Below are 102,127 nucleotides of genomic sequence, written 5' to 3'. Positions count from 1 at the left end.
TGAGTCTCATAGGTATTTTCCAGTGAATCCGATTTTTTTTTTTTAGTCAGGAAGATATTTTTTTGCCAATCGTTTAGCTTACTTCACAATTCTAGGTTGAATGGATGTTTTCAAAGTGTCTTTTGAAATATATGTCACACAAATGTTTGTTTTAGAGCTTCGTGTGTGTGCACTAGCAATTTGACTTTTTATGCCTTTCAAGTTTTACTGTTTATGGGATCCCGGTATTCTAGCTCATATTTCATCGTTTTTTATGTCACTATTTTCCCAAAGGAACTTTCCCAACGGATCCTGAAAATTACATCTATCTATCTATGTTACTTCCGTTTTCTGTTTGTCAGTTGAAAGGTGGGGTTGAGATAATACTTCTACTGATGCTGCTGCCACAACATCTAGTTTAGTACTTTATATGAAAACACATGGAAGAAAATAGATGACTTTATCAAATAAACTGGCAGCCAATTAGATCAATTGTGAAATGTATCAAATGTGAAATTAAATGCATCTAGATATTTATTTCAATGACAAAACAGCACCATAGATTTTTGACAAAAGAATACTGTTTATAATATCCGAAACACTGGTTTTTAGTATAAATGGGGGGCAATTGTTATTTTTGGCCATAAATTAAGAATATAAAATACAAGAATATATCACCTGTTTACGTGATATTGTGTAGGCTAACATAAAAAACGTCCCTAAAAGCTATTGTATTTATTAATGGAATATTAAAGTATGTTTGTTTTTTAAACGATCAACTAGCTACCACATTTACAGGCGACTGCTGCACAAGAAAGCCTGGCTGGACACTACCATCTCCTGGGGGAATTAAGTCAGTGCACTCACTATGCTAATAAGTAAATCAATTATACTAATAATCTGTGGACTACTTCCATGGAGACGAGCAATGTATTGATGCAGATAAAGTATGAATGATGTACTGTGTCATTAATTGTGAAAAGATTAGCCTACAAAACATTCAAAAATGTAACTTTACTCTGTGGCTTTGGTCATCACATCCAGATTGAGTGGTGTGTGGGGGAAAGCGTTGAAAGTCAGTTAAAGAGAACCATAAACTGGTCAAGTCAGGACAGGACTAAACCATACGACCGACAGAAATCAGGCCTTTGCACCAAGGGCATTGAATTTGACAGCGTTGACAGTCGGATACAGATTTGCTAATCTGTCATACCCAGGTAGTGGGTCCTAAGTAATACTTTAAACTGTACTAGCCCATGTCTAATAGAAATAGATGATGAGTGGATTGCTGAAACACTTTTTCCCAGGTGTCTTCTGATATTCGAATAGTTAGATCAAGTTTCCCCAATTTTCTCAAAATATTTTATTTAGTGGGGGGCTGATTATGGGAGGGGATTTGAATTGAATTTGAATTGCTGGCTAAACCCTGTACTAGATAGATCATCAACCACTTCAGTTTCCTTGTCAAAATTCTGCTAAAACTCTCCTCTCAAATAATTTCACAGATTAAAACAACAAAAGGTATAACATCAGAAATGAGTGGTGTTGTTAAAACGTTTTAAACAAACTTATATTCTACGGAAATCAGCTCAAATTTAAATGACTTTAACACACTTTTTGTTGGTCTTGATATTCCAACTCTGGATCAAAGATATGTGAAAGTCTTAGAGGAACCAATTAGTCTTATAGAAATAGAGACTACAATCAGGTCATTACAAAATGGTAAAAGCCCTGGTCCAGATGGCACCCTGCGGAATTTTAAAACTTTTGGAAGTTGGAAGTTTGGAACGTTGACCCAGGCTTCTATCATAGTACCCTCATAAGGAAAGGAAAGGATCCATTATTATGTAGCTCATATCGCCCCATAAGTCTGTTAAATGCAGATTTGGAATTTATATCCAAATTGTGGGCTCGCCGTTTAGAAAGCATTTTGCCCTCAATAATCACATTAGACCAAACAGGGTATATTCAAGGTAGAAACTCTTTGTTTCACCTTAGACAAGTATTTAATATGCTTTATCATTTAAATTCCTCTAAACTCCCAGAGGCACTGCTCTCGTTGGATGCCAAAAAGGCTTTCGACAGGGTAGAGTGGGAATATTTTCTTTTTACTTTGAAACAAAATGGATTTGGGAGTAACTTCTTATCATGGATCAAGCTAATCTATAAATCACCACAGGAATCAATTAGAACATAAGGTTAGAACTCAAAATATTTCAATCTTTACCGCTCTTCACAGCAGGGATGCCCACTGATTCCCCTACTATATGCAATAGGTCTCTCTCTATAGCTTTAAGAAACAACCCAGAATTCTCTGGTATATCTTGAATGGGGGTGGAAGTAAAAGTGTCTTTATATGCAGACGACCTTCTTTTGATCATTTCAAACTTGACTCAATCCCTCCAAACTATCAACTTGATATAATTTCAGTTGCATTTCAGGCTACAAATTCAACTTAAGTAAGATCGAACTATTACAGGCTAATCACTTGGCTTGACAATACCCACTGAATACATTGTCATTTAAAAAAGCGAGGGGTGGATTCATCTATCTTGGAGTGTTTGTAGCACAAATAAAAGAAAACTTTTGGGGAAAATTTCCAACCATTATTAGGTCAACTCAAACAAGACTTTGAAAGATGGTCAGTGTTAAATGTATCCACTGTGGCCCGAATTAACACAATTAAGATGAATGTTTTCGCTTGATTTTGTTATTTATTTCAATGCATTCCAATTGGAAGTAATTTAGACATCACTTTAGTTTTCAATAAATGGCCTCAAGTGCACCATTGGATTCCTATCATCTCTTCGCACCTTCATTAGTAGGTAGCACATTTACCTTGTGGGCTGGTGTGGGTGTGCGAATGGTAAAGTCTGTTTACAGATGGTGTATTTAAATCGTTCCAAGAGCTCAAATTCTCCTTACCCAAGAAACACTTTTTTAGATACCTTCATGTCTGCAACTTTGTTAGTCAATCATTCTCACAATTTTCTTACTCTCCAACAGATGCTAGTCTGCTCTGTTCGGTGTTGCATTACCAAACTACAACCTGTCATCCGCCAAGAACAATATTGACTTTACCACACTACTAGCAAAGAGACGTATTCTGTTAAAATAAAAATCATCTTCACTGCCTAGACAGTGGCACTGGTTCAGAGATGTGTTGTACCACCTGAAGCTCGAAGAATTTAGACACATTTGAGGCAATGTGGAGTCCTGTCATGTAAGTAAGTAAGTAAGTAATTTTTATTTGTATAGCGCTTTTCCAGACCAGGGTCACAAAGCGCTTAAACAATCAAACCAATATTCAATTAAGTATATATTTTAAAGATCAAGATAAAACTGATAACACAACAAGAGTTCCATAAAATCTAGGAAAAGCCTATGAACAAATAGAAACGTCTTAAGATGTTTCTTAAAGGAGTCAGTGGACTCCATCAAGCGCAAAGAGAGAGGAACATCGTTCCAAAGCTTAGGAGCAACAGCCTGAAAAGATTTCTCTCCTCTGGTCCTGAACCGTGTGCGTGGAACCATAAGTAGATTCTGATCCACAGACCTCAGAGCCCGAGCTGGGGTATAAGGCTGGATCAGATCAGTGATGTAAGCAGGAGCCTGACCATGAATAGATCTGAAAGTAAGAACCAGATTTTTAAAGTTGATCCTGAAAGAAACTGGAAGCCAGTGAAGAGTTTTAAGGATCAGAGAAATGTGAGTTATTCTACTTGAGTGGGTTAGAATTCTCTCTGCAGAGTTCTGAATCAACCACAGGCGGGACAGCTCCTTCTTTTTAAGACATGAAAACAAACTGTGACAATAGTCCAGGAGAGAATAAACAAACGCATGGATTACAAGCTTCAGATCATGTTCCGACAACATTTTCCTAAGTTTAGAGATTTTTCTCAGTTGAAGGAAACAGTTTCTGGTCAGTTTTCTGCAGTGTTGAACAAGAGACATGTCTTTATCAAATACAACACCCAAGTTTCTCAGGCTCAGTTTGACAGACTGACCTAAGTCACCCAAGTACTGACTCAACCCTGGAACCTTATCATCAGGTGCAATAACCAGAGTTACAGTTTTGTCCAGATTTAGCTGTAGTGTTTTCACTCAGCCATTGTTTGATTTCTAGCAAACAATTGACTAAACTGTTCAGCCTCAGGGGCTCAGTTGGATCAAATGAGCAGTAGAGCTGGATGTCATCAGCAAAAATGTGATAAGAAACATCAGGAAATCTCTGAATGATTTTACCCAGGGGAATCAAGTACAGCAAAAACAATAAAGGACCCAGAACAGAACCTTGAGGGACTCCACACAACAGATCTGCAGATTCAGACCTTATTTCATTGGCAGATACACTAAAACTGCACCCAGAAAGGTAAGATGAGAACCATTCTAACACAGACCCAGACAGTCCAACTTTATCCCTCAGTCTTCTCAGCAGGATCCGGTGATCAACTGTGTCAAAGGCTGAGGACCGATCCAAGAGAACCAGAGCAGTGGATTTACCAGAGTCAGCCGACATCATGATGTCACTGGACACTTTCAATAAAGCTGTCTCCATAGAGTGATGTTTACGGAAGCCAGACTGAAACTTCTCATGGATGTCATGCTGCATGCTAAAGAAATTTCATTTGAATCAATACTAGATAAACAAGCATATTATTTTTCTTTTATTTCTCTTTGCAATGTCTACCTATAGTCCTATTTATATTTTTGTATGATCGTATATTGTTTTGTTGTTTGTTTTTTGTCACCTCTTAATTCCTTATTGATGAGTGTTTTATTTTTTTATCTGTTTGTATACAGTATGTGCAAGAGTATATAACTATAATTTAGGAGGACATGTACACAGGGGAGGGGGGATTGTTTGTTTGTTGTTGTAAATGTGTGTGTATATTAAAAGCTCAATAAAAAGATGTATAAAAAGATGTAGTGGGGGGTTGATGTTGTAATTAAAATTGTACGTTTTGGAATTCAAGCCTTTTTTAAATTGGATTAAATTCAGGATATCATACACTGTGTTTACAGCTGTGGGTTTTGGTACGATGAGAACTATTTGGAGACGAAACTTCGAGCCTGTAGGTATTTGAAAAAGTGTGACCTTGGAATATTGTGGTCTGTACAAATAGAATCAAATTATTTAAAAGTGTCTTGGTCGAAAAGATCCCTAAAGAAAACCAAACCTTGATTATGCCAGCTATTGAAGCTCTAATCTATTTGAGAGAGTTTAAAAACATGATTGCAAGAGAAGTAATGCCGACCAAGTTGAAATGTTTACGGAATTCAAGGAATTTAAGATGTTTCTTGAAGGAGTCAGTAGACTCCATCAAGCGCAAAGAGAGAGGAAGATCATTTCAAAGCTTAGGAGCAACAGTCTGGAAGGATTTCTCTCCTCTGGTCCTGAACCGTGTGCGAGGAACCATCAGTAGATTCTGATCCACAGACCTCAGAGCCCGAGCTGGGGTGTAAGGCTGGATCAGATCAGTGATGTAAGCAGGAGCTTGACCATGAATAGGTCAATAAGACTTTTAAATCATCATCATCAGATGAAAACAACATCAGTGCATTATATCAAAATATCACTCCGACTACAGTCTGTGTGGTTTCCATGGCAACGACACACACGCTCTGCATCGCAGATTAAACTTTTTTATTTATTTTCATTAAATAAATAAATGTATTTTCTGATTATGTTTCGGCCAGCAGAGAAGGCCTTGCTGGCCCTGACGGCCGCCACTGCCCTAAAGTAAGCTACTCACCCCACCGGAGAGCGCTCTGACATACTGCAAATCAACATGCAATGCATTCATTATTGTCAGGAACTCATTCAAGTATCTCAGCAGTGAATAATACAAACAAGGTCACCCTAACTGTATAACTTTTTATTTTTTGCAATGGCAATCTTTAAATCTGAATCATATTCTATATATACTGTATATACAGCGTCTGGGTTGCGTGCATGTGTGTATATTGAGTGAGGAGTTGGTTCTCAATAAACACATATTTGTGTTGTATCAACACATTCTGAACAATGCCGCTAGAAACACTCACAATTACAAATGACAAATAAGTCTATGAGGTACTAACACATGGTCAAGTATGCCCACTACCAAAACATTGCCGTTTGTCTTGCTGTGAAAACTGCTAAATCACTGTGTTGGTGCAAAAATAGGAACTTTGTTGTCCTCAGAGGGTCATGTCTTGCTAATCGGTAATTAGGGTCAACTAACAGAACCATTGCACACACACAACAGTTATTACCAGAATAGTTGTTGCTATTACATGAACATATAGTAACTATTAATATTGTTAGTATGAATAATGCAATAATGTATAGACAAAACTATTAACAGACTACAGCCATCCAGGTTTTGTCTATATTCTCAGGACTCATCATGTTATTCTGTTAGTAAACCAGTAACCATGCATGTGCTTTAAAAGCTGAGAAATCATTTGCACAATGTTCTAATAAAATAGTCTCTGACCTTAAGGTAAGGGTGGATATAAGAGTGACTAATAGGTGAGTTATAAAACCAATTAAGTACTTTAACAGGAGTCATCATGACAATCCACAAGTGGGATTAAAACGCTTATAGTTCTACTGATGTATTATATTTGAAGCCTAGGAATTCTGATAAAAAAAACATTATTGGATCCAAACCCCTTTTATTAGGACCAACATTGAATAAAAAAGGATAAACGATCTAATCCTTATGCCAGACACCTTTCACTTGGCTTCAAAACCATTCCTTTTGGAATAGAAGGTCTCAGAAAGACAAAACCAACACAACCAAATGGAAATAAAACAAGAATAAATAAAAAACAATTTTTCAAATTTTCTCAAATTTAGTTAATAGCTTGTATGTAAGCCCCTCAGGGGTATATGCACAATAGTCAATTTTATATAGAATAGAGAAAATGTATATGTGGAACTGGATGCAGCATTGGTCCAACCACATTTTCATAGTTAGTTCATAATCATTTTTCATAGATTATAGAAGTAATTTATTAACAAAAGGATATAACATTTTAAGATAATGATATTTGGTTTTAAATCCCAAATTTATATCATAGTGTCATCAATTCTCAGCACTTATTTGCAGTTCCTTCTTGGTAAACTCCATGCCAAGATCATTTTAAGAACCCCCTGACTGTCTCTGTAAGGAACTAGTCATGTTAATAACCCTGTATGAAGGTCGTGGCACATTTAAATATGATTATATATTTAAGAAGGGAGAGGGTAAGGTGTGAACATGTCTGCACTGAGTTCCATGTTAATTTGGGTGTACAAAGGAAAATGGGATTCAGATGTATGAATCTTTGCATGCACCATTTTCGGATTTTTTTATATTTGATATATAAAATGTTATCTTATGACACCCAAGGCCATAGGTCCTAATAGGAACTAACTAAGCAGAGTTTTTAATTTTAGGGCCACAAGCAGTTTCTATTTCAAACATTTAAATGTCTTACACATCTAAGAGCTGGTGGAGCCTCCACCCACCTCCAGAGGCTCCACCATTGTCATTTAAAAGTCCTAGCACTCAAACGTCTGCGGAAATTTGGAGCCAAGTTTCTGTTGCATCAACGTAGCAGCCTTACGGAGCAGGTAATAGCAACTGTTTATTTAATCCTTGCTGGTCTAATACTAATAATATAATATTAAAACTAAATATCTCAGCCTCAAGTACGTGTATGTGTTTTACTGATAACAATATTGTTAATATTTTCGTTCACCTGTGAAACAGATAAAATGCGCACACATTTATAATATAAAGTAGTAATTCTGATTTACAAAAGAACCCCCGGAGGTCCGACGCCCGATCCGGGTCAGATGTGACAGTGAGCATGACGAAGTTAACCAGACAGATTAACGTTGTATATCAAATTCACTGGTTCAAAATGTTAAATGTTAATATAGATGTCCGTCTGTTTTTGCGATAAAAAAAAGCAAAACCCCGAGATGGCAGCCAATTATAAAGCATCAATTTCACTTTCCCAGCGTCAGACACTTTCAGTACCTGAACCGAATGAACCCATGACTACACAATTACAGTTTATATGTTGAGAAACATCTGTACTTGAACTGAATCGATAGAAATAATGAAGTAACTTCTTAATGGCACCACCTTGTGGCCAAATTATGTAGCTGCGTAGCCAAAATTTACCGATAACTTATTTTTTAAAGAAACTTGCTTTGCAACAGAAAACTTCAAAAGAATGAGAAAGACTTTCGTTTGAACTAAATCATAACACATTTTCCGCTGTTAATAAAGAAATGTAATCATGTATCATCTATGTAATCTTGCATCTATGAACCTGAGGAAGTGACACAATATTTTATTTTTTTAACTGTTTTTTTTTCAACTATTAGCTTCTCTTACAAGCGGGATTATAAAGACTGATTATATTCCCTAAATTAACATGATAGGCGTACTTTAGCAGCATGCAGTCCAGTCCACTGCGGTCAGGTGAGCCGCGATCTAGTCTAGATTTTAAAACACTTGCGCTTTTGTGAAGGTGTTACGGTAGTGAGAGAGAAGTCACACGCGGAAGGATCTACGTCACTATCACTGCTAGATTCTCAAAAATCCTCTGATATGGTGACATTAAAGTATCTTCTCTCTCAATAGATTCCAGAGACTCTTCTGTTCTAGATTTGAAGCGACACTTGCGTGACTGTTGGAAGAAAAGCGGTGGAAATACGAAATATTTATTTTTTGCTGATCTGTTATAATTTCCCGTTTATTCTTTTGTTTTCTTGCAAAATAATTTATTTACGTTGTTGAAATAAAGTACTGACTTATGACGTTCTATTTGCTTAAAAAGCGGTTCGTGCGCAATGTATTTTATTATATTTTATTATAAAAAATAAACCGTTATAGTTGACAAAGATCTGACTTTATTTTCATGTTCAGGAGGTTTTGAAGTATAAGTGAACAAGGTTCATGTATTTTTACTGTAGAAATATTGATGTATTGTCAATTTAGTGCAGTGTATTATTGTCACTGTTAATCAAGCACGACATATTTTAATTCTTATTTTAAAAAAACATTAATAGTTGACAAAGATCTGACTTCATTCTCATGTTCAGCAGGTTTTTAAGTAATAAAACATAAAGTTTCATGTATTTTTACTGTAGAAAAATGGATTAATTGTCACTTTAGTACAGTGTATTTATGTCACTGTTAAGCACACTATATATTCATTCTTATAAAAGAACCTTAATAGTTGACAAAGATCTGACTTTATTTTCATGTTCAGCAGGTTTTGAACTATTTAATTTTGACATCAATACACTGTACTAAATTGACAATAAATCAATATTTCTACAGTAAAAATACATGAAACTTTGTTCACTTATACCTCTAAACCTCCTGAACATGAAATAAAGTCAGATCTTTGTCAACTATTATGTTTTTTTTAATAAGAATTAATATATGTCGTGCTTGATTAACAGTGACAATAATACACTGTACTAAATTGACAATAAATCAATATTTCTACAGTAAAAATACATGAAACTTTGTTTATTAATACTTCAAAACCTGCTGAACAAGAAAATAAAGTCAGATCTTTGTCAATTATTACGGTTTATTTTTTATAATAAAATACATTGTACACAAACAGCTTTTTAAGCAAATAGAATGTCATAAGTGAGTACTAATAAACGGGAAATTATGACAGAAAATAATTATTTCATATTTCCACCGCTTTTCTTCCAACAGTCACCCACACGTCTGCAGACTCTGGTCTCATCACGCAAGTGTCGCTTCAAATCTAGAACAGAAGAGTCTCTGGAAAAGATACTTTAATGTCACCATATCAGAGGATTTTTGAGAATCTATCAGTGGTAGTGTCGTAGATCCATCCGCGTGTGACTTCTCTCTCACCACCGTAACACCTTCACAAAAGCGCATGTTTTTAAAAGTCGCGGCTAGATCGCGGCTCACCTGACCTCAGTGCTCCATCTCCAGTCTTGGCGGTGAGAAAGACAAGTGCACTGTGTGGCAGGCTATAGAAAGCATCACTCACTGACAGCGATCTGCTGGGTCACAGGGTGAGGGGAGTTTAAGCATTTGTAGAGACGTGATTAAACATTATTTGAGTTTCTAACATGCATATTCTACCCTCTTCCTGCTCTCGCTATGGGCCGCACCATGCGACAGCAGTGGGATCATAAATGTTCTCCTTGTGGACCGCACTTTACGAAAGTGCAACTGTGTGTGGGACGCGACGCTCACGTGAAAGCTTCTTGTGGAGCGATCAAATGTCATGTCCAGGAGGGGATAGGCAAATGTCAGCGTGAAAGACCAATGGGCAGCCCATGGATGTCTTAGAAATGGAAACCCAAATAAAAGCTGATAATAACAAGAGCATAACCACAAGGACTTACAGTAGCACAGGCTTTAATTCAAGTACTAGCTAACATGTTTTTGTTTTTTACTCTGCACAGTCTAATACATTTATTTTTAAAAATCAGCCTAGAACCCATTTTCAAATCTCTATTCTGATTCCTCGAAATTAAACTGTCAAACTTTTTTTAAATGTTGCTTTTCTTTTTCATTCATTTAAGGCCCATTTGAATCCAAACTTGGAAAAGAGTCTCAAAACAACAAAATCAACCTGCAATCTGCAAAATACTAGCTGGAAGGAACGACACTACCAGAAGAAGACCTGCAATCGATCACCAAAGGAAGGAAGGAATTTTGTTTTTTGATTTTTAAATACAGTTATTTTAACCGACTAAGCAGCAGCTGAACATGCATCCAACTCCTTCTATGGAGGTTGCAGACATTGTTGTTGTTGCTATCTACTTTTTCTTGGTACTTTTGATTGGAATTATTTCCATGCGGAAAAATCGTAGCACAGTCAATGGTTACTTCCTGGCAGGCCGCACAATGAATTGGGCATCCATAGGCGCATCGCTTTTTGTCAGCAATATCGGAAGTGAGCACTTCATTGGATTAGCAGGATCTGGAGCCACTAGCGGATTAAGTGTGGCTGCATGGGAAATCAACGCTCTGTTACTGCTCCAGCTGTTGGGATGGATGTTCATCCCTGTATATATTCACTCTGGGGTCTATACCATGCCAGAGTACCTGTCCAAACGGTATGGTGGGAGGCGGCTGAAAGTCTTTTTTGCTGCCTTGTCTCTGGTACTGTACATTTTTACCAAGGTGTCAGTGGACCTCTATGCTGGTGCCCTATTCATCCAAGAGTCTTTAGGCTGGAACCTTTACTTGTCAATCATTCTCCTCATCGCTATGACTGCTTTGCTGACAGTCACTGGAGGCCTAGTTGCTGTCATCTATACAGACACACTTCAGGCTTTTCTTATGATTGCTGGAGCCCTCTGCCTCATGGCCATCAGTCTAGTGAAAGTTGGAGGGCTTGGAGGTCTGTTTGTCTTCTGTTTTAAAAATGTATTCTGCACATTTAACTTTGAAGTGTTAACACTCATACCTTGGTTCTTTAGAAATGAGGACCAAGTATATGCAAGCTACTCCAAACATCACTGGCATCTTGTTGTCCTATCCAAATCTCACATTTTCAAATTCCTGCCTCCACCATCTCGTTCCAAAACCGGATTCATTCAAAATTCTTCGAGGAGCAAGCGATCCAGACCTGCCATGGCTGGGATTTCTTCTTGGTCAGACTCCTGCATCAATTTGGTACCCGCCGTATAAACCACAGTCAATATATGTATAGGGCTCTTAACTTTCACTTCATGTTTTTTTAGGTACTGGTGTACAGATCAAGTAATTGTGCAGCGGGTTCTTGCAGCTAAAAATATTGCTCACGCCAAAGGTTCTACCATCATGGCTGGATTCCTGAAAACCTTGCCCATGTTCATAATAGTCCTTCCAGGTAATGCAGTACATACAGTATATTTTAAACGGATTTTTTTCAAACAAAGGTCAGACCAATATAACACATGTGCAAATCTTGTAGGTATGATTTCCAGGATCTTCTTTGCTGATGAACTGGCATGTATAAGCCCTGAACACTGCATGGAAGTATGTGGTGCAGAGACCGGATGCAGCAATGTTGCTTATCCACGTCTGGTAATGTCTGTAATGCCTGTTGGACTGCGAGGGCTGATGATGGCTGTCATGATTGCTGCTCTAATGAGTGACCTGGATTCCATCTTTAACTCTGCAAGTACCATTTTTACGCTGGACATCTTCAAGATGCTTCGAAAGCAGACAACTGCTAGGGAGCTTGTGATCGTCGGCAAACTGTTTGTGGTTTTCTTGGTGGTTATCAGCATAGCTTGGGTACCAGTCGTCATCGAGATGCAGGGAGGTCAGATGTTTTACTATATTCAAGAAGTTTGCAATTACTTAACCCCGTCAATTGCAGCTATCTTCCTTCTGGGAGTCGTATGGCACCGATGCAATGAAACCGGTGCATTCTATGGAGCGATGGTAGGGTTTATCCTGGGACTAATTCGTCTGGTACTTGCTTTTGTGTATCGCGAGCCACATTGCAGTCAACCTGATGAGCGTCCCACTTTTATAAAAGATTGTCATTTTATGTACGTAGCTGCAGTCTTGTTTTGGTTGTCAATCTTTGTTGCTGTGGCTGTAAGTATGTGTACCTCACCTCCAAGCAAAGAACAAATCAGTACAACCACACTTTGGGGCCTTAAACAAAGGAAACAAGGGCTTAAAGATGATCTTACTTTGAAGCCATTGAACCATGAGCAGACAAATGTAACACAAGGGAATGGGGTGAATGAAATCAATGACTATTCTTATAAAAATGAGAATCGCTATTTAAATGATAAGGTGGTAGAAGGGGGGGCAGTCGAAGTTAGAAAAAATAAACTGTTTGGAGAAGAAACAATGCATAGTGGACCGTGCATGAAACTGAATCAGTTCTGTGGCCTTAATGAACAACCTGCTGAAGCACTTAACATTACAGAAAATATAAAAGAAAATACTGTTGATGATCTTCTCCATGAGCCCTTGAGAACCAGAATCATTTTAAATACAGGGCTTGTGCTGGTTTGTTCAATTGGGATCTTTCTCTTCATCTATTTCTCATTGTAGACTGTGGTTGCTAAACTTAAGAATGCAGAATTTAGAGAGTTTTTTAAAGTGTGAATATGAATATTCAAATGTAAGTGGATTTGATTTTTTTCAGTTATGTGGGATGTCCATCTTATGGACTTTCATATTTAATACATGTGACAATACAGAAAAAAAAGTTGGGGATCTAAGCGGTTTTTCACTTAGCTTTAGTAAAGGAGGGTGAAACAAAATTAATATTGGATAATGGTCATAGAGATTTGAAGCTGAATTGTTGTATGGATTAGAATCTAAACAAGAATCTCTGAGGAAGAAATGCCAGATTACATCTTCAAAACTAGTTTAGACAATCATAGTTACTGTCCAAAGCCATCTAAAATATACTTCAAAGCACCAAGCTGATCTTAACCGTCTTATATTTTTATATATTGTTTTTTATTTTTACAATTTTAGATCATTTTCAATGGTTGTATGTCATTTGAATGCCACTCCTTTTGTTTTTGAATAAATTGTACAGCACCTTTGGTTCAATGTTGATTGTCTGTAAATGCACTACAGTATAAATAAATCAGTATAGTATGACTATGCTGGTATCAAACAGTTTTGGGTTGCTTCGCTCTTGTAGTAGCCTTCATTTTAACACACTCAAAAAATTACAAGGAAGCCAGGACAAGTGATTGTGCCAAAGAACATAGTTGAAAAAAAAAACTCAGTCAACTAAGAAAAAAAGACACAAAACATTTTATTACAGCTTAACAACATTTAGGATTCCTAATGATCATTATACCGTATTTGAAGTTTGCACGATAAATAAACTTTGTAAAGACTAAGGCATTAACTAAATATGGAAAGCAAAATAGGTAGAGTATTAAATGAAAAACAGAGTATCAAGTGACATAAATGAAGTCCCATTACATTGTAGACAAGTAGCACAGTTCACAAAATGGGGAGAGTTTATGGATGGCGCGATGACATAGCTTAAAGAGCACTGAGGAGGATACTGTACCGAGCAGCTGCCATACAGCACACACTGTTATACGCAGGTATGGTATGTTTTCTATGGCTGCCCTGTATAAGTTTGTGAGCAATTTAGGAGAGAGCTCAATCCGCTATAGCTTTCTGATTCTGTGGGCTCTTCAGACAGCGTGTTTTTGCAACGTCCGGAATGGGGGGGAGTGGTGTCCCGATGATCTTCACAGTAGCCCTCACCACTCTTTGCAAAGACTTCGGAGGCCTTGCAGCTCCCCGACCAGATGGAGATGCTGCTGGTCAGTAGGCTCTCGATGGTTCCTCTGTAGAAGGTGAAGAGGATGGGAGGGGGAGAGACACCTTTCTCAGGAAGTGCAGGCGCTGCTGGGCTTTCTTTACCAGGGAGGTGGTGTGAAGTGTCCAGGTGAGGTCCTCTGTGATGTGCACCCCTAGGAACTTGGTGCTGCTGACGACCTCCACCGTTGGGTCGTTGATGAGGAGTGGTGCGCGGCTGGCTTTCTTTGGTCTTGTCGACTTCAGAAGCAGGTTGTTCACAGCACACCAGGTGTTGCACCTCCTCTCTGTAGGCCAATTTGTTGTCGTCCTGAATGAGGACCACGACTGTTGTGTCCTCAGTATATTTCAGGATTTGTTTTTTATTGTACCCGGGACGACAGTCGGGGGTTATCAGGGTGAACAGCAGCGGGCTCAAGACACAGCCCTGTGGGGAGTCGGTGCTCACAGAGAAGACTCCTGAGGTGTTATTGCCCACGGGGACAGACTGGGTCCAGCAGCAAGTTGCACAGGGGGGTGTTGAGGCCCAAAGGGCCCAGTTTGCATACCAGGTTGATGGTCGTTGTTAGTGCAATCGCACGAAAGTCATTAAGGCACGGGATGGTTGGTTTCTTGGGCACTGGGATGATGGCAAACTTAAAGCACGTGGGGACAATAGCCTGGGTCAGTGACGTGTTGTAAATGTCTGTGAGGACGCAGGCTAGTTGGTCTGCGCATTCCTTGATCAGCCGTCCTGGGATGTTTTCAGGGCCTGAAGCTTTCCGTGCATTAACTTTCCTCAGGACTCTCTGTACAGCAGTGGTTTCGAGCCTGAGCGTCTGTTTGTCTGGGTGGGGGGTGGCTTTCCTCGTAGGGTTGATGTTTATAGCTTCAAATCTACAAAAGAAAAGCTCATTGCTCATGTTCCTCCTTTAGTGAGTTTTGGAAATTCTCATAACTATTAGTTCAACCTCCGCAACATTTAGTCATTTGAGCACATCATAGTAGCAATTTCTCCTTCCTCTGAACAAATTGCAAATGCTTTTGGACATGTATCAGATGCATCATACAATCATATAATTCTATGCTATTTTATAACATTGCTATTTGCTTATGTCATGTCAGTCAAAATAATAAATAACAGACAATATGAAATAAATAATCAACAAACTTAAATAATCAACTAATAAACAGAAAAGTAACAAAAAACAATAATAGTAAGTAAGTAAGTAATTTTTATTTGTATAGCGCTTTTCCAGACCAGGGACACGAAGCGCTTAAACAATCAAAACAATATTCAATAAAGTATATATTTTAAAGATCAAGATAAAACTGATAACACAACAGGAGTTTCAGAAAATCAAGGAAAAGCCTGAACAAATAGAAACGTCTTAAGATGTTTCTTAAAGGAGTCAGTAGACTCCATCAAGCGCAAAGAGAGAGGAAGATTGTTCCAAAGCTTAGGAGCAACAGCCTGAAAAGATTTTTCTCCTCTGGTCCTGAACCGTGTGCGAGGAACCATAAGTAGATTCTGATTCACAGACCTCAGAGCCCGAGCTGGGGTGTAAGGCTGGATCAGATCAGTGATGTAAGGAGGAGCCTGACCATGAATAGCTCTGAAAGTAAGAACCAGAATTTTAAAGTTGATCCTGAAAGAAACTGGAAGCCAGTGAAGGGTTTTAAGGACCGGAGAAATGTGAGTTCTTCTACTTAGAATTCCCGCTGCAGAGTTCTGAATCAACTGCAGGCGAGACAGCTCCTTCTTGTTAAGACATGAAAACAAACTGTTACAATAGTCCAGACGAGAAGAAACAAACGCATGGATTACAAGCTCCAGATCATGTTCAGACAACATTTTCCTAAGTTTAGAGATTTTTCTCAGTTGAAGGAAACAGTTTCTGGTCAGTTTTCTGCAGTGTTGAACAAGAGACATGTCTTTATCAAATACAACACCCAGGTTTTTTTCAGGCTCAGTTTGACAGACTGACGTAAGTCACCCAAGTACTGACTCAACCCTGGAACCTTATCATCATGAGCAATCACCAGAGTTTCAGTTTTGTCCACATTTAGCTGTAGAGTGTTTTCACTCAGCCATTGTTTGATTTCTAGCAAACAATTGACTAAGCTGTTCAGCCTCTGGGGCTCAGTTGGATCAAAAGAGCAGTAGAGCTGGATGTCATCAGCAAAAATGTGATAAGAAACATCAGGAAGTCTCTGAATGATTTTACCCAGGGGAATCAAGTACAGCAAAAACAATAAAGGACCCAGAACAGAACCTTGAGGGACTCCACACAACAGATCTGCCGATTCAGACCTCATTTGATTGGCAGATACACTAAAACTGCGCCCAGAAAGGTAAGATGAGAACCATTCTAACACAGACCCAGACAGTCCCACTTCATCCCTCAGTCTACTTAGCAGGATCTGGTGATCAACTGTGTCAAAGGCTGAGGACAGATCCAAGAGAACCAGAACAGTGGATTTACCCGAGTCAGCCGACATCATGATGTCACTGGACACTTTCAATAAAGCTGTCTCCGTAGAGTGATGTTTACGGAAGCCAGACTGAAACTTCTCATGGATGTCGCTCTGATCTAGGAACAAAGACAGCTGCTCAGACACCACCTTCTCCAAGATCTTGGACAAGAAAGGTAGCAGAGACTCCACAATGGCATGTTTAAATGCATTGGGTAAAACCCCTGTGGAAAGGGAGAGGTTCACCATATTGGTAACCCAGGGGCCAATTACATCAAATACTTTGATAAAAAGCCTACAAGGAAGGACATCATCTGAGCAAGAGGAGGGTTTCATCTTGTTCACTAGTGCTGAAATATCACCCAAAGATACAGCAGTGAAGGAAGACCAAGAGGAGAAGGGCTCAGAGACAGTAGGGGTTCCAAACAAAGGGGGAGAGATTTTCTCTTTGATCAATTTAATTTTGTCAATGAAAAATCTCAACAATGCATTGCTGTCAGCTTCACAGAAGACAGGCGTAATTTGAGGAGCAGGAGACACGAGTGAATTAATCGTGTCAAACAAAACTTTGGGGTTTTTCTTATTTGCTGCTACCAGTTTTCTGATGTAATCAGATCTAGCAGTTTCTACCATCTCATTGTAAGAAGACATCAGATCCCTGAGGTGAAGTCTGTGCACCTCAAGTTTAGTGGACTTCCAGAGACGCTCAGTCTTACGACAAAGTCTCTTCAGACTCAGGAGATCGTCATTTGTCCAAGGGCACCGTTTTTTCTGAATTTTCAAGTTGGATTTAACAGGTGCCACTTGATCCAGTATTTCAACACAATGAGTAGTGAAACGGTGAACCAAACTGTCCACGTCTGGGCAGTCAACAAAGGAAAGAGGGTCAAACATAGCAGAAAGCTGTCTGCAGTGTCGGCTGAGATGACACGTCTCTGAGACCTAACTTTCAAAGGCTTAGGTTCAGGGATGAAGTCCAGGTTAAACAAGACAAGAGAATGATCACTCAGATGGACATCATGTACAGATACATTAGAAATGTCCAGGCCAAGAGTAAAAACTAAGTCTAAAATGTGGCCTTTTTGATGAGTGGGTTCAGAAACATGTTGGGTAGTGCAAGTGGAGGTGAGATTGATGGTAGGACAGGGAGGGAGTTGAGTCTCCTGACAGCCTGGTGGAAGAAGCTGTCCTTTAACCTGCTGGTTCTGGCCTGGAGACTGCGCAGTCTCCTCCCTGACGGCAGCAAGCTGAAGAGGCTGTGAGACAGGTGAGTTGGGTCACCAGTGGTCCTGATGGCCTTGTTGGTGGTGCGAGTGTTGTAAATGTCCAGACAGGGTGGGAGAGAGACACCAATGATCCTCTCAGCTGCTCTCACAATGTGCTGCAGCGTCTTGTGGCAGGAAACTGTGCAGGCGCCGTACCACACGGTGATGCAGCTTGACAAGATGCTCTCGATGGTCTCTCTGTAGAAGGTGAGCATCATGGGTGGTGCGGCTCTTGCTCTTCTCAGTCTGCGGAGGAAGTACTGGTGGGCTTTTTTGGCCAGTGATGCTGTATTGTGGCTCCAAGACAGATCTTCAGAGATGTGCACACCCAGGCACTTGGTGCTGCTCACCCTCTCCACTACAGCTCCATTGATGGTTAGTGGTAAATGCTGGGTGTGCACTCTCCTGAAGTCCACAATGACCTCCTTATTGTTCTCCACATTCAGGTGGAGATTATTGTATTTGCACCAAGTGGTCAGCCTGTTGACCTCACTCCTGTAGACCGACTCATCGCTGTTGTTGATGAGACCCACTACAGTTGTGTTGTCCACAAACTTGATAAACCGGTTGGAGTCGGATGATGGGGTGCAGTCATGGGTCAGCAGAGTGAAGAGGAGGGGGCTCAGCACACATCCTTGGGGGGCCCCTGTGTTCAGTGTGATGGTGCTGGAGGTGTTACTGCCGACCCTAACTGTCTGTGGTCTTAAACCAATCTTCCAGCTTTGGTATTGGGTACTGTTCAAGTTTTGATACCAAAGTTTCTGTAACCCACTATGGAAGCTTGACTGGCTCAATTATTCTCTGTTTTGTTGGTCCATCAAAATGGACTGAATGTTTTGCTTATGCTATAGTTCTTTAAAATTCTGTTAGGAGAAGAGAAGAAGAGAAGAAATTTCGCTCAATTTCCTGTGAATGCAATGACAATAAAAATCCTTGCCTATGAAGAGAAAATGCTATTTACTACATACTGTATGTCCTGTTAAAGTCATCTTACATGATCAAAGAGCAAAGCAGAGTCCATTGCAGCAAGTCCTCCAGCTGATGACAGATGTTTATCTGAAGCACCTACCTCTATTATTGGACAACACAAGAATCCCAGCAGATCAATGTGACAGTTTAAGATCTCATTGTTGAGCCCAAAAATATCTGGTAAATCTAAATATTATATTGTCAATGACGGTAGTAGAAGACCTGACCCAGCAACGAGTAAGCACTAGTCAAGATCCTTTGATGACTAATAAGGGTTTTTCATTCATAAATACACACATTTATTCGAATCAAAAACATATATTATTGTATTGTAAAAACAAGACAGGGATTTGCTGTAAAATGTGTTTTAATGCAAGTCTAAGAATTTAAAATTCCAATCATTATCAAATTAGCATGAAACTTAAGATGCAAAGGGATTGGTCTAATATAAGTAATAATACATACATTTAAAAAAAACATTAATGGTCGTGATCACAATTGCCATATGCCGATTGAAGTTCATTGTGAAATACCCTTAGCATGTTAAGTCTTATTTTACTTTCTTCAACAACAAAAAAAGTAATACATGGTGAATTGTTTTTTTGACAGCCTTATAATGACTTAAATGAAAGTATTTGCAATGACACAAGCGAAACGATTGTTCTTGACTCCGGGCTTTTATTTTGATGATCGCTGCTCTGGTGCCGTGTTGCTACGTAATTGACTCGTCTCCATCTCGACTCCAGCTGAAGACCAAACCGACGTCAACTGACTGAACATCTACCTTTGTGTCCAATCCTCTGTCTTTGACGCCACCTCAAGCTCAACATTCCCAGATCGCCGGGCAGCTGTTGACCAGAGTGACACATCTGCCACGCGAAGAGACGCGAGCAAAAGCCAACAATCCACCAAATCCGGAAAACAAAGAGCTCCCTTTTCAGCGACATCATTTTTCCTCCATATTCAATAGTTATGAGTCACGTGGCCGTCGAGAATGTCCACGGGCTAGAACAGCAGGTACGTGTTTGTTGGACGTGTCGTGCGACATTGTTTCATATGTGGAAAGACATAAAGACTAGCACGTAGCCCGCAAAACGACTAGCGAGATGCTATTGTGCTAGTTAGCCATGGGTGCGTTCCTTTCGTTCACCCGAGCAGCCGTGACGCTGAATTGTTATAACATTATTGACTTTATATTGACTGCTATTAATGCAAATGACCCATTTTCCACTAAAATGTTCAATTCGTCACACAAAGACACTCTTAAAGTGCACATATGAACGCACCTCGCTTACCGTGTTTTAAAGAAAATATTATTCTTCGCTTTTTATTGTAAACGTGCTTCACATGTAAGGAAACGTTTTCAAAAAGATTTAACTGTTATTATGGAAAAACTGATGCGATATGTTTAATATTGCGATGCACGACAAACATCGGAGATTCATTGAGAGCATCCGTCGTTCTGCCGTCGCCCTACCCTGTCATTAAATGAAGCGCACTTGTCATCTAACATCTTGACTGCGTTTTTCTTGCAGCATTGTTTTTAAAATGATAAAGTGAAAAATCGTTATTACGTGAAAAGCAGTCCAGTGTTTTATGTCACACATTCTCACTGTAGCTCAAGCGAATGTCCTACAGTTTTCACGCTCGACAGACCATCTCGCTTTAAAGCCCTCATTTCATCTGCGTCACCAGCAACGTGAGCTACCTAGCTTTGCCTGGTTACCCATCCACTACCAGTACTTCATGTTCTTTCTCCTTCATTTAATACTCTGTCACGTATCTTCCTTTGATTTATTCTCGCATTCTGCACGACATTTTATTTTTACACAAAGAACCGTTTGTTTACTTCTCCTATTGTGTCGACAGCCAGGTTTTTTTTTTTTAAATAATGTGGCTGGTCCTCACTGTTCTACAGATGAGCAAAGGTCTATTGTATGTCACGGATTTGACACACCTTAAAAAAGTGAATATTGTTGGGTTTTTTGTTTCTTAAAACCACATCATTTAGATTTTTTTTTTTTATTATGTTTCAGTAGACTTAAGAAAGACTTGCATAGAATCTACAACTTCCCTGACATGCAGAATTTTGGTTTGTCAGACAATTGTCACAAATAAAGTGTCCAAGTGTGCAAGGAATGATTCACTACCAAACGCCATATATACAGAATACAGTTTACATCCGGCATTCAAGTGGTACATGCTTATCAAATTAAACTACCCTTGAGCATCTGTCACAGATTTTGATTTTTTTCCGTTCTTCTAGCTTGCTGTGATGGACTTAACAGCAGGAGACGGTCAAGGTGGAGGCACAAACAGTAAGTTTTTTCTCTTCTTAAATCACTCAAAAGGCTAAAATATAGTTTGATTGGTTATGAGTTGTGTCTTCAATAATGTATTTCATTGTAAATGTATTAGTGTACAATGTATTAGTTTACAGATAAACTTGGAGTCTCATTGCACCATTCATTCAAAGAGATGCTATGAAAAATGACGTCATTGTTTTGTTGTTTCCAGTCAACTGTCTTTGCCCTCATCTCAGTTGAATTGATTCAATTGATTGTTGATATAGCTAATAATTACTACATACAGCTGTTTTGTCTCTACCAAATTATAGTTTGTGTTTTCATTAACACATAGATATTTGTATTGTGTGTGGAAAAAGTTTGCTCTTGAAACATTCTATAAAGGAGACACTTTATTATGGACAGTAGCAATGAATTACAACTTTTACTTTTTAATACAATGCATTAGGCAAACATTTTAAATGTTTTTGTTCTTTTGGTCTTGACCCAGTGTTAAATAAAGTGAAGAATTTTGTAGTTAGACTATATTTCTTTTTCTGTGAATTGAACTGTAGAACTAATGTATTTCCATTGCCTTATTCTTTGATGTTTCTCATGTCTGGCGAATCCTGAGCCAGAATACTGGAAGTTCAATTTTTTTTTAAAGCCTCGATATAATGACAGCCCCTGAAAGCTAAGAATAATGATGATGATGATAATTTTTTTGTAAACATTGTTTTCATAATCCACAATAATGTGTTACATTTTTATTAAACTTGACACGTTAACATTTATATTGCATGTGATAAAAGTATGCAAATCTTCTTAATTTCTTAATTCTCAAACTTGACTTCAGTTTACATAGAAAACAAATAATACTGGACAGTAGCATAGTCAAAGTAGAGACACAAGGAGTTTTTTTTCTTAAAGAAATTCAAAGGAAAAGGGTACGATTGTATTCATGTATTCTAAGCATCTGGTTTGTGTCTTTGTGTTCCTTTGCAGAAATATTTGTTTACGTTTGCTGTGATTGCCATTTATTTCTTATTTATATTAATAACAATAATTAATTTTATTTAAGAGTTAATGAGTCTCATGGAAAGTTAACGGATGTAAAATTAATAATAATAACGCATAAGAAAATTAAAAACGAATATTAAAAAGCTGAAGGATAAAGCTCGCAGAAAATAGTGAGTTGGCGTTGAAAGTCAACAGAATCTATTGTTGGTATGCAAGAAGGAACAGGTGAGTTGTTATTTTAGATTTCAAGAGGGGGAGAGAGTCACAGTTGCGGAGGTCGGATGGCACAGTGTTCAAGAGTTTGTGAGCAGAGGGAGTGAAGGCTCTACTCCCTATGGTGCTGAGGTGGACATAAGTCACTAAGAGGTGGATGGAATGGAGAGGGCGAGTCAGTGATTATGTGCTGGAGGTCAGACAGGTAGGATGAGGCAAGCTTGTGGATGGCCTTGATAGTGTACAGGACGACTTTCTAATTTATTTAGTGTTTGATGGGGAGGAAGAGGAGGTTCTGTAAGATGGGGGTGATGTGATAGGGCTTGAGGATCTTAGTGATAATGCGGGTGGCTGAGTTCTGGACCAATTGTAATTTATGGAGGGAGGCCAAAAAGGAGAGAGTTAAAATAATTAAGACAATACGTGCCATGTGTTCAAGGATGGCGGTGGTATGGGGAGGGGGTGGGGGGGTGATCAGGTTAATCAGGTTTTTTTTTTCCTGTAGGACGGTATATTCCCCCACACTTACGCAACAAAGATGCCCCAAAAAATGGTGAGTGTCGTACTGTAAAAATATTTTCAAACCATCATATTAACAGATTATTTTATATTTTATTAATGCATTATTTTTTTCCCAGCTGCCTTATTCCTTGCTGGTAAGTTGATTTATTAAAAATATAAACGCTAAATGGCTGAAATTCAAGGATTTCATTACATTGTCATTCCATTCAATATGAATGTAGTGAAATCCGTTTCTGAGGCCTGGGAATGACAGCAATAAAACAGGATATCAAACAATTCAAACATTTGCCAAATCGTGGAGCAGGGTGAAAGTAGTCCTACCAGTAGTTTGCATTCGGCATGGAAGAGATAGACCATTCATCTGGAAGGCTAAGTCTGTCATGTTGTTGTTTCACCAGATTTCTTCTTGTTGAGGATAGATTTCTGCTAGGAAGAGAGTTGCTTTTGGTGGTCTGCTAGCATTTAGCTTCCCTAGCAAGTCAGCCCTCTTGCCTCTCTTTTGTCTTGCTGCATGCAACGCTTCCTTTTGCTTTTAATGTTGTTTTGATGTTTTCTTCAATTTCCATGCTGAACTGCATCAAGCTGATGTCCTAGGGAGATTCAGTCTGTCAAGTTTGAGTCAGAGCTTAGGAGGAATCTTGGTAATTTTTTAGCTGAGCTTTAATTTATATTTACATAAAGTAAAAATAAGAATGACGTTTAGGATCAAAATAGTCCATCATCTTGCTGTTATTTGCTGTCAACCCAGGAGCTCAAGAAGCTCCTGCACAACTATTAATTATAATATATTGATTACCTCACAAAAGTGAGTACACTTCTTATGTCTGCAAATTTGTAATTGTCTCTTTGCATGGAAAAAAGACACCTTGTTAACATGTAGAGAAGTCAGTGTACAGCTTGTATACCTGAGTAAATTTACTTTACCCTCAAAATGACTTTCATCTAAACACACGCTAAGAAGAACAAAACATGGAAAATGGATCATTTAACCAATTTTGACATTTTAATTTAGGGTCTACTTTTGTTTCAATCTTTAGACTTGAGTGGCTGTGTGTTGTGTTGTTTAGATTCAATTAAATTAGATAGACTTATGGAGGATGAGCACGTACCCCTATGTAGATTTCCTTCGGGAGATTAGATTTGAAAAAAAACAATAGGTTTTAGTTTTAAGGGGGAAGTAGTGGTACAAGCTGTACACTGACTACTTTACCTGCTATCAAAGTGTCTGTTCTTCATTGTCTGTTTTCCTGTCAGTTCCACCATTGAAAACTCACTACTCTCCCATTGCCATATTCTTGGATCAATCTGAAACCTCCTGCACTGAGTGTGTATGCACAAAAATGGGGCGCACTAACTTTCTCATGGCAAGGCCCACTGGCTTTATGTAAGAGTTGTGTTGGTTTGCTATTTAATCCGGACGTACTCTCAAATTCAGAAAATGATGTACGCTAGGGCCGAACGATTAATCGCATTTGCGATATAATCCCGATTTAAAAAAAATGCGATTATTATATCGCAAAGGTTATTTAATTTTATGTTCATTTCATTTTTGAGCAGTCATGTAGTCACGTGACTTACAAGCGGCACCAAGAGAAGCCAAGCAATATAAGTGAGGGAGATGCTTTAACCCGTTGATCACTGACGTCTACTGGATGAAGTAGGGCTTAACGATTAATCGCATTTGCGATATAATCGTGATATTCAAAAATGTGATTATTAAATCGGATTTAATGTTCATTTAATTTTATAGCCGTCAAAATGACTTGCGAGCGGCGCTGAGCACAGCAAGCGGAGAGAGACGCCGTTGATCAGTGACGGCTAGAGAAACTAAAGAGCTACAAACTTCAACGTTTTCAACAACTTTACATCCTGACATCGGTTCTTACATTTGAATCGAGACGAGACATGTCTGTGTGTGTGTGTGTGTGTGTGTGTGTGTGTGCACTGCTCTCCTCTCTGCCTGTGTCCGTGTGTGTGTGTGTGTGTGTGTGTGCGTGTGCGTGTGCGTGTGTGCGTGTGCGTGTGCGTGTGTGCGCGCACCACCGGCATGTTTGTGTGTGCTCATCAAAGTAACCTTATGCAATCACACAATTGAAGTTGTGTAAATGATAATATATTATTGTGTATGATAGGAAGTACACTTAAACACATTAGAAACTGTGCAAAAATATGCAGTAAGAAAAAGAAGAATGAGTGACTTGTGTTTACACTTTTTTTTTTATTCTGGGCTGAAGTTTGTGTGATTTAATTATTGACTCATGAATATAAATACACTTTTAGCACGTTTTTACAGTAGTTTTTAGTATTTGCAGTGAATATGATATGTTTGTTTACAAGTGTAATTAGAGTAACCAAATAAACCTTCTCCCTTTATTTAAGGTATGCTTAATTTACCTTTATCATAACAATTACTTAATAACTTTAATTTGAGAATCAAAGAGAAATACGTTTTAATGTAATGTTAATAATTTATGTATTAGATTAAAAAAATGAATAAAAGTCGCATTATTTTGGAAAATAATCGCAATTATATATTTTTTTCAATAATTGTTCAGCCCTAGTATGAAGGACGATATATGATGATGTATAAATGTATAAATATGTAACTAAATGTTTAAATAAATGTGTGGATAAATATCAATATTTCAAATTACTTCTAATTTCATTTTTGTCAAAGAATGGAGATATTTTATGTATAAATACACTTTTTGTCATTTGTACATTTTGACTTTTATTTATACATTTTATCTGCTATTTATTTAGGTATTTATACATTTTGACGTTTTGTCATTTTTAGATTTTATTGTCCGTATGTAAATTAAGTGGGCGGGTCGAACATCAGTCTAAGACAGTGATTGGTTAAACAGGGTAAACAAACTAAAGCAATCGATGTCGATCTCAAAACTATCGCTCCTGCAGCAACTGGTCTAAAGCATCAACGCTGCACGAAGAGTGGAAGAATCTTTTCTGAAATCTTGATAAGTTGTCAGTGTTGTTTTTTTTAACAACCACGACCCTAATGAATGAAATGGGTGAATCTCATCGTTTTAGCACCAGCTCCTGTGGCTCAGTGGTCTGAACCCAGACTTCCGGGATCGATTCCCAGCTAGATTCCCCAGAACGACAACAACTGTCTGTCTTCTTCTTCCTCACGAACCGGGACTCGCAAGGCCTTCACGGACCTCCGTATACTCTGCACTTAACAATTGTTCATATTCTCACATAGATGACACCTGAGTGTTTATACGAGTTGAGACTTGAGAGATATTACATTGTGGTTTGCTCACCCAGCTGTGCAGGAAATTAATAACTCAGGTTCTCAGATAACTAGAACACTGGACACAAAACTTACTTACGAACATAAACACAGCACAACTAAATCCATTACACACTGGACTGGGATCTTATCTAATTCACATCTTTATAAGATCATACATTATTAGCAATAGCATGAACACAGTCCATCTTCCCAGGATTATCCAAGTTAGCCGTGAAGCTAAGATAAACGTGTGATGCTCTCAAGGCAGTGGTAGTTGATCCAAGGCTGCAACCAATCACTGCCTTAGACTGATGTTCAACCCGCCCACTTAATTTACATACGGAAAACGAAATGTCAAAATGATTAAATGTCACATGTATAAATACCTACATATAAAGAAGATAAAATGTATAAATACATGTCAAAATGTATAAATGACAAAATGTGTATTTATATGTAAAATAGCTCCATTCTTTGACAAAAATGAAATCAGAAGTCATTTATTAATTTTGAAATTTTGACATTGATATTTATACATTTTGTTAAGTTTTGTTAGATTTATTAATACATAAATCATTAATCGTCCTTCATACTAAGCTTAAGAGCAGCAGTATATAACAACTGTGGATAAAATGCTACCAGTGTCTTAAAAACATAAGCAACATGTGTATCAGTGTCAAAAGCAAACTCTTCAACTTCAACTCCATTCAACACGATAGAGTTGACTACAAACTAATATGATGATGGCAGCTCAGATAAATGAAGAAAGATACCTAAAGTGTTTCCAACACAGTAACAGTCTGACATCAGTTCGTAAATTTGAATTGAGATGTGCTTGCGTGTGTGTGTGCGCCACTGGCGTGTTTGCGTGTGTTTGTGTGTGTTTGCTTGTTTTGTTATCTTGTAAAATCACACTCAATTTGTGTAAATTATAACATATAAATGAGTATGACAGGAGAGAAATTAAAGAGCAGTAATAAGAAACAATGTTCTCAACAACTTTACATCCTGACATCGGTTCTTGCATTTGAATCGAGATGCATGTCTGCTGACATGTTTGTGTGTGCGCATTTCTTCTCTCTGCCTGTGCGCGTGTGTGTGTGTGCGCGCACTACCGGCGTGTTTGTGTGTTTTCATCAAAGTTACCTTATGCAATCACACAATTCAAATTGTGTAAATGATAATATATTATTGTGTATGACAGGAAGTACACTTAAACACATTAGAAACAGTGCTATGCAGTAAGAAAAAGAAGAATGACTGACTTTTGTTTACACTTTTTTTTACTCTGCACTGAAGTTTGTGTGATTCGCTATTGACCAATAAATATAAATTTCACACTTTTAGCACGTTTTTGCTGAGTTTTTAAAGTATTTGCAGTGAATATATTATGTAATTAAAGAAACTAATTGAACTTTCTCCTTTTATTTCAATGTATGCTTTATTCATCTTAAAATGGCTTAAGTTTATATCAACAATAACAAAGAAATACATTTTACTGTAAAGTGAATTATTTATTGTATTATAGAAAAATGCATAAAAGAGAGGACACAAAATTAATTGCATATTAAACCGCAATCGCAATATTTAGGAAAGTAATTGCAATTTTTTCTGCTGGTTTCTCCAATGTGTACTTCCCATGATGATCAAAGGGTGGTAGCAGCAGATTTGTGCGTACGGCAGATCTTAACCTGATGGGAAACGTTTTTTGCCAGTTTTGTAAACACAAGACAGGATGTTTTTATGGTGATAACAGTAAAGAAAAAAACTAAACAAAAACTATCCATTCTTGATACATATATTTGCTGTGGAAATGTGTTTTTTGTATAGGCCATGCAGGCCCCAAATGTATCAAAAATGTAATAAGCGCGGAAACGTTTGTGCCAACATCAGAGCAGGTGTATGCAAATTTCTGCTGCTGCGACCCTTTGGCTGCGCTTGATGGTCATTTTGGGAAGGCCATTCAAAAACACCCAATGTTGACATAAATATTAACGCCCCCACATGTCTGGCATTACACGAGTAGATATCAATGGGGACATTTTTGTAGGTATGTATTTCATGCAATTAAAAAAGAAATTGTGCAGGAATATAGGTCTGTTTGTAAAATAGAATTGACGAAATGAGCCATGTCTCATCGCTTCAACTCTACTACAAATGAGTTTTCCTTTTCCTCAATATACTGTATATAAATTTGGAACCCTCTACAGTTAAAACACACCCTCCGATCACCCTCCTTAAAAAGGGGAACCGCCAACCCCAGTCTGCCAATCCAGAGGTATATCCAATGCCTTGAGAAACTACACCCATAGGGCCCTGCCATGAGAAGCTTTTTAACACTCAGAGTTCTCTCACCCTGCTTCCTCCGTGGAAGGAATTTTGGTGCTACTAAAGAGGCCTTCAAACTAATCCATCCACTGACCCTAGTTCGGAAGCTCACCGAACAACTTCCACACCACGGTTTTGGGCTCGGCTCCTAAAGCAACAGCCTGCTTGGCCTGACGTCACCTGTCAGCTGCCTCAAGAGACCTACATGCTAAAAAGGGACTGATGGGCCTCTTTTTTTTTTTTTTTTAGCTTGACAGTATGGGCTCCACCAGTTCTGGGATTACTGACGCAACAGGCACCAGCCATTTTATGGCCAGAGCTGCAATCAGCCTCCTCAACAATTGATTCGTGGAACAGGGTTCATATTGACTCAATGTCCCCAACTCAATATGCAACTTGATCCATTTCAGGGGTCTCACCAGCGTCATTCAGTGTAGGGGCCGCCTAGGCTGTGATTCTGATCCCCTAGTGTGTGAATTGGTGCCCTACGCTGTGTCTTAAGTGGCATAGGGGGGATTTTCTTTTGTTTTCCCTTTTATGAATCAAGCTCTGCCTTTGTTTCACAAAATGTGGCCCTCAAAATGCAGAAATCAAGTTAAAGTATAATTGAATGTGAATAAGAATCAATAGTCTCAAATGTTGGTGTACAGTCATAAAAAGCCCTGCATAGACGTTTTTCCATTTAATTAATTGTTCTTTATAATCTAAACACATGTTTGTTCGTAGCTGGAAATGCTTTTGCCGCTGGTCGACAGGGAGCCTACAACATTGCACCTGCAGCCAACTGTAAGTTATGTTCTGACTTAAGTGTATGGTGTTTATAATCATTATAGATGAGAGTGGACCTCCAACAACGAGAGAAAAGATAATAATACATTTTCAAATTGTCTTTTACAACTTTCATAGATGGTTGGGATGCAAGCAGAACTAACTTTGTTAATGGATACCCTGACAACCGAATGCCTGGTGGAAACTCCTTCAATCGTGGCCCTCCTCGTATGGAACGTGGGCGAGGTAATGTTGGAGGAGGCGGCTACCGTGGCAACAGGGGTGGAGCCTTCAACCCCATCAATCCAGCTCAGCCAATGGCCTTTGCTGGCTATGAAACAAAAGGTAAATTAGAGTGTGTAAGGCACTTATACAATTTGCCTTAATACTTGAAATTATCCAAAACGTATTATGAAAATATTGTTGTGTGAGATTAACATTTAATGTCATGCACCAGTAAGTGGTTATAATTTACAGATACATTGATCTTTGATATCTAAAAAATGATGACTCCATGTTTTTAGTTCGCAATATGTAGCTTCTGTAAAGAAACGTAACCTAACCTCCATTTAATTCCCTTCTTATTTATGTCCAATTAAGTCCACTTTCTTTTTGCCATTCCTGCTAGATGTAAGCGGCTGGAATAAGGAGGCTTATAACAACTTTGGGAACAACCGTGGAAAGTCTGCATTTTTCAATGACAGAGGGAACACTAACAGAGTAAGGTGAGGTAACAAGTCATGACCTTTTTGTTATATTTTCCTGTTAATTCATCCTCTTTGCAAATACATTTAAACAGCTAATAATTAGTCATTCATTATCTATGCCACTTAATCCCTTATGGGGGTTGCAGGGGCTGGAGCCTATCCCAGTTTCATATGACGAGAGATGGGGTACACTCTATACGGGACTCTAGTCTGTTGCAGGGCACACAAGGACGCATAACCATTCACTCACTCATACTTACGGACAATTTCCCCAAGTTCTTAATGAACCTCTGTATGTTTTGGACTGCGGGAGGAAACCAGAGTGCTTGGAGTAAACCCACGCACACAGGGAGAATATTCAAACTCCCCACCTGGAAGCGAATTGGCAACCCCTGAGCCCCCAGATAACAACTAGTTTATATACATTTCATATATTGAGCTGAATGTGATGTTTTGCTATACTTTGCCAATTCCATTGCTGTTCGCTTCCGTTTGAAGGTATGATCATGGTGGATTTGGAGGTGGGGGAGCAGGGAACAGCCGCTGGGTGGAGGAGTCCAAAGATGATGGAGACTGGTCCAAACCAACACCCCGTAATGAACGACTTGAGCAGTAAGTATGTTGCTAATGGCAACATTGTACAAGATAACTTTCCAGCAGACTGAGATAGGGAGGAGACTTATTTTCTATAAACTATTCTGTTGTTTATTTAAGTTAAAGACGGTATAAAGTATTTCTTTTACTGCAATATGACACTCAGAAATCAGTGACAACTTTTAAATTCAGCAATTTATTGAAAATCAAATCTGAAGGGAATGAAAGAAAATGCTGCTATTCGTTGTAACGGAGTGGGCCTTCCAAAAAACACAAATTGCAACTTGGCGCCGAGGTGAGGTGGTAGAGTGGCCCATTGCTGCAAGGTTGTTGGTAACGTCCCATCTCCAGATGGCCTATTTGATGCACAATTCTCTGCTTTATATGGAGATTAAGTAAGTGAATAAATATCCATGCTTAAGCATGAACTAAAAAAAATATCCATCAAGTTGGAATTGCTTTCAGCCTTGTTAGATAGATAGATGGATGGCTGGATAGATTTTACTTTTATTTTACTAGATTTATACTACAATATATTAGAACTTTAACTGCTGCACAGCAGCCAAAACAAGAACAGGAGAAAATGCAGATCACTAAATGTAGAAATTAGAATTTAAAGTTCACTGTTACAAATGGTCTTTTTATTGTACGTTTTTTAGCTACGTTTTATGGGAAATATTGGTTCTCATTCATCCAGGTCAGGTTCATGATGTAGGTAGTGTGATGTTATGTCATAAATGGGTCAAAGGCCGGTGTTTTGTGACGTAAGGGGATGGAATCACATATGTAAACCAGCATAGCAAAGTATGATTAGGCACATTGGGTTTTGAACATTATCGGTGAAAAATCGGTGGATTGTCATTGAGGAAGAAGCAAGGTTGAATGATGCTAATAAAGACATGTGGTTCTGTTTATTCGTACCATATTAGGAAGCAATGATGACTCACAGTTGGGATTTTTTGTGCCTGAGAACAGACTTAAAAGTTTAAAAGCAATTGGAACTCCCAGTTTCTAGCGTATTGGCTTTCTGCGCTGACATGGAATCTGAACTGTTTCTTTTCATTGATGCTCCATTTTTAATTACGTAGAGTACTGTATGTCTCTTGTCTGGGTATGACTTGGTGCACCACAGAACAAGATTTAGATTATATTTTAAATAAATATTCACCTATAGAGCATTTAAATTCAACAGACCCAAAGCTTTGGACCTGTAAATGACAATTTTAGTCAAAATATGTATTCATAGTTTTTCTAGTCTGTCACTGACTTTTTAAAGTTATGTTCCGATTCAATTTAATAAAACGACATGCACTGAATGCCCTACCTATCTGTGAAAAAGATGTGTTTTAAATATCTTTTCTACTTTTCTAGTGAGTTGTTCTCTGCCAGCAACACCGGTATTAATTTTGAGAAATATGACGACATTCCAGTGGAGGCCACTGGACAGAACTGCCCCCACCACATTGAAAGTGTAAGAAACACCTGCTTTTCTCTTTTGCATTGATTAATAATGTTTATTCAGACAACTCTGCTCAAGTGTTACAAGGGTAGTTTTTTTTCTTCTTGCATATAGCATGAGGTCTCTGATTTATTTCACTACAAACCAAACTAATGGAAAAGTGGTTGTGATTTAAACAAAAATCTTGTAATGGACTTTTTGTTGTTTGAGGTGCATGAACAAAATCAACTAGTCTAAAATGCAATTCTTTTTATGTGGGGGATGTGTAGTTCCAGGATGTGGATATGGGAGAGATTGTGATGGGCAATATTGCTTTGAGCCGCTACACCAGACCCACCCCTGTCCAGAAATATGCCATTCCTATTGTTAAGTCAAAACGTGACCTCATGGCCTGTGCACAAACGGGTATGTTGATCTTGTCCAATCTCTTCCTGTTGAACACAATCTGATCAGATTTCACCACTGTTGTTGTTTGTGTTTTTCAGGTTCTGGGAAGACTGCTGCTTTTTTGCTGCCCATCCTAAGCCAGATCTATACTGAAGGACCAGGAGAAGCACTCAATGCAGCAAAAGCCTCTGGACAGGTAAAATAGGCCTGGTCCATGTGAAAAAAAAATCAGGATTTCTTTGTAGTCATATTGTCCGACCTCTACTTTTATAAGGCATTTTTTATATTGTTTTGTTGACTGCCAGCTTTGAAGCATCTCTAATAAAACCCTCAATAAACAAAAGCTATTTAAACTTTATTAACAAATTCAACTAAGTGATGAGCTGAGTGTCTCTTAAATTGATTCTGGACCTCTATTTTCTGGAGATGAAATCTTGTTTACCATAAACACACCCACTCTTCTGTGATTGGCGAAGCATTAAGTTTCTTCACTGCATGTCATCAATCCCAGAATTTTGCACCTCCATTGGAATCTAAACAAAGTGGGTGTTGTAACAGCTGATTGAAGGAGGAGTGAAGCCCATTATTACCTCATAATGGACTCCACTCTTGTTACCTCTTGTTTGCCAAGATTTGAGACGCATGAGAACTTTATGAAGTAATAACTTCAAAACATCATCATAATGAGAGACTCATTGCATCTTGGAGAGGAAGACTAACATTTGAAACATGTAAGTGAGTTGGGAGAGTTTCAAATTAGCTCCCCTTGAAGTAAATCACAATTTAAATATTCAAATATAACTCACTACTATTTAAATACTATTATACTATTAAAATAACGTGGACATTTGCCAATATAAAGAGTTGTATTTGTTTCTTAAAATCACACTGTATAATAGAACTGTTGTGCTTCTTTGTCAGGATAATGGAAAGTACGGTCGTCGTAAGCAGTTCCCCATGTCTCTGGTTCTGGCGCCGACGAGAGAACTGGCATTGCAAATTTATGATGAAGCCAGAAAGGTATAGAAAAAGCTCATTTACAAAAACTAAAATGTTGACGTTATTATTCATGTCTATATTGTGCTTTCAGTTTGCCTACCGTTCCAAGGTGCGCCCCTGTGTAGTTTATGGAGGGGCAGACATAGGTCAGCAAATTCGAGATTTGGAGAGAGGCTGCCATCTGCTGGTAGCTACTCCTGGAAGACTGGTAGACATGATGGAGCGGGGGAAAATTGGTCTTGATTACTGCAAGTAAGCATTGGAATTTTTGTCATTAAATGTTTGCGTTTCATTGACTAGTATTGGTGAACTTTTCCAACTTACTCATTGTGTTTTACAGTTACCTTGTTCTGGATGAAGCTGATCGTATGTTGGACATGGGATTTGAACCACAGATTCGTCGCATAGTTGAACAAGACACAATGCCTCCAAAAGGCCTCAGACAAACAATGATGTTCAGTGCAACATTCCCAAAAGAGATACAGGTTTGTATGCAGTGGCTAAAAGATGACCCACATTATACTGCCTTCCACATTATTATAGCAAATTAGATCCATCATAAACGATAAACCTTTTGTTTTTCATTCATACTCATGGGTGGTAGGTGTTAAAGATTTGAATAACCCAACTAGTCTTGAGACACATGTGATAATTTATTTTATTCTAAAGCCAGTCACAGGAAAACTACTTAAGATTGCTGCTCCACATTAATAGGAAGGACATAGGTTTCAAGCCATATTGGAAAAAAATGTTCACAAGCTTGGACAAGGTCTTAAAAAATTGGGTATATAAAATGGAAAAGGGATCATCGTGCCTAAAGGGATAGTTCACCCAATATTCAAACTTAACCATTTTCTACTCATTCCATGTTGACTAGGGTTTATGATTTTAAGAGTAATCAGGGAGACAGGGTGCTTCTGCTACAAACAAAATTAAAATGTACAGACTTAATTCTCTTTGTTTTACTTGCATATTTTCTCTAAAAAGCAATGGATTACTCTGAAAATTAAATTGGCTGTTAGTCGACCTGATGGTAAGTAGAACATCAGTGAAAATTGAGTTCTGGGTGAACTTTTACTATCATATTTGTTTTTGATTCTGAGCACACATGTTCAAGTAGACGAAGGCAAACTGGAAAAGACAAATCAAATTGAGAGAACAGCTGCCAAAATGTCATTTTCAAAGCAGCATTTATGTACACTGATCCAGACTGTGGAGTCAATGAACCTCAGGTTGTAGGATCCTTCTGCTGTGCGTAAACCTGCTATTAGAAAATAATGCTCACATGCTGAAATTCTTCCAGCGTAATATATAATTAAAGTATAACTTATGCAATCTTGGGTGGTCCAAAAGGATGGGGTACTGAATGGTTAGTTAAGGGCCACACAGCTCCAACAAGGCTGCAACATAAGCTGTTGGAAAGTGTAATCATGTTTTGGGCCAGAGTTATTGGAAGTTACCTCTGCAAAGTATGTCGTTTTTGACCAACTATGTTTCCTTACCTTTCAAAATTATTTTAACGCAATACAATGCAAAGAAGAAATGAGCATCACTGGATGCTATGGTATAGAAGAAGAGAAAGTCATGGTACGGTCACAATCTTCCATTGACCTCCACACTATTGGAAACAAAGGGATGAGAGAGTTCACATCAAAACGGCATCTGTAATTGTTAAGCCTATCTCAAAAACAAGGGGCCAAATGAATATGGAATGTTGCCTGTTAATTTGCTTTTAAAATAAATAGCTTTTGATTTAAATTAGTACAACCTTTTAAGCCTGCAAATTCTGCTTATTTTCATCTTTCGTTCTATTTACTGTGATTTTTTTATTTGAAACATTGCATTTTTTAAATTTAAATTAAAAGGTTTTATTAATGGTTAATGCAATAATAAATGCATTCATATCTGTCATTTTAAAATAACTATTTAGAAAAAATAATTTTTATAGCATTTAATATTCATTTGGAACGTGGGGTAGATATTGGAAGAAGTCTGCATTGATAAAATTAAAAAGTTACTGATGTCTATACGTTTATACCATTTTTCCATCCAGATCCTGGCCAGAGATTTCTTGGAGGAATATATCTTTCTGGCAGTGGGCAGAGTGGGCTCCACCTCTGAGAACATTACACAAAAAGTTGTTTGGGTGGAAGAAAGCGACAAGAGGTCTTTCCTTCTTGATCTGCTTAGTGCAACAGGTGAGTGTCCATCTACAACAAAATCTTATTACCCTCCATGCACGGCTAATGTAATTGACAAATTTTCATATAACACATATAATTATACTAATTAAATAGCATATTATGATTCAGTGGTCATGCTTTTTGTTGTGCTAATGCATCTAAGCCAGGAACCTCTTAATTTAAGAATTTAAAGTTTTTTTTTATTGTAATTACATTCACTAGAATAAGCGGAAATTTGTTTCTGTGGGCCGGTAAAGTGAGTCTCTTGTTAACATTTTTGTTGACTCATAAAGCATCTCGTTTTGATCCATCGACCTTACTCTGATAATTAAATAGATTTTAAAAACGGGAAAGAGCTGACCTCCACCAAGCTGCCCATTTACACCCATATTGTAATTAATTTGAATATTATTTTCAATTTTCTTTTTATTGCCTTACATCTATATTGTCTGTGTAACTTGATACCTTTTTAAGCTTTTGAGATGTTAGACATATCACAGCTCTCGCCCTCTACTTTAAAGAGTGACACATCCTTCAAAAGAGTGATGAATCCAGATGATATCTCAAATAGCATGTTGGCAGCTGGACTCAATTTGTTATACTAAACAAAGACATCAATAATGTTCCCCCTATAACAAAGAGATGTCAATGTCAAAACAACAAGGATTGTAAAGGTGAATTAATGAGGTTGTCTTACAATATTTTTAGAGTTTGGTATATATTATGGGAAATTTTGTGTTGTTGGAGCATGACACTTTTCATGTCCGTCATGATTTGGCACTGTAAACTAGAAACCTTTTTATTTCCCAAATAATATTTTGCAATTTTCTCTGCAAGCAGCGTGATAAAACTGAAGGGTGGAAACAATCACAAAAAAAGAGATAAGGGCATTGACCACGTTTATTAGCAATTGTTATCTCAAGTTTTGATGCAGTATAAGTTATGGATGTTATAGAATTTTAAAATTGGTGTTGGAAGATGGTGACCAACATTGATAAAGCAGAGCAGGTGTGGTAATGGTGAACAAGGGTTAATCACCAGAAAAACAAAGCATTTCAGTGGGCGGGGCTTTAGCATGGTCCAAGATGTTGAAGAAAACCCTTTTTTTGTGTTGGATAGTTCTGTCTTGGCATAAGAACTATGCAGAACATCTTCTTATTTGAGGAAGTCTGTTTCACCAGCCTGTAGGACGTGCTGAATATGGCCCGGAAGATCTCAGCATATTTGCTACTTGAAGACTAAAGGATGAATAAGGTCTGGCCCCAGGGAACTCGCTCCTGCTTTGTCAACTTTCTTTAGCTGGAAAGTGAGGAGAAGTGGGGGCAGACAGGAAGGTGTGGACTTGTTCATAAGGGATTATTAGCCAGTCGACACACATTGGTCCCATCTCATGCCTGCTGCTCATTATCTTCAACCCATCCCAAACCTCTACTCAGTTGTTTTGTGCCCGCTTCTTCTGCAGTTTTAACCTTTCACACTCTTCCGCTGACTGCATCTCAGTCCCTGTTCATGTTATAAATCTCGACGTTCTTGTCCTTGGCTAATATTTGGAATGAGTGGATCGTCTTGGTGGGCACAGTGTCTTGTACATAAATTGATCTTTTGGTGGACACAGGTTTATATGAACCTATTATTGGAGCTATATTTGTTTCAAATTGAGTTTGAGCCATCTTCCATCAGAAATCTGCCACAACTGTCATCACCTATTGTACAAACATAATCACCATTTCAATTAATTGATAGTAATAATATTGTAGTTTTTGTAAAACCTGGAACCGTCTCTCAAAGAAGGTCCCATATCAGCCTCTCCTGGTAGAAACGGAAGTTGTTTAAGGATTTCTACGACTTGTATATTAAGATAGTTAAGAAGGCCTAGTATTACTTGACATATCCTAGAAATGTAAGTAGGTCACTTTCCTCTGAAAAGTCCTCCCACTTCTTTGTATATGCCTTTCCAAGTATGCCAATTTTGGTAGCCACCTGAACATCGTATGCTGACATCTGTTCGCCGGGTTGTGTAACTTTCCAGTCCACATACCATCAGATACATATGCTGTCGAATGGTAGCTAAAGTCATGCTTGACAGGAAAAAAATAATTGGTTAATTTATAATTTTTTCAAATGCATATTTTGTTTCTGTATTCAGTCCTATATATGTTTGATACAATCAGCTTCAATTGAATGTCAAACAACATGTATGTATAAAGTAAACCCATTAAAGGACTGAGTTAGGCATTTGCAAGTTGAGTTAAGCATTTGAAGGCTGAGGTACAGATATACATATGCTTTTTCTATTGATGTGTGTCATTAGTATTTAACTTTTTATGCGTGAGACATCTTATTCTGTAAGAGTGAAATGTTTTCTTTAGGAAATTGGACTGGTATTTCTAAAATAATATACGAAGTTTGAGAATATTCCCTTTCAGTTGATCAAATATCAAACAATTTGTAAGTGCTTTAGTTTTCTTTAATTTGTTAAAAACACAAGTGCATTGCTATGAACTGACAAGGGAGTTTGGTGCACATGTTGATGGTTTGGTGTGGTTCTATTCCAAGTTATTCCAAGCGAGGTTCAGGACAATACTGGAGACAACATAGAGAAGCCCGGTAAGATCTTCGCTGAAAAAGCATCTATAAGTCATTCCATCTTTTACATTATTTTTGCTTGCTTGGATGAAGTATTTTTTTCTTTACTCTTTTTTTAAGCATCTTGCACACAATATGCTGTGATGTCTCATGTCAACCCCTTGACAAAAAGACTCTGGTCATGTCCGAGCAAACTGATAACGGAAGCTACTGCGATTATCTCGGATTAGGACATGACCAAACTCTTTAATCTAGGCTGATTTTTCAATTTATTTTGTCGTATTTTGTTATTCACGAAAGCATTGTGAATTATCTCAACTACTTTCTTTTTAGCTGCATGTTTTTAAATTATGATTTCATCATCGCATCGCACATGTACTACACTCCATGTTTTCAATTTTGAACTGACATGATAGCTAAACCTGTCATGTGTTAAATAATAAAACACATTTCAACACTACCTATACTGTATGTGATATTACACTTTGTTAATGTAACGTAAAAATATTATTCACAGCACCAGCGTATATCCGAGAGATCACCAATGTTACCTTTCACCTGTTGCCATTCTCATTGTTAAACTGTTAATTATTAGATCAAGCAATACATTTCAGTAAAACACACTTTAAACTGTAAAATAATTGAGCAGTTACCTCAACACCTAGCAAATATTACATGCCACAATAGCAAACCAGAAATGTTATTTATTTTGACTTTTGTTGACTGCCCTAAATAATATACATTCTTAAATCATATCCAATATTTTGTGAGTTACAATAAGGACTGGGAAAATAATCAGTCCCAAGGGGTAAGATCCTGTTTTAATAAATTAAAGCCAATGTAATTTCCAGCCTGTTTCAAAAAAGGATTGGGTCTTACACACTCATTTATTTAGCTTCACACACAGTATTGGAGATAGATTTTTTTTTTCTAGAAACTTCTTTTCATTATATTCCCATTATCAGTTTTTAAACTATGAATTTGAGAACTGATAAATCCGATATGATTATTATGAATTTTCAAAATAAGGAGCATGGTTGACTTGAAAGACAAGTGTGTATTAGCTGCCGTAGCCTTGCACCAAGTGGGATAGGATAGGTCCTAATGCTCAATCATAATGCAGCCTGTCTGAACTCTGTCATTTGACCAGAGTCTGATTAAAATGTAATGCTTTGTTTGTAAGGTGACCATAACTTTGCGTAAAATCTTTGGTCCGGTGACGTCACATTTTTGTCTGATGTATCATCTGAAGAAACCATCGGAAAGTGCGCTGGTTTCAATTACATCAAACGGTCCAGGTTTTAAGGCATTAGGCAAGTCCTTCCTTTTATTTATATAACAAACAAAATAACATCTACCAGCTAATGGTACCATTAACACTCTCACATGCGTGTTAAGGTACATAGGCTTTCTTAAAGCACATGCAAATGGCTATAACCATTTAAGTTTAACTTTGGAGGGTTAAAAAGTCCCTGGGTGTAGTTTATTTGAATTAAAATTAAAATAAACAACAGTAAAACAAATTCAATTCTAATTGTTGCAAATTATTGTAAAGAAGAATTAATCAGATCTTTTTGGATGATGCCAAAAAGGGAGTTTATCTACATCAATATGCCTCTGTTTAAACCAGCTAATGTAAAAAAAAAAGGTGTTGTTGACATGATCTGTCAATTGTTTTAAATGACCACAATGTTTGCATTGAAATATTGCAGTTGCACTTGAATCTGCTCAAATAAAATGGAATGTGATTCAAATAGCTTAGAATTAAAACCAGTAAATTCTGGACGGTCCTAATTAACCCTCTGATGAATGAAACATTGATAGTTTCACTGCATTAGAAACGATCTATGAAGAATAACATCTTTGTGGGAAATAATTCTGGGCAGTTGATATTGGGTGAAGTGAAATGTTTATAATTCTATGTTTATAATTCTCTTGAAGTGGTAATTGAACATTTTTTATTTAAACTCAACTTGATTCACCTTATACGTCTCATTGCATTCATATTAAGCAACTTGGTTTATTTTAAGCTCCTATTAGTGAAATTGTAAGTGCAGTTGATATGCTTTGAATTGTTTATGTAACAAAAACAGGATGTTGTATTTCTTTCTAAACCCTTCACCATCACTTTGACATTGGACCAACGCCTCAAATCTCAGAAATGTTTTTCAACAATAAATATAAATATAAATATGTTATTTCATTTCAGGCAAAGATTCTTTGACTCTGGTTTTTGTGGAGACCAAGAAAGGTGCTGATGCCCTGGAGGACTTCCTATATCGTGAAGGATATGCCTGCACTAGTATTCATGGAGATCGCTCCCAGAGAGACCGTGAGGAAGCATTGAGCCAGTTTAGATCAGGAAAATGTCCCATTCTAGTGGCCACAGCGGTGAGTGTTATTAGGCAAATATTTACGCAGCTGACCCAAAAACTGTGCATATATAATTGTGATTTTTTTTTTCTTCTTGTGTAGGTGGCAGCTCGAGGTCTGGACATCTCTAACGTCAAACACGTTATAAACTTTGACCTACCAAGCGACATTGAGGAATATGTTCATCGCATTGGACGTACTGGACGAGTTGGAAACCTTGGTAAGACACGCAAAGAAAACTAAAATCTCAAAGAGATTGACGATTTGTGGTATTTCACTTGTCTTCTCTAGGTTTGGCCACATCGTTCTTCAATGACAAAAATGGTAACATTACTAAAGACCTGTTGGACATCCTAGTTGAGGCGAAGCAGGAAGTTCCATCCTGGCTTGAAAGTCTTGCCTATGAGCACCAACATAAGAGCAGCAACAGGGGGCGCTCCAAGAGGTGCCTTTTTTCTCTGGACATCATAAATCAAATTAAAAACTCACATCTTTCCCAATTTTCCAACTAGATTTGCAGGAGGGTTTGGGGCACGAGACTATCGCCAAACCGCTGCAGGAGGTAACGCTGGAGGTTTTGTCGGACGTGGAGCTCGCAACCAAACCCCGCATGGAGGAAACCGCGGCTTTGGAGGAGGTAATTTGTTTCTGAAAACATGTTTTAATAGGTATTTCGCTGCATGTTGACTGAAAATGAATCATTATAGATCTACATCCTCGTAATACAACATCAGTAAGTTATTGGCAACCATAGTATATAGCAAGATCTTAAACTTCTATCCTGTCCAACTCGGCTCAATTCAGCACATGTTGAAATTTTACAGTGGGACAATCCAGTATGGAACCTTCTTCAAACAATGACTCAGCTGTGATTATGTGAAAGTTACAGTGTAAAGATTTGTCAGTCCTCAAGTTCTACCCTATATGAAATCTAGGTGCATGAGCCCATTTTAATGGCTTCACTCCCCTCCAGCCACCTTTAATCACGCACGCTTTTATTTTTGCTATGTTTCTGTTTTAAATCTTTTCGTTTTACGTTTCTCTCCGCTTGTTCTTCTCGGCTGCACTCAGCACCGCTCGTAAGCTAGTGACTACATGATGGCCTGTAAAATCGAATTAACATAAAATTGCAATCTTTTCGATTGCGATTTGAAAAATTGCATTTTATAAAAACGCTATTATATCCCAAATGCAATTAAATGTCATTCTGCAAAATTACAGGTTGTTTAATTTTTATTCTGCAATCTTGAAAATTGATCTGCAAATTGAAGACTGGTATTTGGAACACTGGTTTTGTACAAACGGACACGTATACTGATGAGTACAATAGAGGTCCAAGATCAATTTAAGAGAATCAACACATTAGTTGCCCTTTAATCTTGAAACGGTATAAGACTATTTAGCTTGTAAGCTAGCAGGTCAATGTTTTTGTACTGATGGACTGTAAGTGTCTAGCCTCTAGCAATAGGCTTGATTTCCCTTTGTAACGGTAGGGATGAAGTATTTCTGAAACAGTCCTAGTGGGCAACTACTCACGTTCTCTTCCTCTCCTCAGGTGGGTTTGGCAACTTCTACACCAGTGATGGATATGGAGGCAACTACTCCCACTCTCAGGTGGACTGGTGGGGCAACTAGGTGGTCCTCTCACAAAAACATGCACCTCTCTTCCTTTCTAGGCTTTCTTGTCTGCACCCAGTCTATTTGTCCCCAGGCATAAACCCCAGAACCAACATGCATGCTGTATAACTATTTATACTCCTTTATATAACCTCACCATATTGGGACACTCTTTACATTGACACTCCCTTGATTTGGTCTTTGCGGTTGATGCATTAGTTTTTACATCTTCTATCCTCACACCCTCTAGTATATTTCCCTCTGATTTTCTAAAACGAAAACCTCAGAACAGAGTGAGAATGGGATTGAAGCATCTTTCCTTCCTGAACTTTCTCTGAGATTAAAGTGAGGCATTCAGTTCAGACTTTAAACTGAATCAGGGGGGAATTTATCCATTATGTTTCTCTTCAGATCTTAGTTGTTGCCTCAGTGACACTTGGTCAGCCAGATTTCTTGTTTACCTCCATTCTTTGTGTTCATGCCTGGTCAAGCCGTAGATCACTGGCAGGTTTTTTAATCTTCCGGGAACATGGGGAAAACGTAACTGACAGATACAAAAAAGGCTGGAAAAAAAAAGCTTTTCAAATCTGTTACGGAGCTAATTAACAAAAGTTTGAGAGCTCAAGGGAGAGAAACTATAAGTAAGTCAACTGTTTTGGTTGATGGCTATCATTGATGTGAGTTAGCTTAACCAATATGGTTGTAGCTGCCAGAGCTACAAAGCAACATTTTACTAAGTTTGAAACAAAACAAAAAAGAGGATCATTTGTTTCTGTACTGTGCCTTCAACAATTTGAAAAAATGTTTCTTCATATTTCTGCTGCTTTTATTGCCATAAAGTGTAACTTGCTACTAAGTACAGGCCAACTCAAACATATATTAAAGCTCATGTAGAGGTTTAAATATGTATTTTTAGTTTGTATTTGGAAGAAGACAAACTTGGCGTGAACCAAAATCAAACCTTGGCAAAAAAAGAACAAAACTGCGGTAAGGCAAATCGAATAAATTCCTTTCCATCCACTGGAGTCTTATATCTTGATGGACTGGTTTCTAAAAATGTACTTGTAGACGAAAATTGGAGCATGTGCTCTGTTTAGCTACCATTTAGCTTGATGGAGTCCAAATCGTAAGCTTCTTGTTGTTAGAAGCTCAGTCCTTCTTACTGACTCGTCTTAAAAGAGTCAGTTCTCTGAGTCATCTTAAAAGTGGCCACGTCTGCCACTACAGTTAATTGACTGAGAAGAGAATCGAGCTGAGCAACATCAGCCAATAACACAGATGAGAAAATGTTAAGAGTAACCTTGTGGCTGCTGTTGAATAGAAAACATTCATCAGTCGTTGTAGTTTGACTTTGGCTGCATTTGGCTGTTGCTGGTTCAACTTGAAAGCATTTATTTACTTTGTTGGGCTTTTACAGTCAACACTCTCTGCCTAGTGTTTTTAGTCTCCGATCAGTAAGCAAAATGTGTTCATTTGAATATAACCCTGTCAAAGAGCTGTCCGGACCGGGGCTATGACTAGTACCTGAGAGATAATTAGGTATAGATCCAAAGAAGCAGAACGTTGAAGTACCTGTTCACCATATGACATGAACCAGACTTTCAATACTGGTTCACTTATGCTTTTTTTTTAAAGGATAGCACATGGGAAAATCCCACCACAAATATGAAGATTTAGCCCCGGGAAAGTAATAAAAAAACATTGTAGAGTCACTGAAGTTGATTTGAGACACATTTGCAAAATTAGTTGTCCCATGTCAGTGATGTGACAGTTGTTTTACAAGAAAAGATGTTGCTTATCAACGCATGATTTGAAGTTGGTTAGTTTACCTGAATCAGATCCAACAGCAACAGCTAGGACACATTTAGTCTGCAAATGTGCTTCCACAAACCCAGCACACAGAAAATGGTTGAGATTTCTAAACCGGAGATCTGTGGTATTTGTTTTGATATGGTGAAACTTCAGCTTTGTTTACACACGTACACTTGCCAGAGGCAGATTCACGTAGAAATACACCAGATCAAGATGAACTCTTAGCAGGATCTAGTCATTCCTTGTATCATTTGTAACTGTAACTGTAGAACGGAAGAATAATGTGGAGCTTTCTGCACACGACATGTTCACAAGGCACTTTTTCCTAGTGCTTAATCCACAGACCACATCATGAAGTACAAATCTTGTTACCAAGTAGTGCAAGAAACTCCTTCAGCCTTGCTTGCTCAAACATGCTCAAAAAATTAACCATATTTACATTAGATTAAGAGCGAACATTTATTTTCTTTTAGTCCAAATTTTGCTCGACTAAAAAAAGACATTGTAAATAAACATTTCCCTTTGAATGACAGTAATTAAGAGCTCGTAAGCAAATTGATGACCCAGTCGTCACATAATTTTCTCAACGTATGAACTGGCTTTACATGCTGTAATTTCAGCTGTTTGACTCGCAACTCTGAATGCAGAGATTACCCATCATCCTCTGTTAATTTTGTCTTTTGTATTGATCTTAAAAACTGTTTGCATTTTGAAAACGGGCACCTGGGAGATTTGCTCCACCACTACTTCAAACCTATCAACTTTCCCCAGATTCAATTTGAGTTAAAAGCATTTTTTCTGCCCATATGCTGTAGAATAAAGTTAATGGTCTTGTTTTTTTGTTAAAGATTGTAAGCAACTGGGCGCCTGTTGATTTGATATTTAAAATTTTCTGAGCAGGGGCTGGCACCACTAGGGAAGGAGACATTTACGTAAATATCTTTAGTCCAACGTGACACTCTTAACCTGTGCACTGATGCTAACATCTATTTTCGGTGCCTTACTTTTTTTCTGTGATTTATATATATTTGTTGTTGTTGTTAAATTCTAATATCCCACTGCTCTGAATATTGAAACTGCTGAACTGAGTTAAGACATATGCAATTGTTGTTGTTCTTCTGGTCAAGAAAGTTAACTTACAATGTCAAGAAAAGGTTTCACATTTTAGAGTAAGCTTTTTTAGGGCATACACTCTTTATATATTTTTTTCATTACGTCTTTTAACGTCTTGTTTCGGTGAACACATGTTCCCCATTCGTAGGAAGACTAATAAAAGGTCAATCTGTGTTGACTCTAGCCGTTTGTATATTTATAGAGACCCAAGTTTATGAAGCTTTAAAATTCTTTTTTTTTTAATAGTTTAATGGATGGTGGTTTTACAGCATAGAGAAAATCTGTGGACCCCATTGTTACAGCATACTGAAGTCTTGAACCATTTCCTCTCGCTGATGAAGAGTTTAGTCAATAAGTTGACGCACATGACAATCACAGTAGACTTGCTTCAGTAACACCACTGGGAATTAGTTGCACCATCATTTTTCAATCACCGGTCGTTTTGTTTAGACATCTAAAACAAGTAAGGTTAGTTCAAAGTTATATTCATGCATGGCGTGCTAAATCTCAGGCGCAATAAGTAAAACCTTTCTATCTTTCTAAGTTTACAAATGATAGTTTGCTGATTTTAGGTCAATGTTAACGTTGATGTGCCTTCAACAGCTGCTCAGGCTCATGAATGAAGGATGCTGTCAGACGGCGCCCCTTGCTGGTGCACTTCAACAGAAAGGAAATGGTTCTGTTTACCTCACTTTTGTTTCTAGATCATGTTTGTGGCTGCACACAAATATGCAAACACAATGAGGGCATACTGTTTTGCTGATAGAATGTGCCGCATTTATTGTACATTGACACTTTGTCAAAAAAAAAAGCTTCATGAACTTTTAGGGGACAGGGAGTGCAGAAAATGTGTAGTTTCTTCCTGAAGTAAAGCTTTCTTTTGTTCCAATTGGAGCACTGTATCGTTCACTTTAAAAAAAAACAACTTGGTTTCTTGATTTGACCCACTATGGAAGGACAGAGAACTGGTTTAGGGCTGGGTTTAAATGTATTGTTTTTGACAACTGTTTTCTAGATGACGATGGCACTGATGCAAAGTGTAAATTAACGACGATAATTTTCTTAATTTTTATATATTTTTTTTAGATGTTTGATAGCTGGTTTGTTCTGTGGTCTTGCTCCTTGAACAATAAAATGTTGCTTTTATTTAATGCCCTCATGATAAAAATAAATAAATTAGTACTTTTTTTTTTAACTCATCAGCTGTGGCACATTGCAACACTGATGGTGACTTGTAAAAGCGGAATTGCAAAGTTACATATTATTAGCACTTTTCCGTAAATATTTCTACCTTAGATGCCTTAAATAGTGGTGTGATACCCAGCCCTAATGGTGTCGACAGAGAAGCTGGTGACACGTTAAACAGTTGAACTACCAGTTGTGTTGAGATTGTGAAGTGTGATCTATAATCGGTGCTATGCCCCCCTCGCTGCGGCCCTCAGGCCTTCTGTTTTATAGTTCAAGGTTTTTCCAGAACCTCCATTTAAATTTGTTTTCTTGTGTAGCACAGGTTCTTCACAACCTCTGAGAGGTCCATACGCGTGTGTGCGTGTAATTGTAGCCACCGTCTCAAAGATTCTTCACTGTGGTGTACGTGACGGGTTCTTCCAGAGGTTCATGAACCAGGTGGCGATACAGTTGACAGAATGTGCAGGGTTTGCACACAGAGGTCTCCAGTCTACTTTCGCTGCTAGTTTGTGTAATTTAACAAGCATTTTTGAGAAATATTTATTTTTTTATAAGCCAAATACAAGACGATATTTTAAAAACTGGTGACTTGACCAAAAGGCAGTGAACAAAAACACTGGCACTTGAATGTTGAATGTCTTTGGTATGAGTGGAAGTTTCTATTTTTCTGGAGTAGTGTGAGCTTTTCAATGTTACAGACATAAGAGGTGGGACTTTCTCTCCAGTCTGTCACATCACGTGATGGAACTTAATTACTAAAAACAACAATTTCCATTTATTCAATTGATTAATCCAAAACGGCGAACATCTCGAAAGTCATACCTTAACTTAGTTTATATTGATAAACTCTTGAATCCAGGTCCCACCACTTTGATTGTGGATTTTTTTATTGAATACATTTTCATTTCGAGTTGGCACTGACCGATAACTGAAATCAAATCAAACATGAATAACTGAATGAATTGACCCGTTTCCAGCTGATGTAACAGAGGAGAGAACCTTTCTGCCCTGAGTATCATGAAAGTCACATTGGACTAAGAATCAGTGTCAGACCCATAAATAGCACCAATGTCAATCCTGATAATAGACCGATACAAAGCAGCCATTTTATTTTCGATTTGTGAAACTAAATTGAGACAAAACCGCTTAATATGCCAAGGTTTGGATTAAATACAAATCTGCTAATATGCTATTAGTTCATTTTGTATAAACGAAGCAATGAAAATAAAAACATGCAGTACAAAAAACAAGTGTCCAGATTCTCTCCAATGTTAAGTTAATTTAATTTGAGTCTTTACTTTTTTCCTCCCTGTTAAAACTCTTTTTGTGAATGTCTAGCAAGCGAGAGTCTTATGTCTTTTTAACACACAATAACTGTGGTTCTATTGCTATGTCGTTGTGAGCCACACATTGTAAGGCTCTGTAGTGACAGTGCTCTCACACAGCAGGATCTGGCTCATCCAAATGTTCTTGACGGTGTGGTTAACACGCTTCTTTGTTATAGTAAAGTCCAAACCAGTGAGTGGAGATGCTCGGCACCAGCAGCCTGCTAGTTAGTGTTTGCTTTTCTGTATTAGTTTAGCAGTTGTGCACGAAGAATAAGCACTGCACGATGAAAGAAACCTGATAATACTGTGTATCCATCCTGATTTTACCACGATTAAAAGTTTGGATTTGCAGAAAGTAATGTTGTCTGTATTCTTTGGCTAAAATGTACATCGCATCATATCAGGGCTGTGTTCTCAGTTACCTCCTGTTAACACTGCCTTGCCAAGAACTCAAGTGTCATCCAGTTTGCAGAAAACACAGTAGCGATGGTTAGGATCAACATCACCGGTGAGTTTAAACACAGGAGATCCTGCATCACAGTGTGGCACAGCAGCTGCCATTCAGCATGGAATTCTTTCTTTCACAGGAGATTATCAGGAGGAGCCTTTATCACAACCCCGACGGACCCTAGGTACCCTGCAGTAGCTGAACCACATCCTAACAGGACCAACAATCTAAGGAATTGATTCTTCCCACTGCTGTGAGACTGTCGGTCCTGCTAGGTTTTCATTACCTGAATCCTGGAGATTGAGTCAAATGATAAAAGTCCAAACAATATAGCAGGCTGTTCTTTATCTTCCATTGTTTATTCAGTTGACTGTCATCAATGAATACTATTTACAAGTATATTAGAAATGTACTTTTTATTGAAGAAGCCTGACATTTTGAATAACCAAACTATACAAGTGGACAAAAATTACTTGTTTTAAAGCTTTACAGAATGGCCCTTAGTGGGTTAACTAAATATATATTTTAAAACTGTCAGAAGAGCAGATGACAACAATGATGGGGAACAAAAAACAAAAAAAAACAAGGGGAACTTGCGAATAATACAGTTTCAAAATCATATACTCTTACAGTTCATAATAAACATGGGGTACAGAATTTAAAAGAAAAAAAAAAAAAACCTTTGTAAACTGTTGAAACCTTTGAGAGATTTCAAAATATTCCATTTGAATTCAGGCTGCCGCCTATTTCATACAAAGTAGGATAATAATCGTAAAATATTTCCTTGTGCAGTAGTTATGGTAGTAATGCTTATGCATTACATCAATTAATTTCTAATAATGAATTCCGTATTAATATACATGACCTACAACCTTAAAATGCAGCTTGATATGACCCAAAAGATTTGTTTCACACACACACAGATTTAACCCTTGTGTTATCTCAGGGTCAAGATGACTTGTAGGCCTGAAAATAAATATGTGTTTGAGATATCCGTTATGTTGACCCAGAAATGACAAGGGATAAGGAGGTGCTTAAGTGACCTCTAAAAGTTAGTTGTTGGCTTCAGTTCTATTATTTAAATGATGAGCAATTGTTGCATGAAGTCAAGTTTTAATGGTGTCAGAAAACCAATGGACAGTCTGGACCCCATTTGTTAGATACGACTCTGTTTGTGGAAAAGGATGTAAAAAACATTGATGGCAGACACTTTAAGAAGACTCTCAGATTCTACTTTCACTTGTCTCAACATGAATGGGATGCGGCCAAAAGTCTGGATTGTCCCGATACCATTGGACTGAAAAAACAAAATAAAAACAAACATTATAAGATGCATGCAATATACCTGTGTGTGTGTGTGTGTGTGTGTGTGTGTGTTACACACCAGTGTGTTGAAGTCCTTCAGTCCAGGTCACCTCAGCCCTCCAGCCGAGCTGCTTCAGCTTCTCACTCTTGATGGGGTAGCGAAGGTCAATCTGCGGCCTTTTTTTTTTTCCCCCAAAGAGCAGGTCCTTGTTAAGCACTTATTTTTGAAAGTTCAGTGTAATCACACGCCTTTCCAATGTCATTACAACCACACTGAATGAATCCTAGCCTAGGTGGACTCCAAATAATAAAAAAAAACCCCACAAAGATGATAAAGGAGAAAGATACACCAGTGTGGAATCATTGGCTTCAGAGCAAAGACTGTAAAGGCTCAAATGTTACATTACAGAAAGGTGATGTGATAAAATGCCTTACCTGTCTGGTACAAACTCCAGCCAGTTCTTTAATTCATCATCTGGGACGTTCTTCACCTGATATGTCAAATCAGAACATTTACATCAGATTGAGACACAGGCAGACAAAGACACACTTGCCATTTTGACTAGTTCCTTGGCCAGTTGCACAATGGGAATTTCATACACTGAGCCAATGTTATAGATTTCTCCCACGGAACCTTTCTCAAGAAGCAGCAGAAAGGCACGGATGGCATCGTCAACAAAGAGGAAGTGACGGGACGTTGGCAGCGTTCCTTGGATAGTGCTTTAGCAAAGGAGGGATATGGGTGACATAAAACTGATTTTTGATACAATTATCGGCATGAATATGAAGAATTTACCATTTCTTGTTCATTTGTAAAAGGGTGAGGAAGCGTGGAATGACCTGCAAGATAAAAAGATGAGGAGATTTGAATAGAAAACTTTCATACTAAGCTATCAAACACCTCAGTACCTTCTCAGTGTACTGTCTGGGCCCATAGACATTGTTGCTCCTGGTGATGATGACTGGTAACTAAACAATATATTACCAGGTAAATATGCACGCACAATTCAATATATTCAATAACCCTTTTCAAAAACATTACTTGAAGACGACTTTTCCAATTGAGGGCAACGACCTTACCTTACACTTGTCCCAGTAGGACCGGACCAGAGACTCTGCAGCTGCTTTGGTTGTAGAATATGGGTTGGACGGCTGCATTGGACTGTCCTCGTCAAATTCCTGCAGAAAAAAAATTCATCAACACTGCGGGTAGAAGCCAGATATGAAGCAACTGACCTCATCTAGACTTTGTCCGTACACTTCATCAGTGCTGACATAGATGAAGCGCTCCAGCTGATGTCGAGCCAGACAGGCTGCTGCAAGTACCACTCTGGTCCCATCAATGTTGACCTGTTGGTAGCTGGACGGGCTGGAGAAGGATGACCCTGGTGGAGCAGATTGAAAAAAAAAAAAAAAATCACAATTCATCACAATTATAATTAAAAAAACGTATTGCTCACTTACCGACGTGAGTTTTGGCAGCCAGGTGAAATACAACATTGATGTTTTTCGTTTTAAAAATGTGCGTCACCAACTTTGAGTTACAAACATCGCCCTGTGAACGCACAATAACATTTAAGAAAATGTAAGAATCTATAAATAATCAATGAAAACAATTAGATTATCATTAATCATTTTTCTGGATGTTCTTGAGAGTCTTATATTCACTTAAACATACGTGGTCGATATTTTTGAAACATTTGTCGGATGTTTTAAGGTATAAATAAAATTAAAAATATATATGTATTATCATCATTAAATATGAATTATACACAATATAGTTATCTTCAAACTAGTAGCCTTGGTCTGAATAAATGAATAAATATAATGTTAAACCACAAAGGGCATTCAAAAAACTATGACATATAATGACTAATAATGACTCAAAAGTAACGTCAAACATTAATTTATGACACAGATCACGTCTGCAGTCAGTAAAACCAATAAAACTGATTAAAGATTAATTTTGTTGAGGGCAATATAATTGAAAGTACGAAACAGAGGAATAAGAAACATTAATGGTTCTACTTTCAGGTAAATCTCAGGTGTGAAGTAAATGAATGTTTTTAAATCCCAGATGTAAAGTGACCAGATGAGATTGAAATACCTTGATAAAGGTGTAGTTGTCTCTGTCCTCGACGCTCTCCAGGCTCCTGGGACTGCAACAATAATCCAGCTGTAGACAAGATTAAAAACACGGTTTGTTTCTCGCTTTATAGCAAGAAAAAGACTATGAATAAAAACACTACTTTATCCAAGTTAATGATCTCCCAGTCAGGGTGCGAGGAGACGAGCTGACACACCAGGTGAGAGCCACTGCAGAGACGCACACGGTTACAACTTAAATTAAATTGATCTTAAAAAGCGATTCATCTTACATGAATCCAGAGCCCCCGGTCACCAACACCGTCCTACGGAACTCCATAGATTGTTTTTGTTTCGTTTCCTGTCATGGTCGACTCCAACAAGTCATGACTTGATTCACAATAAAAGTTCCTTCTGCTGGAATTCACCATCCAGGCTTTATTTATGCAGCACGACAGTGTAAGAACAGTTTACGGCTGTGTTGACACGTTGAAAATAGGTGGTACTTGTGTCGTTAACAATGTGCCGATTGGTTGTTTAGAGTGACGTACTACTTCCTCTTTAACGTGATTGGTTCAATGTGAAGCCGCTTAGAGCAACTGCAACACGAAACACGATTAGACAGTATACAGCTTCCGCATGACAATTTCAAAATAAAGTAAAGTTCAACGCGCCTTTTTCCCCATTCATTCAAAAAACGATACGTATAGATCAAATGAGTATCTCTACATTTAAATATGACTGGTGAAAACGTGTTTATAATGATAGTTTTCTTTAAATGGTTGAAACAAAGCAATCTCTTCGGCGTATTTATCAGTGGATAGATCGTACATCCTGTCTTAACCTAGCCAACCGCCTGCGTGTTGTTGCTTAACGATGCTGAACTACTACTTGCTTCGTGGCTGATTTGACTTTCTGCTCTAGATGTAAAACTGCTTTTGTAAAAAAAAAAAAAAAATGTTATTTTTCTTAGCTTCCGTCGTTGTTGTACTTTTCTTCAGTATAGAGGCCTCTGGGAAAACAGTGATGGGACATTTAAATAGCGACATGGCGAGGAAACACAAGGGCCAGTTCATCACTGAATTCATGTTCCATCAAGGTAACTGAGCTCAGGTCCTGTGAGTACGATTGTATCATTTTAATTCATAAATAGGTGGTGGTGGTCTGGTGGTCTGCAAACTTGAAAACCCATCTCTGGCTGTGGAAAAGGAGTCTCGAGTATTGCTGTTCAAGGATTTGGACCCTGACATGGAAGACCTCAGCTGCTCAGAAAAACTGGCAATGGCTCATTTGATCTGTAAGAACCTCGCATGTTCTTCTTTTAAATAGTCTTAATGCATGATTTCATTCTACTGCCTCTGCTTTAGTGCCCTTGAGCAGAGTGGAACAAAATGAGAGCATCCCTCTCCAGTCTTCCCCAGCACGGTGGCAGCTCCTGTATGTTGACACCTACACATGCCAGGTATTTGAGTTCCTTATGAAGGACATTTTCCTGTGACCCAAGTTCATGCAAAGTTTCTCCAGGAAGGGTCTGCTATTCCCTCATATGGTGATCTCGGTTTCACTATCCTGCTGTTTAATGCCGACTCAGCTGGGAACCCACTGGACCACTTCAGTGCAGAGGAGGCAGGTAAGGCATCTGCCACAACACCCATAGTGGTTTACTGTACGTTATTCATAGGGCTGTGTATTGGCAAGCATCTGGCAATATGACACAATATTATATATAACACAATGTATTTCTAAACTGTTGGATCAAGGCTATATTTGTAGTATTTGTAATTGCTTTAATTTTTTTTTATAAAACAAAGTATGTCCAAACATCAGATTTAAAAGCTAACAGAGTCAACTCAATCCTTTCCTTCTCAGCTGAGATCTTGCAAGATTTCATTGTTCCTTTAGCTGCGGAGGACAGAATTACTTCTGCCGGAAGTTTAATCGCAACACAGTAATGTAAATCGTATATATGTATTTATTTTTTAAAGAAAAGAATGTATACATATGCTATTGAAATATAAGCAAAAAAAGAGCTATGATTTAAAAAACTAAACTTGATTTGAAAAAACAAAACAAACGTTATCGATCGACTAAATGTTGTACTTCTGTTGTCTTGTTCACTTTTCTAGGACTCCATAGTTTTTTCTCAGTGCTGCTGCTATCCTACTTCATAGCATCCTGCATCTATTTCAAACCACTGTACCAAGCTCTGAAGAAAGGTGGGCCAATGCACACAGTCCTCAAAGTGCTCACCGGAGCTCTGTCGCTACAAGGCTGTTCTGCTTTGTGCAACTATATCCACTTATCCAGGTGAGTCCCAACTTTAGGAATCATGGCTGAGACATGGGTTTAAACGGATAAAACCAGTTAACAAAAAAGATGTTTGCTGCAGTAATGACTAAAATTGAGGCAATAAGATATTGTGTATCGGAATCAGAAACATATTAATTATATACTTCTAATATCAGTGATGTAAACATAGGATTTTTTTGTGGTGGCAGTACAGAACCAAGCGCCATGATGTAATACAAGAATATAGTTTAGTTTTTGAAGAAGTAAAGTGGCTGCACATACTTTCACTCCCACACATTTTCATATAAAGAAAAAATTAGTGAAGTAACTTACTACACATTCGATGGCAGGAACACGTGTCAACGCAAGAGGTTGTATTCATATAAAAGTTTTCCAATAGTTCCTAGAAAGGGCGTAACTCTAAGGTTGCCCAACAGGAGCTAAACATCTCCAAATGATTGCATTTGCTGTAACTGCTCTACTGGAGGCGCTTCAGGGTTCTGTGTGTTTTCAAAACCTCACTTAGTCAGTCGACTTGATATTATGTGCATTTTAACATTTCTTTTAATACTGGATAATTAGTTTCTTTATTTTAGATGTTAGCCAATATCTGGGAAGTGATATGTTTTGGATGCTGATCTAAGTGGTGCCATTTTAACAGAAAATATAAATGTTCTTTCTCTTCCTGTGCAGGTATTCCAGGGATGGTGAGGGACTCCCTCTGATGGGCCACCTGGCAGGGTGTATGTTGTCTAAATAAATGGTCACTGTAGAAGCTCTGTGTAACGTTTAAAAAAACAAGTTCTATTACCTTCATTAAGGGTACATGTCACCTTTAATGATGTGTTCTCCTCTTCTTCTCCTTCTCTGTGTTCCTGTGGTGCAGTCTGGGATATGGTGTCCCAGGTCTCCATGTTGTACACATTACTGAGTCTTTGTATGGGGTGGACTCTGAGAAGGGACCAGAAGCCACAGTCCAGACCTCTGCAGTGGGAGCGCTCTCCAGCATCCACGGCTGTTGCTGTCGGAGGAGTCGTCACACACGTGAGTCATAAAACTCCTTGCATTCTTCATCAAAGCTAGTCAGATTCAACATTATGACGAGTGGAATGAGTAACGTCTGACGCTTTTGTGGCATATCCTGTCTGTCAAAAGACTGACAATTTTTTTTTTTAATTAAAGGGCATCATCATCGTCATGAGCTGAGTCAAGGACATGCATGCCTGTCCAACAGACCACTCTGAATCCTGACTGAGCTCATGCTGGTCTACATGATTATAGCAAAAGAATAAATATTATTGTCAAATATTTCATTCAGCAATTATCAGCCATTATCAAAAGAAACCACAGTTTTGATTGCCTGTTATTTCAGTAACGTCAATAGTAAAATGTCAAAATATTTAATTAAATTTTATGTGTTGAACTGCATTATGAACTACAGATTTATCTTAAGACAGTTTAAATACCACTTTAAAAGGTAAGATAAAAACAGGTCCAAGAGAATCAAAATGAGCAACGGCTGCAAGTAAACATTTTTAAAACTGGCAGAAACCTCAATCAGAACCATACTATGTTTGGACAGCCTTCTGCTGTGGGAGGGGAGGACAGAGATGAGAGGAGAAAGGAAAGACGGGGAGGTAAGGGAGAGTATCTCGGATCAGGTGGCACTCTAGAGGAAAAGAGTGGCTTGAAAATCATCCGGCCGTGTTGTGTTATGACATCAGTGAGCGCACTGCAGACTTGATGGATTTTGTTTGTTAGTAACAACAGATCACAAAACTATTGTTCGTTATCTATTTATATGAACTATTTATAGACTCAATTATTTAAAACCAAAGGTTCCAATCAAATCATAGCCATGTATTGGTAATAAAGTTGAAGTTGAAGATACTACTAGCTTAATTATACAGTAGATGGTTGAGAACTACTTGTTGATGTACACAACAATGCACATGGATCCCATGGAGCTCCCTAATGAAAACGCATACGAGTGGAGTTGAATCTAACATCGCTAAGAGTATCCCTGCATCCAATTCATCAACTTGCATTTATTTAACATCAAATGAATGCCCCTTTCTCTTGTCAAACATACGGCACTAGGGCCTGAATGGGCCTGCAAACAGCTCTTTTTTAGCTGCAGGAAGATTTTGTGAAGCACAAAAATAAGCTACAATTTGCTAATGAAAAAAATGACTAATTATTATACGTCCACTAGGTGGCGGGATTGTTTTATCCTGGGGCCCAGCAGGTAGACAAGTAGGTGTAGCTAGTTTGAATTAGCTCCATTGATCCCTCTGGAGGTCTCCTTCAGGAAATAATCAACAAGACAGACTGTTTTTAAATGTTTTAAAACGTTTTTTTCTAACAACGTTAATTAATATAATGGGTATATATCTTTAAAAAAGGCCTTTGTGGTCCTCTCACGGCCCCTGCAGCCATCACGCTAGTGTCGCCTCATGTAGACTGAGAGAAAGCTGTTCTTCCAGGGGGTGCTGCTGGTGTTGGAGCAGTACTCGAAGTCTCGCCTGGATCACCACAGCTACAGCTACAGCTGCAGCCAACCCTGCATAGCTGGCCTCCTCCTCATTGCTCTAAGAATGCTTCTGGCTTTGCTGCTGGCTTCCATTCTCTACCAGATCATCTCAACTGAGAGGAGCACCCTGAAGAGAGACTTCTACCTCTGCTTTGCGAAGGTGAACTTAAACGGAGATATTTTTTTGTAACTTGACAGCTGCTCTTATGAAATGTCCTGTTTCTGCAGGGCTGCTTCCTGTGGCTCCTCTGTCAGCCAGTCCTTGCCCTAACATCTTCAGTGTTTAACAAACATCAGCAGGACAAGGTATGAAAGGGTTTATCAACTTTGGCCCCACACGTAGGGATATATACCTGTAGTTGTTGTCACATTTACTGTTGACCCATTGTAAATCCATTAAAGAAACCAACTTAATGATGTTTTGGTGACAGTGAAGTATGGGTTTCAATAACACGATCACAGAAAAATGAGTTACTAGTTCTACACCTGTCTCGCCTGCAGTTGATTCAGAACTCTGCAGCGAGAATTCTAACCCGCTCTAGTAGAAGAACTCACATTTCTCCGATCCTTAAAACTCTTCACTGGCTTCCAGTTTCTTTCAGGATCAACTTTAAAATTCTGGTTCTTACTTTCAGAGCTATTCATTGTCAGGCTCCTCCTTACACCACTGATCTGATCCAGCCTTACACCCCAGCTCGGGCTCTGAGGTCTGTGGATCAGAATCTACTTATGGTTCCTCGCACACGGCTCAGGACCAGAGGAGAGAAATCTTTTCAGGCTGTTGCTCCTAAGCTTTGGAACAATCTTCCTCTCTCTTTGCGCTTGATGGATCTACTGACTCCTTTAAGAAACATCTTAAGACGTTTCTATTTGTTCAGGCTTTTCCTTGATTTTCTGGAACTCCTGTGTTGTTCTCAGTATTATCTTGATTTTTAAAGTGTATATACTTTTTTGAGTATTGTTTTGATTGTTTAAGCGCTTTGTGACCCTGGTCTGAAAATGCGCTATATAAATAAATATTACTTACTTACTTACACTAGATTGCAATTATATGTAAACCTTTGATCGTCCGTGTATGTTGAATTATTTGTATGTTTTTTTTTTCTTTGATGCATTTTACTTATTTTGTTTCAAGTCTAAATCAGACTGCATTGTCTTTGCAGGTGGTAACCATCGGTGTGATCCTGTGTCAGTCCATCGCCATGGTGACACTTTATCAGCTCTTCCTTTCTCGCTCCCTCTATTGGGAGGTCTCGTCTCTCTCCTCCGTGTCTCTGCCACTCACCATGTCCAGGGCAAATAATAAAATGAGATTCTAAGCATCTGTTGACAATTCATCAAAGAAGGTGGAGGCATGAAATATTTAAGAAGATCTGTTAAGTTATACAGTGTTGATGGGGAGAATTGCACCAATTATCCGAAGAGAAGTAAGTAAGTAATTTATATTTATAAAGCGCTTTTCTAGACCAGGGTCACAAAGCACTTAAACAATCAAAACAATAATCAATATATACTTAAAAGATCAGTCTGTTGCTCCTAAGCTTTGGAATGATCTTCCTCTCTCTTTGAGTTTGATGGATCTACTGACTCCTTCAAGAAACAACTTAAGACATTTTTATTCGTGCAGGCTTTTCCCTGATTTTCTAGGACTCCTGTTTGTGATCAGTTAATATGACTGCTAATTCATTTCTGACTGACTTCAATGTTGTTGTTGAGAGGCAGGCCGTTGTTAAATAAGTGATTTTTTTAAGGTGGTTTCCTAATGATACCCACATTTTAGATTATGTGAGCCAACCAATTAATTGTCAACACAAACCATCCACAAGGACAAGGATGGTAACTATAACGGTAATAGTCGAAGCTCAAGTCAGTATTGGTGTTATGTTCCTGTTGTTCCTCGGCTAAAGCTTTGAGGTATAAACCCCTTGTTGAGGTTATTAATAAACCTCTTAAATGGCTAGTCAATTTGACCTTAACCAGAAAAGTCAACTGCCATGCAGTACAGAGAAGTGAACTAGGCCGTCATTGTCTTTTTTGTCATGTTCCATACATCTGTAGCAGTTTTTAGTTCCCTGACACCTTTAAAACATTCTTGTTTTGCATTTACAAACATGCAACATATCTACATGCAGAGCTGCTAAGAAAGATATTTTTTTATGAAATGTTTTGTGTGTAAGTTTTCCTTACCTCAATTTTGTAGTAATTAATTTGAGTTTAATGTTTTTTTTTTTTTTTAAGATATGATATATGTTTTATTCTCGTATTCTTTAACTATATGGCTGATGTGTAAAAGAAGAAAAGCTGTTACACATTAAATTAGATAAGATAGACTTCATGAATCCTTCAGATCTCCTTCAGGAAATTATATTTCCAGTACACAGTAGTCACCAGTAGTCACACAGACTTGTCAACCTCGGTAAACGATATTAGAAATAATAATCAAGAGAATTTTAAAACCTGTCCTTCACAGCGGACGGCTGATGGACAAAGTAACTTGGAGTATCATATTAAACTCAAGAAAGTGGAGACCATTGTTGGAAACACACTTTTGATTATACATTAGATATTTCTGAAGTGGATGCATGGATACTTAGTTGTGAAGGGAACTACTGGATTTGTGAATTAATGAAAGTACAATATCTATAAGTTAAAACAGCGTGAAACGAAATACTAATGAACAAGATGTTGTGAATATGATATATTTTCAATGCAATACTTTCATTAGGACAACTGAGAAGAAAATTGTTCTTCAGGTGATCAGGAAAGTTCTAAAATATTGTCAGAACATTCAAATTGATCATACTGAGAGCGACAATACAAAAAGTCTAATTCCAGGTCCTGGTCCAACAATGCTTGACAAACCCTGGTTCATGACAAAGATGCTAGATTTTGCTTACCCCACTTTCTTGATTCAAAAGTCACGATTTTATTCCGTTACCAATAATGAATCATCTGATTTGAAGGTTTTTGTGTTTTTATTGAGGGATGAATAATGGATGAAAGCGAGACACGTTTTGTGATTTCATTTTCACAGCTGGAACAAAAACACAAGTACCATCCAAACCAATTGTATGGTTTTTTTTCATGTGTTATAAGATTTCTTACTAAGATTTGGATACAACTGAAAAAGTCGTTCTTCATGTGGATGTCTATGCGGGAGAGGATTTTATAAACACAATTCCCAGCTACTTTGTTTACACATTTACATTTAAAATAAAATTCACGTCACGAACAGGATTCGAACCTGTGCGGGGAAACCCCATTGGATTTCGAGTCCAACGCCTTAACCTCTCGGCCACCGTGACTGCGACGTTAACTGAGCACAAATACAGAGGTTATCCATGCACTCCCGCACTTGGAAAATAAGCCATTAAAATGATTTCAATAAAGAAGAAATACATCGAGATTCAAGTGTTTAATGTATACTCTTTGTTTTCAAAATAAAATAAAATCACTATATAACGATACATCTAGATGTCTACATTGTGTGAGTTTTGTATGGTCTTAATTACGAATTACTTGTAGCATAAATGCATGAATTGTTTTCTTTTTTCAACTTTTAACAATTCGCGCATGCGTGACATTTGGGTGTAATCTGGTGCGCATGCGTATAGAACGACGTCACGCGTACGATACATAGACGCAGCATCGACTGTAGACGGATGTTTATAAAGCGCCGCCATCTTGGTACAGTTTCATCAGAGGCTCTTACAACTACAGGGAAAGAGATACTTCTCGATGTTAAAATACAACTTATGGCTGAATTCTGGACCGATTTTCAAACGGTTTCTTCCGTTCAAATCGTCATACTTCTGTGCGAATAATTGTATTTTAAGATTGAGAAGTACCTCCTTCCCTGTAGTTCTTAATGCGCCGCTGCCGCTGGTGACACTGTACCAAGATGGCGGCGCTATTTTCACATCCGTCTACACTCGAAGCGGCGTCTACGTATATATGTCTATGGCGAGTACGACTAGTAAGGGGTTGTGACGTCATTTTCGTCAGGGCCTCAGTACCAGAGCACAACAGAGCTACATTTAGAAGTCAGTCATCCCGTAAGAAATGCATGTGACTTCACTACAGCGGCAATGAGCCCCCATTAGTCGTCCACCGCCACAACACACGACACACGTCACGAAGAAGAAGATAAAACTACGTTAGTTGTTGTTCCGCGCGAAACATTGAAGATGATAAATTGGAAGGTAAATATATCTATTTCGTCACCGGTTAACACCGAGTTTACTTCGTGTGTTTAAACTAGTTCTTCATGGAAGCAGAGTTTACTGTCTTCCCTAGACGTAGCATGTTAGCATGACATGTGTTGGATATAAGTCAATGATATGGAGAGATATCATGTCAAGGTGTTTGCTTCATCAACAACTTCTCTGAAAGTTTAAAAACAGATGTTCTCATTCGTTATGGGCTGGGGTTTGATTGAGGTTCTCTGTAGAAATTCGATCCAGGTAATTGTATTTGCAGTTTTAAACGGTATGCTGTTGCACAGGGACAACAGCTGCCTCTACAGCGACTATAAATAACTTCACACAGATATTTTAGGCCCACATATGAGGCAGCAGGAACACGTTTAAAGTCACAGTCGCATCCTTTACTCAATTTCCAGTGCTGTTGTAGAGGACTTGTATTATCAAGGGTAAGTAGGTAAGTCATTTTTATTTGTATAGCGCTTTTCCAGACCAGGGTCACAAAGCGCTTAAACAATCAAAAGAATATTCAATAAAGTATATACTTTAAAGATCAAGATCAGACTGATAACACAACAGGAGTTCCAGAAAATCAAGGAAAAGCCTGAACAAATAGAAACGTCTTAAGATGTTTCTTAAAGGAGTCAGTAGATCCATCAAGCGCAAAGAGAGAAGAAGATTGTTCCAAAGCTTAGGAGCAACAGCCTGAAAAGATTTCTCTCCTCTGGTCCTGAACCGTGTGCGAGGAACCATAAGTAGATTCTGATCCACAGACCTCAGAGCCCGAGCTGGGGTGTAAGGCTGGATCAGATCAGTAATATGTGACACTTAAGCTGTGAGTTGTTGTGAAAGTTAACAGTCCTTTTTCTCTTGTACAGGCTTTGGAGAACGTGCCTGTCCTCCTGTATATCCTGGCCTTGAAAACACTAGTGCTGTGTTTGTTATTCGCTGGGGCTAAGATCTATCAGAGTAAGAAGGAAGAAAAGAAGTTGAAAAAGATACAGGAAGAGAGGAAACTCTTGGCCCAACGGACACAGGATCTCATCGACCACGTAAAAGCAGACTGAAGGGAGCTTCTGCACACACTTTCTTAATGGAATTCACCGTCAATTGTAAACGTACGCTCATGATCGTTTCTGTTCGATGTAATCAATTGAAAATGTTTTTTTTATAACTTTTCTTTTCTGCAGATTGTCCGTGTCCTCTGCAGCTGTGACTCTACTACCAAGGAGAAGTCGGTCATTTGCACATTATTGTAACCTTTTATCTACACGAAGAAACCGCAGAACCAACCTGAGCTTCATAATAAACAAGTAAATATTCTTTTGAGAATAATAAATTATTGAAATATCTACCATACAGAAAAATAGTATCTTGGATGTTTATTTTTACTGTAACTGTATTGATGGAAATATTGTTATGCTTGAGTTTTGTCAGACAAACTTTTGATGAATAAAATGATTGTAAACAACGTCATTTTTTTTGTTTTTCCAAGTACAATTTGAAGCTCAAAGTGAATAGAAGGATTAGGCAGACTTACTTATATTTGAAGTAGCATTTATTGACGGGTGGCAAAACTGCATAAAACCTGGCCAAGATTGGCTTAATATAAATGATTCTGTTTTTGAACAATCATTTTCTTCCATGTAGCGCATAAGTAATTAAAGGGATGTGACCTTATCGCAGATGCATATTTCTTTTAAGCCAAATGTTGTTTTTTAAATCACATTTGTTAATATAATTTAGAGAAAAGGACTAGCAAGTGGGGTAAATCGGCAATAAAACACCAAAACGTGCTCTTTAAGGAGCTCCGTCATTTGGTCTTATGATGTCCTTTAAAAAAAAAAAAAAGGTCATGAGCCAGCTAATGATGTAAAACTTTGGTTTTAAACTAGTTGTATTTAATGGTTGAAAAGTAATCAGGTCCCATCGCGAAACGGTAATTTCTAAAATCTTTCCTTCTCTTAAGGATGAACAGTACCTAAATGGCTTAACAGATTTAGGGGAAACGCATCAGATTTGATCAGATTTAGATGTATATTACACTTGTTAGAGAGAAAAAAAACTCAACTCTGACTTTTTAACTCATTCACCTATTTTAAACAGCTGCATTATTGAAGTTAAGTTAATTCCTTATAAAGCAATAACTTAGAGATGAGACTGACTGCATCTTGGAGAGGAAGACTCAACATTTGAAACATTTTCATGACTCACTCAAAATAAGGTCCTTGACTCTTAATTCCTAAACAACTTCAACAAAATACTATTACTCATGATAGAGCATCAGTTGTTTGATAATGTATCATGATTCAGTGTCTTACTAGATGACCACAAGACGGCACTCTAAATTTGACAATGCCAGGTTTAATTAAGTTAGTAGATAAAAGCCAACTAATATATTCACGAGGCCTGATCAACATCGCAAATAAACCATTTTATTTACACTACCAATGGAATCTCAACACTTCTGTACATGTTAAACATGAGAAATGACAAACTTATAATCAACCAGAGGCAGAGCTCTACAATGTTTAATAGACGTCTTGAAAACTTGCTTTTAAATTATGAGTTTAGGCCAAAATCCATTTATTCATGCAACTTTATTTGATACACAATAGTGGACCGCATTAAGTGCTTTAGTCATCAAATAGTCAGGTTGCTACACCTGACTCACTGAAATATTGAGTGTTTCAGAGGTATACCATTTATCCAGGTTGCTTTGAAAGACAAAATCGAAGACATGATGAGAGACAGTGCCTTCTGCCAGTAGTCGGTTCTGGAACTGCTGTGAGGTCTTGAAACGAGACTTTGTGTTTTGGACTAGAATGGTAAGGAGTTGTAGTGCTTGATGGAGCTGCCCTGCCAGAAAAATGATGGCTTCCGTCAGGTGAAGAAAAATTGTGGGAAAAAGAAAAGATGCGTCCTTCTCGTGTCGGTGTCAACTCCTGAGCTGCCTTGTCTGGTGTCTTGGTGCAGTCCAGCAATTCTCCATCTTCCATGCACTGATGTGATGAGTGTAAACATGTGACAGATTCAGAGCTACAAAAGCAATAAAGGAAGACAATGCTGATGGTATCAAAGTTTCTCAAAAAAACATACATTTTCTTAAAAAAATGTTGTTTTACCTGTTAAATGACATCATTGATAAAGAAATGGAGGTAGAAAGAGCAGGCAAGCTGTGCCGTTGAGGACTATCCATATGAACATAGTCATCCCGAGGCGGCACACCAGAGTTGTGGTCGTCCTTTGATGACATCACGTCTGTAGGCCCCTCCTCTTGCCCCAAGTCCTGGGTCTCCACAACGATGTTTGCAAGAGTGTAGTCATCTCCTATGGTGGCTGTTGAACTAAACCCTCCCCTTTTATGTTCCTTCTCCATGTCCATGTAGCCATCAGGCTCAGAAGACGAAGACGTAACCTTACTTGCATTAGGCGAGCAGGGTTCAAGGCTACACCTAGATGGACTCGACTGGTTATTAGGGTTCCGAGATGGTAGGGAACGAGGTCTCACGTGAACAGAATTTTCTCTGCACCTTGATTTACAGTATTTAGTTGACATTGTTTGACGAACAGTGTTATTGGAGATGGGAGAGCTGTGAAAGTCTGGAAGGATTCGTAATGCCTTGATGGCCTCTCGAACAGCCTCATGAATGTTCTGGGCCATTGTTTGATTCCCTGTAGAGTTGAGAAGATGAACAAGGTTAGTGTTCAGATTGAATTTTATCATTAATTACCTTGGTCTTTTGCATCCATCCAGATCTCTCCAGGACCATTTGGAGCCGACCTGCCAAGCTCAAGAAAGAAGGAGCCATCTAGGTGGCCGAAGCGCCTCACACTCAACAGGGGGATCTTTACAGACTGCCAATCACAGTCAGCGCCCGTTTGGATCAAAGTAAGCGCTGAAGCCGTTAGACAGAGACGAACCTCCCCTGACAGGAACTTCGAACGGCCCAGATCTCTTGGCTTGATCGCGACAGGCCAAACCTCAAAACAGACAGACCAGACTTTTTGTTGGGTCAGAGTGATAGACTTTTAAAAAATACCATGTTGAATATTACACAAGTTTATTCTTTGAACAACACATTTTTTTGTTTTTTGTCTGCAGTTATTTGTTCTGGATGAATATAAACTTGTCTGGTTTTGTTTTCTTCCACTTATCCGGGTTTAGCTCGCAGGGTTCAGAAGGGAAGTCCAGACTTTCCTCGGCTCAGCTTCATTGACCAGACCAAGGGGTCTCCCAGACCAGCTGAGAGATATAGTCTCTCCAGCGTGTCCTAGCCGGTCTACCCCTTGGTCTAACGGTGGGACATGACCTGAACATCTCACGAAGGAGCCGTCCTAGTCATATGCCCTAGCGACCTAAACTGACTGCTCTCGATTCGTAGAGCAGTGGTTCTACTCCGAGCCTCTCCCAGATGACCTTGCTTCTCACCCCATCTCTAAGAGAGAGCCCAGCCACCCTACAGAGGAAACTCATTTGTACCTGCAATCTTGTTTTTCAGTCACTACCCACCGTTTGTGACCATAGCTAAGGGTATCGTGAATAACTGTATAATTTATTCAATTCAAAAAGTGTAGAAGAAGCTGTGTAATATTTTCATTTTCATCTTGAGTCATAAATCATAATTGCAAAGAAAAATGTTCTGTATATGTGCAGTCCCATAATAGAGAGTTCCAGCACTAATCTATTCTGTTCAATTTGATCGAACTCACCCAGCCAAATGAAAAGGAAACATATTTGAACACTGTATTTAATGTACCATGAACAAAGCAGTTGTTAATAATTATGTCACTGCGGTGAAAGGCGCATCTATCATATAAACCCTTCCATGATGTCAAAATCAGTCAAAATTAGTTACTTCAATGTCATCCTTGCTCTCAATGGTTTTTTGTTCCCCATTCTGAGGTTGTGCCTCACTACTGATACAAAAACCCATTTGTTATACAGAATGGAGCCCTTAAAACTGCCTCTAAAAATCCATCCCAATCCTTGACCTCAAAAATCCATTCTCACAAATTCTGGGACTGCTTTGTTGACTGCAGTTGAGAGAGGTGGAGTGCAATGACAACATCTGGTTTCGGCACAGGGTTTACCAAACCGTCTATTTTCGATCTTCTGCTTATTTGTCTTACAGCAATTCCTGTCAGGGGTTGCAAAAGAAAGTCAGCCTGCTCCACCTTTACCAACTTTGTGTGTTTCAGGCATTGTTCACCTGACACAGCCCTATCTCCTCGACACATATTTTAGCCATTTTCGTCTGGTCTAAAGTCAAAATGTTTCTATATGGGCCGTTTCTTTGATATACTTATTTTGAATTGTAATCCTAGTCATTCTATATGAAAACTATCACCATACAAAACTCCTGTGTTTGGTTTACAACTATGGCAATACATGTTTTCTAATTTTGATAATAATTTGAGTGTTTATTGAAAAAGAACATTACTGTCAGTGGCGCCCCATCTTTGTTATGTTTTGTATTGAATTTAGTTGTCAGAATGGATTTGAAATTATGTCTTGACTTACCTCTTTATAGAAGGCAACTGGGGGCAGAGTACAATACCCATCATCCTCTTCTTCAAATCCGTCTTCCTGTTCTTCGTCAAAAAGTTTCTTAATGGACAGGTACCACTCTACTTTTTCCCATTGGTCCGACATGACCAACAACAGTGTCTGATCCTTGGTGTATAGTGTCACTGCATGGTCTTTTTTGGAATTGTTGCTGCGAGTGACACCGATACAACACCTCATGTAAAGAACCCTGTGGAGTGGAAACGATCAATGCAATCGATGCATATTTAATATGGCCAGCATGAATATGGAATGTGTATCGTACACAATTTTTTTTTTTAACTTGGCATGTTTAACAGTATCATTCACTTAAACCCTGTTACACGTGGTGGATTCGGTTTTTATTATTATTTTTTTGCAATGCAGTGTAATCCTTTTATAGTAATATTCTACTCTTTCTCTGCCCTCCATTTAGCTTCTTGTTCCTGCTGCATTGGTTACATGTGATGGCTAAGAATTTAAAATAAGTGAAATTAAAGCATATTTTGCAATCTTAGAATAAAACATTTTAAATTTATTTTGGCAAACATTCAAAATAAACCGTATGAGGAATACAATGTACAGTGCAAAACAGATTGATGATTCTAAAAGTTGACAATTATATATTATTATCTGTTGCAATGTTAATGAACAAAACATCTCAAGCAAAAATGTGTTATTCTAGAATTTGATAAATACAGCCAAACGTCATCATTCAAATCATTGGAATTAAAAAAAACAACCCTGATCGAAACACTATACGTTGCCAGGTTTGTCAATTATCCCCCTTTAAGAATAAATACATGAATCAAAATTGAAAACGGAGGTACAAGAGAAAAGCAATGCGGATGTTCGCATGTTTTAGTATCCCGCTCATTGTATATGTTTGTAGCACATTTGAGTAGTTTAGTATAATTAAGAAGACAAACCTCTGCTTGCTGGAGGTCAATGCTGCAGATTTCCTGGGCGACTTGTCTGTCGCTGCGAACTTGTCCTTCGTCTTGTACCACTCGACCCGGCTGGGTCCGCTGTGGCCCCCAGATCTGAGCACGAAGTACCTCCTGTGGTTCGGTCTTTGCTTTCCCAAGTACCCTTGTCTCACGATATCCCCCGCCGACCCGGAGCTGGTCGCCACAGGCTCGAATAAAGGCAAGGATGGTTTGCTGCTGGTTGAAAGTTCCTCACAAGACCAAGCAGAAGTATGGTCTGTTTCTCCACCATCATGGCTCCTCAACGCATATCCCTCTCCCGTCTGGTGTACTGGATGGTGGTCATGTTCTGCTGGAGGTGGACGGGAGCCAGGTGCACTGGACTCTACCTCCACTTTCATCTCGAACACCTGCAGTCGTTCACAGATTTCAGGTATTATTTTTGTCGAGTATTTGTAAAAGATTTAAACAATGAAGCTAGTCATTTTATAGGCTCACATTTCACAGTTGTTCAGCTCTCTGGATGCCACAGGACTCGGTATGGTATGAATAATCGGTTTAAAAAGTGTTTTTCCCATTTTCAAAACTCGGGACAGGTGTTTCACGTGATAATCAGTGATGCCTTCAGGGGCAGCTCGTAAATTGTCCAATTTGGAAGGGTAACTACTATTTTTTTTATAGTGTTACAAAGAGCTTTGAGGAATGTTGCAATGTCAACTAAGGATATTTAATCACTTATATTTGTGCACAAAATATAAGTAAGTAAGTGATTTTTAGTGATTTTTTTCGTTTAATAAAACGATTACCTTCATTTCACTGACACTAGCATGTAAAAGCTTTCAGTTTTGTAAAAAAATACATCACTTAAAAGATAAATCATACATTAAGTAAGTAAGTCATTTTTATTTGTATAGCGCTTTTCCAGACCAGGATCACAAAGCGCTTAAACAATCAAAACAATATTCAATAAAGTATATACTTTAAAGGTCAAGATAACACTGAGAACACAACAGGAGTTCCAGAAAATCAAGGAAAAGCCTGAACAAATAAAAACTTAAAATAATAAGTTGAACACATGTTAATTAATTGGTTATTTACTTTTGTAAGGGCAAACCTGCTAGTGTGTGCTGTGTTTTTGTCCATCCTGGATTATAAACTCAGTTTATGCACATAATAATAAAAATCATGAGGAAATCAAAAGTGAAGAAAAAACTAAACATGTTGCGGAAGTTCCTCTTCCTGCACGGAAATTGCACAAGTCTATCTGTATAAAGATCCAGTTTCACAAAGCAAAGAGACGTATCATCCGTCCTTTTTTATTTTGAAGAATGACTTTCCTCGATCGGTTGGTCAGCTGGACAAGCTTTTGCCAACTTCTTTTTATTCTTTCAAAAGTCTTTGTCGCGTTGGTAACAGTGTGGGTGGTGAGGTTACTGGTGCAACATGCCTGGTTTTCATACAGGTTGACCTGTTTCAGCAAACCTCCTGCACACTCTTGGTTGATTGGCCATTTAGGACAAGTAAGAAAAACTTGAATTTACACACACATACAGACAAACACACCCGTTAACATATGGGTGTGTTACCACATCATTTCATCAATTGTTAACTTGTTTTTTCTTTTCTTTAGATGCAGAGCAGTGAAGAAGGTCTTCGTCAGGTTGATAAGTTGGTGCAGACATACGGTCACTCCTGCAGCTGGTTTCTTGGTCCCTTTTATCATCTAGTCCGCATATTCCACCCTGACTACGTCCGGCCATTGCTTACAGCACCTGGTATAGTGCATACATTCCTAATATTTGATCTATATGAAATAAATATACTGTAAATGTTATATTATATGGTCTTTGATGACACCCAGCTACTGACAGTTAATTTACCGTTTCAATTTAAAACTAGCCATACTCTAGTTAAGGTAAGGTAAAACTTTATTGATCCCTCAGGAGATCAATAAAGTTTAGTAATAAGTTACTTCAGTAACAGGAAAAGACAATAAAAAGGGAAAATAAGAAACATTTGATGCTAAGACATTAAACAACAAAATAATCCAAATATTCTTATATGTTTATTTGGTGTTTTATAAAATCATCTGATTGACTTTTTGGATTTCACATAACTTATAATTACGCTTGCTTGGCTTACTCATAAGTAGTCATTTATAGTAATATCGTAGTACAGACTTGGGGTTTTTACATATTGCTCAACTTTGTCAAAAATACTCTTTATGTCTATTTAGGCAGCATCACAGTGAAAGATGAGCTCATCTATGGTCATCTGCGTCCATGGCTTGGTGAGATTTTTATTTTTTCCATAACCCGATTATTTTAAAGGGTTTTGACAACAAATATGTCTCACCAAAATTCTAAATGGTAGTGGGTACTCACTGCGTTATTATGATAACGTTTTTTTTATTTTCAGACCTCACTGGGGGACACTTTACTAAATAATAAACCATTTTTAAAACATATGCCTATATATTCAGTCACAAATTCAAACCGTTATGAAGTGAACTAATCAAATTAAATCACATACATTTCAGAAGTATGTAGTTGTTTGGATTTTGGTTGTGGAATACTATTTTGAGAGGTTCTGTCATTTTAAAGAGTCTGTTACATGAAGTTAAAACTATGCATCAATATTTAACATCAAAGTCTTGTATAGTCGCCAAAGTTGGTTTGTTATATTGGAACACTGTAAACGGAAAAATGTTTAGAAGTTTGTAGTGAGTAGATTTTTTAGTTTTAAAAAACAAAAACAAAGGTCCACGTATTGGTAAAGAGTAAAACCATTGTAGTTTTATATCATAGCCATGTAACTGTGAATCCTCCTTTTTCTCATTAAGAATTTCTTAACGAAAAGATGACAAAAACTGAACTGCTCATGTGCAACCTCTTTGCTAATTAAACTTCTTTTTTAGGTCAAAGTCTGTTGATCAGCAGTGGGGAGGAATGGTCCCGAAGACGACGACTTCTAACGCCTGCTTTTCATTATGATGTACTGAAGAACTACATATCCATATTTAACACCTCAGCAGACACCATGCATGTAAGTGACACGCTCAGACTGTTTCCTTCTTCAGTTTCAGATGTGAACATATTGGCTGTTTAAGTAGCTGAATGAGAAATAAATAAAGAATTAAAATCATGTTATAATCGAAACAAATTAAAAAAACGTTATGTCAGCATAGCACTAAAAGGTTCATGCTTATTGACTCACTTTGTTTGATATCTTGAAGGATAAGTGGAACCGGCTGGTGACTGAAGGGAAACACAGCATTGAGATGTTTGAGCATGTTTCTCTCATGACTTTGGACAGTTTGTTGAGGTGTGCGTTCAGTTATGACAGCAACTGTCAGCAGTAAGTAAACACCCTTCATAATGTTTGCTCTTATATACACTACTTCTACTTTTAGTAACACCAGTCATGTATCCAGATCTAGCAGCGATTATGTGTCAGCAATTGTGGAGTTGAGTGAATTGATAATTGATCGGAGACTGACAATTCTCCATCACTGGGATTGGATCTACTGGCGGACTCAGCAGGGGAAACGTTTCCTCAAAGCAGTGAACGTTGTGCACAGGTAAGATGTAATGGCTTCTAATATTATATCAGTATTATTTACTTCTATCTCACCTTGTCCCTTATATTGGTTTATATATTTTCAGCTTTTACATTTCCTGTTTTTAATTCGGCTTTTACAACAGAGTTGAACGTGAGTGACAACTGTAAAATAAATAATTTTCTCTGAACGAATCGATCACGATTCACAAGAGAAAAGTTGGATTTATTGTGTCTGTCTGAGACTTGGCAGAGAGAGGAAGAGTTTATTCATCTAAACAAACTCTGTACAGTAGGGAGCGCTGTCTTGGAAAATGTTGTCACAACATGATCTGGAGCTTGTAATCCATGCGTTTGTGTCTTCTCGTCTGGAATATTGTAGTTTGTTTTCATGTCTTAACAAGAAGGAGCTGTCTCGCCTGCAGTTGATACAGAACTCTGCAGCGAGAATTCTGACCCGCTCAAGTAGAAGAACTCACATTTCTCCGATCCTTAAAACTCTTCACTGGCTTCCAGTTTCTTTCAGTATCAACTTTAAAGTTCTGGTTCCCACTTTCAGAGCTATTCATGGTCAGGCTCCTCCCTACATCAATAATCTCATCCAGCCTTACACCCCAGCTCTGGCTCTGAGGTCTGTGGATCAGAATCTCTGATCTACTACTGACTCCTTCAAGAAACATCTTAACACATTGTTATTCGTGCAGGCTTTTCGTTGATTTTCTAAGACTCCTTTGTTTGTCTCTGTGTTATCTTGACCTTTTAGCATATATTTTATTGAGATGTTTTGATTGTTTAGGATCTTTGTGACCCTGGTCTAGAAAAGCGCTCTACAAATATAGATTACTTACTTACTATATAAATTGGTAAACATAATTCAAGATAGAATGGAGTCTCTCAAGTTTGACCAGTAGTCAAAGTTTTATACAAACGTATACTTCAAATCAAACACATTTTGTGTACATATTTTTATACGTCTCACACTATTATTTATCTTTTAATGGAGGAAAATACCATAAGAAGACTTTTTAAACACATTAAAAATAAAACAACATATTTAAATGTTTTATACGAATCCTTGTCATCATTATAACTGGTATGTGTAACCTCAATGTTCACTATTTATTTTTGGAATTTTATTTTTGTTGATAAAGTTTTTACAAGGATTGGTTGATGTTTTGCAGTTTTACAAGGGAAGTGGTACAGAAGCGCCGGGCTTCGCTATGCAAAGAGGAGACGGATCAGCCTTTTTCACAAAAGAGGAGGGACTTTGTAGACATCATTCTACTGGCAAAGGTTTGAATTCATTTTTAAACATCTGTATTATCTTGATTAACATTTTACAGCCCTTAAATATAATTTCCATTAACTCCAGTGGCGCACTGTTGTAAGATTTATTTTAATCAAAAATACTCAACAGATTTGAAATTGTCAAGCATACACTATTAAAAAATTGAATCTTAAAATCTTAAAGGTTTATTTTAAATTTGGTTCCCAACTACTATTTTCTTAAATAACCTAGACAATGTACAAGCTTCCTGAAAGAACTTTCAAACATCTGCAAACCCACTACTTTTCATACTAACAACACTAGAAAAGTAAGTCTAGAGGTGCCTAAAATAAAGAAAAATTCAAGCTCTTGCACAGGGTTGATCCTCTTGATGCTAAGGTTGCTCTAACTTTTAACTGATTAGTATATCCAAATTGAATGATTAGATTCACTGTTTGTTCTGCCGTCCCTGTCCACTTGATGACGTTAGGTGATGAATCTCGGTGCTTCGAACCTTCGAATCACAGCAGAGTTGGGGTGTTTGGGGTAAACAAGATTTAAAAAAAATACAGTTATAATATTGTCTAGGAAGTGTTCCACTGATATTAGATGTGACGCTAGCTTACTGAGAAGTTATCTAAAGCTCTAAAGTAGACTCACTTTAGCACAAGGTAGAACACCATTATGAAAGTTTTAGCCCGAGTGAAGGTTGCCTTACTTTTTATACGAATCGAAAATCCAAGGTCATTCTTATTACTATGTCTACCGTTCTTTTGAAAGTGAGCTGTTGAAAGCTGTTCCCAGCCAACTTTCTTTTACCTTTTTGGCAAACCACTGTCAGACTAATCCAGTCGGGTTAATGGTAAGTATTCATTGTAAGAGGAGATAATGATCTTCGAAAGTTTGAGTAAACTTCTCACAAAAAAAAACAAAGAAAATAATTTTAAAAAACAATAACAAACAAACAAATGATTTAAGACTGATATAAAGTTGATTGACTTGGATAAGTGAAGGATATGTGTATGTATATATATATATATGTACATGTACTTTTTTTGAAAAGTATATGTGTATATATATATATATATATATATACACATATACATATACTTTTTTTAAACTACAACTTAATAGTGTGTATGTGTTGTTGTGTGTTGTAGAATGAAGAAGGTCAAGGGCTGACTGATGAAGAGATCCAGGCAGAGACCAACACATTTATGTTTGCAGGTATTTCACAACAATTCCTGGCTTCATAAACACAACAGCGCAGTATAAGTTAGTGCTTCACTACGTTCTTTCAACCTACAGGTCATGACACAACAGCCAGTGCACTTTGCTGGACACTGTACAATTTAGCACTTCACTCAAACTACCAGGAAAAATGCAGACAGGAAGTGCTGAACTTGATGAAGGGCCGGAATGGATATGTTATACAGTGGTAATACCTTTATTTAATTTAGTTTTATTAGCTTATTACAACTTCATTCATTTTATATTCAGTGTGATGATTATTTATTTATCTCTAAAGGGAGGATTTATCCAATCTGTCATTCACCACCATGTGCATCAGGGAGGCGCTGAGGCTGCACTCTCCAGTTCAAGCTGTAACCAGGAAGTACACGCAGGACATGAAGCTGCCAGGGGAAAAGACAGTACCAAAGGGTGAGCAATAAATATGAAGGTCAACCATACATGCGAATATGGCCACCAAGGCATATATATTTCTGGAAGGCAGGGAGATTTTTCACCTTGACCCAAAGACAACTCAAGAGTTAAAGGCATTTTGTTGCCAAATATGATGTATGTATGTTAACTATATTATGTTACGTATGAAATGTAATTTGATCTACAGATCTGTGAATGAATGTCAGAACATTTTATTTTTTTAACTTACCAGATTCGCTTCAATTTTACTTAAATAGATCATTCAAGCAATCTGGGTCAAGAATTCATCAGCTTTAAAGTTTTAGGCATGCACATTCACTCACTTTTCAAATTCTTGATTCATCTGAACTTCCTAACTTAATAGAAAGAGAGTTGGAACTTTACCACAATACCACGAAAACAACTTTTTGATCTCTTCTCCTAGGTGCTATCTGCTTAGTCAGCATTTATGGAACACACCACAACCCCGACGTCTGGGTGAATCCTCATGTACGATGGTGAAAATATAATTCAAGACACAATGAAGTCTCTCATGTTTGACCAGTATACATCTCTTTTTAATAGGAATTTGACCCATTTCGCTTTGAGCCAAACAACACAAATGGACGTTCTTCTCATGCGTTCATCCCCTTTTCCTCAGGGCCCAGGTGACTTAATTTTAACGCTAGTTCATTTTATTAGACCCACCTTTGTCATGTTTTTGAAATGGATGCCTTTTTTAATTTCATTCAGAAATTGCATCGGCCAGAAGTTTGCGCTTGTGGAGCTCCAGGTGGTCGTTGCGTTGACACTGCTGCGGTTCCATCTGACAGTGTGTAGCAACTCTGTGGAGGTTCGTCGCCTCCCCCAGCTAGCTTTAAAAGCTGAGGGGGGGCTGTGGCTAAAGCTGGAGGCACTGAGCCATTAAAACCTGCACAAGAAATGCATATAAACACAGCAGCCTTGTTTTCCATGAAACCGTACAATAAGCAAGTACTTTAATGAAGGCAGGGTCTGTAAACAGAGGCATACAGTATCAATCTGAAAGCTTGGGTTGTTGTTTTACAGAGAAGGCAGAGCTTTTATTTCTTGAGCATTTGGAGCAGAAGCGTGGCTGCAGTTACACATTCCATTGAAGCAAGGAAGTCATTTGTTTTAATACCAATCTGATTTTACTTTTTGAATTCTGGTTAGAAATAGTGTTTGATTGCTGCACTGATGATGATGATGATGATACTGTGGTCATGCCTGAACACACACCTGCTTAGAGCCTGGCTTCATAGATCAGCAACTTTTCTGCTTCAAAAAAGGAAAGTTTAGAGATGTTATCGATTTGGCTGTTTGCATTAATTGCACTGAAAATTATAGACAGTGGTGTTTATAGTTTTAATGTTTTGAGCAAATCTGTGTTTGCTATTAAACGCTTAATTTACAAGAGGGTACTTACATTCCAATCAATCAATTCAAGGCCTTGTTTGAGATAATTAATGTTTATTAAAAATATGAAACCTGTGTTTGGCTTTTCTGTTCCATTCATTCTTTGTAAGCTATGTCATGCTGTGGTGGTGTAGTAAACACACATTGTCAATTCTGTGCCTGGAGCAGTTGCTATGGTAAGAGATACTTTATTTATCCCCCGAAGGAGAAATTCTGTTGTCCGGCAGCAATCACACATCCACTCATACAAACATCCATAAATACATGATGTAAAACAATCAAGTAAATACATAAATACGTTAAAACTACAAATACACAATTCAAAATGTGCCAATAAACATAAATAAACCTAATCTAACTTAATAACTTGCTGTTCAGTCCACTTTTATTTTGTGCTTTTACTCCCTGTATTTCTCTTTTTATTCCCCATTGCTTGACTATTGGCATCTGGCTAGAACTCATCTGCATTGTAGACCTGACAACCTTCTTCAACCACAGACCTGTGTGCGAGATCGAAAGATTCCCTGCGTTGGTAAAGTAGTTGCTTCAGTCTTGTTTTACGGATCCTTAAGAATGGATTTTTTTTCCTCCTAAAATCTTAACTTTTTATACCCCTTTGTGTGAGTGCCAGTTGGTGGGAGGTTTTTGGAGGGGAGATTTGAGACTCAATATTGGAGTCTTGTTTTTTTTATTTGACTGTTGTTTAGATAAACTGTTGTAATATTCCTGCTGAGCAACCCGACAGAGCTGGCATATAACAAGGCACATGGGGCTACTTGCGCATTTGTAGAGTGCAAACACAAGATCATGAAGGCAAGGTGGACATCCCTAACTGACAAGGTGGCGTCCTCCTTAATGCGGTACCTTAGTGCATTTTAAAGTCACAAATGTCTACAAATGGGTTGAGTCTAGTGAACGAGTAGAAAGTTTTACCAGGATAAAGGCAGATATTACACAACACTGACAAAAAAAAAAGAATTTATTTTTGAAGTGACTTGCAGATTTCCTTTAATGTTGCATTAATTTCTTGAAGAGATGTGTTTATTTGGTTCATTACCATTAGAAAACTTTCTTAATTCCCCAGGAGATCACCTCTTCGGCCCTGGTACTTGGGAGCAGGGGGAGCACGGGGACCAGCAGGAGCAAAAGGTGCAGGGGGAACAGGAGAGGCAGGTGGTGGAGCTGCAACACGGGATGAGGACTCGCCAGCTTGAAAAATAAGACAAGATGCCGGTTTTCTTTTTGAATAAAATCTTTAATACATTTCTTTTGAAACATTCTTTTAAATGACTCTCCATTCTGACCCTAGAGTGACACTATCATTGGATATACAGTGGGTAGGGAAAGTGATCAGACCCTAATTTTTCACTAATTGTTTTATTGCAATTATTATTAAAATAATTTAAGTTCATTTTCTTCCTCATTAATGTACACTCAGCACCCCATCTTGACAGAAAAAAAAAGGAAATGTAGATTTTTTGGCACATTTATTAAAAAGGAAAACTGAAAAGTATTCGGACCCTTAGCTGTGACTCATATTTAAAGGCCTTGACACACCGAGCGGTTTATCGGGCGTCTGGCACCGTTGGGCAGTCCTGTTTGGTCGGCGCCCCGTGTCCCTGTGGTGTGTCTCTCCCAGTCGGGAGCCGGCGTCCTAGTCGGTCCTTGTCGGATGAAAAAAGAGGCGGGTGCACGCCTTCAGCCTGGAGTCGCAGTCTGGCTCAATGGTCAATCTGATTGAGTGCTAGGTTTAGCTAGCGAATCAGCTCAGAACAGTGAAACGGGAGTGACTTTTGTAAACACTAGATAAGCAGCGATGGCATGGATAAAATACAAAACTTTCATCGAAAACCTCACACAAATATTATCATGTGAATGAAGCAGATCAATGCAGTCTATAGATGGTAATCTGGTCCTTTCACAGCCAGCCAGCAAACATTATTATAACATTGAACACATCTCATCACCTCCTGCTCCATGAACTCATTCATCTACATTAATGTCTTGAATTGTTGTCCTAGTATTCACATGCAACCTTTCATGAGAGTCACTTTCATCTCAACATTTGTACATTATCACTGTCTCTGATTCAAGGTCATTTTGTGCTAATAATAATAAAGAAGGGCAATATTGTTGACATGACTTTAATGATCATTTCTAGATCGTCAGAATTATTTCCCTATATCTTGCTCGACACATACGGAAAAGCCCTCAGAGCTGCCGCTGTGAGATCCAAGCGTTTTTCTGCAACGTCTTATTTCCACAACAAGAAGACCAAGGGCTGACAATGCCAGTCTTCATTTTTTTGTTGTTATCCATCGTATTTTTATTTTATCTCCTTCAACTGGTAAAAACACTGACCGTTCTCGACTATTCTCAAAGCATTTCCGGTTTTCACTTCTCTGACATCATGTGCACAGAACGTAAGCTGAATTGAATAAACTGATTGGACTTGAATAGGAAATACACACCTGTCTATATAAGACCTTACAGCTCACAATGCATGTCAGAGCAAATAAGAATCATGAGGTCGAAGGAACTGCCCGAAGAGCTCAGAGACAGAATTGTGGCAATGACAGATCTGGCCAAGGTTACAGAAGAATTTCTGCAGCACTCAAGTTTCCTAAGAGCACAGTGATTTGTTTTTCTGTCAAGATGGGGTGCTGAGTGTACATTTAAGAGGAAAGCAATGAACTTAAATGATTTTAGCGAATGGCTGCAATGAAACAGAGTGAAAAATCGAAAGGGGTCTGATTACTTTCCGTACCGACTGTATGCTCTGTTTTGCCCACTAATTAAAACCTAGTTATTAAGACAATGAGTTTAGAGTATAAATAAACACTAATTTTATGATGTTCCGAAAATAAATTTCCCTCCTTGAAAAACCAGCATGATTAGCATGCACACTAGCCAAGCATGTTTTTTCATGGCAATCCTAAAAGACAAAAAAAATGTGATTATGAAACAATCTTTCGCACACTCCAAAATATATGGACAATTATTATTATCAACAGATAAGTTGTTTAGTAATTGATTTGGCAATTACTAAAGTAACACATTGTATGATGTACAAATGATTAAGCTTTCAAGCTTTTTTTTCTTTTCCATTCTGTGAATAGTAATGAAAAATACAAAAAATAAACACTGTAGCGTCATACGTAATATTTTTTAAATGTGATATGGCAGAATTGCATTTATTCTATATGATTATAGTTTGTTTGGCATCCTGTAAATGTGGCAGAAATGTTTTATAGTCCCTATTCTTTTTTTTTTTCTTCCCTTATTACATGTAATCCAATGTTGAAGTGGGCATAGAAAAGGATCACTTTGTTGAAAGAAGACAACTTCGACAGTATCAGCAGAGATGAACAGAACGATCTATATTTAACAATTATAATACTTGTTATTTCTGTCCTATACAATCTGTGGAAATGCAATCCATTGACACTTGGAGCCCGTTCACTTTCTTGGTCGTTCACTGAAATATTTTCTTTTTAATATGGAAGTTAAAAATATAAAATAAAAAGATAAACAGACAAGACTTAAAAGTCTAAAAGTATTCAGAGCTGGGCTGGCTTTAACCATGCCTACTAATAAATAATATTCAATATACTTGTTGTTGTGTTATCAGTTTAATCTTGATCTTTAAAGAATATACTTTATTGAATATTGTTTTGATTGTTTAAGCGCTTTGTGACCCTGGTCTGGAAAAGCGCTATACAAATAAAAATGACTTACTTACTTACTTACTTACTGTATGATTTATCTTTTAAGTGATGTATTTTTTACAAATCTGAAAGCTTTTACATGCTAGTGTCAGTGAAATGAAGGTAATCATTTTATTCATAAAATTGCATCATATAAAATACCAATACAATTTAGACGTAATATTCATATATTACTGTTCTTTTAGAAGATCGTTCTTAAAAAACAAACAAACAATGATTAATAGTCACTTTTCATAGAATGAAAATCATTTGGTAAAATAAAATAACGTTGATTAAGCCTAATATTTTGTAAATTATCAAAGTGCTACTTTGGTAATTGCCTAATACAAATAAAGCTTACGAATAAATCAATTTATTTAAAACATGTCTTGAAAATGTATTTGATTCCTTTAATAAACCGTTGTTCACATCGTTAGACCCTAATAGGGAACCGTAGTGACATCATCAAGTGGTCGATCTTACAGCATACCCTTTTCAAGTCATTCAAGCCTTAAAGAAACCTCGTCAGGCTTCATTTTGTTTGTGGGACAGCATATTAAGTGTACCGACCACAGAGCTAGCACCTCCTTATCTGGAACTCATTGTTTATTCATAGACTGGGTTATGCTCCTCATGTGCAGAGAAGACCTGCTTCTGAATGCTTGGATCTATCCAAACCATGCAAACACACTTGCACATATCAAAGCTACCCTGGAAGCAGAGCTAGCTTGCTAACCTTGGCCTGGCTCTCAGATCACGTGACTCTTGTTGTGCCTCCCCTTCTTTCAAAGCCTCCACCGAGTTCTCTTGAAAGTCTCATGCTTTATTAGACCCATGAAGATGAAAGGATCATCTTCATTCTAGGGGTGGACTCCACGAACCTCTGTTATGTTGATCCCAATGTAAGCAATAATTTATATTTGTAAAGCGCATAGATGATGTTGAACCAAACTAATAGTCGTAAAATTATGCAACTAACTAATTCAATTATAACTATTTTACATTTAAAAGCCAAAACTGACCACATGACATCTCTCTTTCCATATCAACAATTAGTAACATTGAAAATAATCAAATGATGCGTAGTAGTAGCATCCATGAAAATGAATCAAGACAGAGCTACAACCCTCATCTTGTGCAGCAGTCAAATACCAACGCTCACTTTTGCTTTTCCTTTGTGGAACAAAGTTAGCCCAGAAGATTATAAAAAAAAATGAACTAACTCAAACAAGTGAGGAGGTTTAACAGCTGCATCCTGGCTCTCCGGTCCTACCGATGTCTAGAATATCTTCCAGTGTCCAGTGGACATGCAGACCAGGGTAACCTGGCAAGGGTTGATGGTGAACCTGAACAATAATAATAATAATAATTAAAAGGGGCGAATAAATGTCTCTGCTACTTATAAACCTCTAAAAATCTTGTTTGGTCGCTGTTGAAAATATAGTACAATTGCAAGGGTACAATATAAGTTTGGCTCACTAGTGTTCCAGGAGGCATATTTCCTGAATAATGTTTCAGGCCAACAATTATTTTTTTCCAAATTATAAAAATGTCCCTGGCATCCTCGTTCATATTTCGATTGAGTTGACGTTGCTAATCTGAGATGCACACTTGATAATGGAACTTGTTGGTTTGCGTTTATACATTCAATTCAATTCAATTCAATTCAATTTTATTTAAAGTGTCTTACCATAACAAAGTTATCTCAAGACACTATACAGTTGAAATAAGACTATAGTTGATTAAGGAAAAATAGATCCCAGCATACATTTTATAGGAATGCAAGACTCTTTCTAACAGAACTGAATCAACATCTGAAGTGATGAAGTGGCAAATGAGGTAATCCCCAATTATGGTCTGTCAAGTTTCATTAGATCCGACAATGGTATACTTTTTTTTTAAACAAGGATATTAAGTTGTTTGATGTTTTGCCATTAGTGACAAGGCTATGCTGTACGTGGGATTCACCCGGCTGAGATTTCAGGAAATCATTTTAACACGTCAGATCTGTGTCAAATCAATGTGTGGGAGTGAGATCAGATTATAGCTTTTAACTTCTTATTCTTACTCGCACCGTTTTGAAAATCACTTGTTATGATTTCACAATAAAGCTTACTGCAAACACATTTGTAGGTTTTTCATTTCTGGATGCACTTAATGATGGAAAGGACATTTAAATGCATTTGTTTTTATAGGAATCTAAATGAATCCGTTATTCAAGGCAATTCTTTTTCTTGAAGCTGCAATGTGTGTGTTTGCATGTACAAGTGAAATATAAAAATATGTGTGTGCACTGGTAGAGAGAAAACCTGACTATATTTCAATAAATTGCTATGCAATTCCCTCATGACATGGGGGAGGTGGGCTGCGGCTGTTGGGGACGGTCTACGGTTCAAGGATTGGGGGCCGTTCCCGGACGGCTGCAGCCCCATTGCCCCCGCCCTGCCCGCACAACCGTGGCCCCCCTGTGACCCGGGGGACCTGGGCCGGTGCCTGGCCATTGCTCCCCCGGGCTCATGCGGTGGCACTCGACCCGGCTACTGGCCGTGTCCGCAGGGTATTGGGGGGGGCTCCGCCGCCGCTGCTGTGGTGGATCCCTATCTCCTTGACTCGGTCCCCTGCTATGGACTTGGTGGCAGCCTGACGGTCTGGGGGTCTTCCGTGGCCCGGCCTGGCCCCGGGGCTCTATCCCCTGACTGGTTCTTCTGGCTGCCCCTCTGCCTCGGTGCCTGCGCCTGGTGCCTCCCCCTCTCTGCTTCCTCGGTCGTCCTCGCCTGTGCTTGCCCTCTCGCGCCCCCGGTGGTGGTCCGCCTTCTCGCTGGTGTTTGGGGTCGGCTCTGGTGGTTATCTCGCCTGCCGGGTCCTGGTCTCCCGCGGGTTCCTGCCGCGGCTTGGGCCCCTGTGTCTGGATCCTGCTGTGCTAGGTATGCGCCCTCTGGCCTGGCTATTTCAACCTCCCCCCCCCCCCTCTCCCCTCTATATATCTTCACCCGTCACCGGAGTCTGTATACCTGTGTATTGTATACATTTGTCCCAAACCCACACCTTTTTATTTCTCTCCCGGAGCCCCAGGGATCCACCTCCAGAGCTGCTGCTGATCCAGGATCTTCACCACGTCATCAGATCCCGAGTTCTCTCCAGCACCCCCATGGACCCTCCTACACTCTCCTCTTTTCTCTCACTATATCCTCCCTCACTCCTCTCCTTATCCATCTGTCTACCCCCCCATCCTTCCTCCCAGCCGGTCAAAGCGTCAGACCGTCAACAATGAGTCTGGTTCCGCTCGAGGTTTCTGCCTTCTAAAAGTTTTTCCTCGCCATTACTCACTGTACAGCTCACTGTACAGTGTTTTGTTTCTTGCTCTTTGTTGAATTGCTGGGATCTATTTTTCCTTAATCAACTGTAGTCTTATTTCAACTGTATAGTGTCTTGAGATAACTTTGTTATGATAAGACACTTTAAATAAAATTGAATTGAATTGAATTGAAATATGTAATTGTGACTGACTAAATAAATGAACAATATTATTAGTACAATTAATTAGTTGTTTTTTCGTTCTCGCATCATTCATGGGTACAAATATATTCTCGCCTGTTGCGACTTACCATTTAAAAATTCCACTTGCAGTTGCAATGAGAGAAAAGTTGTGCTGGAATAAACAAGGAAGACCGACACACAACGGACTGAAAGTGACAATGGAGATGACTGTTATGATACATTTTTTAGGAAGAAGAAATCACAGACTGCAATGAGACTGAGTGTTAAAATGAAAAGTGAATTCTGAATGGAATCAGGAACCTTTATCAGAGAAAAATGAGGTTCAAGAAGATAAAGATTCAGAACATCTTCACACACCCTGGTGCCAGCGCTTGTATTAATATATATTACAGACCCGAGGAAGCAAAGATTCAGTGGAGAGAAACTATTACTGTATGTACAACCCTTGGTGGGTATGTACTGTACATATATTACATGGCTATTAATGACGCAATACATCCCATGGACAGTTCTTTGTTTTCATGTTGTGGCAACCGAGGGGTTTCTGATTTTATTATCCAACAGCGCCACCTGGGGAACTTCACCGCAGGAAATATGCGATTATAAAGGGCACGCAGGTCGGTTAATACAATAAGACAACCAGACGTGATGACAAATTTATAAAAATATGCATTTTATTTACCAACCAGAAATACTTAAATAGTAGGGGAAAGCCTCCACCAGGGGGGACCGGGGGATCGTTCAGTCTGTTCACAAGATGCCTAAAATCACTACAGTGTATGGGATCTTTTCATAAATATTAATCAGTTCGCATACAAAATAAGGACAGATTACAATTGAACATAAAGCAAAACAACCATACAAATGAGTCCACAAAAGGTGGAGAAAATAGTCTTTGAAAAGGTCAGTTGAACAGTTTTATGTCAGGATTATTGACTGAATTCAACAGAGTGAGAATTGAGCTGAATATTACTTCACTTGGAGACAAAACAACATGGGTTTATAAGGTGGCGAGGTGAAGGTTCATTTGAATACAAAAAACACATACCTGGGCGAGTGCAGTGCTGACGCGGGAGAGAGGAGGCTATCAGCGAGTCACTCAAGTTTGCTTTGTCGTCGTCTCGCCTGTGGGAGGCGCTGTGCTGCCACGGTACGCTCCTAACACTGCGAACTTGTGAGCAGAAAAAAAATCGAAACTGTGTGTTTAATTCACTTTCCTTTTGCAGGGCATTATATACAGTGTATGTTTGGTTTGACGGTTGGAACTACATGGAAGGAAACAACACAGGGAAAAAGATGGCGTCATAGGAGAGGGCGGTGCCGGTTGAACTTTCATTTTGAAATCGTTTGGACTCGAGTATCTCTATAGAAGTTTAACGTATCTTTCCTTGTTGATGTACATGTTTTAACATCATTACTTGAAATGAAGTTGATGGCCTGGATCCTGGTCTCCGCCGTTCTTCAGCGAAGCGTCTCAGGAGCAGGTAAATCGGTTAATCTGTTATAAAGCTCTAAAGCAGTGTTTAATACAAACGTTTTCTAACTCCGTTTTATTTTGTATTACTATAACATAAATCCCTGCTTTTGATACTTCATTTTCGTGTTGAATGTACTGTATGTGAACGGTTCCAAGACTTGATCTCGCTCGTTGTACAGTACACCTGTAATGTTTCAGCCATAAACGGGGTGCTGAAGATTCTGCAAAAAAACGTGTAATAATCTCTTCCCATGGTGGAACATGTTAGAAACGTCCGGAGTCGGCCTCCTTCTATTGCTCGCCCAGAAAGATCCATAATAATGACTTGTGGATTTTGATTTATTCATTATGGTTACAGAAAGACAAGTCTGTGAGATGAGATTAAAGGGAAATGTATTGCTTTATTTGATTTGATCAGAAATGAAGGCACTTTAAATACACACATGACCAATCCTTGCAGTCACATTTGTCCTTTTACGTCCTTATTACTCTTAATATTAGACCTGCTAACTCGAACATTTTGTTGAACATGACCCCTTTCTCTCTTTTCATTTCCTACAAACTTTTCCACATGAGCTCTTTCTCCCATATATTCCTTTGATTTCTTAATGAGGCAGTAGATCCAAAAGGCCCACCCAAAGTTTAAAGCAAAAACTGCTACCACAGCACCTCCTTAAATGAAAGCATGTCATGTCAACTTTCAAATCTTCCAAACACTGTGCCGCTATCTGTGTAATTAGATCTGGAGCTCACTGTCCCACTAACCTTTCCTTTTCACTTGCTGCTACACTTCTGTCACAGAAGACGCTAGACAGCCAGGTTTCCTCATTTTTCCTCCTATTACTTCATTGTTCATTACCATGTAAGACTGACATCCAGAACTTGAACTCAACTCTTCTCATTAATCCTCCTGCCTTGGTCTCATTTCCACAAATTTACTGTATTTTCATTGAACCACTTACAACGTTTTTCCCTCTATTTAATTTCTCATTCTAACTCTGGTCTAAATAAAATGTGTCTTTCACAGTGTTCAAGAAGGTAGGAGATGAAGTTGTCCTCAAACTCAGAGAAACTCAGACGACTGATGCCATCAGCAGCATCTTGTGGCTGCACAACTCTGCCATGGTTGTAGATTTTGACAAGAAAGGGATTGAATACTTTCGTCAATTCAAAGGTATGTTCAAAAGATTACCTTGAGTATATGAACACACACACCAACACACACATTTAAACCAAGTCTCTGTCAGGCATTCAGTGATCATTTTTACACAATCTTTTTATTTTTTTATTTTGCATTTTGCAGGTAGATTAACAACATCAGAATACACATGCAACACGTAAATAAGCTAATATTTAAGTGAGCAAAAGTAAATATAACATGTTTTTTTTTCAGAACGTACTAAACTTAACATTTCGAATGGGGAGCTGACAATCACAGGCTTAACTTTGAATGATAGCGGCCTGTACACTGCTCAGATCAACAACCTTCCGGCAACAATTTCTACTCAACTTAAAGTCCTCAGTAAGTTTAGAATTCCATAAATCAATTTAATCGGCCTGGGTAAAATAATTGTCTTCATTAAAAAAATAATAGCAGCGGTCCCTGTACCCGTGGTTAATCTTTCCTGCGATGACGATCGAAACCGCTGCACTCTGGAGTGTATTGGAAATGTTCAGGCTGATGCTGAACCTGTCTACTACAACTGGAAATTTGGAGACGTTGTGAAACTCAATTCATCGAGGCAGTACATTTACATAAAGGTACCATTTATCTATCTTTTCTTTCTTTATACAGTTTATCATTAACATTTCATTTAAATGAAGCCTCCTCATATTTGGAAGTAGTCAATGTGTGTGTGACTTGCAAGTATTTGATAGAAATCTACCGAAATACAAATAGTTGTTGTTAAGCTCATGGTGACCAAGTGCTGTTTATAGTAAGAGCAAAGCAGAGTCAACGTGTTAACGAAATCAACTACAGTTGTAGTAAAAGAAAAATCTGTAAGATGGGGACAAAGTTGCGCGTGACCACAGTGCAACAGTAAATAGTATAGAAGTCTTCAAACTTTGGGAAAAAAAACCTCCACTCGGAAAAAAGGTTCAGCACATGATTTTGTTTTTTCATGATATGATCATGTTATTTCGAAATACTTATCACGGTATCTCTTCATAAAGTAGCCATTAAACAATTCTGTGTCTTTTCATTCATTATGGCGTGAGCACCAGGTAACTTACTGCTGGACTTTTTACAAAGCTTTGGAGTCCCTGAAGAATGCATGAAATGTTTGGATGATAAACATGTAATTTGTTCTATCGGTATAAACTCTATATTGACCAATTATTATTAAAATCATTCACGTTATATAACCTGCTTTGTTTGCACAGAGAAGCTCACACATTTTGTCATGTTAAAATATACTGAACAATAAGTTATTTTGAGATTATGTTCTTTTTATTTTTTACAATATGCTTTTCATTCACTTCTTAGATTTTTAGTTACTCAAAATAATGTAACTGGTCATAATATTTATCATTATTTATCATTAAGGGCACAACTAGTTTGAGAAGTAAAGTCTAATTAGTATAAAATGCTTTAGCTTTAAATATTTTTTAAATGCTTTCAATTGACACACTTCAGGTGGATATGACGTACTTCAGAAACTGCTAAGGGCAATTTTATCACGCAAGAACTGGATAATATGAAATAACATGATAAGTATAACAAAATAACTTGAAATTAAACGAATAGCCGCACTTCCCAAGGAAGTAGAGTCTCAAGCATTTAAAGGGGAAATATAGTAGTTAATACCTGGTTTCTGCAGGCATTTAATAGACATCCAGGGATACCATCTGGGCCAGTTGGTCTCTTCGCTTTAACTCTACACAGGATGGCGCTGACCTGGTGTTGGTGCAAGCAATTTTAAATCTATTTGTGTATTCTTGTCATTTTACCTTCTTTGGATCACTGTCTTTATATGTGTTTGTTATTATTGCCTCCCCTAACTGCTCAATAAACCCCGTCAATGTTTTCACCTCGACAAAATATGTCTTATTTAGTTTAAGTGTTGCTAATGAATTTGGTTTTATCATTGAGTCATCTAGGAGGACGATGATGGCAGGGAGATCAGCTGTGAAATGGAGAATGCTGTCAGTCAGGAAGGCAGTTCCTCCATCCTGGACCCCTTCACTTCTAGTGGGCTAGAGCAACATCTAACACATTTTCAAATGTTTTTACTTCATGGGTGATCTGTATTTTGACAGGCAAAGGAGACGGTTTAAGGAAAAGCACAGGTATCATTGTATTCATCAGTCTACTCGGCGTTATGCTGCTGGTGGTGGTCTTCCACAAGTGTGCTACAGGTATGCACCAATTTGAATATAATGAAATGTAAATATATTTAAAGAAATGTTCATGTTTTTACAGGGAAGTGGTTCTTCCAGAAAGGTAAGCAAACTTTATCTAAAGAAAGAAAACTGTATAGTTATACACATGTTGTTATTAATGCACATTTGATTCATCTTATGTATCAATTTTATTTGCTTTTTATCAACATCCCTCGGAATCCCAAGTTCCAACATATAGTATGTTGTATAAATACTGTATTTAGAAAAAAGTAGCATATCAATATTTAAATATGTAAATTATAATTTTACTTAATCAATATTAATTTATGCTGTATGTCTTAATACATGTATATTTTACAAATAAAAGAACTTGAACTTGAAAGAACATTTTTAGGGGTAACAAGCAAATAACTGCATGTACCACGAATCTCTCTCTACTTAAAGGCAACACTTCCTGAACATACCCATTATCGCACAAAAATGAAAGCCTAAAACCACATTCACACGATCACATTTTTATCAAGTGATGTCAATAACTTATATAATGCAAACTGTATTTTAATTATTGACAGGCACCAACATGTTCTAGGACATATTTGGCTTAAGCTTCATCCAGGCTTAATGTAAAACTGTGACTTACTCAGACGTTGATTTGTACTTTGAAGATTTAACATACAAGTGTTTGTCCATGATAGAGGATGAAGTCAAAGGCTTGGTTTTTATGACACTTTGCCTACCACCAATTAAGTTACATATATGACAACCCCTACTGTTTGTTTGTTTGTCAAATACTTATGTATTTGATAAAGACATGTCTCTTGTTCAACACTGCAGAAAACTGACCAGAAACTGTTTCCTTCAACTGAGAAAAATCTCTTAACTTGTCGGAACATGATCTGGAGCTTGTAATCCATGCGTTTGTGTCTTCTTGCCTGGACTACTGCAACAGTTTATTTTCATGTCTTAAAAAAAGGAGCTGTCTCGCCTGCAGTTGATACAGAACTCTGCAGCGAGAATTCTGACCCGCTCAAGTAGAAGAACTCACATTTCTCTGATCCTTAAAACTCTTTACTGGCTTCCAGTTTCTTTCAGGATCAACTTTAAAATTCTGGTTCGTACTTTCAGAGCTATTCATGGTCAAGCTCCTCCTTACATCACTGATCTGATCCAGCCTTACACCCCAGCTCGGGCTCTGAAATCTGTGGATCAGAATCTACTTATGGTTCCACGCACACGGTTCAGGACCAGAGGAGAGAAATCGTTCCAGGCTGTTGCTCCTAAGCTTTGGAACGATCTTCCTCTCTCTTTGCGCTTGATGGAGTCTACTGACTCCTTTAAGAAACATCTTAAGACGTTTTTATTTGTTCAGGCTTTTCCTTGATTTTCTGGAACTCCTGTTGTGTTATCAGTTTTATCTTGATCTTTAAAGTATATACTTTATTGAATATTGTTTTGATTGTTTAAGCGCTTTGTGACCCTGGTCTAGAAAAGCGCTATACAAATAAAAATGACTTACTTACTTACTTACTGTCAAGTAGAAGACTAGTTGGGAGATGGTGTTCTCTACCCAAGTTGTATGTAATGTGTGATGAGTAGTTTGGTGAATGTCAGTGTTGATGAGGACAGTAGTTAAGTTAATATTATTCTCAATAAAACCGAAAAGTATAAAAAAGGTTCAAAATACATTGACAAAATTAGATTTTAAAAGTTGTAAGCAAATAAAAAAAATCTGTACAAAGTACACAAGTGTATAGTTGTAAATAAATCACAGATTAACTGTTAATCAATTTAAAGAATAAATTTGATTGAATTAACAAATCCAACAGAACGGCTTTACACAAATTAAATGCTTGAGAGACAAACACTTAATTTGGAACCAGAGTTTGTTTGTATGGATGACTGGCTAAGTTCATCATGTTCTATAGCTTTCTTTTCTATTTGGACATTTTTATTACTTATATCTGTTTTTTGTTTTTTTTAGGATCCATGCCATGGAAGGCCGGTAAGTAACAAACAGTATTATTGCTTTTCTACCATATAATTGTTTTGTCTTTTATTTGTTCAGCTTTCTGGATGAAAGAAGAGTCAAGTAAGTTTCATTATAATTATTATTATGGGGAAAAAAAGATAATAAATCCAAGCTTATTATAAACATGGCTTATTTGTGCCTTTTTTAGCAGCTTCCCCAGTGATCTAGACAATCATTAAAACCTCTAGACATCGAGAGCATCATGTCATGGATGGGACTTCCACAGGTGTGCAACATCATGCAAGAAATCTCAGGACATTTCTCCAGACTTTTCATTATCAGTGGCATTTAACTCGTGGACATTGTTTACTTAAAAACACATCGAGCACTTGAATGCAGTCTTGCATCTACTGGGATGCAGGTATTGGTCAAAATATGTTAAATCTATGAGGATTTATTTGACAAATGACTCACTGACAATTTTTCATTAGATCTGTCAATATCACCTATTTACATTGTGACCATTTTATTTAATCTAAATAAGTGTTCCAATGAAATGCAGATTCAAAGAATACATGTTAATGTGTATAGAACATGTTTACTGTAAAATTTGTTTTCATCTGTGTTAACATAAATTTAGACAGCACTTGAAAATTGATATAGCTAAAATTTCAATTACATTTATACCATACATATTGCATATTAGATAAGGATGAAATCAATAATTCCAGTTCCTTTCAGCATAAGAAGAGAATAACATTTGTATTGTCAAAGAACTATATTGTTGACAGTGCTGTGCAATGAATATAAAAATTATTGTTTTTCATTCCCCACACTGGAGATTCTCGTAGAATATGACGTAAAGATGGTTTCTTCCAACTTTTTGTTTTATAGTTTCTACACGCAATTCAGAAAAAAGGGACAGCAATTTTAGGCATGGTTTTATAATAATATATATTATAAAGAATAAGAAATGATCTGTGTCTGGTCTCTTAAACTCTACAAGTGTCAAATAAGCTTTTAGCCTTCCACAAACACCGACTATTCATACTATGCCACTACAACAAACTCCTATGTTGTGTTTACAAGACTGTCAATAAATGAATTTGAATCTGATTCTATTGTCTGGTGATAATATTCAAGTGTATAAAAAAGGGACGTCTGGCTGAAAGATCGATCATCAATTGCCAATCAATGTAATGTATTGTACATGCAACCCCAAATTGCATGCCATGAGTGGTTAAACTTACGAACTTACTTTTTACCCCTCGTTAACTTCATTTAAACATCTTTCTATCAAGCTCTTGGTTGTCTGTGTTGAGTATTGCTGCGTGTACTACTGTAATTCTCTTCTCCCTTAATAAACTGGTCCAGAACTCTGCCCGCATCATCACACAAAACCCCTCCATCCAACAAATCTCTTTTGTGCTTCAACAGCTCCAGGGTTCAGTTCTGCATTCTATTCAATCCTAGAATTCAGGGCCATCCAGAACCTTGCTCTCTGATCTCCATGTTTACACACCTAAGATTGTCTTCCTCCATACAACTGTCTGTCCCCTCTGCCCCTCTCACCACCATGGGGCGTACACTCAAAAAAAACAACATAGGTGTATGTTACATTAACGTCAGTCTAACGTGTAGATTCTACCATATTAAATCAGGAAATGTGGCCGAACACTTTCAAATCTTGTTGTTTTAACATAAAATATAACCAATCAAACTTTACTATTCTATTTTATGTTCATCCAACATAATTCCAATGAGTTAAAGTTGCCAAATCACCGCCGCCCCAAACCTGTAGGGGGCAGTGACGAGCATTTACTCGAGTTCGGCACCATGACTGAGAGGTGTGGGAGAATTAGTCTCTCTCACCATGTTTTACATGTTTACACAAGCCTTTACGGGTACTGTCACTGAATCTTGCTACATACAGTATATACATACATGTGTATATACAGTATATGTATACATACATGTGTATATATATATGTATACATACATGTATATATATATATGTATACATACATGTGTATATATATGTATACATACATGTATATATGCATATATATGTGTGTGTGTGTATTTATATAAAACATTGTTGGTCTTGATGTGTGTTCAAAAGAAATGTTTAAAAGTTAAAATATGCCTGACCAAAAAGGGTGCCTTCTGTCTGTAATCTGTTTTTCAAAAGACATGACACAACTGTTGTTTAAATAAATGGTTATTCTAACAAATGCGGTTTTCTGTTTTTTTCCAAACTTGACACACGGTACAGTAGTGGAAAGTATAAAGTAGAAGTAGTATTTAATTAATATATTATTTGTTATAATTACTGTATTAAATCAAGTAACATCATCATGTATCAAACAAGTCGAAAAATATTATGTTGACTAGTTGGATTTACCCATTTAAATCTAGTCTGCCTTAAGTGATTGTAACAAAAACAAATGATGTTGACTAGACATATTTAACTGTCGCTCACTCATCATAATGGTTATTGGTGTGGATAACACAATTTATTTAGGTGGAAATCCTTTCCATAATTTTATTACGTTCACTCAGCAAATTTTTTTTTTGAGTGTAGGTTCCCAGGATTACCAGATTCTGGTCAGACTTCCTGTGGACAGGAAGAGGCGTGGCTCTGTAACGATCGCTCACGTTAGAATATAGGTCAATTGTTATTTTGTTCCTCATGGGACGGCCTGGTATAAAGAAGACAGTAGGAGTCCAGAGTGACATCATATGGTCCCTAGAGATGATAATATAGGCCTCAGAATTCTATGATTACGGCCTTGCTGTCACTGTTGATCACTCTCAGATGGTGAATTGACACGGAGCGATGTAAAGACAGAGCAAGTTCACGCAGGTAATACAGCAGAAAGATAACTGCTAACAACAAGACTGTCATAACAGTGACGGGTCCAGAGGTAAAGCAACTTTGATTAACACATATCTGTTTACGGTAGTGACGGGTTAATGAGGCCTGATGATGCACTGTCTTCATTTTCAAAGGCCACTAGGTGGCACTACTGTTTCATTAAGTAGATCTGAACAAATAGTATAATGCATGGACCACCATCTTGTAGAATAGACAAGATTTAAACGGAAAGAAAGACAAATTAAAAATTAAAAACACAAGCTGATTCTTGCAGCTTTGCTGAAGAACACGGTCATTGTTAATGCTTTATTGATATAAACAACATACATTATCTGTGTGAATAATACAACCTCTCACAATGAAAAATGATGCATATCCAATTACTAGACAAGGAGCTCTGGTATTCCTTTTGGTCCTTTCTAGATGTAGAAACGTCCTCCTTCGTCAGTGTCTTTTCATGACAGCAATTTCACTTTGAGCTTTTTCCCAGTTGTAGTCTTGGATTTTTTGTGATGTAATAGGTTGTTTTAAGGGTTGAATCAAAAAGGTCAAATTATAATTATGGTTGTTATTGGCAATTTTGTTCGATTTCTTCCAAATATGTGTAATGTGATCATGTTTCAATAGCAACAATACTACTTGCATAACTCACTAAACAAACCATGAAGAGTACATCTATGGAGTCGGAAAATCCTGCAAAGAGGGTCTCTTAAATTACAAAGTGTTTTCTATAAGGTCCGACGAATGGTCCCATTTTTAACTACCTTTTTGTTAACTGATTATTATTCCTCTCCCTCGTCTTCTCCTTCATCCCCAACACTGTCAGTTCCCACTTCATCATAGTCCTTCTCCAGAGCTGCCATGTCTTCACGAGCCTCTGTGAACTCTCCCTCCTCCATTCCCTCACCAACATACCAGTGGACAAAAGCCCTCTTGGCGTACATGAGATCAAACTTGTGGTCCAGTCGAGCCCAGGCCTCAGCAATGGCAGTAGTGTTACTCAGCATACACACTGCTCTTTGCACCTTTGCTAGATCTCCTCCTGGAACTACAGTTGGTGGCTGGTAGTTGACCCCCACCTTGAAGCCAGTTGGACACCAGTCAACAAATTGAATGGTCCGTTTAGTCTTAATGTTGGCAATTGCAGAGTTTACATCCTTGGGCACAACATCACCACGATACAGTAGACAACATGCCATGTACTTCCCATGTCGAGGGTCACATTTGACCATTTGATTGGCAGGCTCAAAACAGGCGTTAGTGATATCTGAAACTGACAGCTGCTCATGGTAGGCTTTCTCTGCAGAGATTACTGGGGCATAAGTGGCCAGAGGGAAGTGGATTCTTGGATAAGGTACCAAGTTAGTTTGGAACTCTGTCAAATCCACATTCAAGGCTCCATCAAAGCGTAGCGAGGCAGTGATGGAGGAAACAATCTGAGCCATCAACCTGTTGAGGTTGCTGTAGCTGGGTCGCTCTATGTCAAGGTTCTTGCGGCAGATGTCATATATTGCCTCATTGTCCACCATGAAGGCACAGTCGGAGTGCTCCAGGGTGGTGTGAGTGGTCAAGATAGAGTTATATGGCTCCACCACAGCAGTGGACACCTGAGGAGCAGGGTATATAGCAAACTCCAACTTGGACTTTTTGCCATATTCAACAGAAAGACGCTCCATCAGTAATGATGTGAAGCCAGATCCGGTTCCCCCACCGAAGGAGTGAAAGATGAGGAAACCCTGGAGTCCAGTGCATTGGTCAGCCTGAAATGTAGAAGAATAAAAAGAAGGTAACCTAATATCAGAAGGTTTTATGCCATACGTATATCAAAATGTATAAAAGTCAAACTGACCAGTTTACGTGTCCTGTTTAAAACCAAGTCAATAACCTCCTTGCCAATGGTGTAGTGACCACGAGCATAGTTGTTTGACGCATCCTCTTTTCCAGTGATCAGTTGCTCAGGATGGAAGAGTTGGCGATATGTTCCTGTCCGAACTTCATCTGTGATAAGAACAAATTCATACTTTCAGTTAATTAATATTAGACATGTATATACATATATAATCTCTGGTGAGATTTTATTTTGATCTCTTGATAAAAAGGACGTCTGATAAATGATATCACCTATAACTGTTGGCTCCAAGTCAAGGAAGATTGCTCTGGGAACATGTTTGCCAGCTCCAGTTTCACTGAAGAAGGTGTTGAATGAGTCTTCCCCTGCAATAGTCTTGTCGCTAGGCATCAGACCATCTGGTTGAATTCCATGCTCCAAGCAGAACAACTCCCAGCATGCATTTCCAATCTGGGTCCCAGCTTGGCCGATGTGTATTGAAATACACTCACGCTGTTTTTATATTAAAAAACAACAAAAAAAGTCAAGTCTGTAACAGGCTTGGATTACAGTACACAAAAAACTACTCCTCATGAGGTAGGGACACTGTAAATTGCAATGACTATTAAGAAAAAAATATTAACAGTAAGCAACAAAACTCACCATTCTTGCTCAACTTCTCAGTGTCCACTGATGCTTGAGAATCAGCTGCTGTGTATGCACCTGAGGACTATTTGGGTTTTATTTATAATTTATGCTGACAGTGAGTTCACCTTTCCTTTGATATCCTAAGGTGAATTTACAAAGACATAATTAATTAAAAAGTGCAAATAAATACAGACATAAAAGACAAACCTGAGTATATATGCCTCTCTTTAGAACATGCATTCAATCAGTCAGAAGCTGAGGGGAATTTTGAAATTTAAAGAACTACAAATGAAAATGTGTTAACCTTTAATTAGTAATGTCTTGTGAAAGACTGAATCAGAGTTAACTAGAATTTTCAATCAAAATTATAAATACAGATTGAGATAAACATAGCATAGAACTAAGGTTGAGAAAAAGCAATCTTGTATTAATTAACATAATTGTATTCTTATTTGTTTTACCTGAAGTACCTATGACTGTCAAAATTTTAAGAGATGTTCCAAAAGCAGGTGGAAGACCAATGGTCAATAAACGGTCAATAGGCACAACTAGGTTAAACGACTGCCACTGAGCTGGAAGGAAGGCATAACAAATTACCTTTAAAACCAAATGATTCACTTGAAAAACGGTGTGTTGATTTACGACCAGAAGAGGGTTTGCAGGTGAGTCGGTCTCTCAAGGACTGCAAATGATTATAGGCACTGTTGCAGCAGGTGAACCCAGAAAATGTATTCAACCACATGTGGACCAGTTCCGCAGTTTGATCCTCAGACCAAATGTCATTATTGGTTCAAAACACATTTAGAATTAATATGTGATAAATACTACTTTCAGGGGTGTTACAGTGGTACATTTGTGTATTCATCATTAGTATGGTCCTTTTAAAATGTAATGACAAGCCAGGAAAAAGAGGGCTTCTAAAGGCCACAGACTATATTTTAAAAGGTGTTGCATGTATCAGAAAAATACACTGCTAAAAATAGAGTTAACAGAAAATGTAACCATTTATTAGCTTTTGAACATTGTAAATGTTTCCTTTTGTCACAAGCTTACATACATTTCTACAGCACATCACAAAGTTAAGGGAGGCTGATATTTTTGTAAATCATAATGTAAATCACACTATTTTTTTTAAATCCAAACCCTATTACAGACAAACTAGCTCACTTTTCTAGGGAATCTAAAGTTACATCCAGATATTCATGATATAATAAACCAAATCTAAAAATGTTGTTCCCATTTCAAAATTAATATTCCTCTCCTTCGTCTTCTCCTTCATCTTCAACACTCTCAGTTCCCACCTCCTCATAGTCCTTTTCCAAAGCCGACATGTCTTCACGAGCCTCTGTGAACTCTCCCTCCTCCATTCCCTCACCAACATACCAGTGGACAAAAGCCCTCTTGGCGTACATGAGATCAAACTTGTGGTCCAGTCGAGCCCAGGCCTCAGCAATGGCAGTAGTGTTACTCAGCATACACACTGCTCTTTGCACCTTTGCTAGATCTCCTCCTGGAACTACAGTTGGTGGCTGGTAGTTGACCCCCACCTTGAAGCCAGTGGGACACCAGTCAACAAATTGAATGGTTCGTTTAGTCTTGATGTTGGCAATTGCAGAGTTGACATCCTTGGGCACAACATCACCACGATACAGTAGACAACATGCCATGTACTTCCCATGTCGAGGGTCACATTTGACCATTTGATTGGCAGGCTCAAAACAGGCGTTAGTGATGTCTGCAACTGACAGCTGCTCATGGTAGGCTTTCTCTGCAGAGATTACTGGGGCATAAGTGGCCATAGGGAAATGGATTCTTGGATAAGGTACCAGATTGGTTTGGAACTCTGTCAAATCCACATTTAAGGCTCCATCAAAGCGTAGTGAGGCAGTGATGGAGGAAACAATCTGACCAATAAGACGGTTGAGGTTGCTGTAGCTGGGTCGCTCAATGTCCAGATTACGCATGCAGATGTCATATATTGCCTCATTGTCCACCATGAAGGCACAGTCTGAGTGCTCCAGGGTGGTGTGGGTGGTCAGGATTGAGTTGTAGGGTTCCACCACTGCTGTGGACACCTGCGGGGAGGGATAAACGGCAAACTCTAGCTTGGACTTCTTGCCATACTCAACAGAAAGACGCTCCATCAGTAAGGAGGTGAAGCCTGAGCCGGTTCCTCCACCAAATGAATGCAAAATAAGGAAACCCTGGAGTCCATTGCATTGATCAGTCTAAAGTAACAACATAATAAACATAAGTTTTAGAAGAAAAATGCACCTTGACAAAAAAATGTGTTAATATGTTAAACTCACCAGTTTACGTATCCTGTCAAGAACCAGATCAATAAACTCCTTGCCAATGGTGTAGTGACCACGGGCATAGTTGTTCGATGCATCCTCCCTCCCAGTGATCAGCTGTTCAGGGTGGAAGAGTTGGCGGTATGTTCCGGTACGAACTTCATCTATAAAAGTAACAATTTCTTTTTACCATGCAATATAATCATTGAAAACATAAATGTTGTCTTAAGTTGCTTACCGATGACTGTAGGTTCCAAGTCAAAAAAGATGGCTCTTGGCACATGTTTACCAGCTCCTGTCTCACTAAAGAATGTGGTACAGGAGTCATCACCTACTGCAGTTGTCTTGTCACTTGGCATCAACCCATCCGGCTGTATACCATGCTCCAGACAGAAGAGCTCCCAGCATGCATTTCCAATCTGGGTACCGGCTTGGCCAATATGAATGGAAATACACTCTCGCTGCACAGAAACCAGAAAAAAAGCAACAATTACTAAACTATGGAGACCTTAAGAATTGAGCACAACACCTCAGAATTACATGGAGAAAAAAATCCAACATTATCTCAAGGCCTGACATTCAGAGATGTCAACATCTTGACATCACAATATCCACAATGCCACACTGGACACTGTCATCTGAATAATGGAGTGAAAGTGTTTTCCCATTGCCGCTTCAATTTCTTTGGCAAAAAACTGGACATAAGTGAGTTTAGCCAGACCAAGCCTGATCGGGACTTGAGAAACAAGTTGTAATATGATTAAGGCTTCTCTTAAAGCGATTCTAGGTGATTTGAAGTCAAGCGCCGCCAGTGGACTAACGTGGTAGTGTTTAGCTCGATGGGAGACCACATTACCCATTAGCACTCGCTAAACGTTGAAAAAGTTTCCATGTCCTGGTTTGCAGCAGTTGGACGAAGTTTATTATTGTTGACTTGTGTATTAAATGCTTATGTAGACTATTCCATTAAATGTCACATTTCTGCAATATTTTAAATATTTTTTGTTTAAACACCTGGTTTACAATATCTTCTAATTTACTAATGACAAACTACAATTATTTTCCTGTCAACAGCCGATTAATTCATTTTGGCTCTTTGTAATTGTACCGTTAGAGACCAATATAGTAATTAAAACAAATTTTAGTTTTGCACAAACTTCACGCACAGAAAATCAAAACAATGTTGAACAAAAGTTTTATTATCAAGATTTTAATACACTCAAACATTGTCGTCCTAAGGAAAGTCGTTGCCGAGCCCGTGCAGGGATACAGTCCTGAAGCTTGTGTCATTAAGAATTCAGTGGCAGATCCTCATCTAAGTTTAGACCTGCAAGGCAAGGAAAACATTTGTTTTGATGTGGCACACACAAATACAAGTTCAAATAGTCAGATTCATAAAGATTAAGAGCATTTTAAAATCTCATGAGTTATTTATCTGATACAAATCCCATTCATAATACATCAGTATAATACAATGATCTTATTTCACCAAATGAAGTACTTAATTCATCCAAATAGTCCACAAAAAAAGAGTTAGATTTAAGGACAATAAGACCAAAAAGGCTCAATGAATTATTCATGGTTAACAATTTTGCAAATGGGATATGGATGAATGATATGAAACATCTTCTTAAGTTTAAAAAAAAACACATGCAATGTCTTAATACATGAAAGTCTGTTTTTTCCCACTGTGTGGTATTTTTTTCTTTGTTTACTGATAAATGTTTGATAAAAAAGAACTTAACCGCTTTTTCAGGTTTTTTTTTTGTATTATCAGTCATTTTATTTTATTTAAAGACTGAAAACAGAAGTGTGACTTCAAGTTTTATCGGACAGGTTTTACAAGCCTAAATACCTGCTTAGATTTCAGTTTATAGATAATGAATAAATACACTTTATATATTTATAATATTATAATAAAGCAGAAAGATACAGTCTGTCATTTAAATTAGAAAATATTGATGACACAATAAAGAACATTACAACTTGTATGACAGCAACAGCAAAGAAATCATGAAACTTGTTTGTTTATTACTTTGTGATTTTGTTTGCTGATATATCATAAACAACAGTTGGAAATCATAATTAACATTTAGTTACGTTGCAGTGAACTGTTGTATGTTTGTTGCTCATAGTCCGACATTCCATGCCTGGGCTTGTAGCCCATCCTCAGCCTCCCTCTCACCCAGGAAAGTGAGACAAACATGTGATAGGATGATGATGTGTTTTTGAATCATATACTTTTCAAACTTTTTCTTTATAAATATAAACCATTGTTTCTGCAACTTCTGTTTTACAGGTTGAAACATCAAGACACTTACAGCAGCTCACATAACCTCTTAACCAGTGCAAATAGATCACAAATACAAATAGAAAATATAAATAGACACGTAAGCATTTCAAACATTCTGAGCTGAACCGCCTCATCAAACACTTTCAATATTGAAATAGTGAAACAATAACGTGTTTACTTACATGATAGATGCCTGCTGGTACTCCATGCAAAGTTGGAATTGGCTTAGGGATCGCACATTCCACAAGTAGGAGAAATAATCAAGCGTGAATTGAATTACACTGGGATGTCTGCGTCAAAAATAAATTAGAGCCATTGTACTCCTCTATCCTTATCCGGTATTTTTGTGCCTATCTACAGACGACAACAGAACAGTCATATGTGTATCCAGGCAAGGGGACTGAATTACTTTCTGAAAATGAAGGTTGAGTGAAATGTTCGGTAAGGGATCGTCAGATAGGTGGGGATATGCAAAATAACAACGTAGTGAAGTAAATTGCAGTTTTCCTTCTTGTTTTCATCCAAAATCATATCCAAGTTATTTCAAGAGTGTGTACCAAGCGGATGGTAGCCCTTTGGCTCACAGGGTGCCCTTGGAGTAGCTTTCAGTTGCGAAAAGGTTTGTGCCCCCAGATGTAGAAACAAAATATTTTGTATTTATTTATATTTTTCATTGTTACTGTTATTTATCGCCCCCTTAATATATTAAATTATAATATATATAAAATATAAAACGCTCTTATATTTGATCTTTACATTAATAAAAGTAATTAATAACAATTTGATCAAATTAAAGGTAAGGTAAGGTAAGGTAAAACTTTATTGATCCCTTCGGGAAATTATTTTTTTCCAATAGCCACAGAAATACAGCAATTTTCAATGAAAAATAAAAAATAAATCAAAATAAAATAAGAACAAGAACATAGATCAAAGAAAAACAACAAAGACAAAGGATACAAAGACTAACATAGAACAGAACATCCAGATACTTTCACTCCACTCTTGCCCCCAAACTCAGAATTTTAATTACTTACTTTTTACTCAGAAATTATTAATTTCTGCACAAATCTTTGATTGGCTGAACCATGGTGCATGGTCCATGACAATATAGTCATTTGAATAAAGGCAATATTCAAATCTCTCAAGGTTTTTTCAGCTAACATCCTCCACCAGGCTGTTAGGAAGCTAAGGCCTTCATGATCTATGCCACTTTGCACACAAACTGCCTCTGTTTTAAACCCTACTTTTTTTTAAATAATGTATAAAAGGTATTATGTTACTTGGTTTTTGTTTTTATTGTATTATTGTTGTGTCTGGCCACTTTACTTTATTTCAAATGTCCTCTGTCTACACCCTGAGAACAATGAGAAACGCAATCTCAATACCTTTTTAAGTCCTGTACATGTGAAGAAATTGACAATTAAAATCATATGATACGATTAATATTCCTAAGTAATAAGTAGTTTTTTACGTCAATATAGCTACAGTACAATATTTAAAAGCGAACACATACTGTAGGTATAAAACATATATACTAATAAATAAAGATATATCAGTCTTACCATTTTTGAAAAGTCTTTTTCCTGCCCACTTATATTCTGTAAGTAGAATTTAAGAAGGTTTCTTTATAATGGCAGATTACACCTCAGTAGGCCGACATACCGCCGTATATGTCACTTTTGGTACGTAATCTCTTCCAAACCCCTAGTTCTGAAGAGTCCAAACCACCCGTCTTGGTTTTAATTCTCAATAAAGAGGATGACCAAACAAAGACCAATGACTATGTAAAATCAACGTATAAGGAAGAAGGGTGTGACAAAAAACAAAACAAATCATCAAATAAAGCCAAAAGTAAAACAAAGAACACAAGCAAAAAAAAAGAAAAAGATCAAAAACAAGTCTTTTCAAAGTCTTTCTCATTAGTGATGACATATTTAAGAACAGAGGGTCACCTAATCTTTAGCAAACATTTAGTAATTGTGATTATTATTCACATATACTACAATAGTGTGGTCTTTTCAGTCAACATCTAAATAATTGTTATAAGATGCTATCTTGAGTGTTGATTAACTCATGTTGTTTGAAATAAAACTTTATTTTCGATCTTTCCTTTACAATAAATATCGGATGACGCTGAGCAAGACCAAAAGACTCACAGACTTCAACCAAGAAATACAGAATTCTTGAATTAAATGTTCTTATTTACTTATTGTACATTTATAAGAAAAATGTTTGAAGGTTTGTTATTATACTTGATGGCGACTCAACATTGTTTTGAATATATAATAGTTGTCGGTTTTGTTTATTTTTGCATCTATGGGGGAAAAAATGTTAACAACACCACTCTTTGAATGTGACATCAATTATTTTTTGTTTTCTTAACGTAATAAAGTTGTGTAATTCAAAATAAAGGCTACTTTTTTTAAACCATGAAATGTTCGTATCACCCGATCGACAGAAATGAACGGCGACAGGAGGGTCATCTCAAATGATCTTTACAACACTGGCAATAAACTTTCTGATTCTTATGAAAGGTCAAAAAGAAAAATTGAAATAATTTGCAAACAAAAGGTGAGTTAACATTAAAGTCTTTAGCTTAATAAGCTTTTTTCAAATAAAGACATGACACATTAAAGAACAATAATGTTGTAATTGTGTTTATAATAACAAACCAGCGTGAAAAAGATTACTCAAAGAAGATACAGCATTAGGTTTGCTTACGAGTTACTTTTTCACTTTCGCCAGAATAAGTAAGTAAGTAAGTAAGTAAAATAATAAAATAGTTATTTCATTGACAAGATATGGAGTGAAATACAGGTGCCTGCAGAGACAGCTATCTAACAGCATAGGAAACAGACAAACGATAATCAAAACAGGATAAGGGAAACAACTGAGTTATTGCTTTCATAACTTCAGCTTCTAGGAATTGGTGCAAAGCCCTCTAACTGCTAACTCTAACTCGCTACTGGTTTATCCTCAAGGCTGATCATGTCTTCTGCTGCAACACCCCGCAAAAGAGCCACTGAAGCTGCCACACCACGGGTGTGATGTGTCCCTAATTCACTGGGAGCAGATCCAGCCACTGCCTGGTAGGCCTGGATAATGGCTGATCCCACCCAATGACAGACCTGTGAGGGGAGACCGACTCACCCAGCCATCATCTGCAGTGGCAAATTAATAGGGCATCACAGCGGCCGAATGAGGCCACGCGCAACAAAACAGGTGAAGGCGAACTTGACC

At 37.9% G+C, this 102,127-nt stretch overlaps 10 protein-coding genes and 1 non-coding gene across 17 annotated transcripts; 6 read left to right on the top strand and 5 right to left on the bottom strand.

Annotated features, from left to right (window-relative positions):
- Positions 1–10,754: 10,754 nt before the first annotated feature.
- On the top strand, positions 10,755–13,537 carry LOC148080431 (sodium/myo-inositol cotransporter-like). The gene is made up of 4 exons (XM_087792670.1): positions 10,755–11,376; positions 11,456–11,651; positions 11,720–11,847; positions 11,932–13,537. The coding sequence occupies exons 1-4, from the start codon at positions 10,758–10,760 to the stop codon at positions 13,032–13,034; spliced, it is 2,046 nt and encodes a 681-aa protein (XP_087648796.1). The 5' UTR covers positions 10,755–10,757; the 3' UTR covers positions 13,035–13,537.
- A 6,145-nt stretch (positions 13,538–19,682) lies between these two features.
- LOC148080430 (putative ATP-dependent RNA helicase an3) lies at positions 19,683–48,060 on the top strand. 2 transcript variants are annotated; one of them, XM_087792139.1, is made up of 21 exons: positions 19,683–19,981; positions 21,231–21,282; positions 22,988–23,035; positions 23,121–23,138; positions 29,318–29,377; positions 29,498–29,704; positions 29,988–30,084; positions 30,565–30,678; positions 32,032–32,131; positions 32,389–32,524; positions 32,605–32,702; positions 33,428–33,526; positions 33,597–33,757; positions 33,846–33,990; positions 35,559–35,703; positions 38,245–38,295; positions 40,484–40,665; positions 40,750–40,867; positions 40,939–41,092; positions 41,160–41,284; positions 42,203–48,060. In XM_087792139.1, exons 1-21 carry the CDS (start codon positions 19,937–19,939, stop codon positions 42,280–42,282), a joined length of 2,235 nt encoding a protein of 744 aa, XP_087648265.1. In that variant the 5' UTR covers positions 19,683–19,936; the 3' UTR covers positions 42,283–48,060. The 2 variants fall into 2 exon arrangements, with proteins under 2 accessions (XP_087648265.1, XP_087648266.1); XM_087792140.1 differs by lacking the exon at positions 38,245–38,295 and having other exon boundaries at positions 19,684–19,981.
- A 494-nt stretch (positions 48,061–48,554) lies between these two features.
- Positions 48,555–51,985, bottom strand: tgds (TDP-glucose 4,6-dehydratase). The gene is made up of 12 exons (XM_087792121.1): positions 51,837–51,985; positions 51,708–51,774; positions 51,566–51,634; positions 50,923–51,013; positions 50,695–50,843; positions 50,539–50,637; positions 50,368–50,427; positions 50,255–50,298; positions 50,013–50,178; positions 49,894–49,949; positions 49,538–49,635; positions 48,555–49,450 (listed from the first exon to the last, which is right to left on the bottom strand). The coding sequence occupies exons 1-12, from the start codon at positions 51,881–51,883 to the stop codon at positions 49,377–49,379; spliced, it is 1,020 nt and encodes a 339-aa protein (XP_087648247.1). The 5' UTR covers positions 51,884–51,985; the 3' UTR covers positions 48,555–49,376.
- Positions 51,986–52,407: 422 nt separating this feature from the next.
- On the top strand, positions 52,408–58,877 carry gpr180 (G protein-coupled receptor 180). The gene is made up of 10 exons (XM_087792120.1): positions 52,408–52,642; positions 52,697–52,840; positions 52,911–53,005; positions 53,068–53,173; positions 53,670–53,850; positions 54,526–54,575; positions 54,719–54,876; positions 56,319–56,525; positions 56,594–56,671; positions 57,529–58,877. Exons 1-10 carry the CDS (start codon positions 52,501–52,503, stop codon positions 57,682–57,684), a joined length of 1,317 nt encoding a protein of 438 aa, XP_087648246.1. The 5' UTR covers positions 52,408–52,500; the 3' UTR covers positions 57,685–58,877.
- A 711-nt stretch (positions 58,878–59,588) lies between these two features.
- On the bottom strand, positions 59,589–59,670 carry trnas-cga (transfer RNA serine (anticodon CGA)). Its single transcript has one exon. It is a non-coding gene; the product is annotated as a tRNA-Ser (tRNA).
- A 685-nt stretch (positions 59,671–60,355) lies between these two features.
- Positions 60,356–62,020, top strand: smim11 (small integral membrane protein 11). Its single transcript, XM_087792122.1, has 3 exons — positions 60,356–60,567; positions 61,446–61,685; positions 61,758–62,020. The coding sequence occupies exons 1-2, from the start codon at positions 60,553–60,555 to the stop codon at positions 61,632–61,634; spliced, it is 204 nt and encodes a 67-aa protein (XP_087648248.1). The 5' UTR covers positions 60,356–60,552; the 3' UTR covers positions 61,635–61,685; positions 61,758–62,020.
- A 1,252-nt stretch (positions 62,021–63,272) lies between these two features.
- On the bottom strand, positions 63,273–66,392 carry LOC148080425 (uncharacterized). Its single transcript, XM_087792398.1, has 4 exons — positions 66,092–66,392; positions 64,302–64,551; positions 63,693–64,242; positions 63,273–63,606 (listed from the first exon to the last, which is right to left on the bottom strand). The coding sequence occupies exons 1-4, from the start codon at positions 66,314–66,316 to the stop codon at positions 63,273–63,275; spliced, it is 1,359 nt and encodes a 452-aa protein (XP_087648524.1). The 5' UTR covers positions 66,317–66,392.
- An 820-nt stretch (positions 66,393–67,212) lies between these two features.
- Positions 67,213–75,025, top strand: cyp4f3 (cytochrome P450, family 4, subfamily F, polypeptide 3). Of its 5 annotated transcripts, none has more exons than XM_087792117.1 (13): positions 67,213–67,477; positions 68,675–68,819; positions 69,281–69,334; positions 69,962–70,089; positions 70,280–70,401; positions 70,478–70,624; positions 71,784–71,895; positions 73,030–73,096; positions 73,178–73,307; positions 73,440–73,531; positions 73,959–74,023; positions 74,099–74,181; positions 74,267–75,025. In XM_087792117.1, the coding sequence occupies exons 1-13, from the start codon at positions 67,271–67,273 to the stop codon at positions 74,439–74,441; spliced, it is 1,527 nt and encodes a 508-aa protein (XP_087648243.1). In that variant the 5' UTR covers positions 67,213–67,270; the 3' UTR covers positions 74,442–75,025. The 5 variants fall into 5 exon arrangements, with proteins under 5 accessions (XP_087648243.1, XP_087648242.1, XP_087648245.1 ...); XM_087792116.1 differs by having other exon boundaries at positions 67,214–67,477; positions 73,178–73,304; positions 73,398–73,531; XM_087792119.1 differs by having other exon boundaries at positions 67,214–67,477; positions 73,398–73,531; positions 73,959–74,031; positions 74,267–74,459.
- An 8,218-nt stretch (positions 75,026–83,243) lies between these two features.
- On the top strand, positions 83,244–90,062 carry LOC148080423 (lymphocyte function-associated antigen 3-like). 2 transcript variants are annotated; one of them, XM_087792114.1, is made up of 11 exons: positions 83,244–83,305; positions 83,382–83,639; positions 84,660–84,806; positions 85,026–85,154; positions 85,227–85,393; positions 86,735–86,825; positions 86,894–86,992; positions 87,057–87,077; positions 88,959–88,979; positions 89,043–89,066; positions 89,158–90,062. In XM_087792114.1, exons 2-11 carry the CDS (start codon positions 83,579–83,581, stop codon positions 89,172–89,174), a joined length of 777 nt encoding a protein of 258 aa, XP_087648240.1. In that variant the 5' UTR covers positions 83,244–83,305; positions 83,382–83,578; the 3' UTR covers positions 89,175–90,062. The 2 variants fall into 2 exon arrangements, with proteins under 2 accessions (XP_087648240.1, XP_087648239.1); XM_087792113.1 differs by having other exon boundaries at positions 89,155–90,062.
- A 2,054-nt stretch (positions 90,063–92,116) lies between these two features.
- LOC148080422 (tubulin alpha chain-like) lies at positions 92,117–95,184 on the bottom strand. The gene is made up of 4 exons (XM_087792112.1): positions 94,316–95,184; positions 93,946–94,165; positions 93,674–93,822; positions 92,117–93,584 (listed from the first exon to the last, which is right to left on the bottom strand). Exons 1-4 carry the CDS (start codon positions 94,316–94,318, stop codon positions 92,607–92,609), a joined length of 1,350 nt encoding a protein of 449 aa, XP_087648238.1. The 5' UTR covers positions 94,319–95,184; the 3' UTR covers positions 92,117–92,606.
- Positions 95,185–95,280: 96 nt separating this feature from the next.
- LOC148080421 (tubulin alpha-1A chain-like) lies at positions 95,281–100,619 on the bottom strand. The gene is made up of 4 exons (XM_087792111.1): positions 100,450–100,619; positions 96,833–97,055; positions 96,610–96,758; positions 95,281–96,528 (listed from the first exon to the last, which is right to left on the bottom strand). The coding sequence occupies exons 1-4, from the start codon at positions 100,450–100,452 to the stop codon at positions 95,548–95,550; spliced, it is 1,356 nt and encodes a 451-aa protein (XP_087648237.1). The 5' UTR covers positions 100,453–100,619; the 3' UTR covers positions 95,281–95,547.
- Between the last annotated feature and the right edge of the window lie 1,508 nt (positions 100,620–102,127).

This window comes from Callionymus lyra, chromosome 5 (genome assembly GCF_982586985.1).
Source record: "Callionymus lyra chromosome 5, fCalLyr1.hap1.1, whole genome shotgun sequence".
Lineage (NCBI taxonomy): Eukaryota > Metazoa > Chordata > Actinopteri > Syngnathiformes > Callionymidae > Callionymus > Callionymus lyra.
The sequence above is the reverse complement of the archived record's forward strand: the minus strand, read 5'-3'. Positions and strand labels throughout refer to the sequence as shown.

What these genes read in the sequence shown, in the direction of transcription:
- tgds (XM_087792121.1), bottom strand. Translation starts at nt 51,883, where the DNA reads ATGGAGTTCCGTAGGACGGTGTTGGTGACCGGGGGCTCTGGATTCAT. An exon ending in CTGGAGTTTGTACCAGACAG is followed by an intron (nt 49,636 to 49,893) that starts GTAAGGCATTTT and finishes AAAAAAAAAAAG; the next exon opens with GCCGCAGATTGACCTTCGCT. An exon ending in TGAAGGACTTCAACACACTG is followed by an intron (nt 49,451 to 49,537) that starts GTGTGTAACACA and finishes TTGTTTTTTCAG; the next exon opens with TCCAATGGTATCGGGACAAT.
- LOC148080430 (XM_087792139.1), top strand. Translation starts at nt 19,937, where the DNA reads ATGAGTCACGTGGCCGTCGAGAATGTCCACGGGCTAGAACAGCAG. An exon ending in TCAAGGTGGAGGCACAAACA is followed by an intron (nt 21,283 to 22,987) that starts GTAAGTTTTTTC and finishes TTTTTCCTGTAG; the next exon opens with GACGGTATATTCCCCCACAC. An exon ending in GGGAACACTAACAGAGTAAG is followed by an intron (nt 30,085 to 30,564) that starts GTGAGGTAACAA and finishes TTCCGTTTGAAG; the next exon opens with GTATGATCATGGTGGATTTG.
- gpr180 (XM_087792120.1), top strand. Translation starts at nt 52,501, where the DNA reads ATGTTATTTTTCTTAGCTTCCGTCGTTGTTGTACTTTTCTTCAGTATA. An exon ending in AACTATATCCACTTATCCAG is followed by an intron (nt 53,851 to 54,525) that starts GTGAGTCCCAAC and finishes CTTCCTGTGCAG; the next exon opens with GTATTCCAGGGATGGTGAGG. An exon ending in TCTACCTCTGCTTTGCGAAG is followed by an intron (nt 56,526 to 56,593) that starts GTGAACTTAAAC and finishes CTGTTTCTGCAG; the next exon opens with GGCTGCTTCCTGTGGCTCCT.
- LOC148080431 (XM_087792670.1), top strand. Translation starts at nt 10,758, where the DNA reads ATGGAGGTTGCAGACATTGTTGTTGTTGCTATCTACTTTTTCTTGGTA. An exon ending in GAAAGTTGGAGGGCTTGGAG is followed by an intron (nt 11,377 to 11,455) that starts GTCTGTTTGTCT and finishes TTGGTTCTTTAG; the next exon opens with AAATGAGGACCAAGTATATG. An exon ending in GTTCATAATAGTCCTTCCAG is followed by an intron (nt 11,848 to 11,931) that starts GTAATGCAGTAC and finishes CAAATCTTGTAG; the next exon opens with GTATGATTTCCAGGATCTTC.
- cyp4f3 (XM_087792115.1), top strand. Translation starts at nt 67,271, where the DNA reads ATGGTTTGCTGCTGGTTGAAAGTTCCTCACAAGACCAAGCAGAAGTAT. An exon ending in GCCATTGCTTACAGCACCTG is followed by an intron (nt 68,820 to 69,280) that starts GTATAGTGCATA and finishes ATGTCTATTTAG; the next exon opens with GCAGCATCACAGTGAAAGAT. An exon ending in ACGTCTGGGTGAATCCTCAT is followed by an intron (nt 74,024 to 74,098) that starts GTACGATGGTGA and finishes TCTTTTTAATAG; the next exon opens with GAATTTGACCCATTTCGCTT.
- LOC148080421 (XM_087792111.1), bottom strand. An exon ending in CTTGGAACCTACAGTCATCG is followed by an intron (nt 96,759 to 96,832) that starts GTAAGCAACTTA and finishes TTACTTTTATAG; the next exon opens with ATGAAGTTCGTACCGGAACA. An exon ending in TTGACAGGATACGTAAACTG is followed by an intron (nt 96,529 to 96,609) that starts GTGAGTTTAACA and finishes TTGTTACTTTAG; the next exon opens with ACTGATCAATGCAATGGACT.
- LOC148080423 (XM_087792113.1), top strand. Translation starts at nt 83,579, where the DNA reads ATGAAGTTGATGGCCTGGATCCTGGTCTCCGCCGTTCTTCAGCGAAGC. An exon ending in CCTGGACCCCTTCACTTCTA is followed by an intron (nt 86,826 to 86,893) that starts GTGGGCTAGAGC and finishes GTATTTTGACAG; the next exon opens with GCAAAGGAGACGGTTTAAGG. An exon ending in CTGGATGAAAGAAGAGTCAA is followed by an intron (nt 89,067 to 89,154) that starts GTAAGTTTCATT and finishes TGCCTTTTTTAG; the next exon opens with CAGCTTCCCCAGTGATCTAG.
- LOC148080425 (XM_087792398.1), bottom strand. Translation starts at nt 66,316, where the DNA reads ATGAGGTGTTGTATCGGTGTCACTCGCAGCAACAATTCCAAAAAAGAC. An exon ending in GATGGATGCAAAAGACCAAG is followed by an intron (nt 64,243 to 64,301) that starts GTAATTAATGAT and finishes TCAACTCTACAG; the next exon opens with GGAATCAAACAATGGCCCAG. An exon ending in TCAATGATGTCATTTAACAG is followed by an intron (nt 63,607 to 63,692) that starts GTAAAACAACAT and finishes TTGCTTTTGTAG; the next exon opens with CTCTGAATCTGTCACATGTT.
- LOC148080422 (XM_087792112.1), bottom strand. An exon ending in CTTGGAGCCAACAGTTATAG is followed by an intron (nt 93,823 to 93,945) that starts GTGATATCATTT and finishes TTCTTATCACAG; the next exon opens with ATGAAGTTCGGACAGGAACA. An exon ending in TAAACAGGACACGTAAACTG is followed by an intron (nt 93,585 to 93,673) that starts GTCAGTTTGACT and finishes TCTACATTTCAG; the next exon opens with GCTGACCAATGCACTGGACT.